Source organism: Schistocerca piceifrons, chromosome 3 (genome assembly GCF_021461385.2).
Source record: "Schistocerca piceifrons isolate TAMUIC-IGC-003096 chromosome 3, iqSchPice1.1, whole genome shotgun sequence".
In the NCBI taxonomy this organism is placed as follows: Eukaryota; Metazoa; Arthropoda; class Insecta; order Orthoptera; family Acrididae; genus Schistocerca; species Schistocerca piceifrons.
Window position 1 is genome coordinate 365,576,003 of NC_060140.1, and position 109,021 is coordinate 365,685,023.

The 109,021-nt window shown below is 42.1% G+C and overlaps 1 protein-coding gene across 4 annotated transcripts; it reads right to left on the reverse strand.

Annotated features, from left to right (window-relative positions):
- Positions 1 to 15,947: 15,947 nt before the first annotated feature.
- On the reverse strand, positions 15,948 to 63,926 carry LOC124788259. 4 transcript variants are annotated; one of them, XM_047255461.1, is made up of 2 exons: positions 63,442 to 63,926; positions 15,948 to 16,436 (listed from the first exon to the last, which is right to left on the reverse strand). In XM_047255461.1, exons 1-2 carry the CDS (start codon positions 63,468 to 63,470, stop codon positions 16,112 to 16,114), a joined length of 354 nt encoding a protein of 117 aa, XP_047111417.1. In that variant the 5' UTR covers positions 63,471 to 63,926; the 3' UTR covers positions 15,948 to 16,111. The 4 variants fall into 4 exon arrangements, with proteins under 4 accessions (XP_047111417.1, XP_047111418.1, XP_047111420.1 ...); XM_047255462.1 differs by lacking the exon at positions 63,442 to 63,926 and adding an exon at positions 56,446 to 56,851; XM_047255464.1 differs by lacking the exon at positions 63,442 to 63,926 and adding an exon at positions 44,898 to 45,361.
- Between the last annotated feature and the right edge of the window lie 45,095 nt (positions 63,927 to 109,021).

The following is a 109,021-nucleotide window of genomic DNA, read 5'->3' on the forward strand; positions in this document are numbered from 1 at the left end:
AGTAAAACAGTCGGAGGCGAGCAACAGTCGGAAGTACACGTACTGTACCGAGGAGGCTACCCAGGAAAAGTGGATTCCATTGAGCCTCGGATGAACCGATTGCGACGACTACTTGGCATGGCTATATTCTGAGGCACAAAATTGGAAAAATTACGACGCTAAGAAGATGGAACGTGCCGATGTTGTGTGAGCCTTAGCCGTGCTTGCATGTGTGCCGTGCTGCCCGCTATCTCGCTGCCCGCCAACCGCCGCACCGACTTGCACAGGTCAAACATTTATTTCATCTTTAGAAGTGTATCTGTGTGGACCAGTGTCGAAACTGTTTCTAATGGTTCAATAATAACGTGACTTTCACCAAAATTGCTTTAGCCATGACTTAACCTGATCACTGACCTAGACAGGATCCTTACCTCGTATTGTGCAATCCGAGTATCCTAAACAGAAAGTTTAATGTTAGTGTTAATGAAAATTATCAGCAGATTAATCTAGGTCATAAAGGGATCTAAAGTTCTGTGTGTTGTTACAAATGTTGGTAAAGAACAAAAGAGTTTTTTTTTAATTGAGTTAGCGATGTCATTTAATTAATTTGAGACAGAAATAATGACAGTTAAATTATTCAGAAATAAGACAAAAGAGTAGTTATCCATAGATTGGTAAATTTGTGTGTTAATTTGCCTTCTGTACTTAACAGTTTCAGTATAACGACTATAACAGTTTCAGGACCCCCCCCCCCCCCCCACCCCCTTGTCTTGTCCATTCTTTCAAACCTTGAAATGTGTTGATCAGATTTGACCAGTAAAGCTAAATTCTATATTAATCCTAAATGTATTAGTGTTTTTCCATCATTCATAGTGATATTGTGTGTGTACTTTCAAGATAGTCGATGCTAGGGCAATCTATGCCCGATTTCAGTCTGTTCAACATACAAAATGTAGTTAGTAGTAATCATTACTGTGTGGTGTTGTGTAAATGTAGTTCGTCCAAATTAGTACAAAAAGAGAAAACTTTAGTTCAGTGGATTTTTCGAGTTCCAAACTTTGCCATATAACGCATCATTACTACGTGTTACTATGCTTGTACATGCACCCACTTGTACAAGGAAAAACTCACTAATTGCCTAAGTAGGCTGGCGACCGAATTGTTAATTATAAGTAGCACCTACTGTGTGTACTTCTTGTCCATGCGAAAGAGCAATTATACTTTACATTTGCTTGATGCATCACTGTAGTTATTGACTGAATATAAGTCCGATTTTGCTTCTATTAGGTACACGCGGTCAACTAATGTACTAAAAATCCTTGTTTATAAGGTGAAGCCCGTGAACTTATTACAGTACAGGCTTTATAGAGCTAACCTACGTCCGAGAAGGGCGGTAGTGTTACAACCTGCACGGCGCCAAACACGCATACGACCATCATTGGCACCAAGGCAGAAGCGACTCTCATCGCTGAAGACGACACGTCTCCATTCGTCCCTCCATTCACGCCTGTCGCGACACCACTGGAGGCGGGCTGCACGATGTTGGGGCGTGAGCGGAAGACGGCCTAACGGTGTGCGGGACCGTAGCCCAGCTTCATGGAGACGGTTGCGAATGGTCCTCGCCGATACCCCAGGAGCAACAGTGTCCCTAATTTGCTGGGAAGTGGCGGTGCGGTCCCCTACGGCACTGCGTAGGATCCTACGGTCTTGGCGTGCATCCGTGCGTCGCTGCGGTCCGGTCCCAGGTCGACGGGCACGTGCACCTTTCGCCGACCACTGGCGACAACATCGATGTACTGTGGAGACCTCACGCCCCACGCGTTGAGCAATTCGGCGGTACGTTCACCCGGCCTCCCGCATGCCCACTATACGGCCTCGCTCAAAGTCCGTCAGCTGCACATACGGTTCACGTCCACGCTGTCGCGGCATGCTACCAGTGTTAAAGACTGCGATGGAGCTCCGTATGCCACGGCAAACTGGCTGACACTGACGGCGGCGGTGCACAAATGCTGCGCAGCTAGCGCCATTCGACGGCCAACACCGCGGTTCCTGGTGTGTCCGCTGTGCCGTGCGTGTGACCATTGCTTGTACAGCCCTCTCGCAGTGTCCGGAGCAAGTATGGTGGGTCTGACACACCGGTGTCAATGTGTTCTTTTTTCCATTTCCAGGAGTGTATATCTTGTCTGTTGTTGTGTATGTAGGCGAGACATACCAACTGCCAGATTCTGAAGAGGACAGAGAAAGGCGCTCTGATATGGCCCTATTATATGATGATGATGATGACCTTTTTGAGGGTACGGTGGAGTCGCCCGATCAAGTGTTAATGCCCTGGGGCCCGAGCGACAAAGGTAATTACTCACTCTGTTTATAACCATGTGATGGTCAGAATTCTTTCTTTCACCACGCCAGCAGTGGTAAGCAATGTACTTAACTATTATTTATTTCGTCTCTTCTTCTTCTACGGCGGACGCGTCTCAGCAGTCTCAACACGGTGTGGCGCGCATCCCGGTGGCGGCTAAACCGTCTTCCTCAGCAAAGCGGCCCCCAGTAAGGCACGCCTCGCCTGCAAGGCGTCGCTACTCGCTGGGCGGAAAGCCGCCGCCGCCACCGCTCTGGCGTCTGTAGGCCGAGCGACGAACCACCACTCCTCAAGTTACCGGGTCGGGTCTACAACAGCATCGGGAGCCGTCACCGCAGCCTGACCCGGTAACCCTGCAACATCCTGTCATCATCACATTCATTGATGAGCCTTGTCGGAATCGGCGTAAGCGCAAGGTATGTGTACCTCACCGGATAGCGACTTGCCCCCCCCCAACACCATCGTCAACCGGGTGGGCTCAAAATATTGTTAACACTAACATAGATGATGCTGTAGCTAGTGGCTGTTCTCTCTCCCGTCCTTTTAGTGAAGGACGTCGGGTCAGTGATACCATACCGCAGCTAGAATACTCGGTGATTGCAGACACTTTTGTGGAGCGAATCTCGTTCACAAGGATCTCGAACCCGGCCGGAGGGTACCGTAACCTCATTGGTTTTCTAATGGGCGTGCCTCCCTGTCGTGCAAAGGGTGCTCCTTTATGTAGTCAATGATCCGTGGTATCCCGCCATTAAATGCAGTGCAGTGCTTTGTATCGAATTATCGTACCCCCCAAATTTGTGTCTTGTGTTGAAGAGACAACTCTTCAATATCTTTTACCTTTTTTTTGGGGGGGGGGGGGAATGGTGTGATAACGCGCTAATGGTCCGATTTTTCGAGATGGAAATCAGAGAGTCAGCTAAAGCACTCAGCCGAATACTACGACCGGACATTCATACACATGTCTGTGATCTGGTAAATGGAGGGACTAGCTATATCAAGCTTGCTAAAGATATAATAATCAGACTTGTTTTGCATGGTCAATCCTGGCTTGCGAAAGAAATTACAATTATGTGGAATAATTTTCTACTGCTGCAGACACTTTTTACTAATATGTTATTAGCACAATGCATTTCGGCAGCATGCTGAAATCATCAGGTGCATTATACAGATACTTATACATCAGCTGATAGGTTATGTACGTTAATCGTGTGTGCCAGTGGGGTTAAGAATCGAAAAATAAACCAGTGTTGGAGGCTAAATCTGTTACACTGTGTACATTACACGAATAGCATGATTAGGTAATATATATTAATACGCTTACTTACATTTTTGTTGGCGATTTCATTTTCTGGCACACAGAGCACAGTAACAGGTCAATCACTGCTTAGCATTTTCACAAACGTCTTTTTATAACTTTCCAAAGCGTTTTAAAATCTGAGATAAACTGTTTACAACTTTCAAGAGAGTTATAAAATCTAAGCTAAGCTACTTACAATTTCAAAGACAGTAATATACAGCTGTAGTGAAGATGAAAACTTTTATCTAGAATGTTACATGGATACTTAATGAAAACTATTCTGTCAATGGAATAAACATTTAATGTTGGAGATGTTTTTGAAGAAGTTAACATTATTACTTTCAAGCTTTACATTTAATAATACATCTCCATGTGCTGTGCCATGAATGAAGATTTCCAGTTCTTCATATAAGTCCATTTGGTGTCCCTTTACATAAAAGTATTACATCATGATGTGTCCGCCCATCATGGCAAGGAGATGTCACTCCAAACGCCAAGTCAATGTGAAACACGTAACATTCACGCCTCCAGAGAACTTTCCAGGCATAAGCTGCTTACATCGCGTAAGTTATTTGAAAGTGATGAAATTCACTTACTTAAAATCGTTCTCTGGGTTTTATCCGTGGCCCCCAAAACAAAATACACTACGCCAGTCTAGTCGTCTAGTCGTAAATACTTACTGCTATCCTTTTGACGCGGGGTCTGGTCGCTAATGTCCAACAAATCTTTGACCATTCGTGGCGCATTTCTTTGCATACACCTTGTCACTCCCGCTTGGTGTTGGTCACATACACTTTAGCAACATTCTACGACAAGTTTTATAAGCAGTCCCCTTTATAGACTGATTGCATGTTCCTAGTAAGCTGTCAATAAACCGAAGTCTGCCACCTACTTTACCTATGACTGAGCTATACAAATGTTCCATTTCACATCCCTACTGATTATTACACCCATTTACGTAAGGGATTTGTAGTATATTCCTAGAGTCATCATTTAAAGCCAGTTCTTGTAACTTGCTAAGAAGACTTTCTTGAGGTATCTTTCAAAGGTCATCATATTCGCCGTTAACTGTACAAATTATTTAACTCACAATTGTAATTTCTGTCTTTCGACCGCTTTCAAATGGTACTGCTAAAGCTAAAAGAATACAAAAAATGAAGCACAGAATTTATGTACAGAACGGTGCAAACATGCCATGTAGAGAGCAGTGCATTACAAAAATGGTGATAACAAAACATCACTTATACTTTGCTTCAGCACATGTCAGACTTAAAAATCCTCCAACATGTATACATGTCACCTTCTTTTCTTTGTTATTATTTCATCCTCCTCGCCCCACAAGTGTGTGTGTGTGGGGGGGGGGGGGGGAGGAGGGGCTGTCAGTGGTCAGTTCTCCACTCTGCAGCCGAATGAATTAAAAACACTTATAATCAGAAATAGAAAAAACATTTGGGGCTGCTTTCTATTTTAAATTAAAAAAAATCGGAGACGGAGATTTAGAATACGAAAATGTACACATTTTAAAAACACAACGCAGGGTGGACAGAGAGGGAAAAGGTGAGAGGAGTGCTAACGTGGGGTGGGATCGATGGGGAAGAGATAAGTTGGTAGGAGGGATAAATATCGGGGCCTATCGCCTTGTCTGGGAGAAGGAGGAAGTTGAAGTTTCGTTGTGATAGAATATGGTGTGCTGTAGGTGTAGCGATGTGTTTGCGAAGGCGCAGCAGCGTACCAGGGTTGGTGATCAGAGTGGAGACAATGTAGAGATTGGAATCTAGTATACATGTCGCCTCCAAAATAATCCTTTGCCTTTTCTCTGTAGAAATAAAGTAACATCAAATAAGTGCGAATCTTTGTACATCATGAAATTACGTAAATTAAGCAAAATGTTAATATCCTTCACATAAATCGCTACAAACCAATACACTACCTCACTGTTCAAATGTGAACTAGGGACGTTGGCGCGGAAATACATTCACAAGTCGGATTGTCTGTGCACTAATCAGCGATAGTATATTCATGAATTAAACAGCAAATATTATGACCTGTAAAAAATTCTACATGACTGTGAAACCCGGCCATGAGAAGTTAATCATTTCTCTGAATAGTCTGTGTCTATCTTCAATTGCCGGCCAGTTCAGTTTCATCAGCATCCCTGTGATAGTTTCAATCAATATCTCTGATTATGGCATTGACAGTCTGACTTGTGTATGTATTTTCCCGCTAATGGATTTACTTCAAATGCAAACTGTGTGTTAGAACATTGATTTGTAGCGATTATGTGAAAGATGTTAACATTGGTAACATTTCACAAAATTTACATCATTTCACGATGTACAGAGCTGCGCAATAGTTTGATGCTACTGTATTTCTACAGTGAAAAAGTTTATTTTTGACGGTGACATGTACAGATGTCGGAGAGTTTTGAAGCCTGACATGTGCTGAAGAAAAATGTAAGCGATATTTTCATCATTTTGGTCTACATGACATGTTTGTGCAGTTCTGAATATACTGTGGGCTTCATTTTTGTTTCCTTTCAGCTTCTGCACTACCACTTGAAAATGGGTCAAAGACCGAAACTGCAATTGTAAAATAAATAACTTCTACAGTCAACGGCGAATATTATATCTTTTAAAAAATTCTATATGACTGTCAAACCCGACAGTGAGAAGTTAATCCTTTCTTGGTGTAGTCTACATCCATCCTCGAGTTTCTGCCAGTTCAATTTCATCCCATTTCTATAATAGTTTTCAGCGCCTGCTATTTACGGCATTTCAGTATCCCTGTGACAATCTCCTATGAGTCAAACAAAGCCGTGCTCAATCGTATTACCCATCTCTGTATTCGATCAATATCCCCTGTTAGTCCTATTTCGCACTTCAGCAGTATTCTAGGATGGGTAGCACGAGTATTTTCTAAGAACTCTCCTTCTAGACTGGTCGCATTTCCATAGTCCACGTCGTCGTCGTCGTCGTCGTCGTCTGCAACTCGATTTCAAGTACGCACATCTTCTTCATGCGTAGAATGAGCCTTTCAACTCAACTTATAAATGTGTTTCTGGTAGCTGAACAGAATAATCTTGGTATATGAGTCCACGCAAACTTCACTCAGTAGGTGGAGGAAGGAACTGACGGAGCTTTCTCGCTTGTCGCTTGGCTTCTTCATATCTGCGGCGTTCTCCTTTAGACAAGTTGACAGCAGTGGATGCAGTGTTCCTCTATAGTAACCAGTCTACAGCAAATTCTTCCCATGTTTGCATATTTACGAGTATTCAAGTCGCCGGCCGCGGTAGCCGTGCGGTTCTAGGCGCTTCAGTCCAGAACCCCGCGACTACTAAGGTCGCAGGTTCGAATCCTGCCTCGGGCATGGATGTGTATGTTGTCCTTAGGTTAGTAAGGTTTAAGTAGTTCTAAGTTCTAGAGGACCGATGACCTCAAATGTTAAGTCCCATAGTGCTCAGAGCCATTTGAACCATTTGAAGTATCCCAGTCGTCTTCATGCCGTGTTTTAGCGTCTCCTAAAAGCGCTCGAGACGAGCTCCGTGAGGTCAACTGGCAGAGTGGAGTTCACCATAAAGGATCTGGCGGGGAAGTCTTGTACCACTCACACGATGAACATGGCCTGACCATCTCAGTTAACGAGCGATGATGGTCGCCTCAGTGCTGTTTAGATGCGCTTTCTCTAGAACCGCAGAGTTGGTCACATGATCCTCCCATTTAATGTGTAAGATGTATCTCCTTTTTTGTTATTGGAAGCGTTCAAGTTTTTTGAAATCACAGCGATAGAGTGTCCAAGTTTCACAGCCTTACAGGAGCGCGGATATGACAACAGTTCTGTACACCATGAGTTTGGCGTGCAGCCACAATTCTTTTATCAGCATCCTGTTGGCGGGCAGACCGTTAGTAATCTACCAATAAAATGGTTCAAATGGCTCTGAGCACTATGGGACTTAACATCGGAGGTTATAAGTCCCCTAGAACTTAGAAATACTTAAACCTAACTAACCTAAGAACATCACACACATCCATGCCCGAGGCAGGATTCGAACCTGCGATCGTAGCGGTCACGCGGTGCCAGACCGTAGCGCCTAGAACCGCACGGCCACTCCGGCCGACAATCTACCAATAAATTGTTGTCTGTCGCCTGCAGTACAATGTGATAGATGTGAGATGTGTCGTGTCTCTTCATTGGAAGCGAAATTATTCCATTTTCTCACGGTACTTGTTGTTGGCGAGAATAATGCCCAAGCTTTGTTTCCATAATACTCGATTCTGCCTCGGTTTGTTTTTCTTGCTGTGTTATTTGCACGCTAACCGTGATACTCAGCTATATGGATAGGTTTACTGATGAACAACTGGCCGATGTGCAGCTCACGTATGAGTTCGTTGAATATAGTGGAAGAATGGCACAACGATTCTATGCTGAAATGTTACCGAAATGGCGGCAATCACATCACAGTACTTTTACATCTGTCTGAGCCTTGTTCCATTATCCTGTTTTTTGTGTTGTACATTTTGATGAGTGCATATTACAGGATTTTTTGAGGAGTGAAGATATTTTCATGAAGAAAGATCGTCGGGGTAACAAATCGAATAAATCAGAATTATATTATTACTCTGTAGCGACTCAGTAAAGAGCACTGTCTCTGATACCAAGACATGACCGAACAAACTCCGAAATTTTGTCAGTGTACTTAGGCTCACCATTCATACTATAATCGACCCATCGATAACTAATGTGGCAGAATTTACGAGCAGCGTTCCACATTGATTAATACTTTATTTCTTAACATCTTTGATGGTGCGCCTTTTGACTCATCATTATAGTTACAAGTATTTAGTACCAGGTGCTTATAATTAAAGTGCAGCTACTCATAGGTATCCAGAGTGCCCTTTAACCATCGTATGGCAGCGAAACTAGGTAGATATGGTAATGCGGAACCGATTTACGATGGAAGTAAAATTAGTTCCAATTTTCGTCACCAAGTGTTACTCTGGCGCTGTGCAGAATCTCGTCGACGACTCTGGTGCTCATACTGAAAAAGTTTTGTAAGCGGCGGTTAATGATAGAATCAGCATTATGCCTTTCTCGCTTGTCTGGCATTATCTGGCCACGTCCTGTTCCTAATCCATTGGGTATGATAACATTTGTATATATCTTCCTTGCATTCACAGCGACAGCTTTGCTCTTGATGGTCAAAACTGAAACTACACTACTGGCCATTAAGATTGCTACACCACAAAGATGACGTGCTACAGACGTGAAATTTAACCGAAAGAAAGAAAATGCTGTGATATGCAAATGATTAGCTTTTCAGATCATTCACACAAGGTTTGCGCCGGTAGCGACACCTAAAACGTGCTGACGTGCGAAAAGTTTCCAACCGATTTCTCATACACAAACAGCAGTTGACCGGTGTTGCCTGGTGAAAAGTTGTTGTGATGCCTCGTGCAAGGAGGAAACGCGTAACATCACGTTTCCGACTTTGGTAAAGGTCGGATTGTAGTCTACCGCGATTGCGGTTTATCGTATCGCGACATTGCTACTCGCGTTGGTCGAGATCCAATGACTGATAGCAGAATATAGAATCGGTGGGTTCAGGAGCGTAATACGGAACGCCGTGCTGGATCCCAACGGCCTCGTATCACTAGCAGTCGAGATGACAGGCATCTTATCCGAATGGCTGTAATGGATCGTGCAGCCACGTCTCGATCCATGAGTCAACAGATGGAGACGTTTGCAAGACAACAACAATCTGCACAAACAGTTCGACGACGTTTGCAGCAGCATGGACTATCAGCTCGGAGACCATGGCTGCGATTACCATTGACGTTGCGTCACAGACAGGAGCGCCTGCGATGGTATACTCAACGACGAACCTGGGTGCACGAATGGCCAAACGTCATTTTTTCGGATGAAGCCAGGTTCTGTTTACAGCATCATGATGGTCGCATCTGTGTTTGGCGACATCGCGGTGAACGCACATTCGAAGCGTGTATTCGTCATCGCCATACTGGCGTATCACGTGGCGTGATGGTATGGGGTGCCATTGGTTACACGTCACGCTCACCTCTTGTTCGCATTGATGGCACTTTGAACAATGGACGTTACATTTCAGATGTGTTACGACCCGTTGCTCTACCCTTCATTCGATCCCTGCGTAACCCTACATTTCAGCAGGATAATGCATGACCGCATGTTGCAGGTCCTTTACGGGCCTTTCTGGATATAGAAAATGTTCCACTGCTGCCCTGGCCAGCACATTCTCCAGATCGCTCACCAATGGAAAACGTCTGATCAATGGTGGTCGAGCAACTGGCTCGTCACAATACGCCAGTCACTACTCTTGATGAACTGTGGCATCGTGTTGAAGCTGCATGGGCAGCTGTACCTGTACACGCCATCCAAGCTCTGTTTGACTCAATGCCCAGGCGTATCAAGGCCGTTATTACTGCCAGAGGTGGTTGTTCTGGGTACTGATTTCTCAGGATCTATGGACCCAAATTGCGTGAAAATGTGTTCACATGTCAGTTCTAGTATAATATATTTGTCCGATGAATACCCGTGTATCATCTCCATTTATTCTTGGTGCAGCAATTTTCATGGCCAGTAGTGTAATTTTTTTTTCAGCGTAAATCGGTTCCACATTAATGCATTAGAATATCTACTATGATTTCCTGTCATACGATAATGAGCCCTCACTGGACCTCTGAGTAGTTTTAACTATAGCTGCTCAGTACTTTGGTGTAATGTAGGTAATAGGACAATCACTATAAGTGTAATCCCTGTACAGTACAGACCAATTTCTCAACTACTGTCATTAACTGAGCAGACGACATGGAACGTGATCATCATATGCAGCGCTGGACGACGTGGTTTCTATGGAAGGAGGGTGTGAAGACTGCGGATATTCACAGCCGACTGATGACAACTGGTGGCAGTGTGTGGAGAGTGTGCACCGTCACGAACAGTGTTCTTGCAACAGGACAACGCTCGTCAGATAACCAGGACAGTAATCGCTGTAACGGGGTTCCAGGTACAGCCATACCCACCATATTCTCCTGACTTGGCCCTTCTGATTACCACCTGTTCGAGGATCTGAAGAAACTTCTGCACCGACATCATTTCCCATATCTCCATAAACTGCGATCAGTTGTCCTGAAGTCGGTGCGACAGACTCGAGAAAAGTTCTCGTAGTTTGCAGAGGACCTACAGAGGGTAAAAGCAAGCTAGGTTAGGAGTGTAAATCTATATGGAACGCCCCTCGTATCATTCAGACAGTTTGTAGTGACTGTGGATCATATTGCAACTAAAAAGTCATCGATTAGCTGAATACAGGTCACGGTGTATAAAATTGTATAAACTTGCGTCTGTCATCGAGTTTCCCATGTACTGCGAATATAAATAAAATAAGAATAATTTTGTTTGAAAATTAAATAGTCATTTTTATGCATGTTGATGGCAATGCACACAACCTACATTAGCTGAAAATACTGTAATACATCGCCTGGACAACATAAAATTGCAATAATTGCCAAGGGGTAATTCTTTAAAAGGATTGTTGTTATTGTTGGTGCTGTGATCTTCAGTCCAAAAACTGGAGTGATGCAGTTTTCCTTGCTGGTCTATCGTGCATAGATCTCTTCATCTCTGAATAACTACCAACATCCATTTAACACTAGAATGACCCCTGGCATACATTTTTCGTTCATTGTCATATCCAATTTATTTACTTCGTTAATGAAATTATATGACTTTTTCTAATTTTTTCTCCTCTTTCTGAAGATTTTTAGTAATTACAAAATATTCTAATTTTCTTCGCCATTTTATTCAGTACATCTAGAACGGTCGAAGGGGTCAATTTGACCACACCGTAATTTCTCTTCTGAATGTCAACAAATTATCCAACAATTCAGTGGCAACAATGAGCAGTAAAGCTGAGCAGTTGATCCTCATTCTTGTGACTTGGCACATGTACATTCCAATCCGTCGCAGCTTATGTTACTCAGGCAGTATTTGTCCGTGAAACACGTTTTCGAACATGTATCGTCAGCGTCGACTTTCTGATGAAGAAGTGTTGCTTCTTTTAAAGAATTCTGAAGTTGAATCGGAAATTGACTTCACTGATGAAGATGATGATTATGTATCTGACACAAGTGAAGATGAAGACATTGTGAATGAGGGGCGATTAGTGGAAGAGGATTCAGATGCTGATATACGTCAATCATCATCTCTTTCACCACAGCAGGTACAATTGGAAGAGTCTACAAAGATGATTGCAAGGGATGGAACCGTGTGGCACATCGGAAATTATTCATCTTCTGGAAGGCGGTCTGCTGAGAATGTTCTGAAGGGGAGAGGAGGTCCCACTTCCTACGCTTGCCAACGAGTAGACAGCTCTATCATCAGTGCCTTCCGTCTCATTTTTCATGAAGCGATGCTACGTCTGTTGAAGAAATACACAGAATCAAATGCTCGAAAAGTACTACAAAACAATGGCTGGGCTGTATCACTTGAGGAACTAGAGAAACTATAGCCATCATGTATGTTCAGCGTCTATTGTGTGGATGATCTCTGGTCACACTCTTGGGGCCCTGATTTTATCAAGGACATTCTGCCAAGGGACAGATTTCAGGATCTTCTCATATTTCTCCGTTTTAATAAAAAATCAACCCCAGCTGAACCCCTGGCAGCCAACAAATTCGCTCTCGGATCTGAAATTTGGGGAAAGTCCATTGAAAACAGTATTCGCGCTTACCGCCCTACAGAAAACATAACCATTGACGAGCAACTGTTACCAAGCAAAGCAAGATGCAGGTTCACTCAATTTATGGCCAACAAACTAGACAAATATCGTCTCAAATTCTGGTTGGCTGTTGATGTAATGACAAAGTATGTATGTAATGCTTTCTCATGCCTCGGCAAAGAGGACAGGCATAGAGAGAAACAACCACTTGGAGAGCGCCGTTCTGCATCTCATGGACCCTTCTGTAAATCAAGGAAGAATTGTGACCACAGACAACTTCTTTACGTCTCTTCAACTTGCTAAAAAACTCAAAGAAAAGAAAACTTCATTAGTTGGTACAATGAACAAGATCCGCCGTGATATCCCCGATGAAGTAAGGAAGCCAAATGCTGAAATACGCAACACCACAATACTGCACAATAGTGGCAACACAGACTGCACCTTGACTGTATATCAAGGAAATAAGAATAAAAAAGTCATTCTTCTGAGTACGCTGCATGCTGAAGTGGCAATAAGCAAGGAAGGAAAGAAAAAAACCTGAAACTGTAACATTCTACGTACAATGTAGCATAATACGAGGCGGACGTGGATGATCAAATGACACGTAAATACGAGGGTTGTCCGGAAAGTAAGTTCCGATAGGTCGTGAAATGGAAACCACAGTGAAAACCAGAAACATTATATTTGCAACTTCTCTACATAGTCGCCGTTCCAACTTCAAGTTTTGTCGTAGTGTTGTATCAACTTTCCAATATTCTCGTCATAGAAAGCAGCCGCCTGTGCTTTAGGCCAGTTATCTGCACTGGTCTGCAGCTCGTTGTTTGTGGAAAAATTTGTCATGATAGCCATCGGTTCTTGTGAGCAGAGATGAGATTCAGGGGGAGTCAATTACGGACTGTATTGTGGGTGATCAAACACTTCTCATCGGAAAGGCTTTAGGAGAGTCTTCATTACCTCTGCAGTGTGCAGCCGGGAATTGGCATGAAGAAGGAACTGCTCGACAGTTGTGTTATGTGGGCTGCATGAGACAGGCGAAATCTCTAACCAAGCCCTCATACTTGGCGGGACACGCTATTCCCTACGCATCTTTACGTGCTCACTGTTCACTCAAAACTGAAAAGAGCGACGCTACACGATCGACGGGCATACTAGAGACACTGCCCAACACATCTGTGCAGAGCTTTACCGGATTTTCGCAGTGGTTTCCATTTAGCGACCGATCGGAACTTACTTTCTGGACAACCCTCATATACTACGAAGGTTGCATGTAGGAGATGGCCTATGCATGTCTTCTACAACATACTGGACATGGCGGCAATAAATACATGGGTCATCTATAACATAGTAATGAAGAAGAAATGGAAAGGCAAATGAGCTCAAGGGAACGAAAGAGCAAGAACATCAGGCACAGGAAGATGATGTGAGACTGAAATCACATAGAAAATGTAGGAAGAGCCAAATCAGCCTCTGCAAAAGCAACAAGACCAACGAAAAAACTGTGTAAAGTGCCATAAATCCGTGTGCGGAAAATGTGCGCGTAAAACAGAAATCACCTGTGTTAAGTGTGTCTAGCAGCTTCAAACGACTTGAGTGAAAAGTATTAAAGAGCTTTTTGTAAAACACGTATGAGAGTAAAATGGACCAAATATAAATGACAGTGCTGGAAAACCTCTACGTTATTTGATTTTCAAAGAGCTGAGCAAAACTGAACGCACTCATACATTCACTAAACTGACGAACAATATTTTAGCGCAACGCTATCTGACTTTCAATAATTCCCACAAAAGACTGGCCCTGACTAACAATAACCTATACCTTTCATGAATCACTTACCTCACAAAAATCTTCGTTACTCAAACTACTGCAATACAGCGAGCGCCAATACTGTCAGCTAAATAAACGATTCTAACTACTGAAGGCACAAACTACTGATCGGCATAGTTAGCAAATGAAAGATTTTGATAGAGAATAAACAATGTATTTACCTTAATAATATTCAAAAGTCATTATATATATATATATATATATATATATATATATATATATATATATATATATAAGTTCATGATATCCAGTATTACAAATTTACTCTTTCTGATGGACACACATCCAGATCGTCCGCTCTCTGCCATCTCTCTCCCCACATCCACCACTGCTGGCGGCTCACCTCCAACTGCGCAATGCTACTCGCTGTTCACATCCAACTGCCTAACACTACAATAGCGAATATTCCAACAATGCCAACCAGCCACAGACTGCACACAGCACAGCCAGCGATTTTCATACAGAGCGCTACGTTGCGTTACCAACATAAAAACCTAAACAGCCTGCTTACAGTTGTATGAATAGTTAATAAATTAAAAGCTATATAGTTAAGAAACGTCTTAGCAGTAACAACAATAAATTTGTATGATGGATTGTTGTTCAAATAAATTAGTAATTATTATTTATAATTGTAAATAATTGTCGTGACTACTAGAAATAAAGTATGGATCAACAATCACTAAAAAAGTGCTTCAAATATGAAAACAATTTACGTGGGATCAAAATGACCCCTTTCCGCCGTCTTAGAAATGTCAGAAACCCCGCCGTGCTAGTGTTAATCTGCATACTGCATTCAAGCCTTTGTCTCCCTCTACAGTTTTCAATCTCTCCCCCTTCCCCATACTTCCTTCCCATTACGAAACTGACGATTTGTGCATTCCTCAGCATACCTCAGGATGTGTTCTATCAATCGATCCCTTCTTGTAGTCAAGTTGTGCTGCAATTTTTTCTCAGTTTCGATACAATACCTACCCATTTGTTATTCCATCTACCGATCTAATGTTCAGCATTCTTCCATAGCACAGCTTCTTCTTGTTCGAATTCCCTACTGTCCACATTCCACTTCCATAAAGACTACACTCCAGACTTCCTAACACTTGAATTTACATTAGTTGTTAACAAATTTCTCTTTTTCAAAAATGCTTGTGTTGCTATACCAAGTCTGCATTTTGTATCTACCCACAATGACCAGCATCAGTTATTTTGCTACCAAAATAACAAAACTCATCCCTACTTTTGGTGCGTCATTTGCTCATCTAATTCCCTCAGCATTGCCTCATTTGTTTTGACTACATTCCATTACCCTGGTGTTACTCTTAGTGATGTTCATTTTATAATCTACTTCCAAAAGACTGTTCATTACACGCAACTGGTCTTCGGCCTCCTTTGCCGACTCTGACAGAATTACCTCATCAGTATACCTAAAAGGTTTTATTCCTAAAAAAGGGATAGTATGAAAACATTTATACACACCCCACCGACAGCTGTTGGAAAATTTCAGCATGATCACGTATAATACGTAGATATGTACAAATAGTGTATCTTTTGTACCTAAAAATATTTTCAAAGACCGAAGCTCAGGGTAAAATAGAAACAGCTCACGTAGCAGATGTCGTTGTGGGTATACACTTCGAGTTTCATACAGCAGGAATCAGCTGTGTGGTACCACTTAGCAAAAATATTCCTGTTAAGATATTTTAACATGGCAGTAACTCAGATGTGTGAAGAGGAATGAGCGAGTATTTCGCTTCAATACAGCACGATTTATTTGCGAGTAAAAAATAAGTTTCTACACAAAGTGAGCAAGACACTTCACTAACAGTATAACGGAAGAGACGCGATTGTGGCTCAGGACGCAAAACGATAAGAGACGGATATGGGGCAGCACGTGGATTGTGCAGTGGGACTATCTGAAGATCTGTCTCCGGCATTTGCCGTCGTGCCCGCGCTGCTGGCCGTACGGGCAGGACTTGAAGCTGGGCATCGAGTTCAGCATGGCCTTAGTCCCGGGCTGGTCGGATGCAGGGGGTGCGCCAGTGGTGGTGGCGGTGGCAGGGGCCACCCGCGAACGCTGCGGCCACCAGCTGAGCGCCGGGCTCTGCTGCCGCCTGCCGAAGAAGAAGCCCGCCTCTGCCGGTGGTGGCAGCACCGTCGTGGCGACCAGCACCAGCAGCAGCAGCGCCAGCGCCGACGCGGGGATGGGCCCACGACTGTAGCTCATGTCGCCCACACTGTCAGACAGAAGACGAGGTTTGTCACAGGATTATCCGTCACTGAAAGACTGCTCCAAAAACCATAAAAGAAATTTAACTTTTTTATGACCAGTTTAGAGGTGATTAACAATTCCCCTTCATTACAAAGAACTAATGTACACTACTGGCCATTAAAATTGCTACACCACGAAGATGACGTGCCAAGGACGCGGAATTAATCCAACAGGAAGAAGATGCTGTGATATGCAAATGATTAACTTTTCAGAGCATTCACACAAGGTTAGCGCCGGTGGCGACACCTACAACATGCTGACATGAGGAAAGTTTCCAACCGATTTCTCATACACAAACAGCAGTTGACCGGCGTTGCCTGGTGAAAAGTTGTTGTGATGCCTCATGCAAGGAGGAAACGCGTAACATCACGTTTCCGACTTTGGTAAAGGTCGGATTGTAGTCTACCGCGATTGCGGTTTATCGTATCGCGACATTGCTGCTCGCGTTGGTCGAGATCCAATGACTGATAGCAGAATATAGAATCGGTGGGTTCAGGAGGGTAATACGGAACGCCGTGCTGGATCCCAACGGCCTCGTATCACTAGCAGCCGAGATGACAGGCATCTTATCCGCATGGCTGTAACGGATAGTGCAGCCACGTCTCGATCCCTGAGTCAACAGATGGGGACGTTTGCAAGACAACAACCATCTGACGAACAGTTCGACGACGTTTGCAGCAGCATGGACTATGAGCTCGGAGACCATGGCTGCGATTACCCTTGATGCTGCATCACAGACGAGCGCCTGCGGTGGTGTACTCAACGACGAACCTGGGTGCGCGAATGGCAAAACTTCTTTTTTCGGATGAAGCCAGGTTCTGTTTACAGCATCATGATGCTCACATCCGTGTTTGGCGACATCGCGGTGAACGCACATTCGAAGCGTGTATTCGTCATCGCCATACTGGCGTATCACGTGGCGTGATGGTATGGGGTGCCATTGGTTACACGTCTCGGTCACCCCTTGTTCGCATTGACGGCACTTTGAACAATGCACGTTACATTTCAGATGTGTTATGACCCGTGGCTCTCCGCCTTCGATCCCTGCGATACCCTACATTTTACCAGGATAATGCACGACCGCATGTTGCAGGTCCTGTGCGGGCCTTTCTAGATACAGAAAATATTCGACTGCTGCCCTGGCCAGCACATTTTCCAGATCTCTTACCAACTGAAAACGTCTGGTCAATGGTGGTCGAGCAACTGCCTTGTCACAATACGCCAGTCACTACTCTCGATGAACTGTGGTATCATGTTGAAGCTGCATGAGCAGCTGTACCTGTACACGCTATTCCAGCTCTGTTTGACTCAATGCCCAGGCGTATCAAGGCCATTATTACGGCCAACGGTGGTTGTTCTGGGTACTGATTTCTCAGGATCTATGCACCCAAATTGCGTGAAAATGTAATCACATGTCAGTTCTAGTATAATATATTTGTCAAATGAATACCCGTTTATCATCTGCATTTCTTCTTGGTGTAGCAGTTTTAATGGTCAGTAGTGTATACATCGTGATTTAGCTGCCCCTACCACTGGGTTTAATGCAACCCGCAACACCTTCAAATACCATGTGCAAAAAATTACTCCCACAATAGAAAATTACCTCTTTGTATCAGATTTAATGTAGTTAAATATTTTACTGGGATGCGTTTTCGGTAGTAGTTGTAGTTGTCGAGTTATTCAACAGTAATGTACAAAAGTTACCTTCAAATGCGTTTTTCTTGAATAAGTAGAAGGCGGCCGGTTTGGCCGAGCGGATCTAGGCGCTTAAGTCTGGAACCGCGCGACCGCTACGGTCGCAGGTTTGAATCCTGCCTCGGGCATGGATGTTTGTGATGTCCTTAGGTTAGTTAGGTTTAATTAGTCCTAAGTTCCAATAGTGCTCAGAGACATTTGAACCATTTTAATAACTCGAAAGCTGTGGCTTCCAGTTGTACTGGTACTTGAATTACGTAACCATTACGGCACCTCACCTCAACCTCTCGATACCAGCAATATTCTACTGTGTTTGTGTAAAGTAGTTAACATATTTCTGAGAAAACATTCAGGTTCGATTTTATTTGATACATCGATATGTTTATATTTCAATGATATTATTCTTATGTGTATTCTTTCTTTTGTCACTATGATCTTTGACGTACCTGTAACTCTGATTTTTTGGCGCGTAAGCGGTTATTAGGGACTCAAGTCTTCGTCGTCACGTTGAAAAGACGCAAATTGTAGTCAGTTTATGAAATGCGAACTTTAACATTGAGGAAGATATTTTCAAGTATCTTTTATATTCTGAAGTGATGTTTTGTGAGTTACGTGATATTGCAACAAAAGTAACAAAAAAGAAGTGTAACTTCAATTCGGAGTGCTGATTACTTTTTTTTTTACATCACCATTGTGCTAACTTGCAAAAGTTTACTCTTCAAGAATGGTTTGTGTAGCGCATCTATAAAACTTTTGAATATCGTAGAATAACACTTAGGCTTCTTTGCACCACTTATATTTTCGACGATTGAGCCATGAGTTCACAACGAGACCAGCGTGGGAAACACGAAAAGATGAGTGCCTAGTTTATCCATTATTTCATGAAATGACTTTTTTAACTGTGCTCTAATGACACCTGCCACATAATATAACGTTGTTTTTGCCCGAAAATGCAATATTTAGTAGCGTGAGCAACACTACAATCATAATTAATTTTTGACCTTTGTTGTGATAGGGTTGTTAGACAGTGAAAACATATAGCAGTATAAAATTTAGTCACATTAAATTTCCTACAAAGGTCCCGTTAATTACTTTTATATGACTAATAGTTTCCACGTAGCGAGCGAGAAAATCTTGCGAGTGGTATTTGGAGGCGTTGTGGGCTGCATAAGAACCAGTTGTAGTGGCAGCTGAACCACGCAGTACAAAAACAAGTCGTTGTTTCACTTTGTTACCAAAATTCTCCACAAGTTCAAATATGGCTCTGAGCACTATGGGACTTAACATCTGTGGTCATCAGTCCCCTAGAACTTAGAACTACTTAAACCTAACTAACCTAAGGACATCACACACATCCATGCCCGAGGCAGAATTCGAACCTGCGACCGTAGCGGACACGCGGTTCCAAACTGAAGCGCCTAGAACCGCACGGCCACACCGGCCGGCTCTCCACAAGTGGTTGACCAATTTACTTCACATTTTTATAGCATACTCTAATGAACGTTTTGACAGATATATCCCACGATTTCTTAAATATGTGTAATATAAAAACATATGTGATATACAAAAAGAAAACGTTGTTACCAAAAATCTTGAGAAGCACTTTTCCGATTTACATCAAATTTTTGCACCATTCTCTAACAAACATTTGGATGAACTTTTAATATACATAATACGGGGTGATCTATTGATAGTGACCGGTCCAAATATCTCACTAAATAAGCATCAAACGAAAAAACTACAAAAAACGATACTCGTCTGTCTTGAAGGGGGAAACCAGATAGCGCTATGGTGCTGCCATAGGTCAAATGTATATCAACTGCGTTTTTTAAAAATAGGAACCCCCATTTTTCATTACATATTCGTGTAGTACGTAAAGAAATATGAATGTTTTAGTTAGACAACTACTTTCGCTTTGTGATAGATGGCGCTGTAATAGTCACAAACATATGGCTCACAATTTTAGGCGAACAGTTGGTAACAGGTAAGTTTTTTACGTTAAAATACAAAAGGTAGGTAAGTTTGAACATTTTATTTCGGTTGTTCCAATGTCATACATGTACCTTTGTGAGAAGGCATGCTGTTACAGCGTGATTACCTGTAAATACCACATTAATGCAATAAATGCTCAAAATTATGTCCGTCAACCTCAATGCATTTGGCAATACGTGTAACGACATTCCTCTCAACAGCGAGTAGTTCGCCTTCCGTAATGTTCGGGCCGGCCGCGGTGGTCTCGCGGTTAAGGCGCTCAGTTCGGAACCGCGCGACTGCTACGGTCGCAGGTTCGAATCCTGCCTCGGGCATGGATGTGTGTGATGTTCTTAGGTTAGTCAGGTTTCAGTAGTTCTAAGTTCTAGGGGACTGATGACCTCAGAAGTTAAGTCCCATAGTGCTCAGAGCCATTTGAACCATTTTTTTCGTAATGTTCGGAAATGCATTGACAATGCGCTGACGCATATTGTCAGGCGTCGTTGGTGGATCACGATAGCAAATATCCTTCAACTTTCCCCACAGAAAGAAATCCGGGGACGACAGATCCGGTGAACGTGCGGGCCACGTTATGGTGCTTCGACGACCAATCCACCTTTCATGAAATATGCTGTTCAATACCGCTTCAACCACACGCGAGCTATGCGCCGGACATCCATCATGCTGGAAGTACATCGCCATTCTGTCGTGCAGTGACACATCTTGTAGTAACATCGGTAGAACATTACGTAGGAAATCAGCATACATTGCACCATTTAGATTGCCTCCCATAATGCCGCGCCATACATTGACCCTCAAGGTCGCTGATGTTCCACTTCTCGCAGCCATAGTGGATTTTCCGTTGCCCATTAGTGCATATTATGCCGGTTTACGTTACCGCTGTTGGTGAATGACTCTTCATCGCTAAATAGAATGCGTGCAATAAATATGTCATCGTCACGTAATTTCTCTTGTGCCCAGTGGCAGAATTATACATGACGTTCAAAGTCGTCGCCATGCAATTCCTGGTGCATAGAAATATAGTACGGTTGCAATTGATGTTGATGTAGCATTCTCAACACCGACGTTTCCGAGATTCCCGCCGGCCGAAGTGGCCGTGCGGTTAAAGGCACTGCAGTCTGGAACCGCAAGACCGCTACGGTCGCAGGTTCGAATCCTGCCTCGGGCGTGGATGTTTGTGATGTCTTTAGGTTAGTTAGGTTTAACTAGTTCTAAGTTCTAGGGGACTAATGACCTCAGAAGTTGAGTCCCATAGTGCTCAGAGCCATTTGAACCATTTGAACCGAGATTCCCGATTCTCGCGCAGTTTGTCTGTTACTGATTTGCGGATTAGCCGCAACATCAGCTAAAACACCAACTTGGGCATCATCATTTGTTGTAGGTCGTGGCTGACGTTTCACATGTGGCTGAATACTTCCTGTTTCCTTAAATAACGTAACTATCCGGCAAAAGGTCCGGACACTTGGATGATGTCGTCCAGGATACCGAGCAGCCCGTTGGGCATTTTGATCATAATAGCGATACATCAACACGATATCTACCTTTTGCGCAATTGGTAAACGGTCCATTTTAACACGGGTAATGTATCACGAAGCAAATACCGTCCGCACTGGGGGAATGTTACGTGATACCACGTACTTATACGTTTGTGAGTATTACAGCGCCATCTATCACAAAGCGAAAATAGTGGTCCAACTGAAAGATTCATATTTCTTTACGTACTACACGAATATGTAATAAAAAATGGGGGTTCCTATTTTTAAAAAAAACGCAGTTGATATCCGTTTGACCTACGGCAGCGCCATCTAGCGGGTCAACCATAGCACCATCTAGTTTCCCCCTTCAGGCTAGACAAGTTTCGTTCTTTGTAGTTTTTTCGTTTGACGCTTATGTCGTGAGATATTTGGCCCGGTCACGATCAATGGACCACCCTGTATATACGTTGATCAGCTAGATCATTATGACCACCTAACTAATAGCCGGTATTTACACCTTTAGCACAGATAGCAGCTGCGTCACGTCGCGCCGTGGAAGCAAAAGGCCTATGTAGGTTGCTGGTGGAAGTTGGCACCACATCTGCACACACGTTACGTAATTCCCGTTAATTCCGGGAAGGAGGGCGATGAGCTCTGATGCCACGTTCCGTCACATTCCAAACGAGTTCGATTAGGTTCAGATCTCGCCACTATGTTCCTCGAACAACTTGATTACTCTCCTGGCCTTGTAGCATGGCACTTTATCTTGTTGAAGAATACCACTTCCGACGGAAAACATAATCGTCATAAAGGGGCATACATTGTCTGCAACCACTCCTTGGCTGTCATGGTGCCTTGCCTTGCACGAGCTCCACTGGACCCATGGGCGCCCACATGAATGTTCCCCAGACCATTATGGAGCCGCCTACAATATAGGAGTCAAAGAGCTGTTTCCCTGGAAGACGACGGATTCGTGCTCTCCCATCACCATAATGAAGAAGGTATCTGGAGTCATGAGACCAAGCAACTCTCTGCCACTGCGCCGACGTCCAGTACCGATGGCCACGTGTCCATTTCAGTCGTAGTTGCCGATGTCGTGGTGTTAACATTGGCACATGTATGGGTCGTCGGCTACGGAGGCCCATCGCTACGTGTTTTCGGTGCACAGTGTGTTCAGGCACACCTGTACTCTGGTCAGGATTAAAGTCAGATATCAGTTCCGCCACAGTTCGACACCTGTCCTGTTTCACCAGCCTGCCCAGCCTACGACGCCTGAAATTTGTAATGAGGTGTGGCTGCCCAACGCCACGACGTCACACGACGTCTCGAAGTTGTTTCACCTTGGTTTCGCCACGTGCTGAACAGACTAACCACAGCACTGCTCAAACACCTTTTTATCAAAGTCGTACAGTTTCCGAAATGCTCGTGTTGATCCTCCAGGCCATCATAATCTACCATCGATCACACTAAGATAGATTGCCCTCCTTTCCTGTTCTACACAAGGACAGCAGGCTGACTCAAAATGGTTCCAAGCACTATGGGACTTAGCATCTGAAGTCATCAGTCCCCTAGAACTTAGAACTACTTAACTTACCTAAGGACATTGTGGTGTCACCGCCAGACACCACACTTGCTAGGTGGTAGCTTAAATCGGCCGCGGTCCATTTAGTACATGTCGGACCCGCGTGTCGCCACTGTGTGATCGCAGACCGAGCGCCACCACAAGGCAGGTCTCGAGAGACGGACTAGCACTCGCCCCAGTTGTACGGGCGACATTGCTAGCGACAATACGGACGAAGCCTTCCTCTCATTTGCCGAGAGACAGTTAGAATAGCCTTCTGCTAAGTCCATGGCTACTACCTAGCAAGGCGCCATTAGCCTTACATAGTTTGAGAGTTATCGTATAAATGTCTCAAGATGAACGTTGTAAACCAACAAAGAATTAAAGTTAAGTATAAAGCAGCTACGTACTTTTCTTGCTACCATTCAATAGTTATCCTGTTCCAGACTTCACGCCAGTCGGCGTGTGTGTACGCGTGCCTTTCTTTCGGCTACCTGTCACTGTGCACTGTGGACTGGCTGCCTTAGCAGTCCACATCAGACATCATACACACCCATGCCCGAGACAGGATTCGAACCTGCGACCGTAGCGGTCGCGCGGTTCCAGACTGAAGCGCCTAGAACCGCTCGGCCACTGCGGCCGGCCAGCACGCTGACTGATACTACATGCACCTCGTCTGACTAGCATTCATTCCTCGCCAGGTGAAGCTGCTGTCGCCTAGACGGATTTATATCGATAGTAGGTTGGCGGTAATAAAGTTCTGGCTAATCAATGTAAATATACATGTCACATACAGAGTGAAAATGTTGTTGCAAAAATCTCGAAAAGTTCGTGACCGATTTACTTAAAATTACTTGAACGATTTATTTCAAATTTTTGCGCAATATTCTAATGAACGTTCAGTCGGACATAGGCTATACATATATGTTTAAATACGTCTACTTCATAAATGTATATGTAATAATATATAAATGGGAAATGGTGTTCCTAAAAACCTCGAAAAGTTCTTGATGAACATTCGAACAGACATAGGCTATACATTTTTAAATTAATATAACACATAAATATACACTCAAAGACACAAAAGAGGACGCACCACGGAGGAATTATCCGAATGGGACGGGAATCGGTAGATGTGATGTAAATGTACAGACTATCAAATGATTACAATTTCATAAAAATTGGATGATTTATTCAAGAAAAAGAGTTGACAAATGGAGCAAGTGAAAAATGCAGTGGTCCACTTCTGGCCCTTATGCAAGCTGTTATTCGGCTTGACATAGGACTGACAGAGTTGTTGGATGTTCTCCTGAGCGATATCGTACCAAATTCTGTTCAGATGGTGCCTTAGATCTTCAAAATGCCGAGCTCCAAACGTTCTCAGTTGAGGAGAGATCCGGTGACCTTGCTGGCCAAGGTAGGATTTCGCAAGCAGGAAGACTAGCAGTAGATGCTTTCACCGTGTGTGTAAGCCCAGGGTGTCCTGTCATGAAGTGCAACAAAACGGGGCGTAGAACATCGTCGACTTACCGCTGTACTGTCAAGGTGCAGCGGATGATAACCAAAGGAGTCTGCTAGAGAAATGAAACTGGACTGCAGACCATCACTCTTGGTTGTCGGGCCCTATGGCGAGTGACAATCAATTTGGTGCTCCACCGTTGTCCACGGCGTCTCCAGTCACGTCTCCGCTGGACATCGGGGCTCATTCAGAAGCGGGACTCATCACAGACGACAGTTCTACTCCATTCCACGTGATTCTAGGCCGAAGGCATGTCTGAAGACGCCCCAGACACCAGTGGGATACCAATCCCACCGCCCGACAACCGTTCCTGATGGTCTCGGGTGTCATTTTATTTCATACCAGACTCCTTCGGTTGTCAACCGCGGCACCTTTACTACCTAGCGATACGTCGACGATGTTCTACGCTCCGTCTCATTGCCGCTATAAAATGGCGCACTGCGTCTTCACTTTATCACTGGGCTGTGCCACTTTGTTTTGGCCTCTCTAGTGGCGTGGTACAGTACTGTGTCGTGGGGACTTTAATCTTCTTCTTTTGCTTGTGCCTTTGTCCCACAATGACGCAGGGTCGGCATGGTTAATCAGATTTGGCAAGGTTAAATGAAGCGGTGTCCGGATGCCCTTCCTGCCCCCACCCCGTACCCCCTGGGACGGAATTTGGGTACCCTAACTGTCGGTGTATAGTGTAATACATGAAATAGTGCGAATGTGGTCAGATGTCTGCGAGCCGTGGAACTGAAGCGGGACGTGGGGACCAGCCTGGTAGTCACCTAGTGGGATGTGGAAAACCGCCTAAAAACCACATCCAGGCTGACCAGCATACCCGCCTCCGTCGTTAAGCCGCCAGGTGGATTCGATCCGGGGCTGGCGCCCCTAGCCAAGAAGCAGTGCTCTCGGCTAACCTGGCAGGTCGTGGGGACTTCAGTGTGTACCAGGAATGCAGACATGTGGCTACAAATAAATAAAAAATTAATTATGTAACTTTCTTTAATTGAAGCATAATTAAACCTGCATGACTACCTCTTGGAGATCTTTTTTAACTGCAGTGCTGCAAAAGGCAGTTTGTGCAAAATGGTATCAAGCATGAGGTTGTAATATTAATGTCCATCAGATCGAAACCGGTCACAAGGAAATAAGTATAGTTTCCCAACAAGTGGTGAAGTGTGGTAAGATAGAATCCAGTGGTTCCAGCGAGGGGAGACACATGACGTTTCACTCTCCAAAACGTTGTCTATACTACTGGAAAGAAAACAGTATTTTTTTAAATGCTGTTTAACAATTTGTTGTTATAAAAGATGTCGAGGTTGAATTGTTATAATAGCCGAATATAGCTAGTTGTATTGCTGCAACCACCAAATTCAGCTGTGATCTAAATCGGTGTGCAGTCTGTAATCAAGGAACAAATTTAGCAAAAAGTAGTAACTACGAAAATGAAATCAGAGATTGGTGTCCGTTATAAATAAAAATAAAAGTAGTGACAGTCGTCCGATGTGTTGAATGAAGATAAAGAAGCTGCAGTGTGAAAGAGTCATTTTGAAAACAAGCCATGTGTATGTAATATCCTTTCTTCCATTGGTGATAGACCCACAAGGTATGCAGGAGAACTTAAGCACAGTTTGGATAATAGGAGCGATGTATTGGCAGAAATAAGCCATAAGGGCGCATTGTTACTTGTACCAGGATATCTCACTCAGACGACAAAGCCGGCCGGAGTAGCCGAGCGGTTCTAGGCGCTACAGTCTGGAACCGCGCGACCGCTACGGTCGTAGGTTCGAATCCTGCCTCGGGCGTGGATGTCTGTGATGTCCTTAGGTTGGTTAGGTTTAAGTAGTTCTAAGTTCTAGGGGACTGATGACCTCAGCAGTTAAGTCCCATAGTGCTTAGAGCCATTTTTTCAGACGACAAAGAAACAGAGAAAAAGTCGGTAAGAGCATTACACGCGGAAATCAAGGTTCTAGGTTCGAGTCCCGATCCAACACACATTTTTGTATAAGGTTCTTTCAGAAAAATAGCAACGCTTGTCTAGGGAATTAGAGTCCCTGGTTACCGCCGTCAGAGCCTTGGGTTTGATTGCCGCCAACGACAAATTATTTTTCGGATGTGGAGACACGAAGGGGAACAACTCGAGTCAATAATCAGCGAGTGTGACACACTAAATATCACAGTGTTCTAAAGTCTAAAGGCTTCTATCAGACTGGGAGACAAATTTACAATTTACAATTCATCCAGGAATTTTTCTGATTCCTCACGATGAGCAATAAGCATACCTCTACCAGAATAGCCATTAGTTACTCTCATAGCAAGTTGTTAAGTGATGTTCTATTTAAGATCCCAGCGTATGCATCTCTAAAAGGAAATGAAAAGAAACGTCACCCCTTAAACGTGAACGCTATTTTCATCGTGCATTCATTATTAATCCGAAATAATTTGTAGCGTTTTACAGACATTAATGACATTAGAGTCGAACCGTACCAGAAAGGTCATTCGTGCTTCCCTTTTTAGAAAAATCTATCTTTTCTAGTTTAGTCTTCCATTCCGCCCTGCCTAACGCCTCGTCTTGACATGTAAGAAATACCTTATTACGTTTATTATTGAAGCGTAAAAGATTCGTTTCAATTTACGCTCCACTGCTCAGTTCGTGGAAAATGCACTGGGAGTAACCTTCGCGGTTTGCCCTTGACTTCTCGACAGCTGGCTTCCGCGTGACTTGGCTTCCGGTCGCCCGAGCGCTTGCCGAGACGGCAACCTACGTAGGCTTTCCATCACTCATGTTTCCGCAAAACTTTCTCCGAACATAATTTCAGCGTAATAGTCTGAACTTTCCCAGTCAGCGTCACTATATTGTCCCTACTCGTGTTTCTTGTATTCATGATCTTTACATCATCGCAAGATCCAGCTTATTATTCAGATTTGTGCCATCGAACCGGTCTTGTGTATGAAAGGTACTACTGCCTAATATGAGATTTACACTACTGGACATTAAAATTGCTACCCCACGAAGACGACGCGCTACAGACGTGAAATTTAACCAACAGGAAGAACATGCTGTGATATGCAAATGATTAGCTATTCAGAGCATTCACACAAGGTTGGCGCCGGTGGCGACACCTACAACGTGCTGATAGTTCAAATGGCTCTGAGCACTAGGTCATCAGTCCACTAGAACTCAGAACAACTTAAACCTAACTAACCTAACGACATGACACACATCCATGTCCGACGCAGGATTCGAACCTGCGACCGTAGCGGTCGCGCGGTTCCAGACTGTAGCGCCTAGAACCGCTCGGTCACAACGGCCGGCCAACGTGCTACCATGAGGAAAGTTTCCAACCGATTTCTCATACAAAACAGCAGGTCACCGGCGTTGCCTGGTGAAACGTTGTTGTGATGCCTCGTGTAAGGAGGAGAAATGCGTACCATCACGTTTCAGACTTTGATAAAGGTCGGATTGTAGCCTGATTGCGGTTTATCATATCGCGACATTGCTGCTCGCGTTGGTCGAGATCCAATGACTGATAACAGAATATGGAGTCGGTGGGTTCAGGAGGGTAATACGGAACGCCGTGCTGGATGCCAACTGCCTCGAATCACTAGCAGCCGAGATGACAGGCATCTTATCCGCATGGCTGTAACGGATCGTGCAGCCACGTCTCGATCCCTGAGTCAACAGATGGGGACGTTAGCAAGACATCTGCACGAAGAGTTCGACGACGTTTGCAGCAGCATGGACTATCAGCTCGGAGACCATGGCTGCGGTTACCCTTGACGCTGCATCACAGACAGGAGAGCCTGCGATGGTGTACTCAACGACGAATCTGGGTGCACGAATGGCCAAACGTCATTTTTTCGGATGAATCCAGGTTCTATTTACAGCATCATGATGGTCACATCCGTGTTTGGCGACATCGCGGTGAACGCACATTGAAAGCGTGTATTCGTCATCGCCATACTGGCGTATGACCCGGCGTGATGGTATGGGGTGCCATTGGTTACACGTCTCGGTCACCTCTTGTTCTCATTGACGGCACTTTGAACAGTGGATGTTACATTTCAGATATGTTACGACCCGTGGCTCTCCCCCTTCGATCCCTGCGAAACCCTACATTTTACCAGGATAATGCACGACCGTATGTTGCAATTCCTGTACGGGCCTTTCTGGATACAGAAAATGTTCGACTGCTGCCCTGGCCAGCACATTCTCCAGATCGCTCACCAATTGAAAACGTCTGGTCAATGGTGGTCGAGCAACTGCCTCGTCACAATACGCCAGTCACTACTCTTGATGAACTGTGGTATCGTGTTGAAGCTGCATGGGCAGCTGTACCTGTACATGCCATCCAAGCTCTGTTTGACTCAATGCCCAGGCGTATCAAGGCCGTTATTACGGCAAGAGGTGGTTGTTCTGGGTACTTATTTCTCAGAAGGTATGCACCCAAATTACGCGAAAATGTGTTCACATGTCAGTTCTAGTATAATATATTTGTCCAATGAATACCCGTTTATCATCTGCATTTCTTCTTGGTGTAGCAATTTTAATGGCCACTAGTGTAGTTTGTTTTACTTTTGGACTCAGTCAGTTAAGACCTTCCAGAGGGTTTGCTACGTCTAATGCTAGACTGGATTATTTATCAGGTGTGGCCAAATGTCTTTAAGAATCATCTGTTCTGCTGACAAGGTAGCAGGTTTTCGTTGAATGTGTCATTTTCTACCAAACACGAGATCTAAATGAGAATTCCTCGGCTTGCAACCGTTGGTCGTCTTTTAATCTGACACGTTTGGCAATGGCCGTGTGACCCTCTGCCATACATTCGCCGTTGCCAACATCTACTGTCACACACGGTGGCAGGATCATTCTGACGTGACCTGGACTCTCTTGTGAATTTAGAAATGAAGAGGCGAAAGAGAGGGCTGGTGTTTCAGATAACACTGCTACAGCAGATCACAACACCTAGGTTTAAGTCGTATGAGCACTCGTTAAAGACGAAACCAACGAGTAAATCTAGAAAGGGAAGCTGAAGAGCTCAGCGCGGAGGAAGAACAAGAACACGCTACGCGGGCATCATAAAGATGGACATTGCAGGAAGAGAATGGGCATTGGACGATGTCGTGAAGAGATAATAATAATAACAATAATAATTTCTTCCGGCTCAAGTGGCTGGTGTAACCCATTAAATTGGATATCTGCGACTTCTATGCCCGTAACCTGCCCAAGTAATCGTACCGGGAAAAGGGGAACTACATTTTACGTAGAATCCGAACCACGTCTCATTCCTGGCAAATGTTCCCAGCATTGAGAAGTGAAGATTAAATTAAATACATAGTGAACAAATCCGTGGTCCGAACGGGACTCGATTCTCCGACTTTTCCGTTTGCGTGTATGGGCTTCGCCGCTAGGCCTCATAGGAAGTTATGAAATAGGAATATACACAGAAACCGGGAAACTGCAGTTGTTAAATGGTGATGATGATGATAATGACGACATCTGCGTATTTTTTAATTTAGTCGCTAATTCACCCAACCTAGTCGAGGTGGTATCAGTAATTTTTTTTTTTCAGAACACCTATAAACCGTATTCTGTTAATGCGAAGAGTGTTTTTTCTGCATATCTGTACCTTATTATGATTAAACGATAAGCTGTGAATTTGTGGCAGAAGAGTACTATTTTATGAAGTGATTACGCCGAAGTTACTACATTGTAGACTCTTTCAATAATACTGATTTTTGTCCACAAACAGACCGATCTGATTTCGAGACTACGATCAACGAAAACACACCTTTTATTATGCCGACAGACTTGATCATTACGACGCGAAAGAACGATCAAGAAAGCAGGATTAATGTTTTCGTTACTGCAACCTGAGTTGACCGAGGCCTCAAAGCTAAATACGACAACGGAGAGCAGTGTTACAGAGAACATCATTTCGCCAATGAAATTTCAACCTAACATCTCTAACCTGACACCCTGTGGGCTGATATCCAACAATATAAATACATGCTTCATATAACAGATAGATACTGGAAAGTTGTGTCAGCTTATGTTTCGCCTTAACAAATGTGGTATTCTTAATGAGTGGAACAGCATTTACCAAACAGATTTTATACATCTTATTTTCAATATCAAATAGATCAGTAGAATGAAAATAGAATTCCCATAACTGTAAATAGAGGTGTATCTATTGTTTTGAGCGGCCAGCGTAGAACAAATCGATATGTTTGCAGCAGTTTGTTTAGCATGAACGTATTAGTAAGGTCCTTCGAGTACTTTACTATACCAAATTCACAATACTCATTAAGAAGAGAATATAGTCACATCCATCCCCCAATGGTTGCGTGATGATCAGCATAATCCACTTGATTCAGTACACGCACCTGCGAATACATGACACAAACAAGAACAATGAGGTTCTTTCTGAAATCATCTACTTAGGCTCACCACACTTTTTATAGTTGGTCATCAGGTTTCATTTCGGTACACTAAACATCTTGATGTAAAAACGTACAGACCTTAAGTCGTGTGCACTTAAAGGTAACTTCAGCATTAGAAGCATAAGTCTTTATGAAGTACGTGACATAACGCTTCTATAGTATTTTATTTGAAAATAATAATTTTCAGACTGATGCGGGTAACATAAAAAATTACTGTGATCTTGACTGAGTTGATTTCAATAAAGGTATTTGTGATCATTGTCCCAAAGGCGTTACTGGGCCTCTGAGAGAAGAACTCAGTAAATGAAAGAGAATCGTTTAATTACTGCAAACACCAAGCTCTGGTAAGAATAACAAGTTTCAAATTTGCCTCCGCATCCTTGTTCAACTTTCTGTTGAAGTTAATTCTTTCGACCCTAAAACTTTTCGATCGGCATGGAGGAGATTCGCCGAAGGTAAAAATATTTTGCAACAAAACACCCCTACCACTAAAGTTTCCAGCCATTTATTTGAAATTTATTTCCATTGTAAATCAGGATTACTCCATTCAAACATGTTGGAAACTGGTCTTCTTTCCTGGAGGCTAAATTCCTTTCAATGTACGCTCAGTCTCAACACTACGTAGAGAGTAGACATCCCTGTTTGCAGTTGTGAATAAGTAGACAAAAGGATATTGTTCATGGTGTGTGACTCATTCCATCACAATTTTCACTGGCGGAGTCACTAAAAAAAAGGTATTTCACATGCCTGTATGCGCAACTGCACGAAACATCAGGTATAGTACTGTCGGAACTTACGATAATTAGAAACAAGCCAATTCGTATGTTGCACACAGCTTTAAATCTAATTCTACACTGACTAGAGCTTCGCGATATCATTTCACTAGAAGACAGACATTTATCATGGATAGGATGAAATTTAGCACCTCTGTCTTTTCTGTTTTCTGAATAGCAAAGAACTACTGTGATCTTACTACGTAGGTGTGCTTACCGTTACAGTTGCGAACAGATGTAGTATACTGCACTGACGGACTGGATGGTTGCCCTACAGAAAACAATATCTCTGGGTCGAATGGTCGCCTTTTATAGGGGTTGCCCACATCCAGGCAGAAAATCCAGGCTCAGTGCAACTGACTAACGGTGAATCAAATGTTCCCAGAATGGCCAGCGGTGACACAAGCAAGGTGCCGCTGACCTTCAGAGTTTTATGTGGGGATTGGACACGTGTGAGATGCAGGCGGCTCAGTATCGCGGTCTTCGCAGCTTTCGGCGCTCGACTATCGTTTCGGTTATCTTCTTCCGCGCGGTAATTGTGTGACGGAAGCCAACGTAAACTTCCGCTCTGCAATTAGCTGGCAGCTACCGAAATTAATCTCGTATTTCGGTATCACAGAAGGAGCTGAGGGAAGATAATGTGTGCACCGCAGGCACGTACAAATATGTTTGACTACGCATCTGTGGTATAACATAAATAAAGTACAGACGGAGATTCAGAAGATTATAGAATAAGAAGGAAACATTATAAACGCTAGTCAGAGTAGAATGGTCTCCTTATTGGTCTTCCAGATTTGTCTTCCGTGATCTGTACAGACCACTTACAGAGAGGGCTAGGACGGTACCTTAGAAAAGCTACAACTCATTTATTGCGTTATTCTTGTCCATTCCGAGATAGAGCATCGTTTGTTGCTGACCTCGCTGCTGACAGGAAGCAGTATCTTAGTTTCCTTTTAAAGTTAACAACGACAGACGCGTACAAACCACTGCGAAAATAAATCGACGATAGCTTACGAAAGGTTATATTCAAATATATTTAGTGAAGGTGGTGCCTGGAGTTCGTAAACATTTAAGAACGACGTAGGTCAATTGCCAAGAGTTGCTAATACTAATTAATACATCTTTATCCACAACCGGCTTTAGCTAATCAGGTGTCTTAGTCAATTACAACAGCTTACACGACCATGTTAAAACTGTGGCAGTGACGGAGGATGTATTTTAGATCATCTGATGTCATGGTTTTAATATTGCTTTGTAAGCTGTTGACACTGTTGAGTGGAATATGCTTTCTGAAATGCTGAGTATAGCAGAGGGGTAAACTATAGGGAGCGTAATGCTATTTACAACTTGTATAAAAACCAAATGGCAGTTATAAGAGTATAGGGGCACGAAAGGGGAGCGGTGTTTGAGAAGAAGTGAGACAGGGTTATAATCTGTCACCGATGTTATGCAATCTATAGATTAAGGAGTAAAGGAATCCAGCGAAAAATGTAGAGCGGGAATTAAAGTTCAGGGAGAAGAAATAAAAACTTTTAGATTTGCCAATGACGTGGTAATTCTGTCGGCTACAGCAAAGGACTTGGAAGAACAGTTGAGCTGAATGGACAGCGTCTTGGAAGGAGTTTGTAAAATGAATACCAACAAAATCAAAACAAGAATAATGGAATGTAGGCGAATTAAATCAAGTGATGCAAATTAGATTAGGAAACGAGACAAAGTAAGCGATGAGTTTAGTTATTTGGCCAGCAAAATAACTGATGATTACCGAATTAGTGAGGATATAGAATGTAGAATGCAATGGCAAGAAAAAGGTTTCTAAAGAAGAGAAATTTGTTAATATTGAATACATATTTAAGAGCTTAGAAGACTTTTCTCAAAGTATTTGTATGAAGTGTAGCCATGTATGGTAGTGAAACATGGACGATAAGCAGTTTAGGCAAGAAAAGAATAGAAACTTTTGAAATGTTGTGCTACAGAAGAATGCTGAAGATTAGATGAGTAAATCACGTAACGAATGAGGAGGTACTGAGGAGAGAAAAGAAATATTTGGAAAACTTGACTAGAGGATGGTTTCGGTTGATAGGACACATTCTGAGACATCAACAAGTTAGTATTGGAGGGAAGTGTGTGAGGTAGGGATGTAAAAATTGTAGAGGAAGACCAGGAGATAAATACAGTAAGCAGATTGAGAAGGACGTAAGATGCAGCAGTTATTCTGAGATGAAGAAGCTTGCACAGGATGGAGAGCTGCTGCAAACCAGCCTTCGGACTGAAGATCACCACAACAACAACAACAAGCTGTTGTAAATGGCGTCCAGGTACCTGATGACTATTAGAAGACCGGAACCAGTTGTGAATAAAGAGGTTTGTACTAGAAGCTCTTGGCGACTGAAATGCGCCGTTTTTTTTTTTTTTTTTTTTTTTTTTTTTAATGGACGTTTGATACCACATTAAAGACACTGAAACGTATTAGCAAGATAATTTCACAAATATATGTGAAATTTAGATGAATATCACGGTAGCTGTGCCTAGGAAACCTCACTGAAATGAAAGACCCGATATACGAATGGGATAATATATCGAAGAAAATTCATATCGTGGTCTTACAATCATGCGTATGACCAACACGGTTCGAAATATTAAATAATGTCCTCTCTGTGGGTGAATATTCGTTCAAGATAAAATTTAAAGAACATCGCACATGCCATCATCGTAATCTCATTTATTCGACACAAAAGAGATATGCTATTGAATATAATCGTTGAACGAGGCTATCTACTCATCCCATAAAAACAATCTATACACAAACACCGAAATTGCTATAGATATGAGAAACAAATCCACAGAGTCAATGATCACCAACAAAGTGGTAAGACAAGGATTCTGTATTTCCTAGACGCTGTTAGATATACACGTAGATGAAGTGATCAGTAAATGGAAAATGGTGAATAAAAAAAAGGAACAACTTTAGATCCTGACTTTAGGATAAAAGCAGTTCCATATGACGATGTCTTAACACTGATTGCAGAAAATGAAGATGATCTTTACATATGAGACTATAAGTTGCAATAGTAAGCATCAGACTAAAACCTAAAATGGTCTGTAAATGAAACGAAATGGATGACATTTCAAGCCATACAACCTGTAAGACCTAATGTGATCTCGAATAATAAAATCTTGGAACAAGTTATACGTTTCAAATATCTAGGTTGCGACGTCACTTATGAATACAACTATGACGCGGACCAAAAATTAAATATATCAACTTCCGTATATGGAACGATTATAAAAAATTTTGCAGAGTAAAGTCAGGAAAGAAACCGAGTTGAAGTTTTACAAAATTGAAGGAGTATAAACCTTTACTTAACAACAAAAGGTCGTAAAAGGGATGAGGATATAAGGAAGTATTTATGAATACATAAGCTAAACGAAAAAATAAAGTAAAATAAGACAAAATGGGAGGAATAGGTAACCTATGAATGGAGTAACACTCACGATAAAGGCTATACAAGAAATGGAGTACAGTAACAGGCAGTTTGCCAAATGTACGAAGTGAGGAAGAAGACAAAAGAAATATATGTTTCTGTGTATATAGACTGATGTGGCGCGTGAAAATTTGTACCTAGGCTGGGAATCGAACCATGGTGTCCCTCATCCTAGGCGGGTGTGTTCACATAAACACACGGATTACCCTTGAACACCTCGCTCTCTCTTAGATCCAAATTCTGTACCGAGATGGCTTAGTGGCTAACACACCTGCCTAGTAAGCAGAAGACCCGAGTTCGATTCCTGGCCTTGTAAAGTAATATCTGTATCAGACCAGTGAAATCTCTGAAATTGTGTCATTTCATTTATAGATATATGTGCAGAGACCAAAAGGAAACATGTGGCATTCTCAGAAACAAACTGGCCCCATATTCAGCGACTCACAGTTCAAAAAAATGGTTCAAATTGCTTTGAACACATGGGACTTAACTTCTGAGGTCATCAGTTCCCTAGAACTTAGAACTACTTAAACCTAACTAACCTAAGGACATCACACACATCCTTGCCCGAGGCAGGATTCGAAACTGCGACCGCAGCGGTCGAGCGGTTCCAGACTGTAGCGCCTAGAAACACTCGGCCACTTCGGCCGGCGACTCACAGTTCACCTTCGGATGTATGCCACAACCCGACCGGTCTACCCAGATGCCTAGAAGAACAGTTTTGGGAAAAATTTATTCAGTCGACCCTCGTTTATCCGGCTCTCATTTATCCCAATATTCAATTCATCTTGATCGATTTTTTCAGTACAGCAACTGTACAGTATTTTATAAACCAGAATCGAAGGTAACACTCGTTAAATTTAAATTTAGCCAACCACCATTCATTGATACTTGCGCTGTGTCAGATACTAAGCTAAATTTGAGTTGTACGGTACTGTAATCCTCAGTGTAAAACGAAGTCGAAGAAAAAGAAGGTGGTAGTGATTACGAGCAAGAAGTTAGATACATTGCGTAGAATGGATAAAGAAGAGTTGTTGAAAAAAATGTCGCTGAACTGCAAAGTTGTCAGAATGGAAGAAAATTGAAGATTTTTGTTCCAAAATTACGTTTCCTGTGGATGAAGTTACTTCCAGTTGTTCATCTACAAATATTACATTAGTGATGACGGATTATCTGAAGAAGTTGGCAGCCATTATGAAGATAGTATGACATCATAGAGAAGCAACAGCGCAGCTGCACAAAGGAATAGTTCATTTGGAACGCCATTGGAACATAACTGTAGCCGAACTAATGTTGGTGAAACATCTACATGATCGTGCTGCACATAACAGCATATGAACCTGTCTAAAAATAAACTAACTTGTTATTTCAGTGTATAAGAAGGCTATTTTTTTAATTTCACTTAAAACCTATGTTAACATTATACGTAATTTGTGCGTTTAGTAAAAATAGATTTAATGTACGAGTTTCAACTTACTACATTATTTTCAGAATACACAAGACTATTATAAAAATTATATCTGATATTAATTCTAGAACAGCCTGCAAAAATACTGGTATTTTGAGAACTGCTTAACAAATACTGCGTGATTTAGCTGCCGCTATTGATCGGTTTTATGCAAGCTGCAATGCCTTCAAAAACGACACGCTAGATCTTTATATTCTATAGCTTACCACGCGCAGACTGTTAGTCCTACAGAATAAATGAGCAGGACCATTTCGCAGGGAATTTAAAGTATTTAAATTTTGGACTATGGTATGTTTCCGCTGGAGTGCATGCATTTGAAGGTCATCTTTGTGCGTTTTCCCTGAATAATTTGAAAACTGTGCCCTCTAGGGAAAACGCATCCCAGTACAAAATTTAACTACATTAAATTTCCTACAAAAGTGTTATGTTCATTTTTTCTGTCGGACTAATAGCTTGCGCATGGTGAGGGAGAGAATATGAAAACCTTGCTTGTGCTATTTGAAGTCATAGTGGCTTATATAAAACCCATAGCAAGGGCATCTGAATCACCCTGTCTATTGATGTTTTTATTTGTTAACGATGTTTCTTGTTTGTCAAAAGTAATGCAGTTTATTAACATTGTATAAGGACCAAAACAACTTTCATAAGGAAATCAAGCGGTTAATGTTAATGTAAGGTAGTTCATTTTACGCAGTTGAAAGCCAGTTTCGTTGTCTTAGCCCATAAAAGAAAGAAGGAAAAGAGGGAACTGATCGCTCTTAATGCTTAATATCAGCGCTGCTTTCAAATTTTGCAATGTCTTTTGGAACATATTCAACTTTACTTGCTATTATTTCATTAATAGTTCATTTTCTCTTAATTGTGACGAAACGGAATGTACTCTCAAACGAAATATCCTGTCTGGTTAAAAATGTCTTGTTGTTCAAAGTAGGGGGCCTAGATCGCTGAATCTGACAATCATCGTTCAGAATTTTGAGCCACTTCTATGTACAATGTTCCCTCTCGCACTATGTCTACTTTTCCGTATTCAACAGACGCTTTGCCTTACACACACACACACACACGTGTTCATAATGTGGTCGATTTACATAAGATAAACGTGTGGTAACAATGAAAGACTTAACGCTTGATAAATGACCTACAATAACTGACATTGTCTAAGAGTTAATAAGATCCTTGGAAGAAGCACCACAGCAAAATTATTCCACCTAGTATGCACGATGTATAAGACGCGCAAATTCCATCAGAATTCAAGAAGAATAGAGGGTGATACAAAAGGTTCCATACAAATTGAACGAACTGATACAGTGGTCGAAGTACTATTTTGGATCACGAATTTCTGAGCCAGTGAAAGCTTTGTAGTGTCAGGTGTACCAAGGACAATCGATGCACTCGCAACCTAAATCTCACAATACAAAAGGAACTAGGACAAGATTCTTTATGCTCACTTTTTGAACATACTTTAATCTAATCAGTTACCCTATATTTCAAAATTTTGAAAATGTGTTTATTGTCTTTAATGAATTCTTCTACCAGGTTCCAGAAATGTTTTAAATTTTTCAGTTAGACTTCATCTAAAAATTTAACTCTTAGTAGAAGTTATTTTCCCCAGTGAATGTCTTATTTAAATTTTTGAAGCTCAGGATCTTACACATCAATAGCTCTTTAAAAACAATGATTTGAGAAAAAGTCAACAAAAATTAACGAATTTTGTATATTTCAATTTTTTTAGGGTGCACATAACGTACAACTAGTACAAGTTATTGAAAGTGAGCTGATATTGCTAAGACTGTGGTAAAAAGTATATTCATGTAGTAGACCTGTCAACACACCAACATCAGTACCTCTTTAAAAAGAATATCGCAAATCTAAGTCAACGACAAGTAACGAATTTTGTTTTTTTCTTTTAATTTCATAAGGTGGGCATAAAGCCCCCCTTACGTCCCCCCCCCCTCCCCCTTGGTAAGGCGCACTATGGAAAATGTGTTGCTATTGTTCGGGTTAAGTTCTGCAAACATAATGTACTGTTTACTCAATAATGTCTTACATTTCAGAAGGTGTTCGAAATGGTGACTACCTCCTTCAGTACAGGTAAAACATCTTCGTAGAACACTGGCACACACCACCAGGCTTCGCACGAATCTCATCAGACGGGGCAAGTAACTCGGCGAGAAACATTTCTTCGTCGGGAGTTACTGTCACGTATACGAGGCTTTTGATCTGCCCTGACAAAAAGATCAGAAGGCATCAGAGTAAGGAGCGAGGTGTTTGTGCAATTGGGGCTCCCCTTCCGGCGTTACGCCAGGGTCGATTTTGCGGAAGGTAGACGGATAACTGATTCCGAGGCCTACTCAGTGACATTTTGAATACTGAAGGGAGCCATTCCAGAGAAGTGACCCGAGCTGTTGACCACCAGTCTCAGCTCGCTTCACGATAATGCCCGGCAGCACACTGCCCAAAAAGATACAAGCATTGTTGCGTCAATTCAGGTGGGACGCTTTTGAATATCCGTACTGCAGCCAGGAGTTGGCCCCTGGTAATTGTCATTTCTTCACTCACATGAAAGAACTGAGTATATTTATTTGTTAATGATGTTTGTCACTAGTGGTATATCTCTTTCTCGGGCCAAAGCTCGGTTCATGGCATCAATACTAGAAGTCAGAATAATCTTCTCAAAGATTGAAACTCACTTATTTTGGTCCTCAAAAGTGTCGATTATAAAGCGACGCACATATTCGGTGGCTTGCCAGCGACCATAATCAATCTGACTACGTTGTGAATGAGTTTTTTCTGAGTAGCATAGAGGATTTGTTTGCGGCCAGCTCCTTCTGTTTCATTGGCAAACTTCTTGGAAGAGGCGACTGCTGTGTATCCATTATTACCAATAATATCAAATAATGTGAGTGCACGTAAAATCTGACTTCTGTGCGATTTCACTGCAGTAATGCGATGAATGTCAATAAATACTGTATACTGATTTTTCTATTTGAGAATCCATGGTTATAACAGAGTAGCAATTACAATATGCACCTCAGTGTATTGAACATTTCCTCGTTTTATGACTAATTTGTCCTTACCTTACATTTTTACTTACTCCATAGCCACGAGTGTTCTTTCACTTCCTGTCTGTGGAAGTTATGTAGCATATATCTTGTCCGCCCCCGATAGCTGAGTAGTCAGCGCGACAGAATGTCAATCCTAAAAGCCCGGGCTCGATTCCCGGCTGGGTCGGAGAATTTCAGCGCTCAGGTACTGGGTGTTGTGTTGTCCTAATCATCATCTTTTTATCCCCACCGACGCGTTTAGTCTCCAAAGTGGCGTCAAATCGAAAGACTTGTATCCGGCGAATGGTCTCCCCGACAGGAGGCCCTAGTCACACGACATTTCCATTTATTAAGCATATATTTTTCCTTTGTAAGTCTGTACTGTATGTTCTTCTTTTTCTGGCGTGTTCTACGTCCTTAAGAATGCCCGCATTATGGATCTATTGTACGAAAATCATCTGATGTAATCTAAACATCTTTGCTCCCAAGCCTTTGAATCCGGTCAAGAATTTCAGAATGCTCTCACGGGTTCGCCAACCTCGATGGGTAGTATATTAAGCAGAGGGAATTTGCCAGCCTGTTAAGAGGTATAATAATCCGTCTGTATGAATGGTGATTGTGCAGAGAAGTAATACGAAGTTCTAGTACAATTTTTTTCTAATAACCTTGTTTGTACTCTTTCATTAATTTGTTTACAGTTCAACGAAGTTTGCGTTCCGTTTAGCCTTCGTAAATAAGGTTACATTTATGTGAATGAGACTCTTATGTAGAGCAGAGAATGTCATTGAGACGGTCAACTACTGCATTCCTTCACGCTTACTACTACTACTACTATTACTGTTATTATACAGGAACACAGAAAACAAAATGAAACGATGCAAAATCAATTGGTGTGACCATTTTGAAAGAATACAGCAAGACCGTCTGTCTAGTATCAACATGGACTACAAGCCCACTGGGTAGTGGTGCTGATTGTCCAAGGAGAAGATGGCTGGATTGCGAAACAGGCTGTGAAGCCTACTCCATGAAGTGAAGATGTTGATGATGGTCATTATTATTATTATTACTACAGTAATAACTATAATAATTACTATTATTGTGACTATTATTTATTGGCCTCTCGGTATACAAACACAGTCAGTCTAAACTTACTGGGTTGCCTGTCCTTTGAAACCACCAATCTATCTTTTCTACATTTTCTGGGAAGTTTAAAACATAAATTGCGCTAACATTGTTAGTAAAACATACGAAATATAGTGGCAAGTAAACCTCGACAAATTGAAATAGTGGTGCGATCTCCTGAAAAAAAAACTCGATAATTCGAAGAAACCGTATGTGTTTTACTGCACTCGATACATAATAGCGCTTGTCAAGACAAACCGCCCACGGGGGCTCTGAACATACATGAAGAAGGGCGTCACGAATGGTGACAGTTTTTCTTCACTCACGAGAGAGTGTCGTGGAGCGTTGAAAAACCTGAATTGCTACACACTGAGGTGTTCACGTCATCCTTCAAACTGAAGACGGATTTACTTTGTTCGTTTCAAAATGAAGATAAGATGTGTAGCAGATATTTTCAAAAAGCATAGCACAAATAATTTTTTTCCTTGTGTGTAAATGACGATTATCTGTATGACTTAGTACAAGTTTAATTTCAGTAAATTGTTTTATCCTAACCTACGAATACTTTTTTATTGCCACAAAGAAAAACATGTAGCTCAGAGAAAACAGAGCAGAAAGCAGAGCAGAAATAATTTTTTTTTCCTTGTGTGTAAATGATGATTATCTGTATGACTTACTACAAGTTTAATTTCAGTAATTTTTTTAACCTAACCTACGAATACTTTTTTATTGCCACAGAGGAAAACATATATTTCATTCACTGTGAATCTATTCTGGGCTTACATACGCATCGCACAGTAAGATATCTGTCATCGACGTTCCGTGCACGGTTATCCGACATGACCAACACTACAAGGGCAACAAATAACAGCAGATACGCAATACTTCCACTCGAGAAAGACCAATTACGGTAAATCTTCCCACTCCTTCTACCACAGCAGACCAATAATATCTTTTTTGTAAATTGTGAAGTAAAACCATCGCCAATAGAGGGGTTGCGACTAGATACGAGCGGACCATCGTCGGCAGAGTACACCAGCAGAACCACAGGACGGTGTTTGCAACAGGGGTCGAAGCGTCGGTGACAGATCTGCTACAGTATGACGACCTTCTACGCCCCGCAACCTTTCACGTTGACTGACTGTCCGCGGAATCCCACACACAAACATGCATTTCATTGTTCTTATTTTCCCTGATTTACGCGTAAAAGTTAACACTATTCACGTCACTTTAAATTCAATCGCTAACTTCAAAATTCTCCATACGCTTCCAACATTTTCATCTTCTTAATCTGTTTGAATCGCACTAAAGACAAAAATGGTTCAAATGGCTATGAGCACTATGGGACTTAACATCTGAGGTCATCAGTCCCCTAGAACTTAGAACTACTTAAACCTAACTAACCTAAGGACATCACATACATCCATGCCCGAGGCAGGCTTCGAACCTGCGACCGAGGAAGTCGCACGGTTCCGGACTGAAGCGCCTAGAACCGCTCGGCCACCGCGGCCGGCTGCTAAAGACAAAGAGAGTTCTAATATGCAATTTACTATTATTAATCTGGACGTTTAGTCACATGCATTCCAAAGACTGTTGGCCGATTGTCAACAATTTTCTTCTGCTTTGGTTTTCTAATCCCTCTGAAATGCACACCAATATGATAATTACTGAAGATCTTTGTTCCCGGATGTATCAAACTACAGTGTCACGAAATTGTTGACGCTGATTTTCTGCCGCTTATGGAATGTCACGTTTTATAATTTGTGAGTTATTTTGAAATCTCTACATTTTCTATTCTAGTGCACTAAGATTTTAATATTTTCGTTAGTTTTCATTTTCATAAGGATTGATTCTGCGCTAATGTCATTTTTATTTTCATATGAAGTAAGCGAGTGCTTTTCCTCCTCCCCCCCCCCCTCCCCCAAGGCTTACCACTTGAGTTCAAGTGGCAATTCAATAATACTCGCGTATTGATCGATCCTACCGCGCCTCTGACTTTCTTCGATGTCTTTCCTTAATAGGATCTGATGGGAATCCCAAACATTCGAGCAGTACTCAACAGTGTGTCGTATAAGCGTCCCGTACAAGATCGCTTTTATGCCGCTTTGCAACATTACGCCTAGACTATACTGTTTCAAGCAGCATATCACGAATAGAGTATTCGAATATTATACGATTGTTTTTTCTACTATAGGGTGACGCACGAAATGTGTTACCGATTGTTTCTTTCACAATTTACGACGCACATTAGATATCCCGCTGGGATCTCTACAGCAGTACCATCAGAGCTTGGAAAAACAAATGAGTTACGAAATGACGTGTAATTCATGATACTGCCGCTAGGAGACTAGTAAGCAGCAATGGCTGGCAATGGAAGACTGATGACATAGCAACGATCGGCAATTGTGTTACTTTATCATGAAACGAAAAACCTTGTTGTGGCTCAGAGGCGTTTTCGACAACAGTTTAACACACGATGGGTCCCTTGCAAGAAGACCATCCACAGGTTGTACGATAAATTTGTACAGGAAGGAACAGTATTGGAAGCGAAGCGACCTCGGCCTAAGCCTGTTTGTTCACCGGAGAATATTGAAGCGCTACGAATTGTTGTACAGAGAAGTCCCGGGAAATCGTGTAGAAAGGCAGCAGTGCAAATGGGTATTTCCAGACGATCCGTTCAACGCATTTTTAAAAGTGACCTCCATATGTACCCATACAAGATGACCTGTGCACAGAGGCTCACTGAAGAACACAAGCAGCAGACACTACTGCTTACTCAGTGGGCGGACGATAGGGAAGAAACTCTCAGCAACGTTTGGTTTTCAGACGAGGCGCATTTTCATTTAGACGGTGTGGTTAACAAACAAATTGTACGCCTTTGGGCCGCTGAAAACCCACAAGTGCTTCATGAACGACAACATTATGCTCCGAGGATTACAGCGTGGGCAGCAATTTCCAGTCACAGACATATTGGACCCTTTTTCCTTGAAGAAACTGTGAACAGCGAGAGTTATTTGAGCATGCTTCGCAATAGCTTCATTCCATAGCTTCTTGCTACTGCCTTGCCCTTCAACACGCAGTGGTTCATACAAGATGGAGCAAGGCCACATGCTGCAAACACTGTGTTGTAGTTTTTACACGAACATTTCGACATTCGGATCATTTCACTCAGGTTTCTAGGTCGCTTCAATGACGGACAAAATTGCCCCCCCCCCCCCTCCCCTAATAGTCCAGACCTCAATCCCCGTGACTTTTTTCTCTGGGAGTACCTAAAGGAAATAATTTTCCCGAAACGTCCACGTGATTTAATGGAGCTCAGGAGATTTATTCTTCAAGCTTGCAGTGAAATTACGGAAGACTTGTGCCGTAGGGTAATAACTAACTTCAGTGTTCGTTTGAAGGAAGTTAGAAAATGAAATGGTGGACATATTGAGCATGTGCTGAGTTAGAACAAATCTCCAAGGACGTCTCTTCATTGTAGTATATGTACCTTTTAGATTGTATTGACAATAAAGTTTGTATTCAAAAACAAAATGGTAACACATTTCGTGCGCCACCCTATATCTACATTAGCTTACATTTTTCCACATTTAGAACAAGCTCCCATTCATTACACCAAATCGAAATTCCTTCCCAGCCACACTGTATCCTCCTACAGTCAACCAAAGACGACACTTTCCTGCCCCTTATAGCGTCATCACCAAACAGCACGCCGCTCACCCTATTCCAGCCGGGCCAAGTGGAAGACACTGAATGGGATGGCGTGAAACGTGGAGTTCCGGAATATCCGCTCCGTGTGCAGCAATTATGTACTGGGAACCACCAAGAAGGAACTAGAACTCACGTGTTGAAGAGCTGCAAGTTACCTTTAGCGGAAGGTATCGCGGTCCTGCATTTGCCCAGCCGGTCGCGTTGCTGACCAGGAGGACATGTCTTCAGCGTCGGTGTCGCGTTTACCAGCGACCTATCCAGAAGGCCAGATTCCGTTTCATTTCCGGAATCCGCAGTATTCGGAGGCTCCTGACGTGGTCGGCGTCCTTCGTCATCGAGAACGACCGCCACCTCCGAGACGTTTCTTACGAGCTCGAGGAACTCTTCCATCAACGCGTCGTCGGACTCATTATGCGGCGAGTTGCAGCCGGTACCATTCGATCGCGGCCTACCTGAGACCGCCTCCACCACGCTGATGAATATGTGGAGAAGCTGGTCCGGTGACGTCAGCGTCTGGGGAACCAGCGCTAGAAAACAAATCATACACGCCACCGATACGCGTGGGTGCTGCATGTGTTGAACGCGAATTGTGACTACTTACTTCCCCAAGCAAACTACTCTGTCGAGAACGTCTGCCGAGCGACAGCCACCTTATCGGTGGTGACCTTGCTTGTGGTTCACCGATGGAGAAAACAAGTGCGGTCTGAACGGGTAGCAATGTAGATAAAGCACAGCCTTAATAGACAGGGAAAGGCGCTTTCAACACACTCGTCAGCGGACATTCATAAAAGTGTTAGCGCAGATGTGAGTAAACGGCTGCATTTTCAGCAGATCAGTTATCATCATTATTTATGACATCAGACTATCAAGTCAGTGCGAATAAATCACCACTACACTCCACACACAAATAAAAAGAAGCTGGTGGAAGACGGAAGTATGCACGAGATCCAAACGTTGGTCACCCAATCATTTTTTCTACCCCCCCCCCCCCCCAGATGTGCAGCTACATCTACATGGATACTTTGCAAATCACATTTAAGTGCCCGGCAGAGGGTTCATCGAACCACCTTCACAATTCTCTATTCTTCCAATCTCGTATAGCGCGCGGAAGGAACGAACATCTATATCTTTCCGTACGAGCTCTGATTTCCCCTATTTTATCGTGGTGATCGTTTCTCCCTGTGTAGGTCGGTATCCACAAAATATTTTCGCATTCGGAGAAGAAAGTTGGTGATTGGAATTTCGTGAGAAAATTCCGTCGCAACGAAAAACGCCTTTCTTTTAATGATTTCCAGCCCAAATCCTGTATCATTTCTGTGACACTCTCTCCCATATTTCGCGATAATACAAAACGTGCTGCCTTTCTTTGAACTTTTTCGATGTACTCCGTGAGTCCTATCTGATAAGGATCCCACACCACTCAGCAGTATTCTAAAGGAGGACGGACAAGCACAATGAAGGCAGTCTACTTAGTAGGTCTGTTACATTTTCTAAGTGGCCTGCCTATAAAACGCAGTCTTTGGTTAGCCTTCCGCACAACATTTTCTATGTGTTCTTTCCAATTTAAGTTGTTCGTAATTGTAATACCTAGGTATTTAGTTGAATTTACGGCTTTTAGATTAGACTGATTTATCGTGTAACCGAAGTTTTTACGAGTTCCTTTCAGCACTCATGTTAATGATCTCACACTTTTCGTTATTTAGGGTCAACTGCCACTTTTCGCACCATTCAGATATATTTTCTAAATCGTTTTTCAGTTTGTTTTGATCTTCTGATGACTTTATTATTCGATAAACGACAGCGTCATCTGCAAACAACCGAAGACGGCTGCCCAGATCGTCTCCCAAATCTTTTATATACACTCCTGGAAATTGAAATAAGAACACCGTGAATTCATTGTCCCAGGAAGGGGAAACTTTATTGACACATTCCTGGGGTCAGATACATCACATGATCACACTGACAGAACCACAGGCACATAGACACAGGCAACAGAGCATGCACAATGTCGGCACTAGTACAGTGTATATCCACCTTTCGCAGCAATGCAGGCTGCTATTCTCCCATGGAGACGATCGTAGAGATGCTGGATGTAGTCCTGTGGAACGGCTTGCCATGCCATTTCCACCTGGCGCCTCAGTTGGACCAGCGTTCGTGCTGGACGTGCAGACCGCGTGAGACGACGCTTCATCCAGTCCCAAACATGCTCAATGGGGGACAGATCCGCAGATCTTGCTGGCCAGGGTAGTTGACTTACACCTTCTAGAGCACGTTGGGTGGCACGGGATACATGCGGACGTGCATTGTCCTGTTGGAACAGCAAGTTCCCTTGCCGGTCTAGGAATGGTAGAACGATGGGTTCGATGACGGTTTGGATGTACCGTGCACTATTCAGTGTCCCCTGGATGATCACCAGTGGTGTACGGCCAGTGTAGGAGATCGCTCCCCACACCATGATGCCGGGTGTTGGCCCTGTGTGCCTCGGTCGTATGCAGTCCTGATTGTGGCGCTCACCTGCACGGCGCCAAACACGCATACGACCATCATTGGCACCAAGGCAGAAGCGACTCTCATCGCTGAAGACGACACGTCTCCATTCGTCCCTCCATTCACGCCTGTCGCGACACCACTGGAGGCGGGCTGCACGATGTTGGGGCGTGAGCGGAAGACGGCCTAACGGTGTGCGGGACCGTAGCCCGGCTTCATGGAGACGGTTGCGAATGGTCCTCGCCGATACCCCAGGAGCAACAGTGTCCCTAATTTGCTGGGAAGTGGCGGTGCGGTCCCCTACGGCACTGCGTAGGATCCTACGGTCTTGGCGTGCATCCGTGCGTCGCTGCGGTCCGGTCCCAGGTCGACGGGCACGTGCACCTTCCGCCGACCACTGGCGACAACATCGATGTACTGTGGAGACCTCACGCCCCACGTGTTGAGCAATTCGGCGGTACGTCCACCCGGCCTCCCGCATGCCCACTATACGCCCTCGCTCAAAGTCCGTCAACTGCACATACGGTTCACGTCCACGCTGTCGCGGCATGCTACCAGTGTTAAAGACTGCAATGGAGCTCCGTATGCCACGGCAAACTAGCTGACACTGACGGCGGCGGTGCACAAATGCTGCGCAGCTAGCGCCATTCGACGGCCAACACCGCGGTTCCTGGTGTGTCCGCTGTGCCGTGCGTGTGATTATTGCTTGTACAGCCCTCTCGCAGTGTCCGGAGCAAGTATGGTGGGTCTGACACATCGGTGTCAATGTGTTCTTTTTTCCATTTCCAGGAGTGTAGATAAGGAACAGCAATGGGCCTATAACACTACCTTGGAGAACTCCATAAATCACTTCTGTTTTAGTCGATGACTTTCCGTCAGTTACAACGAACTGTGACCTCTCTGACAGGAAATCACAAATCCAGTCCTATAACTGAGACGATATTGCATAAGCACGCAATTTCACTACGAGCCGCTTATGTGGTACCGTGTCAAAAGCCTTCCGGAAAGCCAGAAATATGGAATCGATCTGAAATCCCTTGTCAATAGCACTCAACACTTTATGTGAATAAAGATGTAGTTGCGTTTCACAGGAACGATGTTTTCCAACCCCATGTTGACTGTGTGTCAATAAACCGTTTTCTTCGAGGTGATTCATAATGTTCAAACAGAATATATGTTCCAAACTCCTGCTGCATATCGACGTTAACTATATGGGCCTGTAATTTAGTGAATTACTCGTAACACCTTTCTTGAATATTGGTGTGACCTGTGCAACTTTCCGGTCTTTGGGTACGGATCCTTAGCGTTCAATTCACAGCGCAGTCCAAAATGGTGGTTAAGGAAATTTTTGTTCGTACCATGATAGTCATTATGTGCAATTTCCAGAAACGTAACAATAATTCGACCACTGGTACGACGAAGTACACCTCAAAGACAACATGAATGTTATTCACTCGCGAAATAGGTTCAAAACAAATATTCCAGGCAGTCATTTGATGGCAAAATACCTGTAAAACAACGTAACAAGGGTTTTGAACATAAAATTATGTAAGCCGTCTGAAGATGAATTTTGTAAAATAGAAACTAGTAACGGTGTTTTTAAATACAACAATACAATACAATACGTCCATGGTTCGAAGAGTACTAGGGTGAGTTCACCGTACTTCCCTGGCCACCGTACTTGAACCCCATGGAGACCTTTAGGAGCCACCTCGATCGGGCTCTTCTCAAACGAGAAACCTAAAAGAGCTGGCCACGACAGTGGAGTAGGCATGGCTCTGCATCCCTGTCGGTACCTTCCAGAACCTAAGTGACTCTCTCCCTCTACGTCTCGCAGCGGTCCGCGATTCAAAAGGTGATTATTCAGACTTTTGACAAGTTGTCATATTAATGTGACTAAGCACTGTAGGACACGAACGCGATTCGTTTCTGCATTAAGTGCGTACATGAAGCACATTATGAAACGTCCCCTTAGAAAAATTAATGAATTACTGTGCTGATAAACCTCTTACATTCTTTGATTTTTAAACAGCTGAGCATAACTGAACGTACTCAGACATTTCGCTCTTTACCTATTCTGATCAACATTAAATTGACAGCCAATATTTTTAGCGCAACGCAATCTGACTTTCTATAATCCCTACAAGAGAATGGCCCTAACTAACATTAACCTATACGTTTCACAAATCACTTACCACACAAAAATCTTCGTTACTCGAACTACTGCAATACAGCGAGCGCCACTACTGCCAGCTAAATAAAAGATTCAAACTACTGAAGGCACTAACTACTGATAGGCATAGTTAGCAAATGAATGATTTTGATAGGGAAGATACAATGTATTTACCTTAATAGCGTTCAAAAGTCATAATATATATATCAGTCCATGATATCCAGTATTACAAATTTTATCTTTCTGATGGACACACGTCCAGATCGTCCGCTCTCAAAATTCCGCCATCTCTAAAAAATGGTGCAAATGGCTCTGAGCACTATGGGACTTAACATCTATAGTCATCAGTCCCCTAGAACTTAGAACTACTTAAACCTAAGTAACCTAAGGACATCACACAACACCCAGTCATCACGAGGCAGAGAAAATCCCTGAACCCGCCGGAATCGAACCCGGGAACCCGGGCGCGCCGCCATCTCTCTTCCCACATCCACCACGGCTGGCGGGTTACCTCCAACTGCGCAACGCTACGAGCTGTTAACAGCCAACTGCCCAACACTACAATGGCGAATATTACAACAATGCCAATCAGCCACAGACTGCCCACAGCACAGCCAGTGATTTTCATACAGAGCGCTACGTGGCGTTACCAATATAAAAACCTAAACAGCCTACTTACAACATCATGTGCTCTGCTACTGAACTACTAAAAGTGTGATTTGCAATCATTTTCCCGTATATTAAAATGAATATCCTCACCCTTTTTCTAGAATCTTGTAACGAATGCAAGGCACAAATTTCCTAAAACATCGTTTAGGTCATTTCTCCATCCCACTGACATGTTACAGGCTAAGATTCCTATCAAGTAACTACTTATATTTTGAATTTGAATGAAACTAAATTTTAGATGACAACAAAAATTTGAAAACAGAAGAAAATAGAATCTGAATGGAACTAAACTTTAAATGACAGCAAAAATCTTAAAGCTGAACAAAATAAAACGATCAGCACGTTGCACGTCTCTTAAATTTGTATTCTTTCTGTTAGGTGGAAATTCCAATAATGGAATAAAGTCTGAGAATGATCATGGCGGAACACACTGAATCAAAAAAAGTTATAATTACAGTTTGTTTCTCTCGGAGGTGGACATCCAGTGATATCACAGTCGACCTCTACCCCACCCAGTGCGTGGTTGGCGGGAGGCAACTTTCAAATCTTCAGTGGGAACCAACTTTTTTATTGCAGATTACGATTCTACGGCAAAATCTGCTTACATTTTATATGAAGCATTTTCTTCGTTTCGCCACAGATGTTACTGTAATCGGGAAATGGGCACACAATCGTAATATACGACATGCTACTCAATGACCCTTGAATATCCAATGGCACGCAGGACCTCACCTGTATGCTGCTGCGGGTAGGACAGGCCAGTATTTCATAACTTATAATTAGAAACCCCATCTGCAACACTGTATTCCTTTGACATATCGAATATGGGACTACTCGACGCGCCACTGTGTCCGTAGCTCGAAGCGAACGTTACTCTACTTCTCCAATTACAGTAACTGTTCAAACGTAGCACCACCAGCTTGAATACAGTTAGTGATCCGATTTTAAAATAACTGTACACAGGACAGAAACTTATCTGCGGGAATGGCAGCACAGGCGTTTCTGATGTTGTCGACCGTGTCTTCAGGGCCTGTTGGCATTTCCTGATATACCTTATCTTTTAAATATCCCCACGGAGAAGAAATCTGGAGACGTCAAATCTGGCGATATAGTGGACCAATTAATAGGGCCACCTCTGCCGATCCACTGACCCGTGTAAACACGGTCTAATACCTCCTGTACTTCAATTGCGTAGTGTGCGGGGCAATAGTCATGCTGAAACCACATACTTTGTCGAACCTCCAGGGCCAACATCCTGCAGTAGTATCTGTAGTTCCTGTTCCAAAAACGTTCGATATTTGCGTCCATTCAAAGTGCTATAGATAAAATATGGATTAATGAATTTGTTCCCCATGATGCCACACCATATATTAATGCTACCATGGTTGGTGAATGTAGACTCACCGGAAGATGGTACCTCGGCAAAGAATGTGGGAGTCGTTTGCATTTGTTGATGTGCCCATTCACAAAACATTATCCGGTTATGGAAATCGGCGCCATGAAATTCTTGATCCAGTAATACGTTGTATGGATGATACTTATGACGATGCAGTATTTTGAGAATACTACATACGAACGTACCGGAATCGCTATTTAATTTCCGGACGCTTATCCGTGGGTTGTGGTTCACTGCCGCTAGTACAGCTACTTCATTAGCTTCTCCTGTAACATGTTTGCTTCGTTTCGTTTTGCCGGTCTGTACACTGCCACCAGACATAGTTAGTTACCTTCACAACCTTGTAATAGAGTGAACGAGAGCGAGCTTTGTCTGAAAACGCTCGCCGTTTAAGCCAACAGCAGCCTCAACATTTCTCCTACATTTTCCGTAAAACAGGATCTTTTCAGTTTTTTCTTCTGCGGATGTAACATTCATCGTCCACTTGCACGTCTGTTCTCTACATGATAGGTAGATGCGCAGGCAATAAACATTGCGCAAGTATTGAAATGTTTAGGAGCCGCTATGCGTACTACGGCAGGACGACATGTGAGCTCCGGTCGCAGTGTATTGCCTCTTATGACACGTCATAGTTCGTTACACGGCCACAATGGCGCTTCAAGTAGTCCCCTGTTCGATATGTCGGAAGAATACAACGCTGCAAACGGGGGTGTCCAGTCGAGAGTAATGAAATACTCGCCTGTCCTACCCTCCCAACATAGATGCAGAGTCCCACGTGCCATGGGATATTCAAGGGTCATTGAGTAGCGCGTCGTAAATTATGATTGTATACCCAATGCTGTTCCTCCGATTACAGCGCCATTTGTGACGAAACAAAAAGCTTCAGACAAAAAGTATGTATATTTTGTCGTAGAATTGTAATATGCAATAGAAAACGGTGGTTCCCCTTAAAGATTTCAAAGTTGCCCCCCCCCCTCCCACCACCCACGCATCGAATTTGATGGCGGGTTGAGTGTGGTATCGGTGGATGTCCGAGAAAAAAAAATGCAACTATAACTTTTCCTTATCCAATGTGCAGCTTTCGAGATATTGCAAAGTCTCCAATTAAAATGAACACCCTGTATATCGTTGTTGTTTATAGAAGATAGGGCGGGTCACATACACAGGCAAAGCAGTCGTTTAGATATAAAAACTGAATAATATTGCAGTCGATGTTGGGGCCCACAAAGGTTCGTCGGTGGAAGTATACAACTGTCTATATAATAATGAAATATCTGACATTCTCACTTAACTTTGAGTGAGCAGGTCTATATTACTAACCGACTATGGACTGTCGGAACCCAAACATAGTTGCAAGTTGCCTATTTAATGGCTTCGAGGGGCAACAAAAATTCGATTTTCATTATTACAAGTATACAGGGTGCTCCATTGACCGTGACCGGACCAAATATCTCACGAAATAAGCGTCAAACGAAAAAACTACAAAGAATGAAACTTGTCTACCTTGAAGGGGGAAACCAGATGGCGCTATGGTTGGCCCGCTAGATGGTGTTGCCATAGGCCAAACGGATATCAACTGCGTTTTCTTAAATAGTAACCCCCATTTTTATTACATATTCGTGTAGTACGTAAAGAAATATGAATGTTTTAGTTGGACCACTTTTTTCGCTTTGTGATAGATTGCGCTGCAATAGTCACAAACACATGGCTCACAATTTTAGTCGAACAGTTGGTAACAGGTAGGTTTTTTAAATTAAAATACAGAACGTAGGTACGTTTGAACATTTTATTTCGGTTGTTCCAATGTGATACATGTACCTTTGTGAACTTATCATTTCTGAGAGCGCACGCTGCTACAGCGTGATTACCTGTAAATTCCACATTAATGCAATAAATGCTGAAAATGATGCCCGTCAACCTCAATGCATTTGACAATACGTGTAACGACATTCCTCGCCTTTCGTAATGTTCGCACATGCAGTGACAATGTGCTGACGCATGTTGTCAGGCGTTGTCGGTGGATCACTATAGCAAATATCCTTCAGCTTTCCCCACAGAAAGAAATCCGGGGACGTCAGAACCGGTGAACGTGCGAGCCATGGTATGGTGCTTAGACGACCAATCCACCTGTCATGAAATATGCTATTCAATTCCGCTTCAACCGCACGCGAGCTATGTGCCGGACATCCATCATGTTGGAAGTACATCGCCATTCTGTCATGCAGTGAAACATCTTGCAGTAACATCGGTAGAACATTACGTAGGAAATAAGCATACATTGCACCATTTAGATTGTCATCGATAAAATGGGGGCCAATTATCCTTCCTCCCATAATGCCGCACCATACATTAACCCGCCAAGATCGCTGATGTTCCACTTGTCGCAGCCATCGTGGATTTTCCGTTGCTCAATAGTGCATATTATGCCGGTTTACGTTACCGCTGTTGGTGAATGACGCTTCGTCGCTAAATACAACGCGTCCAAAAAATCTGTCATCGTTCCGTAATTTCTCTTGTGCCCAGTGGCAGAACTGTACACGACGTTCAGAGTCGTCGCCATGCAGTTCCTGGTGCACAGAAATATGGTACGGGTGCAATCGATGTTGATGTAGCATTCTCAACACCGACGTTTTTGGATTCCCGATTCTCGCACAATTTCTGTGCTACTGATGTGCGGATTAGCCGCGACAGCAGCTAAAACAACTACTTGGTCATCATCATTTGTTGCAGGTCGTGGTTGACGTTACACATGTAGCTGAACACTTCCTGTTTCCTTAAATAACGTAACTATCCGGCGAACGGTCCGGACACTTGGATGATGTCGTCCAAGATACCGAGCAGCATACATAGCACACGCGCTTTGGGCATTTTGATCACAATAGCCATATATCAGCACGATATCGGCCTTTTCCGCAACTGGTAAACGGTCCATTTTAACGCGGGTAATGTATCACGAAGCAAATATCGTCCGCACTGGCGGAATGTTACGTGATACCACGTACTTATACGATTGTGACTATTACAGCGCCATCTGTCACAAAGCGAAAAAAGTGGTCTAACCAAAACATTCAAATTTATTTACGTACTACGCGAATATGTAACAAAAAGTGGAGGTTCCTATTTTTAAAAAAACCATGTTGATATCTGTTTGACCTATGGCAGCACCATCTAGCGGGCCAACCACAGCACCATCTGGTTTGCCCCTTCAAGCTAGACGAGTTTCGTTCTTGGACTACCCTTTGTAAGTAGGCTGTTTATGTTTTCTTTATGTAAGTAGGCTGTTTAGGTTTTTTTATGGTAACGCCACCTCTGTATGAAAATCACTGGCTGTGCTGTGTGCAGTCTGTGGCTGCTTTGCATTGTTGTAATACTCGCCATTGTAGTGTTAGGCAGCTGGCTGTGAACAGCGCGTAGCGTTGCGCAGTTGGAGGTGAGCCGCCAGCAGTGGTGGATGTGGGGAGAGAGATGGCGGAGATTTGTAATTTGTCATGAACTGCTATATTTATATATGATGATATTAAGGTAAATACATTGTTTGCTCTCTATTAATATCTTTCATTTGCTAACTATCCCTATCAGTAGTTAGTGCCTTCCATAGTTTGAATCTTTTATTTAGCTGGCAGTAGTGGCGCTTGCTGTATTGCAGTAGCTTGAGCAGCGAAGATTTTTGTGAGGTAAGTGATTTGTGAAAGGTATAGTTTAATGTTAGTCAGGGCCATTCTTTTGTAGGGAATTTTGAAAGTCAGATTGCGTTGCGCTAACAAAATATTGTGTGTCAGGTTAAGCACAGTCCTGTATAAATTGTTCAAAGGGGACGTTTCACCTTTATATATATATATATATATATATATATATATATATATATATATATATATATATATATACCGATTTTAAAAATTGAAAATACTGACATAAATTACTCATTAAGAGGTGCTCTCTTATATGAGAGGTTGAGCACAGTAAGACAGATATTACAGTTATAAGCTATGTATATGGCCTGAGGCAGCGCAACTCAAGGCGAACAAATACCCAGACTATATTCATCCAATATTTGGGAATGAGAGCGCTTCCTGACTTCCATCAACTTTTACACATAATTTCAAACCTTTCGCCGATACCAACCACAAAATGATGAAAGGTAAAACGTTTATCACTCTCTACATTTTCGGCCTGCGTGCAGTAAAATTGACACTTCAGGGATGAGACATTTCTTCTCTACTACTAACTCTATTCGGAACAAATTTTGCAGACAGTGTCCACAAGTAGCACTGAATGTCGTATAATATCATCATATGACACACTGTGCAGGAGATATTACGTCGTAAACATTGAGATGCGAGAAAAACTAGCTTTTGCTGAAAGAGGAGTGCAAGTTACTTGGATTATACTCAACCAGTGTTTTATACTGAGAGGACTCAGCAACCACAACAAACTTTAAATATAATTTCAAACCTTTTCTAACATTTTTCTCGCTTACATGCTTAACGCCAGATACTTAATATACTAACTCATTGGTAAGGTAATTAGTAATCAGAAGCATGAAGCTGTTTTGTACATGGGAGTTCCATTCTTTAAAGAATGGGGTTGTTTACTGATGTGAAACTAAACTAACTTTATAAGTTAAAGTTTACAGATCTAACAAAAGTTATCAAACGTTTGACTAGGCCCCAGCCGGCCGCAGTGGCCGAGCGGTTCTAGGCGCTAGAGTCTGGACCGCGCAACCGCTACTGTCGCAGGTTCGAATTCTGCCTCGGGCATGGATGTGTGTGATGTCTTTAGGTTGGTTAGGTTTAAGTAGTTCTAAGCTCTAGGGAACTGATGACCTCAGAAGTTAAGTCCCATAGTGCTCAGAGCCATTTGAACCATTTTTGACTAGGCCTCATCTGCACGGAAACGTTTAATAAGGCCTACAATCTGATGTTAGTCGAAGCAGGAATTAGTAAAATAGGAGATTCTTCCTGGGGGTGAGACACCGTACCTCTGGAGGATCGAATCGCCGTCCTGCACTTGCCTATCCAGTCCATCTGCTGACCGGGCGGACACGTCTTGATGCCCGGCATGTCTATGAACGACCTGCTGACCAGGTCAGTGAGCGCAGTCTCGCTGCTAGACTCTGCGTCGTTCGAAGGTGCGCCATCTAGCCCGGACTCCTCGCGGTCCCAGACGACAACTGTGGACGACTGACGGAGGTGGGCGCCCAATGACAGCGTCAGAAAGCTCAGCAGCACAACGCAGAGCGCACAGGTCTCCGTTCGACGAGCGAGCATGCTTTATCTAGGGATTGCGGTGACTTCCGAAAACGTACTGCAGTGCCGAGTGGAGTCCGAGCAGTAGACGCGGCACACTTATCGCTGTAGCTGCTGATGACCCTCATTGGAGTTCATCGACTGTGGAAAACAAGTTTCGTGTAAATGAGCCACCGCTCCAGAAGCTCCATGACGCACAACGCAGTGAATACGCTCCCCTGTTCGGCGCTCTCCTCTTGCATAGTTACACAACTTCTTGGTACTGCAGCAAAGTTAACACAGCAGTCACAGTAAAAACGAGATATGACGAACGGTTTTCGCGAAATCGTGGACTGCGATATAAGAGAAAGGGGAGGACGCTGAGGAGAGAGATTAATTATCAGCGTAAAGATTTCCTGGATTACCTAACAATTGGAGGGGATTCCATCGGTAAATAAATTAAATGGCGAACAATACATGCAGGACGTACGTGTTGCAGAGACACAGATCCAAGACAAGGAAATTTTCTTGCAGCTAAAACCGGGTACACTGTCTGAAAACATACAACTTCCAGAATGAGATTTTTCACTCTGCAGCGGAGTGTGCGCTGATATGAAACTTCCTGGCAGATTAAAACTGTGTGCCGGACCGAGACTCGAACTCGGGACCTTTGCCTTTCGCGGGCGAGTGCTCTACCAACTGAGCTACCCAAGCACGACTCACGCCCCGTCCTCACAGATTTGCTTCTGCCAGTACCTCGTCTCCTACCTTCCAAACTTTACAGAAGCTCTCCTGCGAACCTTGCGAATTAGCACTCCTGAAAGAAAGGATATTGCGGTAGAACACTTGCCCGCGAAAGGCAAAGGTCCCGAGTTCGAGTCTCGGTCCGGCACACAGTTTTAATCTGCCAGGAAGTTTCAACATACAACTTGTAAGAAAATTTCATATGGTACAGAAAAAGTGATGTGCAATAGTAGCGTAAGCATCTTTTACAGTAACACAATTATTTCTGTGACAATGATATCTTCGTGCAACCGGAAGAATCTTAAAAAATGGTTCAAATGGCTCTGAGCACTATTGGACTTAACATCTGAGATTATCAGTCCCTTAGAACTTAGAACTACTTAAACCTTACTAACGTAAGGACATCACACACATCCATGCCCGAGGCAGGATTCGAACCTGCGACCGTAGCAGTCCGCGGTTCCGGACTGAAGCGCCTAGAACCGCTCGGCCACCGGGGCCGGTGAAGAATCTTAGAGGAGGAACAGCATGATTAGGAATAAAATAACACAAGACACTGTTACTGTTTCGTGCGTGACAGTCACGATGAAGGTCAAACTTTTAGAACGAAGTAACAAAGGTAAGTGACGACGTGACAGGATTTCCCTTGTTCTTCGAGTAAGTAATCTGCAGGTACGGTAAAGGTCAAACTGTATTAAATAAATAAATGCACAAAGAGCGCCAGTTTCTGAAGATCAGAAATCAGTTACTTTAAAAACCACATTTGATCTTCGTTTAGCTGAAGTAAGCGTCCAGCATATATAAGCCGTAAACGTCACGGAAGAGTAAAAAACCCACGAAACTAGAACAAATCCTGAAAAAGACAGCAGGGTGCGATGATTTTATCGAAATAAGAATTCCCCGCAATATCTCTGTGATGCGCAACATGTGTCAGGTATTTGTTCACATCATTAATTGGTTTTACACATTTGAGGAAATTCACATGTAACTCTACGACATTTGAGTTCAAAATGGCTCTGAGCACTATGGGACTCTACTGCTGAGGTCATTAGTCCCCTAGAACTTAGAACTAGTTAAACCTAACTAACCTAAGGACATCACAAACATCCATGCCCGAGGCAGGATTCGAACCTGCGACCGTAGCGGTCCTGCGGTTCCAGACTGCAGCGCCTTTAACCGCACGGCCACTTCGGCCGGCGACATTTGAGTGTCTGCCTATAGCGTAAAGTATATGTTTCATATCCAAACGTTTCTGAGTTCTTGTTGGTTCATAGACAGGGTACACACAACTAACAAATCACATTATTATCTCATGTTTTGGTAAACACCTTCTGCAGATTCTTATTAATAACTGTCGTGGTACTTGTGTCCCGAATTACCTCGGTGTTTTCTGCTGTAATTCCACTGCAAGCCTTGATAAATCTGACATCAGTGAATTCCTTTTACCAAGAAATTTCCAAAACTAATAAACAGTTATATCGTTCGGTAAAACGAAATTCTTTCAATACCTTGGTAGATAAAAGAGATACAAGAGTTACGCCCGCATCTCGTGGTCGTGCGGTAGCGTTCTCGCTTCCCACGCCCGGGTTCCCGGGTTCGATTCCCGGCGGGGTCAGGGATTTTCTCTGCCTCGTGATGGCTGGATGTTGTGTGATGTCCTTAGGTTAGTTAGGTTTAAGTAGTTCTAAGTTCTAGGGAACTGATGACCTAAGATGTTAAGTCCCATAGTGCTCAGGGCCATTTGAACCATTTACAAGAGTTACAAACGCAGCAAATTACGAGTACTTCCTCCTTTCTGTGACACCATTTCCCAGAAACTTAGTTTCTGGACTCGAAATCGTTTACTAAGCATTCCGGTTGTACAAGTTACGCAGTTGAACACGTATACAGCATGAATGACCTGAAATGTGATCCTGTTGTATTTCATGAACGGTACAAGATTTCGAAACGAGGTTTTAGACAAATGATAGTAGCTAGAGAAGTTCGTAATGTCGATTTATGTGTAAAACTCTTAACTCGAGTATCTATCAGGGCAACTTCTTTTTCATGTCATTAGAAAGTTCTGCATAACCTGAGTACAGTTCTATAAAGATGATGGTGTTGAATGTCTACGCAAAAATATCGAATTAATGTTCTAAAATTGAAAGGCGATGACGCCGGAATCGGTTGTTGTTTTGTGAACACCGTCAATTGAGACGTTAACGTCAGGCTCCGCCGTTGTATGAAGCTGTTCAACTGCTTACTGCTTTCCACAAAAGCTCTTCACGTAAACATCAGTAAATAGTTTTCATGAGGACCTTCTGTTACACTAGAAGTTTATAAATGATGAAACCATTTTAAAAACCACCGTAAGCTGCCGGTTTTATTATGTAAAGTGCCTTTATTCCACAACGTACATATTTCACATCACTGGCCAGTTTCATCCTTTTGACCCTTTGAAAATGTCTGTGAATACAGTACCAAAAGAACACTAAAAGGTTAGATACATTGGTGAACATCATTAGGCTTGCATATTACAACTGTTGTTAAATTATTATTCATTATAAATATTTTGCGTGCACCCACTAACATTATAAATGTATGTTGTTAGTGGTTGTATGCTAAAATTTTGATAACGATTGCCTTAAACAGTCTCTGCCTCCGGTCCTTAAGAAGGGCAATACTAGAATGTTGTTAAATTACTTACATAGCGCTGGTGATGTGTGTGTCATATTTGAAACCTGCAGCGTTTGTGATGTGTGTGTCATATCTGAAACCTGTTCCATGCTACGTGGGGACTGACAATTGTCCCCCCCTCCCCCTCTCCCTTTCTGTCTGTCTCTGTCTCTCTCAGCATACGTAACATATCTGTTACAAAAACTCGGTAATCTTGCATCGCCCAAAGACTATGCTCAGAAAAGTCATTTTGCAGAGAGTGAAAGTTTATCGGCAGAGCGAGCTGCTGTCATGCAACCAGAACAGTGCGTACTTTCCGTTAATCCTTAACAAATATATTGCGCATTGAACTTCGAAATTACTTACAATCATTGCTAGAAAAATCAGTTGTTGATTAGTGCTACACAGATGATTCGAGGTGTTATTAAACCCTTTTATTTATTTAAACTTCTGTATGAGAGAAACGAATATTTGATCACACTAGTAATGGCTGTAATGTGTGCAATAGTTTCATTAAGATTATGCTGTGATCACATGCCTGTAGCTCTCTCTTTCGATAAACTTTGATTCCCTTCAAAATAGCGTGTTTATGTATAATGTTTTGATGATGCATGTTTCCCACCTTCTTGGATATGTTTATGTATGAGGAAGCAAAAGGACACGTTGCACCCTTTAAAATATTTACAAGGATCAGTAAGCCAGCTGTTAATAGTGTTTTTACCGAGATCACGCGTTGTATCATATAATGCTCGATTGGTGTGTGTGCGTGTGTGTGTGTGTGTGTGTGTGTGTTTGTGTGTGTGTGTGTGTGTGTGTGTGTGAACAAGGGTCGTTCCCAGACAGCGCGGAAAGGCTTTCAAATGTTACGCTCTCATTATCAATGTTATACCTTTAGTAATGGCCAAAGACCAAAAGTGGTCAGTAATCTAAAACATATACATTGTGCAATAAAGACACTTTGCATAATAAGACTGACAGTCTACAGTGGTTTTTAAAATGGTTTCATCATTCAGACGCTACACTGAGCGTGTGGACTCATACCCTAAGGAGCACTACAATTTAACACGCGGCTCCATCTACAACAAATCATACTTCATCTTGTATCTACCTCGCACAAAGCAAGGCCAAGAGGAAATACATTTTATCTTGGAAACATATGCCTATCTTCTTGCTGCATATAACGACGAAGCCAGCCTACGTTTTCCGGATACTTTTGCGATTTGTTTGAAGACCAACATTAATAACCATTATATCACTAATAGTAAACCCCTGATTTCTTAAAGAATCCACTTCCCATGTATAAACTAAAACTCTAAACTCCGTCCGAACACGCCATGAAGGCCGAAAGGCCTGCCTACCTAATATGACTACTTAATAATTCATAACTTGCAATAATAACGACTGATTATCAAATTCATAATAATAAACACTGGATAGAGTACAATATGTTTTATTTTGGCTGTTCCTGTTCTACAGTAGTTTCCGATCCTATGTGCCCTTGGGTTCATTGTCGATCACTGAAAAAAGCTCCTTTCAGAAGTCACAACAACAAATTATTGTTTCAGCTATTGTCTGTGGTCACTAGTAAATGTCATACGTGAAAATCATAAAACTCAAAAGAAATTCTAGGAATATATGGATTAAACGTCTGATGGGTTAATGTATTAAATGTTTGAAGTTAAGCGTGTAAGATAGAAGTTCAGAAAAAAGGTTGGAAATTATGTTTGAAGTTTATTTAAAGTCGCTAAGTACTCTCGTTCTCAAACAGTGGTCGACTATAGTCTGGGTAATTTGCGCGTCGTGTGCTACGTTTCCTCAAGACGTATAGACAGTTACTATTAGTAATACTTGTCTTACTATGTTAATTCTTTGCTATAAAATTATATCTCTTAATTAGCAGATAATGAGAACATATTTAGTTTCTAAATTTATTTAAGAACTAACTCTTTATTCACATGAAGTGCTGAGTGCTATTGACAAGGGATTTGAGATCTATTCCGTATTTCTGGATTTCCGGAAGGCTTTTGACACTGCACCACACAAGCGGCTCGTAGTGAAATTGCGTGCTTATGGATTATCGTCTCAGTTATGTGACTGGATTTGTGATTTCCTGTCAGAGGAGTCACAGTTCGTAGTAACTGACGGAAAGTCATCGAGTAAAACAAAAGTGATTTCTGGCGTTCCCCAAGGTAGTGTTATAGGCCCTTTGCTGTTCCTTATCTATATAACCGATTTGGGAGACCATCTGAGCAGCCGTCTTCCGTTGTTTGCAGATGACGCTGTCGTTTATCGACTAATAAAGTAATCAGAAGATCAAAAGAAACTGCAAAACGATTTAGAAAAGATATCTAAATAGTGCGAAAAGTGGCAGTTGGCTCTAAATAAACAAAAGTGTGAGGTCATCCACATGAGTGCTAAAAGGAACTCGTTAAACTTCGGTTACACGGTAATTCAGTCGAATATAAAAGCCGTAAATTCAACTAAATACCTAGGTATTACAATTACGAACAACTTAAGTTGGAAGGAACACATAGAAAATGTTGTGGGGAAGGCTAACCAAAAACCGCGTTTTACTGGCAGGACACTTTGGAAACGTAATAGACCTACTAAGGAGACTGCCTACACTACGCTTGTCCGTTCTCTTTTAGGATACTGCTGCGCGGTGTGGGTTCCTTACCAGATAGGACTGACGGAGAACATGGAAGAAGTTGAAAGAAAGCAGCACGTTTTGTATCATCGCAAAATATGGGAGAGAGTGTCACAGAAATGATACAGAATTTGGCCTGGACATCATTTCGTTGCGACGGAATCTTCTCACGAAATTCCAATCACCAACTTTCTCCTCCGAATGCGAAAATATTTTGTTGACACCGACCTACATAGGGAGGAACGATAAAATAACGGAAATCAGAGCTCGTACGGAAAGATACGGGTGTTCGTTTTTTTTTCGCGCGCTGTACGAGATTGGAATAATAGAGATATACAGAGTATCCATGTAGATGTAGATGTAGAAACTACATCAAATATTGGTAATCTGATTTCTGTTGCCCCTGGAAGCTGCTAGATAGGCAAGAGAACCGCGCACCATGAACCAAGAATATGGTGAGCCGTTACGTAATGTGGATACCCGTGTTTCCAAGTCCCTGTAGATACAAGAATATTATATTTACAACAAAGTTACGTGTCTCTCTGTCCGCTATGTTTGCCGGAAACCTCGTTTGTATACCATAAATCGTTCACGAAATAAAATAAGTAGAAGTGGTAGAAGTGTTGGGTGTATATCTTGTACAGTCAGATGGAGAAGCAAATGAATTAACAAAAGCAGATCCTCCTGTTAACGAAGCTCCTACCTTTCGAGTCGCTGATCACTTTCCGACATTTTCCTATCCTGTCAATCTGTTGACCTGGAGGGCACTTCTTGAAATTTGGAATCCGGTTGATAAACGACTTGCCGTGACGAGTCGTCGCAGTCGCCTCGCTGCCAGACCCTGCGTCATCTTCGAGCGGTTCCTCGAACTGTCGTCCCTCGTGATCCACGACCTTGGCTACCTTCGACAAGGCCTTCAACATCTGAAGGTACTCCGTCTTCTCCGCTTCGTGGTGGCGGTGGTACGGCGGGCTGCAGCCGGTGCCATTCGACCGTGGACTCCCTGACGCAGCCACCACGAGATCGATAAACACCTGCAGGAGCTGGCTGGGAGAGGCCAGCGACGCGGAAACGAATGCCAGCGCACAGATCGAGAGCAACGGTGCCAGGCGCCAAACAGCCATGTATCGGCTGCGTAACTTGCCCACTTTAGAAGGCGAGTCGCACTACAAACCGTGTCGCTCAGGAGCAGCAGTCAGAAAGTTATCGCCGGTCCCACACGATGACCCTTAGTGGAGTTCATAGCTGGAGGAAGCGAGTGCAGCCAGTACGTACAACAGCGGAGATAAAGGCAGCCCTCACTGTCGACAACGGATCTTTCATAATGCAGCGGCGTGTGCTCTGTTTTGAAAACTTCGTATTATATTAAAATTCTGCACCGGAGCAGGATTTGAGCATGGAAGTTTATCTTGCACAAGGCGAAAGACAGAGTGTGCAAGAAAGTGTCAAGGATTCAATCAAATTTCTGGTGCTCTGCTACCCAACTTTATTTCTTCTTTTTCTAATATTTCTGCCATCTACTTTCCACCCGTCTTCAGATTGACCCCCCTGAAGCTACATACGCTACTGTACCTGTCCCGTCGCTTTAAAACACAGAAAGAAAACAAGGACCAGAGACGTTGGTCGTTGGCACACGGCATGTATAAACTGAATCTGTGGCTACGCGCTCGATCCTTGTTGGTATATCGATGTGTCATTATTAGCTGCCTTCTACCAATGGCTTTGCGAGTTTATTCGAGAAAGCATCGGACTGCATAATTTGTCTGGGTGGAAACCGGTATCTTTGTTAATTAAATTCTTCGTCAAACGAATTCAGCTGCCCCGTTCACAATCGAATACCTAAGCAGTGAAGTCGACGCTAGAATTTCGACATTTTCATACCGCATAGTGTGGCCGGTGTCGATGCACTGCTCTGCCACCGCCGATTTATTGGGCTGCATGTGTCGAGTGCATCTACAGGTTCCATGCACTTTTCCAGGATTGCAGGAGCACTGCCTTTCGTATATCGGGCAGGTGAATCGGGTAAAACAACATCTTCCTAAGTTTGTTTCTGCCACATTGCAGATTCTTCGCTGGGAGGCCCTTTTACAAACATGGTTCCGTAGGCAACCACAACATTTTCACATGACCGTCTTGTCTAACTATGAGATTATTAACAGTTATGCCGCTGACTTTTGACGTAATAAACAACTGACGCCGGCCATTGTGACCGAGCGGTTATAGGCGCTACAGTCTGGAACCGTGCGACCGCTACAGTCGCAGGTTCGAATCCTGCCTCGGGCATGGATGTGCGTGATATCCTTAAGTTGGTTAGGTTTAAGTAGTTCTAGGGGACTGATGACCTCCGATGTTAAGTCCCATAGTGGTCAGAGCCAGTTGAGCCAAACAACCGACTTACTTTTTTCCGTCTGTTTCTTTTTCATTTGATTGCCCATTGTAAATAAGACACCCGCAGCTAAACTCAACACTCTCGATCACTAAGTCAAGGACTCGTAAGATAATTACTAAATTATTTAAGAGCGCCAAAAATCAGTAAGATACTGCAAACCTCAAATAGTTTTTAAAGACGTCAATATGTAAAACAGACAGTACAAACATTCAAAACTTTCTTGTCAAAGGATCTGTGTGCCTTAAGCTTAGTAACTGACAAAATTTCATAACAAACGTTAAATTATAACCCACAGCTTATTTACAATCCCAACAACAGGGTAACAGACGAACGACGTCGAGGACTTATCCTGGAATACTTTGTTCAGAAGCCGGTACAAGCATATTTACATTCTCACGGGTTCCGACAGACCATCCCACCAGATATATACAATGAAACAGGTTTCAGAGCTCTAAAACAGAAAGAAATAATATTACTCCACCTGCCGTAACATCTTAAAACAATTATACACTGAAGTGACAAAAGTCATGGAATAGCGATGAGTACATACACAGATGGAGGTAGTATCGCATACACAACATATAAATAGGGTTGTGCATTGGCGGAGCTGTTATTTGCACTCAGGTGACTCATGTGAAAAAGTTTGTGGCCACACCACGAGAATAACATACTTTAAACGCGGAATGGTAATTGGAACGAGAAGCGTGGAACATTCCCTTTCAGAAATCGTTAAGGAATTCAGTATTCCAGGATCCACTGTGTCAAGTGTGTGCGGAAAATACCAGTACCAAAGATGAGACATTACCTCTCACCACCGACAACGCAGTGACCGATGGCCTTCACTTAACGATCGAGAGTAGGTGCGTCGGCGTAGAGTTGTCAGTCCTACAGGACAAGAAACATTGTGTGAATTAACTGCAGAAATTAAAGAGGGACGCATCACGGAAGTTTCCATTAGCCCAGTGCTGCGAAATTTTGCGATGATGGGCTATGGCAGCAGACGACCGAAGCTAATGCCTTTGCTGACGGCACGACATCGCCTGCAGCTCCTCTCCTGGGCTCGTGACCACTTCGGTTAGACCTTCGGAAAACTATGACCTGGTTAGATGAGAACCGATTTCATTTCGTAAGAGCTCTTGGTAGGATTGGAGTGTGGCGCAGACCCCGTGAAGCCATGGACCCAAGTTGACTACAAGGGGGTGTATAAGCTATTGGTGGATCCGTAATGGTGTGGGCTGTGTTTACATGGAATGTGCTGGTTCCTTTGGTCGAACTGAACGGTGACTGGAAATGGTTACGTTCGCCTACCTGGAGACCATTTGTAAGTATTCATGGACTTCATGTTCCTGGACAAGGACGCATTTATGGATGGCAATTCGTCATGTCATCGGGCCACAATCGTTCGTGATTGGTTTCAAGAACATTCTGGACCATTCGAGCGAGTCATTTGGCGAGCCAGATCGCCCGACATGAATCCCATCGAACATTTATCGAATATAATCAAGAGGTCCATTCGTGCGCAAAGTCCCGCACCGGCTAAACTTTCGCAATTAGGGACGGTTATAGAGGCATCATAGCTCAGTATTTCTGCAGGGGAGTTCCGACCTGCTAAGTCCACGCAGCGTCGAGTTGCTGCACTAAGCCAGGCAATAGAAGTTTCGACAATATATTATGAGTATCCCATGACTTTTGTGACCTTAGTGTATATTTTTTGAGAGAGGGTACCGGAGTTGCGCTTTTTTTATAACTCAACAGCGCACACAAATTACCAAAACAAGTTAATCTTGCAGCAAGATCCCATGCGGGATTGCGGCATTTACAGGGTATATTATCTGAGAGAAGCACACAGATTACTATGAACACTCCTTTAGAATACAAAAAGAAAAGGAGTACATATGTCTAGCACATTGTACCACAATGCTTGGCATCTGATTTCTAAACAGCAAAAGCAGGACTAACTTTGGGCCACACGCGAATGATGGGACAGCCAATCACGTAAGAACATTGTCAGATTTTTCCCACACAGGAAGCTGTAATCACACGTTTAGGTAAACATAAACATCATTATGATGTAACTCGGCCAACGGATGATCAACATCAACTCCCGTCAGAAGCAGGTAAGGACTCTTCCGATGATCTCACAGCAGGTTCACTCCGGTAAACTACCTTCGTGACCGGATCAGAACCCTTATCCACGATGTGGAAATATTCTAGACCAGCAATAGAAGGCCACGAAGGAACCAAAATGTTTATATTTGGCTACCAATCATATATCAAGCCCCAAACTGAAAAACCCGTCGCCTTTCCAAGTTGGCGACCGTTACCAAGCATGGGCAATGTTGACGACCTCGCCGCTGCCAGGAGACTATCTGTGACCAAAGACGTATCAAAACCGCTTCTTCCGTCCCGCGTTTGCCCGCCGTGCTAAAACCAGAACATGCACATATCGATAAAAAAACATACCATTCTCCCGCTCCTTCTTTTAATCAAAAGATGCGTTGGGCAGCCGAGTTTCTTTAGACCATTGCGTGCTAGCCTCTGCTTTGGCACTTCGTAATTTCAAATGTGACTCGATTTTCTTATGCGTTGTAAGGTCTTTGAGCAAGAATCTGAAAGGAGGCTAACGCCCACTGACCTTACACGGCCCGATAGATCAAGGGAACAGCTTCCGGTGACCCCTTGTTCCCCTTCATTTTCCTCCAGATTTACTCCACATAAGCAATACCCCTCTATCAAAGAAGCTACGCGTCTCCCCCGACAGTATCTATGAGCTTCTCTCTGATGTATTAAAGAAATGATATTTTTCGACACTTTCCATTTATCCGTGATATACTCAGGTTTAAAAGACTCAGATAATAGATCATTCAACGACCACAAATCACTCAGTTACGGGAGAATGCGAACGTAAGTTTGATAGGGACCCTCTTATGTGCCTCATGATAGGCGGTATTAAAAGCAAGATTAAACCAATGCTCGTAACTATTTCAACGTTTCTGTGAACGAGAAAGATAAATTATTAAGGCAGATTTCGGATTCGTTAATACGTTCCGGAAAAGATGGTTGAGGGTAATAGGGGGTAGTCGACACGTGGGAAATGCCATTATTAACTTTCCGTGACGTAAATGAAGGAGCATTGTCACTTACTAAACCCTTAGGAGGACCAAAACTAGTGAAATAACACTACGTCCTGGATACTAATGGTGGTCTTCAATTCTTTAGTAGGCACCAACCACAAAAACCTCGCAATGGCGTTTACCATTACTAAAATGTAACTATAACCTGTTTTGTACCTTTGAGGGACCCCAAATAATCAATAAAAAGTTCTAGTGCTGGTGTTAGGCTCAGCGGTCTTGCATTCTTGAAATTGATCTACTAATTTTTTAATTCCTGAGTTCATGCTTTACCAGGTCAAGTGTGCTTTAACTCTAGTAGTACCAACGCATTTTCCATAAGGCGCGTTACCAGGGGCAGGGTGAAGGATACTTTACGCCCACCCGAAAAAAACTGGAGAAGAAACAAAATTCGTTAATTGTTGTTAACTTATAGTAACAATATAATTTTAAAGAGATACTGATGTGTAAGTAGGGCCCAGAATATGAAAATATGTTTCAGCACGTTTATAGAAACCTCAACGCCCTTTCAATAGTGCGCACTTTTCAATAGTGAACCCCCCAGTCTGCTTCACAGGCTAGTGCATGTTAAATTTTCCGCTTTCTATGATTACACATATCGGTGAAATAGGCTGTTTCAAAATCGTATGTGTAAAGTCTTCTTCGCAAACGTGTACATAATTTTATATGCTTATCAGCGAAACCGCAATTCCTCTTGGCTTCTTCACAGTAGAGTACATACAGTTTTCAAAATTTAGTATTAATTTTCTTATCTGAGGATTTATTTCATTTGGAGTAAAAGTCTGATTCACAGACGTGGACATAAACTCAAATTTCTGCCTTCCCTGACAGTCCGAACAGGTTAAATAACTATTGTTGTTTGCTTGTATTAATTGCTTCTGTGATTAAAATTCAGCCTCTGGCGTAAATAATTTTACTTCTAATATCACTTTATTTTCGCTCGTTACTTTACTACTCGCAGTTCCTAGCTCCCGACCAGTTCAGTTGCATGACTGCCTGTTACGTGTTTTACATATACAACGCTTCAAAGCGATCAATGCGCTCTTTCAAGAGAGTGATTAATATCTTTGGTCTGATGAATTTAGAAACAAACAAAAACAAATAACCGTATTCAAAAAATTGTGAATTTCATCGAAATCTACGTATATTTCAGCAACACACCTCACAATACACAGGGCAGGATACTTCTTACTAACATTATCTGATTTATGTCCTCTTGCATTACGGTAGAGACTGAGAGAAAACTGACTCTGTATGCACGCTCATCTGTTTTTTCACATTCTCATGACACGTTCGCGATATGTACAAGGGTGATCGCAGAAACGATTGTAGCCTTCTTCACAATCCGATCCGCTTAATTTACCTAACAGGATTTCGAGAGAACTTCATTTTGCAAAGGTTTACATTTAAGTTAACTGAACATACCTTTTACAGTTTCGTACGAGCTGTTCTGACCTGACTCTCATAGCTGCACTTTTCTGAATTCGTTGGTATCTGTCGTCATACCCACTCAATAGCGATATCCTTTAATAGATTTTCTGAACTTTCTGAAAAACCCTTCCAACAAAAGTAAGCCTTCCAATTGCCTTGCCGACTACTATTTTACCTGGCCGTTGTTTGAGGTTGTCTTCATGAAAGTGACTATATACAAACAAAATAAAACATACAACTGAGTCCCGTTCACTGGAACATTTCGCGCTACGATAAAGCCAGGATTCTTTTAATGAACGAATGTGATTTGAATTGATGTCAAATTTAAATCATTGTGAGGAGACTTGGTGCAACATAATAAATGATCCTGCTGGAAATCGTACATTTATAAAGACTGATACAATGATGATGTTACAAAGTTTCAAGATTGGTGGACAAGGGTAAATATATCAATTTTCGGCAAGAGAACCTGGTCCAGAAATCAATTCCCTTACTGTATTTGCTGAAATTATAGCGTAGCCAGTTTTCTGAGGTGGCAGTATGGACCAAAACAATCAAAAAATATCTAGTAAACAGGGCCTCTAAAATGCATACTTTAAAAGCTATGACCACTGTGAGATACTTCTCTCATATTGAACAGGTGCCAATAGTTCTTAAGGTATGCATTTAAGAGCCAATGTTAACTAGACTTGTGTTGTTGTTTTGGTCCGTATTGCCACCTCTGAAACTAGGCTACCCTACAATCTTAGCAGCAGCTGCACCAGCACATGTATTCCAGTATCAGAGCTATCAGAGCGGTTTCCGCTTATGACTTTCGACTCTGGTGTTTCCGGACCAGAGGTTCTCACCTCAGATTGATAAATGTACAATTTACCTCCTTGGAAGTTTGTATCATCGTCACGGAATAACACGAGGAGATAAATCTTTGTTGTTACGTACCTCGGGTAGCGCTAATCACTGGCCTGCATTTCCGCTGTCTGTCGAGTCGCTGATTAACAGGACATTTCTTGAGCCAAGGAAACTTGTCCGTGATCGACCGTCTAATGTGGCGAATGTGCGCGCCGTTTTCGTCCGAGGTTTCCGCATCTGCGAATGACTTTTCTCGCCAAGACCGGTTACACTCTAGAAGCTCCTTCTCCTTCCTAAATCTATAAGTGAAGCGCACACAACCCGTCTGTTCCTCATCGAGGTGGCCAGCACCGGTAGCTCGTGACTTGTCGGAATTCACCTCCTCGATATTCATCGGCAAACGGACCGGAGAATTTGGCGATTGCAGCGCCAGCGCGCAAACCAACCACGCTGTCGCCAGTCGATGAAACGGCATGCCGACAGCGACGAAGTCTGGTCCACTGCGGAGACGCTCAGGGCAGAATGCGCCAGGCAGTTATCTGCGTCTCTCGGCTAATCGCCGGTAGAGTCAACTGCCGGCGGGACGTGACACAACAGCCAAATACCTCTCATCGGAGGCGACAACGCAGTTTTAGTGGCACGTAAAAATGAAGTAATCTATGAACGTAATATTTTTCCTGTGCCTTTCTTTTCATTTTCGTTCGTACACGAAACTGATTAATATTGCGTAATGAGACGAATTTTAGTTTTTCACTTATATTTTGTAACCTTTTTTTGTCATTACTTCTATAATTCCTGTTCTACAGTACTTGTTGCTGGATGAATTTGTACTTTTGTTGGGATACGTTCAATTGGTACTTTTATTGCGACACGTTATTTTACGAAATACACTGAGGTGACAAAAGCTGTGGAATAGCGATATGCACGTATACAGATGGCAGTAACATCGCGTTCACAGGGTATAAAAGGTCAGTGCATTGGTGGAGCTGTAATTTGCACTCATGTGAAGAGGTTTCCGATGTGATTTCGGTAACACGATGGGAATTAACAGAATTTGAAGGCGGAGTCGTAGTTGGAGCTAGATGCATGCGACTTTCCATTTCGGATATCGTTACGGAATTCAATATTCCGAGAACCACAGTGGCAAGAGAGTGCCGAGAATATCAACACCAAACTTTATGCATTATCTCTCACCACGGACAACGCACTTAACGACCGAGAGCAGCGGCGTTTGCCTACTTTTGTCAGTGCTAACAGACAAGCAACACTGCGTGAAACAACAGCAGAAATCAATGTGGACGTACGACAAATGTATATGCTAGGACAGTGGGCGATACTTGTCGTTAATGGACTATCGCAGCAGACGACTACTAACAACTTTGCTAACAACAATAACGCTTGTGTGACCTCTCCTGGGCTTATGACCATATCTGTTGGACCCTTGACGACTGTAAAACTGTGTCCTGATCAGATGAATTCCAATTTCAGATGGTAAGAGCTGATGGTAGGACTCGAATATGGCGTGGATCCGTCGAAGCCATGACCCAATTTGTCAACAAGGAAGGAAAAGTGAGGGGGTGGTGGTTTCTCCATAATGGTGTGGGCTGTGTTTTTGTGGAATGGACTGTGTCGTCTGCTCCAACAGTACCGATCATTGACTGGAAATAGTCATGTTAGGCAACCATTTTCAGCCATTCATGGACTTCATGTTCCCAACAACGACGGGATCTTAAAGGATGATAATGCGCCATACCACCGGGCCAGAATCCCACAACTGTTCGCGACTGGTTTGAAGAGTATTCTGGACATTTCGAGTGAATGGTTTGGCCGCCCAAATGAACCGACATGAATCACATTGTCACTATCCGTGGTCTAGAGGTAGCGTCTTTGATTAGTACTGAAAACATCTTCGGTCCCGAGTTCGAATCCTGCCACCGCTTAATGTTTGGTTAATAATCATCATTGGCCGGAAGATTCCGGAACAGCCCCCCATTTGGATATCTGGGAGGGGACTGCCAAGGGGGAGGTGACCACGAGAAAAAGATTGAATAACAAACGACAGGATAAAGCTCTACGAGTCGGTGCATGGACTATCGGAATCATGAACGAGGTAGAGAAGCTAGAACATCTGAAAAGGGAAAAGAAAAGGCTTAATCTAGATACAGTAAAGGTCAGTGAGTTGAGATGGAAAGAAGACAAGGATTTCTGGTCAGATGACTATAGGGCAGTATCAACAGCAGCAGAAAATGGTATAACGGGACTAGGATTCGTTATGAATAGTAAGGAAGTTTAAGAGTTTGTGTTACTGTGAACAGTTCCGTGATAGGATTGTTCTTATGAGAATCGACAGCAAATCAACACCGACAAAGGTAGTTCAGGTACACATGCCGACGTCACAAGCTGAAGATGAAGATATGTATATGAAGATATTGAAAAGGTAATACAGTACGTAAAGGGAGATGGAATTGTAGTAGACGAGGGAAACTGGAATGCAGTTGTAGGGGAAGGAGTAGAAGAAACTGTTACAGCACAGTATGGGCTTGGGACAAGGAACGAGAGACGAGAGAGACTACTTGAGTTCTGTGATAAATTTGAGCTAGTAATAGCAAATACTCTGTTCAGGGATAACAAGTGGAGGAGATATACTTGGAAAAGGCCAGGAGATACGGGTAGAAAATGGCTCTGAGCACTACGGGACTTAACTTATGAAGTCATCAGTCCCCTAGAACTGACAACTACTTAAACCTAACTAACCTAAGGACATCACACATACCAATGCCCGAGGCAGGATTCGAACCTGCGACCGCAGCGGTCGCGCGGCTCCAGACTGTAGCGCTTAGAACCGCTCGGCCACCCAGGCCGGCAGATACGGGTAGATTTCAGTTGTAGTACATCGTGGTCGGACAGAGATTCCGAAATCAGATCCTGGATTGTAAGACTTAAGCAGGAGCAGATACATACTCAGATCACAATTTAGTAGTGATGAAGAGTAGGCTGAAGTTAAAGAGATTTTTCAGGAAGAATAAACACGCAAGTGAGATACGGAAGTACTAAGGAATGAAGAAATACGACTGAAGTTCTCTAAGCCTCTAGATACAGCCATAAGGAGTAGCTCAGCAGGAATTACAGTTGAAGAGAAATGGAAATATCTAAAACGGGCGGTCACAGTAGCTCAAAAGAAAAACATAGATGCAAAGAAGGTAACTGCAAAGAAATCATGGCTAACAGAAGAAATACTTCAGTTGATAGGTGAAAGAAGGAAGTACAAAAATGTTCAGGGAATTCAGGAACACAGAAATTCAAGTCGATGAAGAATGAAATAATTTATGGAAAAAGCGTTAGACGATGTAAAATGGTACAAGATGTTCAAAATCTGAGAAATATAGTGGTAAGCTGTAGGGAGAGCCAGGAGGAAATAATAAGAATGGACGGCCAATAATGAAATCGAAACTTAACATCAGGATTGATGGTCACGAAGTAGATGAAATTAAGCAATTCTGGTGTCTAGGCAGCAAAACAATCAATGACAGACGAGCAAGGAGGACATCAAAAGCAGACTAGCACTGGCAAAAACGGCATTCCTGGCCAAGAGAAGTCTACTGGTATCATACGTAGACCTTAATATGAGAAAGAAATTTCTGAGAATGTACGTTTGGAGCACAGCATTGTATGAAAGTGAAATATGGACTGTGGGAAAACAGGAACAGAATCAAGCATTTGAGATGTGGTGCTACGGACAGATGTTGAAATTTAGGTGGACTGATAATGTTAGGAACGAAGAGGTTCTGCGCAGAATCGGAGAGGAAAGGAGTAGGGTGATAGGACATTTGTTAAGACATCAGGGAATGACTTCCAAGGTAGTAGAGGGAGCTGAAGAGGGCGAAAACTGTAGAGGAAGACAGAGACTGGAGGATACCAAGCAAATAACTGAGGACGTAAGTGCAAGTGCTACTCTAAAATGAAGGGATTGGCACAGGAGAGGGTTTCGTGGTGGGGCGTATCAAACCAGTCAGAAGAATGATGAATAAAAAAAAAAAAAATAGTGGGACGTAATCGAGAGGTCGGTTCGTGCACAAAATCCTGTACCGGCTACACTTTAGCAATTATGGACGGCTATATGGGCAGCATAGCTCAATATCTCTGCAGGGGATTTCCAGTGACTTGTTGAGACCATACGACGATCAAAAGGAGGACCTCTAACATTCTGCGTGGTGTCTGTTTGTTCTATATCGTGTCTCCCTACCACTTTTGCGCAACGACGCTCTGAGTGTGTTTTTTAGGGAATTGACTAGTTTGAACCTGGGTCCTGTTCCTGGTAAGGAGACGTCAGACCACACATGACATGTAGAATGCAGAAGAGTTCAGTGAGACTAGCGATGATATAACCAAATACTTAATGATTTCAGCGTCAGCTCCACTGCACTCCCTGTAAAAGAATCTTAGTACTAACTAAATTTAGTGGAACAGGTTCAAGGCTTTCCTATTTTTAGTTAGCTGGTAAAATAACGTCGAAGAAGCAGTTAAGTTTACCATTGGAAATTTTATTCTACTCACAAAACAGTTTATAAATTGCACTATTGATAAAAGGAAATGTTTTAATACAGGATGGTAAAAACCAACTGCGCTCAACAAAAATGTGAACGAATATTCCCTGAGTGGGTTTCCAAGTTCTACAATGGATCGAAGAATGACCTATGCCATATCACATCTATAATCTAGGTTTAAATTAAGTTTAACAAGAGAGAAAACTATCAAAATGGTCTACAGTGACCCTCAATTATCTTTAATTACTTATCTAACTTGTCGTAAATTACAGTGGCTGATGTGGCTTCTCAATAACTATATAACAGAAAAATCATCGAGTTTCAGATTTTTACTTCAAGTGGCAAATGTGAACACCATGAGCTTTAATTGACGATCGACACTAGTATGGAAGGTGTTGGATTTGCCTGACACCTTACAGACCGACACGACATTAGGAGATATCCCATGACTTTTGTCACCTTCTTGTAAATATAGTCCCGGATGTTATTCAACCTGTATATTGAGCGAACGTAAAAGGAAACCAAAGACAAATTTGGAACTAGGCGAATTACAGTTCAGAGAGAGGAAATGAAAGCACTGGGGAAAGCCGATGGCATTTTACTTCTATCAGAGACGGAAAAGAACTATGAAGATCGGTTCGCCGGAATGAGTAGTACCTTGAAAAGAGGTTAGGGGATGAAGATCAATGAAAATAAAATAAAGGACAAAGTATTTTATACTTTGGGCATCCGTAGCTGTTGAAAAACTGATGTTAAGGATTACGATGACAGCTGGTAAGCCGGCCGATGTGGCTGAGCGGTTCTAGGCGCGTCAGTCTGAAACCGTGCGACCGCTACGGCCGCAGGTTCGAATCCTGTCCCGGGCATGGATGTGTGTGATGTCCTTAGATTAGTTAGGTTTAAGTAGTTTTAAGTTCTAGGGGACTGATGACCTCCAATGTTAAGTCCCATAGTGCTCAGAGCCATTTGAACCATTTGATATCTAACATATACATACAAATTTGAAAGGTCGTAGATGTATTCATCGCTCCTAGTCAAAATATATTATTCAGTGAATATTATCTACTTCATATTGGAAAACGAAGGGTGACAAAGACACGATCCATTAATTTCATACAACTTCTGGTGTGTGTATCAAGTAATCATAGACACAAGTTTCAAAATTTGCCTGCATGTAAAAAATGCTGAGAGGACATTAAGTTTGTTTTAACAATCAGAATTAAAGCACTGTACCATTCTGGCTAACTTTGATTAAGTATTAGTGTGCGACACAACGCTCCAAGTCGTGAGTATATGACGTCACTCCGTCCACAAAATAGCCTTGGGTCCCCCAGTCTGTCAGTCCGTCCTCGTCGGTGGTAGAGACCGCTTCTACCCTTCCCAGCACCAGTTCAGTCACTTATAGCACACTGTAATTTGCTTTGTGCCCAACTAATCACGTTAGTAGTGATTATTTTTTATTGCCAACCCGGCTTTTTTTTAATGCGTCCTCTCACCATAAAATATTTCTCCTTGTTTTAGATGAAGACAAATTTAAATTACATTTAATATTCACTGAATAATTTATCTTGACTAGGAGCGATGGGTACATCTGTGACCTGTTAACATTGTGAGTACACTTCAGATATCGCCTTCATAAATTTTAACGTCCACAAAGTTGAGACACTGTATATTACTCTATACCATTTAGGTTGCACTTAAAGGTGCGCCTTTAGCTGTAGCAGTCTGTGGGAAGCAAGTGAGTGAGATGAATGTTGGTCACACTACTGAGCGGATTGGAAATAGCTTGGAGAGCGCAGAGATAAGGATACAGAGGACACTGAATTCTGGAATTATGGTTCGGTAATGTTGATTCGAGGATTATGAAGATATTCATATAATGTTGTTGCTGTATTGGTTGCCTGCGATTAATTTATTATCTGTTTGGAAAATTGAAAATTGTAATTTGGATTTTTCTTTAATGGTTCAGCTTAGTTTCATTGTTCAGATTTGAATAAGGAATGTTGTTTGTCCACATGTCACGCATTAGAAGTTATAGATTTACTATTCCTTTACCATTTCAATAATTAATTTCATATCAGAGTCATATTTGTAATAAGAAGTAATTTTTGTAAAGGTGATGGCAGCGATTAAGGAGTCAGAATTTCAATATTGTTTTTGGATACTTGTCTCATTACAGTTATTCAATAAATTCATTATTTATCACCACCTCCTCATGAATTTTATTTTCTGATAATGTGTGTTATCGCTTTGCACTCTGCAGAGTACAGTGACGCAAGCATAATCTGCTTAACATAGTTGCACGCCCATGTAGTCACTTGCGCAAGGTTTTCTTTTCCTTTTAGCTGGCTTTTCTGCTGCACGGTATTTTTTTTATGTTCATTACTTTCGAGCAGTACCGAGTTTCCGCTGTCACGGGTAAGCGATGAAATTTTATTAGGGCCAGTTTTACAGTACAGTCAAAACAATAAGATCGTTCAGAGTTAGGCGTTGCATTTCAAAATTAATATCAGATTCAATTTAGGTAAAGTTCGGTTCAAATTACATTTATTACGAAGACATTCTCATTCTCAAAGTGCAGTGTTACATTCTCCTGAATATTATTTAATGTCTAAAATTTCATTTGATCAATTTGTTTACATAAATTCACAGGGTGTTTTAAGAAAAAGGTTTTGTTATTTGTTGTTTCAAAATTCGTTTTTTTTTTTTTCAATTCATGATGTATTTTCATCCTGTTAGTTTTGTGTTTGGGAATTGCAAGTCACTTATTGTGACGTCACGCACTGTAGCACAGTCCACTGTACTGCATAATACACAGTTTCACGAGACAGTTAATTAAACATACACTTTGACGTTATCTAATTAATTTGGTAAATGTTAATTCAAATACAGTTATTGAGTTTGAGATAGTTTTGGCCAATGATTCTTATCAAACAGCATTTCCGTAATTACACTACTTGCATTGTCCAGGATTACAGCACAGACACACACGGAGTTTAAGGAAAAAAGGAAAACCAGTTCAGTCCAGCAGTTATAGTTCACAATATTCAACTTATTCTCTATTTTTATTCAGAAAACTTACAGTGTTATACCCAGTTACGAAGGGCGTTAAATAACTAGCGCAACTTAGTTTTTTATCTGTCAGTTTCACTTGAATAAATGTGGAATTCTTGCGGACATTGTAGAATATTCCCGGTCCAGCCCCTACAGTTTCATGTAGTTCAGATAGGTTTCGGAACGTTGCAAACATAGTACTTCCATTGAGTCTCTTTTGGCGGAAAACCAGAACATCGTAGATATTCATATGCTCTTGCAGAATGTCAGCGGAGACCTGGCAGTGTACAAAAGCACGGCGAGTCGTTGGGCGAGGTGACTGTCATCATCGCAACAAGGTTGCGCAAACCTGTCCATCTCCCGCGTGCCAGCAGGCCAGACAAACCTGTCACTCCTGCAATGGAACGTGCAGTCACTCTCACTCGAGGTGGTCGACGGACCCCAGTCAAACATCTCGCTGTCCAACTGGACGTCCCTGTTGGTAGTGCTGACACACTCTTCCACCGACTGGGGTACACAGACGTGTGTGCTCCCTGGGTTCTTCGGCTCTTCGCCGCATAACAGAATACCATAAAGAGCAACGAAGGGCCAACTGTGTGAAGTAGCTTACGCATTACGAGACTGATCGTGACAGTTTCCGCCGTACATCACCAGAGGTGATGAAACATGAGTTCGTCACTTCGAATAGGAAAAAAAAGTTATCTGTGGAGTTGTGCTACATCAACTCACCTCCGAATAAACAGTTCAAAGCCGCACTCACAGCCGGTAAAGTTGTGGCGACGGTCTTCTGGAAATCTAAAGGCGTTATTCTGTTTGATTTCTTCCCTCATCATGCAAAGATCAACTCTAAAGTGGATTGAGCTGCCCTCGGGAACTGAGAAACGACTTCAGCGTACTCGTCGCCCCAAAAACGCAAATGGCCATCTCCTTCTTCACGACAACGCAAGTAAACCGTGCTGCGGCTGGCGTTGGTGCTGTAGCAGGTTTCCACCCTCTGTTGGAGGCCGGACGGCATCGTTACTTGGCACGGTTGCAGTTGTTTGTCTTTCTCTCATGTCGACTGGCGCCACTCGGTTTAGCTCGCGTTGCCGGTCCGCTAGTGGCAGCAGTGGCGGTTATCGATACGTAGTAACTGTCGCCCTGTCTTTGGGGCGACGTCATCGTGTGTCCGTGTCGTGTGAGTCTGTTAGTGCGAAGTGCGCCAACACGCCGGGACCGCTGGTGGCGCGCGTCGACTGCCGGATCAAAGGACTGTGGTCACGAGGATGCACGACCTCGTCGTAAACCGGATCCTGCAAGCCTTGAGTGCATTTCAATTCAAATAACGAAACCTCCACCATTGTGAGATCTCGTGATTCTCCAGTGATTTGGTTTGTGTTGTCCCTCGTAGCACTGCCAAGGCAAAGAGCAGCGAGTGGAGTGTTTGGGGAAGGTGTATCTGATTAGCTTTCCAGGACTTTTAATTACTATTTACTACCTTCAGCTTGTTACAATTTGTTAAGTTCAACCAGCTGTATTTCTCCTGTCTGGTGGCCGCTGACGCCCCCGTTACCTGTCCTGCGGTTTAGTGTATGTAGCGGCAGTGTACGGTTCCTTGCCTTGCCGCTCCTGTCTGGTAAGTCCTGTAGTTTTGACAGCTTTCTTGATTGTAGGCCGGTTGGTGATTCTTCTACTTTGATGGTAGTGATTCCTTTCACGTTCCAGGCACTCGGAACACAGTATTCTGGGAACATAGTGCAGTAATTTCCATCGTTGCGTTTGGTTGTATTTTCTGTGTTACAGTATGCTTTTTTCAATTTTTTTATATAATTGCCGCTATTGGCATTACAGCAGGTTTTTAAATAGTTGTGTACCGAGTTTACCATCATTTTATCTCCCCCATTTGGTGATCAGTTGCTTGTCCTTTTAAATTAACCTTGCTCCTGTATTTGCTGTTTTACAGTATGTTTTTTTAATTTTTTTATGATTGCCGTTCTTGGTGTTAAAGGCCTTCAGCCGTGACTGTGGTTACTTGTCTTAATATTCTAATTTGGGACCACATTGGCTTGTTTTTAAAACATTATTTCCTGTGTTTGTATTTTATGCTGATTAGCTAGATTGTAATGCACTGACAGCTCTATTAATTACGCAGTTGTTCATTCCTTTATTAATAACGTGTGATATTTTGTATTTATTGCTGAGTCTGGAACGACCGTTTTAAAATAAATGTGTGTAATTGCAAAAGGAAATCAATAGTAACTGATTACGGCTCCGCCCACAATCGGAACTGAATCCTGCCTGTCTTGGCTCCCAGGTCTCAGCAAGGGCTCAAACAAGTCTGCGCATCCGAGAGGAGCTGACAAAACTTCAATGGACTGTTCTTCTTCATCCTCCCTACAACCCGGATCTCTCACCTTCCAGCTTTCCATATATATCGATGTGGACGTTATTGATGCCGCAAAACATTTGCTCCGACGTCAACCAGTAGAGTGGTATCATGGGGGGATATAGGCTCTCCAAGTAAGATGGTGTAAAACTGTCGAACTGAACGGAGATTATGTTGAGAAATTGGATTTTCTAGCCAAAAGAGTGGGGGATAATATGATGTGTTGGAATCCTGAATATAACAACCTGCTTTTACAAAAAATAGAAAAAAATAAAAGTGTTACATTAGTTACTGAACGCCCCTCGTATTTGTGTGGGTTGATTGTTTCCAACTGTGACTCGCCGATGTTATAGTCATAGGATACTGTACTACGTATTTTTCATTTCGTGAAGTGCAGAATTTTAAATTTAAGAACATTCAAAACGAAATGTCAAAGCGTGCACCACTTGCACTTATTATCAAGGTATGACAACATTCGTGCAGCCTTTTGTCAGACAGTATTTCATTACAGTTAACTATTAATATTGTCTGATAGTTATTAATATAAACCATGGACAGCAAGGGTTTCAACACACTTTCCTGGGATTTGTCGGGAAATGCCGTCTGCTAGCACATCGTTTACGTTTGCCTTTTTTGGGCGCTGTTAGTAGTGGTCTAATTTTTAGTTGTTCCGGAGCGCTCTGCATTTCTTAAGTTTTTCACACCTCACTTTTTCGTACTCTACTGTTTACAAACAGTGATGTGCGAGAAAGTGTGGTGTGAAAAACATAAGAAACGCATACTGCTGCAGAACAACTAAAAATTAGACCACAACTAACAGCGCCTAAGAAGAAAAACGTCAACGATGTGCTAGCAGACGGTATTTCTCGATGTAAGCGAGAAATCAAGTGAAAACATCACCACTGGTGTTGCTTTACCTTAATAAAGTGAAACGCATCTGCTGAAAAAAAACACGCATTTTTGTAGTTGCAACGACAGAACATAAATGCCCTCCAGAATTATGAAGGAACTACGGACAACATGGCCACACAACTGAAAACTTCCATTTTAGTGAAATGACGCATTTGAAATAATGGAAAAATCTAATTAAATCTGAAAAGAAACTAATTGTGTACTTAGTGAAAACTTTTAACTGAAACTCAGTACTGAAGTACGTTATGAAAGTTACATAACATCACGTGCTATATCTTGAAATATTCTCAAAGTAAAATACTGCTCAACCTTGAAGAAAATAAGTGTTTGAAATTACCCTCACTGTTCGCTGTAAATTGCTCTGCTTACTTAGCACAACGTCTGAAAATTCTGACTACGTATTCTTTGCTCACAAGAATGCAAAATCGGATCACACGCAAAAGTAAAGTAATTTAACTCCTATTCAACACGCCAAATTATGTGTGATGGACTGACGTTCACGAAAGGAAATTGAAATCAGCAAATGCAGCAGCTAAAGAAAAATAATCTGCTCACTGCAAAATTTTTCTTTGCTTGTCAGAAACAATTTGTTGCTGCGTGTGGGGTAAGGTACAATGCACACACGACAAAATATTTTAAACTTGACTAAAAATGATTGGAACGTGTTTTTGAAAAATTAATTTCTGATTATTGTCAAAGAAGACTGTGCAACGTAAGAAGGCTCTAACAATTACGAAATTCACTCACTTTAAAAATTACAGGCATCTAAACCATCTGCGTTATTTACGACGTAATGAAAACAAGGAGATCAAATTCACAATAATCATGAATATTATTAGTTATCTAAGCGACAAAGACTTCCTACAATTAACAGTTAATTCTTGCACGTGAGTTGGTTATCTTCAAAGATTCTTCCAAAACTCTTCTTCATGCATACAGTCAAGAAAATACCTTTACAAACAAGGTAACCAGACAACTTTTCCCAGTTTAACAAATATCAGATCCCCTCCTCTAAAACTCATCTGCTCGCTACTATGTCACTATTAAGAATGCTCTAGTGTTGCACAACTTACTGGCAATCAAGCGCACCACAGATTACATTAAACACAGAGCTTAAGATCTTATCCGCTATTCGTGCAGCGTGCTCATGCATCTATGTCCCATCAAAGTAAAGGTGAAATATTTACAATGACTCACTACGTTTACATGCAACACATCTCCCAGAAGACAAAAACCGAATTTCGGAAATCATTTTTCACTGTTCTGTTTACACCTTAAGGTATGAAGCGGATTTGCTAGCCCAGTTAAATATGGCACCCAGAAAACAGCTGTTACAGTTTCTGATTTTGTCAGCACAATCTCTATTCAATTAGACGAGGTGCAAACAGCTTCAGTCTAATATTTCTACTTATCCTTCACTGTACAAAACGCCACTCCGTCCACATTAGCGAAAATTTGTAAAAACAAGACGAGACCTGACAGCCCACGCACGTTTCAAAACCGGTTTCATTTACATGGGGGCGAAAACTTATTGTGGATTTGGAAAACGGGCAACCAGGAGAGGGAATCCAGAATCGATTATGAAATTTTTACATGACCGCCCAGAAGGCCTATTGGGAAATCGATTTACGAAATTCGGTTTTGGGAGACCCATGTAAACGGAGAGACATAAAACTTTTGGAAACCTTACAGCGAGTAAGAGACATTGTCGTAGGTCAGCATTTAACGTATTTTGAGAATTTCGTACACCTTTGTTAAAATGATCAAGTGCAACTTGGACGAACTGGATACTTATGCAAATAAACGTTGAGTGCCACAGTGGTCTAATGGATGTGGTGTGCTGTGGGTCACACACTTGCAATGTTAATAATAATCATTCTCAGGTAGAATACAAATTATTGAACCAAAATCCTAAAAGGAGCCGGTAAATGAAGTAGAGCTTAGATATGAAACGTTTGGTTGAAGAGATTGTCTGACAGTCACAGTGTCAGTAATCTAATGTCACTATGGCATATAGTCGCAGGACATGAACTACATTTTTGTCAGTCGAAAAGCTAGTACCCTTCTTCTACATCCCTGACATTGCCCAGAGTATATTCGACGTTCCTGTGCTATGGAAGGAGCATTTTCCATTCTTTATTCCCAAGCTTCACTTTAACATAATTTTTTCACTAACCAGCCAAAGTTTGACAATCGATGTTGATTTTTGTTGACTCCGGTATAGTTTTTTTACTGACTTTCGAACAGCTTTGCTTATATAATGGCAACAGATAAGGCTTTCACAAAACAACAGGACGACCATCAATTACATGTATTCGTCTACAATCTTACAAAATTTGAAACGATTCGCACAAGTTTGAAACATAGAAGTGACACGCTTCAAAAACCTCCCAGAAAAACCTGTGTTTTGCACGTAATATCCAAAGGACTAACGATTTCTTCAAACCGTTAAAACTTTTCTGAGGCCAACGTCCAATACACCGGTGGACCAAATATGAACCATCGGTCTCTCCCCAGTCCTGAGTTAAAAGTGTGGCTATTTGAGGGCATAATATCCGAACGGTGCATATACAAATGGTGCCATTAACTGAGCATTAATTTGAGCCCAATTAACATCTTTTGCAAAATAAATCAATAGACTCAAATGAACTGCCTGAATGCCAACTCCGGTTCGTTGCTCGAACCTTTGTTTAATATACTGTAAAACACAGCTACAGGAATACGGATGTTGGGATGGCTATACGAAAGGCAGCTGGTTCGGGCTAAAGCAAAAACATTTTACCCCATGTTCCCACCTCAAATGGAAACCATCCGCCAAGACCACCTCCGAACGGCGATTCTGTGCACGGCCTTTTCATACATACTTGTTACAGCGCTTTCGCACTGTAACGATTATACCATTATTCACAATGGATATTTTCCAGAATGAGATTTTCACTCTGCAGCGAAGTGTGTGCTGATATGAAACCTGCTGGCGGATTAAAACTGTGTGGAGGACCGAGACTCAACTCGCGACCTTTGCCTTTCGAGGGCAAGTGCTCTACCGTCTTTTTTTTTATTTCGTTCGTTTTATTTGGTCGTATCGGACGTCACACGACATCGGTTGAAGTTCATTGTTGATCCCCGCACTCAGGTTTTTTTTCCGAGGCCAGCCAGTTCTCTGACCGAACACGCTAAATGACAGTACCGGCGTCAGAGCTACCCAAGCATGACTCACACCTGTCAATGGAGATTTTCTCCAGGCACCTACTGACTCCTGGAGTCATACAAAATATAAATTATTGGTTGCATTATTACTTAAATTCTGCGTAAACGTCAAAAAGAAAAATAAAGAAACATTTCTCCGTTAAACTGCAGGAGCGGAAAATTTAACGGAACGACAGAACGTTATGTTTGGTATATTGTGTGATTGGTCTCGACCTCCTACGATTACGCTCTCAAGAATTCCGGGAACTGTTACGTCTCACAAAGGGGCAACGTCGTAGAGAATCTTCTACTGAATAACAACGCAGACGATACCGCTATCAAAATAAGCAGTTCCAAGGATAATTTAGTTTCCAGCCAAAGACACGAAAAGCAACGCTAAGTGTTTTGAGACGCAGAGGACGAACACGTTGAGCAATATACGGTCCTCACGAGAGATCGATGATACAGGCAGGTCACGGCCCAAGCGCTTCGGAGAAGACTGATTCTCAGTAGCACACTATCGTGTGTTTACTACCAGTTTTATCGCGTAAGAAATTTATTATGTTTTTTTATATTTTAAAAAAAAAGAAGCGATCATTTTGTGACGTAAAATCCCGGAAACTGTCAATTGTTGTTGATTCTCGCTTCGTTTCATACCACCTGCGTTTTACAGAAAAGACTTAAGAAGCACTGTACAGCACTAAAATAGAGAAACTGTTGTTATCTTGTCCATGGGAGGAATAAAAATATGGAAATACAACGCAACACGTTACCATGCCTAATGCGGTGTAGGAAAACTGTTGACATTCGAAACAAATTCCAGTCGCCTAAGAATGAATAAATATAAGTCGTGTATGCTTTTCATTGTGTATTGGAACACGTGAGGCAATACTGACTCTACGACTTATCTTAGAAGAAAGATTAAGGAAAGGCAAACCTACATTTCTAGCATTTGTAGACTTAGAGAAAGCTTTTGACAACGTTAACTGGAATACTCTCTTTCAAATTCTAAAGGTGGCAGGGGTAAAATACAGGGAGCGAAAGGCTATTTACAATTTGTACAGAAACCAGATAGCAGTTATAAAAGTCGAGGGGCACGAAAGGGAAGCAGTGGTTGGGAAGGGAGTGAGACAAGGTTGTAGCCTCTCCCCTGTGTTATTCAACCTGTATATTGAGCAAGCAGTAAAGGAAACAAAATTCGGAGTAGGTATTAAAATCCATGGAGAAGAAATAAAAACTTTGAGGTTCGCCGATGACACTGCAATTCTGTCAGAGACAGCAAAGGACTTCGAAGAGTAGTTGAACGGAATGGACAGTGTCTTGAAAGGAGGATATAAGATGAACATCAACAAAAGCAAAACGAGGATAATGGAATGTAGTCGAATTAAGTCGGATGATGGCGAGGGAATTAGATAAGGAAATGAGAAACTTAAAGTAGTAAAGGAGTTTTGCTATCTGGGGAGCAAAATAACTGATGATGCTCGAACTAGAGAGGATATGAAATGTAGACTGGCAATGGCAAGGAAAGCGTTTCTTAATAAGAGAAATTTGTTAACATCGAGTATAGGTTTAAGTGTCAGGAAGTTGTTTCTGAAAGGATTTGTATGGAGTATAGCCATGCATGGAAGTGAAACATGGACGATAAATAGTTTGGACAAGAAGAGAATAGAAGCTTTCGAAATGTGGTGCTACAGAAAAAAGCTGAAGATTAGATGGGTAGATCACATAACTAATGAGGAGGTATTGAATAGAATTGGGGAGAAGAGGAGTTTGAGGTACAACTAGAAGAAGGGATCGGTTGGTAGGACATGTTCTGAGACATCGAGGGATTACCAATTTAGTATTGGAGGGCAACGTGGAGGGTAAAAATCGAAGAGGGAAACCAAGAGATGAATACACTAAGCAGATTCAGATGGATGTAGGCTGCAGTAGGTACTGGGAGATGAAAAAGCTTGCACAGGATAGAGTGGCATGGAGAGCTGCATCAAACCAGTCTCAGGACTGAAGACCACAACAACAACAACATGCTTTTCAGGCGAATGTTATACCATTCTTCCTGCAAGACAGCGGCGAGTTCAGGTAACGATTATAGAGGTGGATAGCGATCACGCGCCCTTCTCTCCAAAGCAGACCACAGAAGCTCAGTCATATTGAGGTGACTGGGGTGGCCAAAGAAGGTGAGACGATTAATTCTCGCGCTCACAAAACCAGTACTGGACGATGCGAGCTGTGTGAACAGGAATCCTGTCGTAATTGGGGAACAAACATTTTGATGACTCATTCCACAGCACTACAATTTACCGTGTAAAATGATTCATGGAACATGAAACTAACTATCTGTCATTGTACCAGGGGATGGGCTTGATCGCCGTGCGGTCTAAGACGCTGCTGTCATGGACTGAGCGGCTGGTCCCGGCGAAGGTTCGAGTCCTCCCTCGGGCATGGGTGCGTGTGTTTGTCCTTAGGATGATTTAGATTAAGTAGTGTGTAAACTTAGGGACTGATGACCTTAGCAGTTATGTCCCATAAGATTTCACACACATTTGAACATTTGATGGGCTTGATCAGTCAAAATGGTCACATAACGCTTGCCAGTAATGCGACCTTGTATGGTGACCACGGAGCCAATGCCCAGATCATCACCGAACTCCCGCCATGTTTCATTCTTGAGACGTAAACTCGCCCGGAAGATGGAAACAGTGTGATTGGTTGGTTAATTTGAGGGGAGGGTACCAAACACGGAGGTCATCGGTCCCATCGTGTTAGGAAAGGATGGAAAGGAAGTAGGCCGTGCCCTTTCGAAGGAACCATCTCAGCATTTGCCTGGAGCGATTTAGGGAAATCACGGAAAACCTAAACCAGGATGGCCGGACGCAGGTTCGAACCGTCGTCCTCCCTAATGCGAGTCCAGTGTGCTAGCTACTGCGCTACCTCGCTCGGTGAAACAGTGTGAAACTTGACTAATCCAACAAAATGACGTTCCTCCAATACTCCATAGTCCAGGTTTTATGTCTTCGGCTCCACGTTTTGACATTACGGGCATCTGTGTCACTGAAGATTAGTTTTAGAATTCAGGCTTGTCCTTTGCTTTCATGCTTCCGGAGCTCCCTTCGCATAGTTTCGGTTCTGACAGAGTTCTCGATTGCGACATCCAGTTTTGCAGTGACTCCTACAGCTGTCGCCCTGTTATTCTTCGTCACACTCCTTTACAATGACCGTCCTTCTCGATCACTCAATAGACACTTTCGTCCCCAATGGACTTGGCGGATGTTCCTCCGCTTTCGCTGTATGTCACATACGGTGCAACACCAAGCACTTCGGCTGCCTTGTTTATGGAAGCACCCATCATGCGTCCATCAACAATTTGCCCACGTTCGAATTCAGTAACAGTATTTTACGGACTATAAGACGCACTGCTTTTCTTCGAAAAATTGCGCCCAAAATTCTGGTGCGCCTTATACTCGAAACTGATATAAAAATGCCCAGTGTTTGATTTAAAATTCCCGCCAGTCTTAACCCATTACTGGCCATTGCCCCTTTTTTGGGACAGGTATATTTTACTTATTTCTACGTAAGCAATGGAGCTTTTAGCCTTTATTGTTGCACCTGTAGGTTCAACTAACTGCGATAATGCCTGTAAATGTAAAATAAATAACTTTTTTCTAAGTACTTCACGTCAGGAAAATTATAAATTTGCCGATTTTTTGTTCTCGCACTTGGCAGCACTGTATGTCTGCTGGTAGTCCCTGGACGACAATGAGCTGTGATTTAGTTGTCTGGGCGTGTTTGTTAGGAACATATGGATGTCCATGTAAGATTAAGTATACTTCAGATTTTTTCAAGTAAGTGCAATATCGATATATTTTATGCGTCCCAATAATGAGACAATGGTATTGTTGATGTGCCCTATTCTTGTATAAACGTATTATACAGAGATGAATTGCATTTTACGTTCTTTATATCTGCTTTTTTTCATATTCTATTCGAATTTTACGATCCAACAGGATTAAAACATGCCACGTGGACTTACACTTTGAAGAAATTCTAGCAGAACTAGAGAACCATCAAGAGAGTGACGATGAAGATGATGACGTAGAATTGGCGATTATTCCATGCGATGCAGAAGTAATAACAGATGAAGACGTTGACGAAAATGTACTGAACAATGAATCTGTCTTACAAGATGTAGCCGGTACTTAAGAACTCATAACCAGCCGAGATGAAGCTAATGCTCCAGTTGTACCTCCAGAAGCATAAAGAAGGAAAGCGTTAGGAGATGGAGCAGAAAGTGGTACGTTATCTACAAAAAAATATAAATGTAAGTGGTATAAATGTCAACCAACGTACACAAACACTAGTGTACCAGGGAAGAGCAACGAGCATTATGTTGCGAAATGTCTAGCAAATAAGACAGTGCCCCAGGTGTTTGAGGATTTTTTTCTGAGAAACTAATGGATACTATTATTGAACAAAGCGAAATCTATGCTTGCCAACGTAACAAAATAAATTTTCTGCTAACCAAAGAAGAACTAAAATCATTTATTGGCAATTTTTTCACCAGTGTTAATACACTGACCACACTCGGAAAGAGTAAAATGAAAGCTACAGGAACAATAAGAGAGATCCGAACTAATGCATGTCCTGTGATTGACTCGAAAAGAATGGCAAAAGAAAAGGAACGAGGATTCTATGATTACATGTTTGACAAAGAGAACGAAGTTCTGGTTGTGAAGTGGAGTGACAACAAACCAGTACGTGTAGCGACAGATTGCAGTACTGTTACTCCTCTGAGTTCTACTAAAAGATACTCACGGGCAAAGAAAAAGGAAACATCTGTTACAATGCCACATCTCATTGAAGAATACAATGCCCATATGGGTGGCGTAGATCTACTGGAGCCGGCCGCTGGTGGCCGAGCGGTTCTGGCGCTACAGTCTGGAACCGCGCGACCGCTACGATCCCAGGTTCGAATCCTGCCTCGGGCATGGATGTGTGTGCTGTCCTTAGGTTAGTTAGGTTTAAGTAGTTCTAAGTTCTAGGGGACTTATGACCTCAGCAGTTGAGTCCCATAGTGCTCAGAGCTATTTGAACCATTTAGATCTACTGGACAAGCAGATATCACTTTAACGGACGAGGATAAGGTCAAAGAAATGGTGGTGGCCATTATTCACACAGATGATAGATATCTGCGTAGTAAACACTTGGCGTGCATGCCAAATTGCTAACTCTAATGGGAAGCTCTCACTCTTGGATGTACGACGGAGAATAGTGATGTTTTAACTATCAAAGAAAACAGGATTAGTACCAAAACGCAGAGGACCACAAGGAAGCAAATTTATGGGAGGACGGGTGAGAACAGATGTACGACTAGATCCAGGAAATCATTTCGTTGTGCCAAGTAAAACACAGAAAAGATGTGCTTACTGCAAGGAAAAAACAACAAAAATTTGTGATAGGTGCAATGTTGGTGTACACGACAAGTGTTTTGCTTCATTTCATACTGAACAGACATTCAATAATATTAAAACATTCTTTATTTATTGTTTGTGTTGTTTCTTACTATATTATGCATGGAGAACAAGGTTGTGAATTTGGATAGCGCATTTGGCCAATGTCCCAAAAATGGGACGGTCTGTAGTTTTTGTTCTAATAAACTGAAAATTTTCAAAACAACTTTTTATTCAATTAATCACTCAATGTAACGTATTTATGTATAAAAGTTAGCAAAAAATGATCTGATAGAGTTTTGGCCAGTAATGGGTTAAAAATGGCCTTATATTCGATGCTGCGGCAAACCTATATCTGGCAACATTGGACTCAACTGGCAGCAGCAGGGCACTGATGCGACGAACATGAGTTTCCGGGATTCACAAGCTTGCTAGCTAGCACTGTCACCCTCCCTCCCCTCCATCACAAACACAGAAGACTGTCTAGTCTATGATGTGTCATTGCAGTCTACGCTGCCAGTGAACTTGAACTGAAAGTGATTTGTGTTATCGGTAACAGTACAAAATTTTTGTTAGTACTTAGTTTTGTAATCTAAAAAATAAAAGGTTTTCATATGACTCTGGCTATAAATTGAAAGTAATAGCACATCCAGAAGAACATGGAAACAGAGCATCTGGGCGGCATTTTGGCTCTCCACCAACAGACAAAACCATTCGCGACTGGCGGGCTTGTCAAGAAAAACTGGAAAAAATGAGGAAGGCTAAATGCACTAATGGGGCACTGAATGCAGAATGGCCAAAAGTAGAAAATGACGTATTGAAATGGATTCAAGGACACCGTCAAAATAGCATTGGGGTTACTACAAAAATGATTGAAATACACGCTCGTAAGCTACTGGTACACTGAAACTTAAGAGAGCTTAAGGTTGGAGTTGGTTAGTGCTACAGGTTTATGAAACGGATTTAGGATGCGAACCAAAACCAAAATATCTCAGAAATGCGACAAGAGTATGCAGAAAAAATATTTCCATCGCTCTATTATTCACCATCGAAATAAAACCAGTGAGGAAGTAAGCCAAATAGCGAATGTGGATGAAACTCCTCTGACGTCTGATGTGCCGAGTAACAGAACTGTTGCCACGAAAGTTGCTAAAACTGTAACTATAACAACAAGTGGACATGAAAAAAAAGCACTACACTTTTGTCCTTTCACGTTATTCTGACGGTACTAATCTTAATCCAGTGATCATTTACAAGCGCAAAACAGTGCCAAAACATTTTGAAATAGCGCCAGGTGTTGTTATTCACGTGCATGACAAGGGTTGAATGGTAGAGGCTGATATGAAATTACGGATTAACAGAGTATGGAAGAGAAGAAAGGATGCTCTATTGAAAAAGAATGATCTTCCTGTGCCAGATCACTTTAGTAGCCATTTGAAAAATTCTCTCAAGGAGAAACTGAAACAGGGAAATACAGAGCTTGCTGTTTTCCGTGCGGACTCACTTCACAACTGCAACCTCTAGCTATCTCGATAAATAAAACATTCAGCGTATTTATGAGAGAAGAATGGAACAAATTAGTGATGGATGAAACGCAACATGAATTCATTCCGAACGGAGCTTAAAATGACCTACAGTCAAACAAGTGTGTCAGTGCATAAAACAGTCGTGGTCCAGAGTGAGAGAAGAATTTATTGTTAAATCTTTAAGAAGCGCAGCATAAGTAACTCTCTCAAAGACAGTGAATACCATCTTGTATATTAATAGGACAACGATGACGACGAAGAGCAGAAAAAGATGAAGAAGAAGAAGAAGAAGAAAGTTCAGACGATGAGTTTCAGGGATTTTTAAGGTCAGCTGGGTTTTATAAATTAAGATTTTTTTAGTCTGTCTTGGCATTCTAATAACAAAAATGGTAAAATTCTTACTTTTTAAAAAAATTGTTTAAAATTTAAGGTGCCTCTCACAGTCCGTAGCGTCTTATATCTCTTAGAATACGGTAGCTCCAACACAATGCATTCGTAACTACACAGAACACTTTTATGACCATGGCTGACACTTGAAACTTCTTTATAACTTCGTACAAGTGCCGTTCGTGGTGAAACACCACAGTGAAACTTGCACGTTTGACTAACATCTGATTTTATGTTCAAGCATGCATTACTTGCGGTGTATCTACATTTTTGTACAACCCCTGTACGTGACATGCACTTTCTGCTCAGTTCCACGTTCAGTACTCACAAAAAAGGTTAGATAGATTTCTTCCAGCATAATTGTGGATCAGATGGAGAAATGTCACCAAGAGTTGGTACACATATTAGACTACCGGGAAAATCTTACGCTTTGTGTGTGTGTGTGTGTGTGTGTGTGTGTGTGTGTGTGTGTGGCCATAGGGGTGCGAGTGGCAAATGTGGAGCGCATGCAACAGCTAGGTTCACAAGTAACTTTTTTCTGGATAAAAGACTGGAAGGTGAGCCATTGCCATCACACCTAGAAGAGAGGATGGGATGGGGATTGGAATCTGATGAGTAATTTTAACCAAATCTGATTCACTTGCTGATGGAGAAAACTGCTGTGATGAGGCTCTCATAATGGTTTTAAAATGTAGAAACTGTCGTAAACGGGCGATGTTAGTGTCAAGACACTGTGATTCTGTCAAAGACGGCAAAGGATTTGCAAGTTCAGTTGAAAGTAATGGACGGTATCTTGAAAACACTTTATAAGATGAACATAAAAATAAAGCTTGGGTAACGGAGTTTTGTGAGGTAAAATCAGATGATCCTGAAGGAATTTCATTAGTAGGATACCAATTTTCCTATTTTGGGCAGCAAAATACTGACGTTGGAAAATTCGCCATATTTCCCGTTGTAGCTCAGCGAAAATAGCACCCCCGGGTATTAGGTAGGTGTGGGTACGTTTTGGTGGCCTGTCTTAGCTGTCTCGCCGTTTATACAGAGACGTGATGAACCGGGGGAAGGTAGGGAAGACATATCCTGTCGCATAGTAAATTTCCATGCCTGTGATGGAACATAAACACGCAAATAGGAGTATAGCTACATCTGCTCACGTTGGGATTTTTTAAATCTTGGTTATGGTGGAGAAACCAAAGAAGTTCTTTTTAAGCTAGTTTTTTGTTATATAAATACTACAGTGAATTTTTCTAAAAGATCTTACATCTACATCTACATCCATACTCCGCAAGCCACCTGACGATGTGTGGCGGAGGTACCTTGAGTACCTCTATCGGTTCTCCCTTCTATTCCAGTCTCGTATTGTTCGTGGAAAGAAAGATTGTCGGTATGCGTCTGTGTGGGCTCTAATCTCTCTGATTTTATCCTAATGGTCTCTTCGCGAGATATACGTAGGAGGGAGCAATATACTGCTTCACTCCTCGGTGAAGGTATGCTCTCCAAACTTCAACATAAGCCCGTACCGAGCTACTGAGCGTCTCTCCTGCAAAGTCTTCCACTGGAATTTATCTACCATCTCCGTAACGCTTTCGCGATTACTAAATGATCCTGTAACGAAGTGCGCTGCTCTCCGTTGGATCTTCTCTATCTCTTCCATCAACCCTATCTGGTATGGATCCCACACCAGTGAGCAGTATTCAAGCAGTGGGCGATCAAGTGTACTGTAACCTACTTCCTTTGTTTTCGGATTGCATTTCCTTAGGATTCTTCCAATGAATCTCAGTCTGGCATCTGCTTTACCGACGATCAACTTTATATGATCATTCCATTTTAAATCACTTCTAATGCGTACTCCCAGATAATTTATGGAATTAACTGCTTCCAGTTGCTGACCTGCTATTTTGTAGCTAAATGATAAGGGATCTATCTTTCTATGTATTCGCAGCACATTACACTTGTCTACATTGAGATTCAATTGCCATTCCCTGCACCATGCGTCAGTTCGTTACAGATCCTCCTGTATTTCAGTACAATTTCCCACTGTTGCAACCTCTCGATATACCACAGCATCATCCGCAAAATGCCTCAGTGAACTTCCGCTGTTATCCACAAGGTCATTTATATATATTGTGAATAGCAACGGTCCTACGACACTCCCCTGCGGCACACCTGAAATCACTCTTACTTCGGAAGACTTCTCTCCATTGAGAATGACATGCTGCGTTCTGTTATCTAGGAACTCTTCAATCCAATTACACAATTGGTCTGATAGTCCATATGCTCTTACTTTGTTCATTAAACGACTGTGGGGAACTGTATCAAACCCCTTGCGGAAGTTAAGAAACACGGCATCTACCTGAGAACTCGTTTCTGTGGCCCTCTGAGTCTCGTGGACGAATAGCGCGAGCTGGGTTTCACACAAGCGTCTTTTTCGAAACCCATGGTGATTCCTACCGAGTAGATTTCTAGTCTCCAGAAAAGTCATTATACTCGAATATAATATGTGTTCCAAAATTCTACAACTGAGCGACTTAAGAGATATAGGTCTATAGTTCTGCACGTCTGTTCGACGTCCCTTCTTGAAAACGGGGATGACCCGTGCCCTTTTACAATCTTTTGGAACGCTACGCTCTTCTAGAGACCTACGGCACACCGCTGCAAGATGGGGGACAAGTTCCTTCGCGTACTCTGTGTGAAATCGAGCTGGTATTCCATCAGGCTCAGCGGCCTTTCCTCTTTTGAGCGATTTTAATTGTCTTTCTATCCCTCTGTCGTGTATTTCGATATCTACCATTTTGTCATCTGTGCGACAATCTAGAGAAGGAATTACAGTGCAGCTTTGGAAAATGACATTTAGTATTTCGGCCTTTAGTCTGTCATCCTCTGTTTCAGTACCATTTTGGTCACAGAGTGTCTGGACATTTTGTTTTCATCCACCTACCGCTATAACGTAAGACCAAAATTTCTTAGGATTTTCTGCCAAGTGAGTACATAGAACTTTATTTTCGAATTCACTGAACGCCTCTCGCATAGCCATCCTCACGCTACATTTCGCTTCATGTAATTTTTGTTTGTCTGAAAGGCTTTGGCTCTGTTTATGTTTGCTGTGAAGTTCCCTTTGCTTCCGTAGCAGTTTTCTAACTCAGTTGTTGTACCACGGTGGCTCTTTTCCAACTCTTACGATCTTGTTTGGCACATATTCATCTAATGCATATTGTACAATGGTTTTGAACTTTGTCCACTGATCCTCAACACTATCTGTACTTGAGATAAAACTTTTGTGTTGTGCTGTCAAGTACTCTGAAATCTGCTTTTTGTCACTTTTGCTAAACAGAAAAATCTTCCTACCTTTTTTAATATTTCTATTTACGGCTGAAATCATTGATGCAGTAACCGCTTTATGATCGCTGATTCCCTGTTCTGTGCTAACTTTTTCAAATAGTTCGAGTCTGTTTTTCACCAGAAGGTCTAATATGTTATCGCCACGAGTCGGTTCTCTGTTTAACTGCTCAAGGTAGTTTTCAGATAATGCACTTAAAAAAATTTCACTGGATTCTTTATCCCTGCCATCCGTTATAAACGTTTGAGTCTCCCAGTCTATATCTGGTAAATTAAAATCTCCACCCAGAACTATAACATGGTCGGGAAATCTACGTGAAATATTTTCCAAATTTTTCTTCAGATGTTCTGCCACAACAGCTGCTGAGCCAGGGGGCCTATAGAGACATCCAGTTACCATGTTTGAGCCTGCTTTAACCGTGACCTTCACCCACTTGCTTTATAGTATTTACAGTGTCCTTATACTTTTGAAAACGTTTAAATTTCTTGACGGGTTCGGCGACGTAGCCTGCAGATGCAGAACAATGGCTGACTTTCGACAAGCAAGGGGTAACGATTTAGTGTCACTGTGTCAGAAGAAGCAAATGAGGTCTTCCATAGCTAACTAAAGTCGTTCGTGGATAGATCTTATTTCTAATACCACTCAGTCCGAATACATTTCCAGAGTTTACTAATTTCTCTCGAGATTTTCTTTCTCTATCCCATGATGCAAGACAATAAAGAAAAGAATACAATGAAAACCTTTTTATCTAAAAATAAGTACAGATGCAGTTTGTGACGGTGGTTAACGTCATGAAGCTGTCTCATTCTAGTGGCACAGTCCAGTCAAAATTAAACTTCCTTTTACTGACAGACAGTAAACTGTTGCAGTTCCTTGATTTGACTGTCTCATGTGAGCTGTGAGGTACGTATTGTTAAAAATGTAACGCGTGACAGTAACTGTTTCTTCACATCGATATTGAGCCGTATTATGGAAATTTTGTTTCAATAATTTGAAATGAACGTAAAGAGGTTATATCGTTTTGATGGGGTACCTTCATGACCAAAACTTGTCTTTTACTTCTCATAATGCTTCGTGGTCATCTGGCCTTTTTGGATGCTGCATAGAACTGACTCATTCAATCACCTGATGTGAGGTGATTTTTTGCTCCCCAGAAACTTCTGAGAGCTAAGGTCTATGCAAATCTCTTGGAACTATTGGACAGTTAAATACAGTAACATATCATTTTTGACAGAATGACCCACGGAGTTGAAATGTTCCCAACATAGATTAATATTTGTAAGTGCTTTCTTCAATTTCAAAATATACAGACACGCAAAACGAGTGCTAGTACTCTACTAGACAACACACTGCTATTCATAGTTCAACTCAAATCAACCTACAAAGTTACGTTCCTATCACACACGTATTAACAATATCCCATAATTTATAGTAAACATTGGCACAAAATTACGGTTGCTTATTCAACAGCTTCCATCAGGCAGGACAGTGCAAATTAGCCGATAGCCAACAACGTACTTACTGTACAGCGTGAGCAAACTATACTATAACATTAATGTATAGTGCATTTACATTCAACTAACATTAACATTTAGTATTGACCTCTCTAATATCTCTTCCTGAAAGGAGAGGATACAGAATCACAGTAGGTTCTCTAGCGCAAAAACGAACAAATCGTAAAGGACAATCATTGGTGGAATGACTAAAAATTTGAGATTACTTATTAAGTACTCAGATTTCAGACATCCTTTATACTAAACAGATGATATGAATATCTGTTGAACCCAATCTTTGGAGTGATCCACATAGACCGTCTAACCACATTACGAGACCTTCAAAAGGAAATAAAAATGTAAAACTTTCACGAGGTGCTAAACTGGATTTGGATCAATACGGTTCAAATATAAATCTGATAAATCTGTCTTGAAACATCAGTTGGCAAAGGGCTCCCTTGATAGTTAAGTTTCACACCACAATATGTATGAATAATCAAAAAGCAAAAGTTAAACAATCATGAACTGATAACAGGTCCTGATCGAAAGACGTCTTAGTTCAGATTGCAACTTATCCGCCCTAAAGAAAACTCATGGTCGCTTGGCGAGCTAAAAACGGTGGCCACAGAATCGTCCTAAAGTGAAAGAAACGTTGTAGAGTATGCGCTCCTGATGTATACAATTCACTACAACTAGTACTATATGAGTTCTGCGATATAAGGCCCAAGGAATGAAAGTACTCTTTTGGTTTGTAGTGGACCTGAATATGGCGGAAGCATTGTGCCGAAACTAATTGTTTGCAATAAATGTGTTTGAGGATACGGCTGTGTGATGTTAGTTTCCTTTATTTATATAAACAGTCGCCGTCTTCCACAAAAAGAAAACTTCGAAAGTGTCGTAGACTATAATAATATTCAATGACGGGAAAAATAACAGGAAGTGATGAACTTTTGTAACAAGCGCGACTAATTTCAGGGTACTAATTGCCTCCTTTGTTTATGAGCCTTAACTGTTTAAGAACAAACTTTCATTATCTTGATCGCAATTCATAGTTAATAGCTGGTTGTTTGAAGTTTTAGGTGAGTCATTTGCATATTCGAAACAAACAATTACAGTATTGGAATGTCTTTGGACGTTTGTTTACATTGATTGAATTTGTTTGCTTTTCGAAAAATTTGACTGATTCTGACAACATCCATTTTCTTGGAAATCAGCTTAATGTTGATGAGGTATTATTCTTGTTATAATGTGCAATTCTGTACACACATCATATGTGTACGTCATTTTCACATTTAAAATTCTTCTGAGAACATTTTATTTTATTTAGATTGATGTTTTTATGCACTAATTCTTAAATGCTCACAGCTTTTGCCCCGTGCTTATATTCACGATTGTTTACCATTAGAGTGCCATGTTATAGTGTCGCATTTCACTGTATGGATTGTAAAGATCGTACTGATTTTAGTTTTAATTTTCGTAGAATGACTAGCTGATTGTTAAGGCCATATATGTAGTCTTTAGCGTCTGATTACCAAAAAGTTAACAAATTTTTTTGCGGTGGCCGTTTTCGCAGCAGCTGTATGCAGATCGCAGTTATTTAATAGAAGAACGCCTTCTGCATGCTGCACATTATTTTTTTATTACACAACCTTGGCCGTATTTTTCTTTTAAATTACCAAAAATTAACTTTGACTCATAGCTTAATTATTGACGATAACAGTCAGCATTAGTAATTGGGCGTACCACATCTGGTTCCAGGCGGGAGAGAATTTGTCACAGCATTCGATATTAGTGTTTTAATAAAACCCAAAGGAGAATTAAACAAACACTGAAGTTCATCTGCGCTTGAGGCTAACAGCACAATGCTGCCAGTAACAGGAAGGAGCTTCTTCCGTTAACATGAATTCGTTTATCGTTTTACCATCTTAAATATCATCAAAGTTCTACGTTGTGTACTGGGAGTAGTTTCTACGATACGGTGTTTCCTTGTATGATGTCTCTTTCTGTTCTAAGACTCCCGCTATCCTGATTATGTGATTCTTGAACTTTTCTCGGCGGATTGGGTATTGCATGAAATTTCGGAACTGCAACCGGATGACGTCGACATCTTGCCACGATATTCTGGCTTGAAATCCATTCAACCTTTCGGTCATCCGACAGTGTAAACCTCACGCGAAGATAACTGAATGGCTGTCAGCCGAAATATCGTGGCAAGATGTCGACGTCACCCGGCTGCCATCCCGCAAACTCATGCAATATCCTCATGACGTCTGCTAGCTACTGAAGCCTTGATGTTCACATCTTTCAGCACACTAACGAACACTAAGGTGACAAAAGCCATGGGATACCTCTTAAGATCGTGTCGGACCCTTTGCAAGGCATAGTGTAGCAGCTCGATGTTGCATAGACTCATCAAGCGGTTGGAAGTCTCCTGCAGAAATATTGAGCCATGCTGCCTCTATAGACGTCCATAATTGCGAAAATGTTGCTGGTACAGGATGTTGTGCACGAACTTACCACTCGATTATGTACCATCAATGTCCGGTGGGACTCATGTCGGGCATTCTGGGTGGACAAATCTTTCACTCGAGTTGGCCAGAATGTTCTTCAAACCAGTCGCGAACAACTTTGACCCGCTCTGACATGTCGCATCGTCATCCATAAAAATTCCGTAGATATTTGGGAATATGACATCCATGAATGGCTGCAAGTGGTCTCCAACTAGCCGAACATCCAGAGGACCCAGTCCATTCTATGTAAACACAGCCCACATCATTATGGAGTCACCACCAGCTTGCACTGTGTCTTGTTGACAACCTGGTCCCTGGTTTCGTGGAGTCTGCGCCACGCTCTAAAGCCGCAGTCATCTCTTACCAACGAAATCAGTACTCACCTGACGAGGCCGAGGTTCTCCAGTCGTCTAAGGTCCAAACCATATGATGACTAGCCCAGGAGAGGCGCTGTAGGAGATGTGCTGTTAGCAATGGCACTTGCGTCGGTCGTCTGTTACCATAGTCCATTAAAGCATTGTCCTAACGAATACGTTCTTCGTACGTCCCACATTTATTTCTGCGGTTATTACACGCAGTGTTGTTCGTCTGTCTACGCAGACGCCGCTGCTCTTCGTCGTTACGTGAAGGCCATCGGTTACTGTGGTGTCCGTAGTGATAGATAATGCCTGAAATTTGGTATTTTGGGCAAAATGTCAACATTGTGGATCTGGGAATATTGAACTCCCTAACGACTTCCGAAATGGAATGTGCCATGCATCTAGCTCCAGTTACCATTCCGCGTTCAGAGTCTTTTAATTCCAGTCGGGCGGCCATAATTACATGGGAAACCTTTTGAAGTGAATCACCTGAGTGCAAAAGACAGCTCCGCCAACGCACGGGCCTTCTATACCTTATGTATGCGATACTACCGCCAGCAGTATGTGTGCATGTCTTTATCCCATGACTTTTGTCACCTCATTGTAGTTTTGAAGCTGTTTCCTCTTTCTCAAGTGGTGTTAATACAGATTATGTTCAAATTTTTTTAAAAAAAAGCTTTTTTTTATAGAAACGTCTTAGTTCTAGGAAAAGTTATAACACATATTCATCTCTCAGTTCTATAATATTGGTCACGATTAAAAACTGATCTGTTTTGTTATAGATTCTTGAAAAGCCAATCTGTTTTGTTTTATGCAACTGCTAATACTTTGATAGAATGTCGTGTATACTGTGGAGAAGAGGCAACATCTGAGATCCCATCATAACCAGTTACTGATTGCTATGTACTATGGACCTGCTATTATTTGATACAATAACAATTAACCATTTATACTGAGCTTAAATTCATGTACGACAGAAGCAGTCATGCTGCTGAAAGCTAATCGTTAAGATCCAGATTTTCAAATTACTTCCAAAAGACATATCATTATTAGGTGCTTTTGAATTTGTTATGTGCTCAATTATGGTACTATTTAAGTTTATAATTTCATTTAAGATAAACCAGATACGTTGGATTTCCAGCTTCACTCTATAGCTTCCACACTAATAAAATATTTTTAAACATATTTATGTGGAATGTCCTAACATACGGATGTGAAACCTTTGATATTGGTGATGGCAAGTCATTGTTTAAATCAATGTGCAGGGTAATACTTGACTGGAAGGACTGGCTGTTAATTTACGTTATGCAAAAGTACTGAACTGGATGTTAATGATAGTAAGGAAGAAGCAGCTATCAGATCAGTAGTAGGACGGGAGCGCCCTCTATGAAAAACGTATGTTTTTAGGGGTGTCCGGATACCTTTGATCACATAGTGTATGTGGAATGTCGCGACATGTGGAAAAGAAAGCTGGATATTAGATAAGGAGGAGAAAACTCGCCTTGAAGCTGCAAAAACGTGCTTCTGAAGGAGAATTACAGGAACTACCTGGCCTGACAGACAAAAGAGTGAGATGGTTCTACAGGAAACAGGAGAGATGAAAGGACTACTGTAAGTTACAGATCAACGCCAAGTAAAACTTGTTGACATTCAACCAGACACGGCATTATTCTGTAAAACATTTTCGAAAGCAAATCTATATGTAAGAAAACGAGGGAACGACCGAGAACACCCTGTTTAAAAAAATATGATCAGTTAAATAGGATGTTCTTCATGCACGTATATGAAGAGCTGAAGAGAGGAAGCTGTGGCTGCAGAGATAAGGCTTAGCGTTCTGCACCTTAAAACAAAGCGTCCTTTTGGCAGCAGTCATTTTGCAAAAGCATTCAAAGAAAGTATAACGTCCGCCTTTTTCTGTTAGGTCTTTTTCGGAACACTTTTGTTCAGCTGTTAACCCTTTATCTTTGTCCACTATTGCAGCATATGCCCTGTGTTTCACCTTCCTTCTTTAACCAATGTGTCCATTGCGTCGTAGAACGTGTCAAAGAAAGAGAAGCGAATGTACCACAGTGTGACAGCGTTCAAAAGTTGGAGTAAATCTGTTCACGCAGACACGTCCGCACATTTTAGTTCTCCGTAAACTGACAAACGTAATGAGCACAATAAAGTTTAATTAGTTTCCACGACATACGGCAGCAAATGTTGGAACTTTTTTCGTGACTGTAGCCTTCTTTATTTGTAATCTTTGTGCTGATTTTCGTAAAGCACGCTAACAATTCGTCCCTCAGGTTTACTTTTGCTCTAATGATTTACTTTCAACCTTTCTTACCATTCAGTACTGAGTGGAAAATAATCTGAATGAAGACCTGATTCCACAAAATTATGGTTTGTCGAGAGTTTGGTCTTCTCTGTTGTTCACGCTCGTTCAGGCAAATTCTAGGCTGGTGCAAAAATTACACCTCAGAGAATACGATACAAAAAGGTTAAAATACCGCAGCACACAGAGCAAAGTGTACACGATTCACAGTCTGCTTCCCACCTTGGCGTTACGTTGACGACAATGGCGTTAGGGAGAGCATCCGGCCACAAAGTTAACGAATAAAATAAAATTTGTCAAATTCTGAAAAAGTAAACCTCTTACTAGGTGGGATAAATGCTATAGGAAACACAGTAGGACACGTACGAAGACAAACAAGGGTAAGAAATCAAACGAAATTCAATTATACTGTAATGAGCCACTGTTGAGCGAGCGTCTCCTGCACAAAAATACTCAGAAAATATCGCTGAACATGTTCCGCAATTTCTTTATTGTTGTTCGGGATCAATCTATACGAATGCACGTTGATGGCTGCATGATTCCATACTCAGGTGCTTAGTAAGAAAAAATTCTTACACGAATCAGCTAAACACTTCTCATTCCGGAACACTGTTACATGTGATACCTCACAGCGCTACAACATACTACACGGCGTCACAGAATTTTAAGATTCTGTGTGATGTCCGAGCTTCTGCGTAGTTTATTAGGTAGAAAATTTTAATGCGTTTCCAGGCTGACTAGTTCCCTGTTACATTATTTTAGCTGTTGTGCTGTTATTGTCTATTTTAAAAGTTTGGTCTTCTGTGTGAAGGTATCAGTGCTAGTGGAGAGAGTGTATCAGAGTGGCTGAGAATTATATTTTGTTCCAGCTGTTCCCGGCCACACATTGTTGTGGCTCAGTCTGATTAAATGGAAAAGAAAGAAAAGAGAAATCGTACGTTTCTAATATGCAAGGGAATTGGATATACGTTCCGTCTCCTCTCTCTTTGTCGATCTTCTCACCCTTCCCTCCTATCCCGTCCTTCACCGTTTCCCCCTTTCGCTGTCCATCTTCTCCATTCTCTCTCACTCTCTCTCTCCATCTGCTCCTTCTCCCTCTTTCTGTTCTTCAGCTGCTCCCCCATTTCTCTGTCAATCTTTTCTTCCCTCTCTCCCTTCATCACCTCCTGCCCTCACTCTCTCTCTCTCTCTCTCTCTCTCTCTCTCTCTCTTCTCTCTCCCTCTCTCTGTCCTTCAACTCCTCCCCACCTCTCTCGATCTTCTCAAGCCCTCTCTCTCCTTCCATCTCCTCCTTTCTGTTTTCTATGTACATTTCCTTCTACCCCTCTGCCCATTTTCTCTTCCCTTCTCTAGCCGATCTTGAGCCACAGTTACTGCAAATTCAGATTCTGTAGTAGTATTCAGATCGTAAGCCGATAAGCCATAAATAAAACTTTCACTATTATATGTTTTACAGATGTATTATTATATTACGTATATTAAATGTATATACCGTATGTCCACCCGAATGTTCATTAACGTATTGCGCAAAAATTTGAAATAAATAGATCAAGAACTTTTCGGGATTTTTGATAACAACGATTCCCCTTTCCATATTACATATTTATTTATATATATTTAAAAAGAGGCATATAAAAACACGCTCGTATTCGAATACTACGTTGTATAAAAATTTCAAATCAATCGGCAAAGAACTTTCGTAGATATAAGATTTTAACGAAGGAACATTTATATTTTTGTTTATATGGATGTAAATGTTATTTTAGATTGTTATCAAAAACCTCATATTCGTTAGTTGAAAATCTTATGTCTCTAAGCTCTTCACCGATTTCTTTGAAATTCTAACGCAACGTTTCATTCGAATGCGCGTGTTTGCAAATATTTGAATACGTTATTCGACAAGCAAATCTAAAGAAAAAAGTTCATGTAAACATAGGTCCGCAAATGTTTAGTTGCGAAGTTACGTGCTAATAAAAGACTTTGCCTGAAATTTAGCAACTTCGCTAATATGAAGCCATCGCAAAACTGTAGGAGGTTAAAGTAAAGAACGATTTCCATTTATTTTGTTGTTATTGATCTGGTGAATCTAATAAAATATGTCCCAGGTGTGTACCTGCTGTGGTTTTCCAGAACATCTAGAGAAGCAAAGGCGTAATTTCGTAAAATGGTATTAATAAAAGCAGATTATCTGACACATTCATACAATTTCAGTTAACGTTATTACCAACATTTTTCCAAAATTAAATTCTCTACAACTTCTGTTGCAAACTTTGTGCAATTGTCTGGAATTTAAAAAAAAAAAGCAAATTGTACCAAGTAATTAATAAATTAAAAATTTTACGAAATTACGTCATTGCTTCTCTGAATTTTCTGGAAAACTACTGCAGATACACGTCTGGGACATGTTTTATTAGATTCACCAGACCAATAACAACTAAATAAATGGAAATCGTGCTTTACTTTAACCTCGTACAGTTCTGCGATGGCTTCATATTAACGAAGTTGCTAAATTACAGACAAAATCTCTTATTAGCACGTAACTTCGCAACTAAACATTTGCGGGCCTATTTTTGAAATGACCTTTTTTATTTAGTTTTACTTGTAGAGTAACACATTTAAATATTTGCATCTCTTCGTGAATATATATTTCTGAGCTCTCTAGCTACAAAAAAAAATGTGGAGGTCATTAGTCGTGAGATACGGCCCGGGTGAGGTGCACAGCTGACGACATAAAAAATGAAATTAATGGCCTCCGCTCAAGCTACTGTTACGAGAAAGCAAAAGTACGTATCGACATACTTATTTCATCATATATACAGGTTGGTCCATTGATAGTGACCGGACCAAATATCTCACAAAATAAGCGTCAAACGAAAAAACTACAAAGAACGAAATTCGTCTACCTTGAAGGGGGAAACCAGATGGCGCTATGGTTGGCCCACTAGATGGCGCTGCCACAGATCAAATGAATATCAACCGCGTTATTTTAAATAGGAACACCCATTTTTTATTACACATTCGTGTAGTACGTAAAGAAATATGAATGTCTTAGTTGGGCCACATTTTTCACTTTGTGATAGATGACGCTGTAATAGTCACAAACATATGGCTCACAATTTTAGACGAACAGTTGGTAACAGGTAGGTTTTTTAAATTAATATACAGAATGTAGGTACCTTTGAACATTTTATTCCGGTTGTTCCAATGGGATACATGTACCTTTGTGAACTTATCATTTCTGAGAACGCACGCTGTTACAGCGTGATTACCTGTAAATACCACATTAATGCAATAAATGCTCAAAATGATGTCCGTCAACCTCAGTGCATTTGGCAATACGTGTAACGACATTCCTCTCAACACTGACGTTTCTGAGATTTCCGATTCTCGCGCAATTTGTCTGCGACTGATGTGCGGATTAGCCGTGACAGCAGCTAAAACACCTACTTGCGCATCATCATTTGTTGCAGGTCGTGTTTGACGTTTCACATGTGGCTGAACACTTCCTGTTTCCTTAAATAACGTAACCATCTGGGGAACGGTCCGGACTCCCGGATGATGTCGTCCAGGATACCGAGCAGCATACATAGCACACGCCCGTTGGGCATTTTGATCACAATAGCCATACACCAACACGATATGGATCTTTTTCGCAATTGGTAAACGGTCCATTTTAACACGGGCAATGTATCACGAAGCAAATACCGTCCGTACTGGCGTAATGTTATGTGATACCACGTACTTATACGCTTGTGACTATTACAGCGCCATCTACCACAAAGCGAAAAAAGTGGTCTAACTAAAACATTCATATTTCTTTATGTACTACACGAATATGTAATAAAAAATGGGGGTTCCTATTTTTTAAAAAACGCAGTTGATATCCGTTTGACCTGTGGCAGCGGCATCTAGCGGGCCAGCCATAGCGCCATCTGATTTCCCCCTTCAAGCTAGACAAGTTTCGTTCTTTGTAGTTTTTTCATTTGACGCTTATTCTCGTCTTCGGCCTCGTCCTGTTGGTGGCCTGCTGTGCGAACGCCGGCAGCAGAAATTTTTACGAAGTCTCAGACGGTGTTCAGGAAATATAGATTGGGCAGAATAGGTTGTGGAGTGTTTGTGTCAGACAGTAGTGGTTTATCTTGTAGTGAAGTCGAAGTAGATACTCCGTGCGAATTGGTATGTGTGGAGGTTATACTTAACAGCCGAACTAAGTTAATAATTGGCTCCTTCTACCGACCCCCAGACTCCGATGATATAGTAGCTGAACAGTTCAGAGAAAATTTGAGTCTCGTAACAAATAAATACCCCACTCATACGGTTATAGTTGGTGGGGACTTCGACCTTCCCTCCATATGTTGGCAAAAATACTTGTTCAAAACCGGTGGTAGGCAGAAAACATCTTCCGAGATTGACCTAAGCGCTTTCTCCGAAAATTATTTGGAGCAGTTAGTCCACGAACCCACGCGAATTGCAAATGGTTGCGAAAACACACTTGACCTCTTAGCCACAAACAATCCAGAGCTAATAGAGAGCATCATGACTGATACAGGGATTAGTGATCACAAGGTCGTTGTAGCTAGGCTCAATACCGTTTCTTCCAAATCCACCAGAAACAAACGCAAAATAATTTTATTTAAAAAAGCGGAAAAGTGTCACTAGAAGCCTTCCTAAGAGACAATCTCCATTCCTTCCGAACTGACAATGCAAATGTAGACGAGATGTGGCTCAAATTCAAAGATATAGTAGCAACAGCAATTGAGAGATTCCAACCTCATAAATTGGTTAGTGATGAAACTGATCCGCCATTGTACACAAAACAGGTCCAAACGCTGTTGCAGAGGCAACGGAAAAAGCATGCGAAGTTCAGAAGAACGTGAAATCCCGACGATTGGCTTAAATTTACAGACGCGCGAAATCTGGCACGGAATTCAATGCGAGATGCCTTTAATAGGTTCCACAACGAAACATTGTCTCGAAATTTGGTAGAAAATCCGAAGAAATTCTGGTCGTATGTAAAGAACACAAGCGGCAAGACGCAGTCAATACCATCGCTGCGCAGTGCCGATGGTACTGTTACCGACGACTGTGCCACTAAAGCGGAGTTATTGAACGCAGTTTTCCGAAATTCCTTCACCAGGGAAGACGAATAGAATATTCCAGAATTTGAAACACGAACAGGTGCTAGCATGAGTTTCCTAGAAGTAGATACCTTAGGGGTTGCGAAGCAACTCAAATCGCTCGATACGGGCAAGTCTTCAGGTCTAGGTTGTATACCGATTAGATTCCTTTCAGATTACGCTGATACAATAGCTCCCTACTTAACAATCATATGCAACCGCTCGCTCACCGATAGATCTGTACCTACAGATTGCGCAGGTCGCACCAGTGTTTAAGAAGGGTAGTAGGAGTAATCCATCGAACTACAGACCTATATCAAATGGCTCCTAGCACTATGGGAGTTAACATCTATGGTCATCAGTCCCCTAGAACTTAGAACTACTTAAACCTAACTAACCTAAGGACATCACACAACACTCAGTCATCACGAGGCAGAGAAAATCTCTGACCCCGCCGGGAATCGAACCCGGGAACTACAGACCTATATCATTGACGTCGGTTTTCAGTAGGGTTTTGTAGCATATACTGTATTCAAACATTATGACTCACCTCGAAGGGAACGATCTATTGATACGTAATCAGCATGGTTTCAGAAAACATCGTTCTTGTGCGACGCAGCTAGCTCTTTATTCGCACGAAGTAATGGCCGCTATCGACAGGGGATCTCAAGTTGATTCCATATTTCTAGATTTCCGGAAAGCTTTTGACACCGTTCCTCACAAGCGACTTCTAATCAAGCTGCGGGCCTATGGGGTATCGTCTCAGTTGTGCGACTGGATTCGTGAATTCCTGCCAGGAAGGTCGCAGTTCGTAGTAACAGACGGCAAATCATCGAGTAAAACTGAAGTGATATCAGGTGTTCCCCAGGGAAGCGTCCTGGGACCTCTGCTGTTCCTGATCTATATAAATGACCTGGGTGATAATCTGAGCAGTTCTCTTAGGTTGTTCGCAGATGATGCTGTAATTTACCGTCTAGTAAGGTCATCCGAAGACCAGTATCAGAAAAGATTTCTGTATGGTGTGGCGGGTGGCAGTTGACGCTAAACAACTAAAAGTGTGAGGTGATCCACATGAGTTCCAAAAGAAATCCGTTGGAATTCGATTACTCGATAAATATTACAATTCTCAAGGCTGTCAATTCAACTAAGTACCTGGGTGTAAAAATTACGAACAACTTCAGTTGGAAAGACCACATAGATAATATTGTGGGGAAGGCGAGCCAAAGGTTGCGTTTCATTGGCAGGACACTTAGAAGATGCAACAAGTCTACTAAAGAGACAGCTTACACTACACTCGTTTGTCCTCTGCTAGAATATTGCTGCGCAGTGTGGGATCCTTACCAGGTGGGATTGACGGAGCACACAAAGGGTGCAAAAAAGGGCAGCTCGCTTTGTATTATCACGTAATAGGGGAGAGAGTGTGGCAGATATGATGCGCGAGTTGGGATGGAAGTCATTAAAGCAAAGACGTTTTTCGTCGCGGCGAGATCTATTTACGAAATTTCAGTCACCAACTTTCTCTTCCGAATGCGAAAATATTTTGTTGAGCCCAATCTACATAGGTAGGAATGATCATCAAAATAAAATAAGAGAAATCAGAGCTCGAACAGAAAGGTTTAGGTGTTCGTTTTTCCCGCGCGCTGTTCGGGAGTGGAATGGTAGGGAGATAGTATGATTGTGGCTCGATGAACCCTCTGCCAAGCAAATGTGAGTTCCAGAGTAATCATGTAGATGTAGATGTAGATTTGGCCCGGTCACTATCAATGGACCACCCTGTATATGTGGCGCTATAGTATGTTTATAAAAAACACGCCCAACGCGAATCCAACGTGGCGACGGAATTTTAAGGAATCAGTGAAGAACTTTCAGAGATATGCGATTTTGCAAGAGCGAACATTTATATTTTTATTTGTAAAGATTTTACACTCT

Bases quoted from the DNA above. Each gene is read 5' to 3' on its own strand.
- LOC124788259 (XM_047255461.1), bottom strand. From the start codon at position 63,470: ATGTCGGAAAGTGATCAGCGACTCGAAAG. The intron at 16,437-63,441 runs GTAGGAGCTTCG...TCTGTCTGACAG, and splicing joins AGTGATCAGCGACTCGAAAG to TGTGGGCGACATGAGCTACA.